Source organism: Megascapheus bottae, chromosome 31, assembly GCF_031878675.1.
Source record: "Megascapheus bottae isolate mThoBot1 chromosome 31, mThoBot2.hap1, whole genome shotgun sequence".
NCBI classification, from domain to species: Eukaryota; Metazoa; Chordata; class Mammalia; order Rodentia; family Geomyidae; genus Megascapheus; species Megascapheus bottae.
The window spans coordinates 9104941-9243362 of NC_143539.1; the positions used below are offsets into that span (position 1 = coordinate 9104941).

A 138422-nucleotide genomic window follows, 5' to 3' on the forward strand; every position below is an offset into this window, starting at 1 on the left:
GATTCTGTCTCCACGTGACCACTGGTGACACTGGGTTTAAGGACTTATCTTCTTTCTCCAGAATTGTTTAAAAAAAAAAAAAAGCCATTGCCTATAATCCTAGCCACTCAAGAGGCTGAGATCAGAAGATGACAGTCTCGATGCTGTCCTAGGCAGGAAAGTCTTTGAGATTCTTATTCCCATGAACAGTGAAAAAAGAAAGAAAAAAAACAACAAAAAAGCTAGAAGTAGAGCTGTGGTTTAAGTACTAAAGCGCCAGCCTTGAGTGAAAAAGCTAAGAGACAATGTCTAGGCCCTGAGTTCAAGCTCCAGTACACATACACGTACGTACATACGTATGTATGTATGTACACACACACTCTCTCTATTTAAAAATTTCAAATGTCCTTAAAGAAAGGACACGAGGGTCTTGAGCGGCCATTTTCAAGAGTCACTTCTCAAGCCCCAGCAGACCCACTGTGTCCTTATTGTCCTCCAGGTCACCCCTGCTACTGGCCCCAGGCAAAGCTTCAGGCGTGGGGAGTGGTTAAGCAGAAGTCACCCAGGCAGAAGTACCCAGGCGTTCTAAGCCCCAGCCCCCAGAAAGAATGCAAATCTCCAGCCCCTCAAGGTATGGCTGAGAAAAGCCCCAGGCTAAATCCTGAGGCCAAAGGGTCCTAGATGCCCCCTCCCTCTCTCCTACAAAGCCAAGGCTTTGGGGAGGAGAAAGGCTGCCCCTCCCTTCCCAGGTCCCAGCAAAGACAGCCAAGACAAAACCAAAGCCTGTTGCCAGTGGCTCAAGCCTGGTTATTCTAGCTACTCACGAAGGCCTGAGATCTGAGAATCCAGGTTCAAAGCTAGCCTGGATAGGAAAGTCCATGAGACTGGTCTCTCTAATGGACCAGCAAAAAGGTGGAAGTGGAGATGTGGCTCAAGTGGTAGAACACCAGCCTCTAGTGGGAAAAGCTGAGGGAGAGCTGCACTAGCTCTGAGTTCACACCCCGGGACCACACACACACACACACACACACACAGACACACACACTCACACACACACACTTATTCCTTCCTCAAGCCTGGGTTGTCATATTTCCAGAAAGTCAAATATGCCTGACTTTACGTGACACTACTTTATAAATTTTCCCCATAAGTATCACCAATCAATTAGAGGAAGACATATCTCATCTAACTTGGGAACGCCATGGAAGGCAAAAGCAAATTAAATAAGCAGAATTCATCACCCAGACCAAACACCATCCAATCACCGAATTTTTTCTGTGCTGAGGAATTAAACCCTCAACTATTATCTGTACCCCCAAATTCTGGACCAGATGTGTGTCTGCCTCTTCCAGCCATTCTCTTCCTGTGAGGGCTCCACTTGGCCCTCACAGGCCCCCCAAAATGCAGCCATGTGGTGACAGCGACAGGCGACCTGGAGGAAGTACCCCAGAGATGATTTCTGGGTATCTGGGAGGTATTGATTAACTATTTTAAATCTATAAAACAGATGTCATAGCCAGGAGGTAGTGGTAGGGATAATGCCATGAGTTCAAGCTCTAGCACAGCACAGAACACAAAAGAAAACACTCCCCCCGCCTCCCCCCCAATCACTCACTAAGCAGATGTCACAACCCAGGCATGGCTCAGGCCTCCATGGCTCAGGAGCTGCTCAGAGACCCCAGCCCACCTCCCCGGGCCTTGCCTTGATACCATCTGGATAGCAGATCTAACCCTGGGAGGAAAGCCACTGAGAGGCAGAGGTCGGCATCACGCCGAGGATGGAGCAGTATGGGAGGGAAGGTGCTTCCTTCTAGGGCAGGGCAATGAACTCAGCCTTTGCCTCCAAAATATCAGAACAAAGCTGAGCGCGTGGCTCACGCCTATCATCCTAGCTACTCAGGAGACTGAGATCGGGATGATTGTGGTTCAAAGCCAGCCAAGGCAGGAAAGTCCGAGAAACTCTCATCTCCAATGAATCACCCGAAAACTACAAGTGGAGCTGTGTGGCTCCAAGAGGTAGAGTGCTAGCCTTGAACACACAAGCTTAGGACAATGCCCAGGCACCGAGTTCAAGCCCCAGGATGAACAGAAGAAGAAAAAAGGAGGAGCTTCAGATCTCGAGACCAAGGTGAGCAGGCTGGAAGTTCAAGCCTCAGGGTTCACGTCTTACCTGGAGTCGGGGTACTTGGTGAGAGTGGCCAGGCTGCTGGTGTACATGTGGCCGCCCACGTCGATGTGCACAGGGGCATTGGATTTGGTGAGCTGAGCCGGTAACGGAATCCCTTGGGCAGCCAAAGGAGACACGGGGGACCGGGTGAGTGACAGGCGGGACATATTTCCTTCCTCCTGGAAAAGACAAAACAGAATTTCCAGTCAGGCCCCGCTCCCGTAGCTCACGTCTACCATCCTAGCTACTCAGGAGGCTGAGCTCTGAGGAGTGTGGTTCAAAGCCAGCCAGGGTAGGAATGTCTAAGACTCTTTTGATCTTTGACCAATCCACCAGAAAACTGCAAGTGGAGCTGTCACTCAAAGTGGGGTGAGGGCTAGCCCTGAGCAAAGAAGAGCTCAGGGACAGCACCCAGGCCCCAAGTTCAAACCCCATAACCAACAAAACAAAAACAAAACCCCCAGAACAGAATTTCCCAAAGATCCAGCCTTGTATTTCCTTTATTGTTAAGTGTGATCACAGAACTCATCAGATCCTTCTGCTTCCGCCTAATCATATATTCAGCTGACAAATTACGGGCCACCGCTGTAATTAAGTGTATTTGCATCATTTTCTTTAAAGTACCAGAGGGGGTTGTGGGGAGGAGGGAAGAAAAAAGAAAGAAAGATGCTTATTAGCAATAAGAAATCAAGAAAAAAAAATTTTTTCCAAGGTGTCAGCCTCCAGGGGCATAAAACAAACTGCAAAATTCTAATTAAAGGTCGCAGGCTGATGTGTTACATGTGAAATATCCCCTGACAAACGAATCGCCAATTTGTGAATTGGGATTCAGGGTTTTTTGTGTGGGTTTTTTTTTTTTTTTTTTTTTTTTTGGCAAGTTTGTCTCAGCAACAAGACACCTCTAAATCAGTGATTTTTCCTCAAGCACCTAAGGCAGTGAGTTTTATACATGTAGCAAATTTCACATCAAATTAAGGGTGTTTTTTTTTTTCCTTTTGGGTTTCAAAAAATTAATATATATATAGATATATATATCAAGCTGGGTGCCGGTGGCTCATGCCTGTAATCTAAGCTATGTAGGCCTCATCAGGAAAAGTCCACGAGACTGTTCAATGAACCAGCAGAAAACTGGAAGTGGTTCAAGTGGTAGAGTGAAAAAAGGACAGAGCACAGGCTGTGAGTTCTAACCCCAGGACCAATGCACACGCGCACACGCACGCGCACACGTACGCGCACACGTACGCATACGCGCACACACGCACACACACAGCCAGGCAATTAGTAGGCCTTCCAGCAAAGAGTAGCCCATCTACACTTCCTAGCCCACTCTGCAGGCTCAACTCACCACGGTGCCGGCCCGGCCGTGACTGTGATTCGAGGACCCGCTCGACCACTCTTTCCGGTGAGGCATTTATTTAGACTTCCATCCCGGCCCAGAGTTTCTGTGGGAAATAGTGACAAATACACAGAAGGTTTATTGCTGCTCAATAATGATGGGTGCTGTAGGGTCCCCCCAGAATCAGAGGTGCTTACAATCATCCCCTTCTCCATGGCTGCCAGGAAGCCCTCCCAGATTTCACCTGTCTTGCCATGATTCTTGTCTGTGACATTCCCGAAGCAGGCCTCTAGGGCATAGAATAAATACACACACACACACACACACACACACATTTTCTGGGCTGCTCCATGGCTGCTAATTCAACCGATGGCAATACTGAGACATATGCTCAATATTATTTCTGCCCCGAAATGCTTTAGCATAAATCTGATTTTCCTGATAGATATATATATATATATATATACATTTTTTCCCCCCTTGGTTAAGAGCCATGTAACTAAGCATGTCTCCTCTTGTACCAAGAGTAAATCTTATAGCCAACAACTGGGGAAGGATTCCTCTCCTGTACCCCGCAACCTTCCATAAACTAGGGTGCCCAGGATAGGAGAAGATGACAAGTCATTTGAGAAGCTAACTCTTCTCCAATGGCTATCAAAGGCAGAGAAAAATCTGTCTTTTTTGTTGGCCTCCACAGACCGCTACTACAAGAATTGTGGTGCCACAGTCTAATCTATTCCAGACAACCCCCTCACTCCCCCACACCCAGGATCAGGCACAACCCTCCTCCCCCCACCTCAGGCTAAAATTAAGGAGCTGGCCAGACAACAACCATCAGCAAATAGACTCTCTCTGCCTCCCTTGCCTAGAGCTATGAGGGGACTCTCCTTCTGTGTCACAGCTACCAGAAATAAAGGGCACCCCTCTATACAGAAAGTCACCCTCCGGGCTACCCTCTCCCTCCATGCAGGAGAGATGAAAAAGGAGGAGGTTTGGTAGCTTTTCTGTAGTCCTCGCTACTGAGTTGAGGCTGGCTCCAGGAGATGGAGACAGACAGACAGACACACACAGACACACTCACTCACAATTCCACACACATACAAAATTCAGATTTCTCCCCTATGAGTTTAATCCTTAGACAGAAACTAAATGACAGCCTGAGGACCCAAAAAAGACTTTTTGGGGTTTTTTTCCCCCCTCCTTTCTTTATATATATACTCTGGCTTCACATGTTGAAATTCAGCATCCTGTTTTAAGACATAAACTAGGTCCAGTGAGTTTCAAATCTGACAAATGCGAAGGTATGGTAATTATTCTATGGTTTGCTCTTCCAGAGTGGCTTTAAAAAAAAAAATCCTCACACTGTTTGGAAAAGTGAGGATAATGGCTTGGTTTTTTTTTTTTCCTTTTAGATAAAGGGCGCAAATACTGGTCTTGAACTCAGAGTGTGGTGCTGGCCCTTAGGTGTTCCCCCCCCCACGCCCCTTCTATTACTTGAGCCACAGCTCCACTTTCAGCAATGCTTGGTATTTAATTGGAGATAAAGGGTCTCCCATACTTTTTTTCTGGTCCAGCCTGGCTTCAGAACCTCTATACTTAGATGAAAGAAGGGGGAGAAAAGAGAGGGGAAGGAAGGGAGGCAAGGAAGGAAGGAGCAAGCCGGACATCAATGGCTCATGCAGGTCATCCTAGCTACCCAGGAGGCTCAGACCTGATGATCAAGGTTCGAAGCTAGCCTGGGCACCAGGCTGTAACTGTGGCTCAAGTGGTAGAGTACTAGCTTTGGGCAAAAAAGCTGAAGGACGGTGCTCAGGACCAGAGTTCAAGCCCAGCATGGGCCAAAAATTAGAGATTCAAAAAAGAAAGAAAGAAAAAAAAAGGACGGAAGGAAACAAATCAGATCGTTTATCTCAAGGAAGTTCTGAAAAACCAAAACAGACTAGAGAAATGAAAAAGATCATTAGCAAAGACCCACCAAGGATAAGCGGGGCCAAGAAAGCAGGAGAATCCCTACCATCCATGCACCCCCTTCTCCTCAAGCTGTTTAGAAGCAGACCTCAAGCCCAGGAAAGCACATCCAAAACATAACCTAATGGCCATGCAAACTCACCAGTAGAAGCCCCCAGGCCTTATGCCTTGACAAGAACCTCCAAAACTTCCACACCAAACCACCAAGGCATCCGTGGTGGATAGCGAGCCTCTCCTCCAGACTGCAGCTAGGATTGCAAGCATGAAAGTGGATGTTTAGAAAGACACACAAGTGTATTCCTCATGCCTCTAACAGCAAACCAACAGCAAATCAAGACCCTACTCCAGTGCCTGCCTACCCTCCTGTTGCCAAGGCCTCAGTGAGATGCAGAAGATGGAAAGGGGAGTGGTATGGGGGGGCGGGGGGAGGGAGAGAGAGAGAGAGAGAGAGAGAGAGAGAGAGAGAGAGAGAGAGAGAGAGAGAGAGAACTTGCCTGAGGGTTTGCAACCTGAATCTGGCCCAGGATTGACCCTCTGGCTCTAAGTCGTGGCAGGGGAGATCTCTGGGTTCTTGCACCCATTCCTGGCTTCCACAGCAAGAAGGAAGTGAGCAGACAACCACTGCTCATTTACACACAAAATGACTTTGTGTCCCATTGTGCTTGCAGTTGTTCAGCTCTCCGGGGGTGATTAAACCCGGCCGAGTTGCAAGGCAGTGGCAGCTTGGAGATGATTTCGATGAAAATCGTTTTCTTGGTGAAGTGGTTTCTTTTGCTAAGCTGTTATATATTTTTTTTCTCTCTCTCTCTCTCACCATAAAAGGTAAACAGAAGGCGCCTAGCAAAGTTTCAGCTCTTCCCCTCCAGGCACAGGCCTCCAGGGAAGAAAATGCCAAGGGGGCCTTGGAGGAGGTCCAGAGGGGTTGAGCCTGGAGGCAGGCGCATACACCACCTGGCCCACCTTGGGCCTGGCCCAGCAGCCACAGTGAACTTGGGGAGAGGGGTGACCATGGCACCCCAAGTGCCTGGCCCAGCCCTGGAGGGGCGGGGGGGGGTTAAAGAAGGAAAAGGAGGGGGGGGTGTTCAGAGCAAGGGGGGGCGGGGACAAAGTTAAATCAAGGAGGCAGACACGAGACCACAGATGGGAAGCCAGGCTAATTAAGGACGTTAAAAAAAAAAAAGAAAAAAAGCGCTTTTGTTCTCAAAGTTTATTGTTGCCGGGATTTAAAAAAAATTAATTGAAACTAATGCTGTTATTCACTCGTGCAATAAAATTCCTTCATGCACGTTTGAGATAACTGAAAACTTGCAGGCGGTGGGGGGAGGAGGGGTTTTTTTTCTGGAGGATGGTCAGGCGCTACTGCAATAAAAAAAAGGGGGGATTTGGGGTGCAGCCTCGAGATCTGGGCTGCCCCCCCTCAAGAACCCCAACCAAGCAACTGACCGGCCGGCCCACACCCCTCCGTCCCATCAGAGACTTTTTTCCTCCTGAGATGAGCCGGGGCACCCCCTTTCCACACGCCCCCCCTCCCCCAGCCGCTCCGAACCCCACAAACTCGCCCCGCTCTGCACCGCGCTCGGCCCACAGTGCCGGGGCCGAGAATGCGCGGACCCAGACGCAGACGGACAGACGGACGGACGGACGGACACTCCCGGCCGAGGGGGCGGGAGAGCTCCCACGTGGGAAGGGGGGGTCCACCCGCGGTCAGGACCCACCCACGTGGGAAACCCGCCCCCCCCGCCCCTCACGCGCGCCAGGCCTTTGTGCTGGGCGCACCCCCTCCCTCCCGCAGCCCAGCCCAGGGACAAAAGCAGCCGGCGCTGCCCACCCCCCCCGACGCCCCAGGTCTCGACCCGGTGACCCCGTGACTTTTGGGGGGGGGTCAGGGGGAGCCCGCAGACACACTTCGGGGGCACCGGGGAGGTGGGGCGCGCGGCGCCGGCGGGGCGATCGCTCGGCGCGGGGGGGCTTACCTCGGAGCCGGGGCCGGCCGGCGGCGGATCCGCGCGGGAGGGGGTGCCGGCGGCCCCCCGCGCCCCCGCCCGCGCCCCGCGCCCCGCCCTGCCGCCGCCGGGCCTGGGGCCCGCGCCGCGCCGCGTCCGGGAGTTACTTTCTCCGTCGCCCGCCCGCCCTCGTCCCCGCTCCCTCTCGCTCTCGCTCTCCCGCGCTCGCTCCCTCGCTTCCTCGCCCCCAGCCCTCCCCCCACCCCCCTCCCGCCCCGGTCCCCGCTCCGCGCGGCCCCTCGCGGCGCACCGCGCGCCGGGGCCTCCCCTCCCCTCCCGCCTCCTCCCTCCTCCGCCCTCAGATCCTCCCCCACCCCCGCGGCCGCGGCGCCCCCCGGCCCCTCCTCACGCTGGGCATTTTGGGGGAGACGGGAGCGCGGAGGCCGAGCGCTCCCCGGTCGGGATCTGCCGCGCGCGGCGGCGGCGGAGGCGCGGGGGGGAGCGGGCCGGGCGGGGCGGCGACTCCGGGCTCCGGGCCGGCTCGGGGCCGCGGGGCACAGGACGCGCGCCGGGATCCGCGCCGCGGCGGGGCCGCGCCGTCCCTCCCCGCCCGGGTCCCCGGCCCCCCGCACCCCCACCGGCCGGCCACGCGGCGCCCCGGCCTACCCCGGGCTCGGGACCGGGTGGGGGGGCGCGGGGCGGGGAGGACGGGCCCGCGCCCTCCCCCGGGCAGCCCTCTCCGCCCCGGGGCGCTGGCGGCGGGACCTCAATTTTCAGCTCCCGAAATAAAGTGGCGCGGGGAGGGACCGGCGCCGCCGAGGCCCCGCGCTGCGGGCCGGACTCGGGCCCGAGGGGACCCGGGGCTGGGGGGGGGCGCCCGCCCCCCGTCCCCGCGCGCCCCAGGGGGTGTGACGTGTGCGGACACCCGGGGAGGGGGCGGGGCGCCCCGGCTTTTCTGCCTGGCTCCTCTTCTTCCTCCTCCCTCTCCTTCCCGGTCCACGCCCCCCCCTCCCACACACACCCCGTTCCGGGGACCCCGGGCCGGGCCGCGGGGAGGCGGAGCGCGCGGGCCGGGAGCGCACGGGGCTCCGCGGGCTCCAGCCGGGCCTGGCTCCCCAGCGGCCCGCGGGTGAGGCCGGTGCGGGATGCGCCCGGAGCGGGTGGGGGGTCAGGGTGGGCGTGGGGGACGGAGGGCTGCGGAGGCCTGGAGGACTGGCAGGCGGGGACCTGGGGCCGGGGCCCAGGAAGCTGCGCGATCACGGTTCTGCAAGTTTTCCACTTGGAAAGAAGCAGCAACTTTTTCTTCTGAGGGGAGAGAGTTGTTTCTTATTTATGTATACGCGGTATAATTTATGTGTTCATATATGTAATGCAGTATGGGGAGTGGATTGGTTCTTTATTTCTGTATCTCATGTCGTTTATTATGTGTCTATTGTGGGCCGGGTCCTGGGGCTTGAACTCGGGGCCTGAATGCTGACTTCCCCAGGCTCCTTCACTCAAGGCTGGGGATAAGGAGTCTCACACTTCCCCGCTTGGCCTGGCTTTGAACCGCAGTCCTCAGATCGCAGCCTCTTGAGTAGCTCGGGTGACAGGTGTGAGCCACCCCTACACAGCGTATTTACTCATTTTAACATTTACGGAGGAGTAGATTGGTTATTAATATTCATTTATTGCCAATCCTGGAGCCTGAACTCAGGGCCTGGGCACTGTCCCTGAGCTTCTTTTGCTCAAGGCCAGCACTCTGCTTTTTTCTTTTTTTTTTTGCCAGTCCTGGGCTTGAGCTCAGGGCCTGAGCACTGTCCTTGGGATTTCTCAAGGCTAGAGCTCTACCACTTGAGCCTCAGCACCACTTCCAGCTTTTTTCTGTGTCTGTGGTACCGAGGAATCGAACCTGGGCCTTCGTGCATGCGAGGCAAGCACTGTACCACAAAGCCACCTTCACAGCCCCTATAATTTATTGATATGTTTTATATAATTTGTAGATTTTAATATATTTATTTTATATAATTTATTCTGTCATTTATATTTGTAGAATTTATGTACTTTAAATAATAGGTTATGTACTATTTGTATATTTGTTGATTGTTTCATGAAGCTGTTATATGAGCAGTTAGCATTTTATAAGTCAGATAGTATGTCTGATTCTCTCTTTTTTTTTTTCTTTTGGTGTCAGTCTTGGGACTTGAACTCAAAGGGTAGGTGCTGTCTCCTGAGCTTTTTCACTCAAAGCTAGTACTCTACCACTTGAGCCACAGCTCCATTCCTAGCATTTTGATGGTTAACTGAAGATAAGAATCTCAAGGACATTTCTGCCTGGGTTGGCTTTGAACTTTAGTCCTCAGATCCCAGCCTCCTATGTACCTGGGATTACAAGTGTGAGCCCCTGGCATGAGTTATTCCTTTTTGGATAATCACCCTTTCCTTTGTTTTCCTCTGCTTTCCTCTCCTGTCCCAGCCCACAAGTTGCACAGATCACTTTTTACATTGTGTCTATTGAATCCCATGCCTGAATTTATCCTTTTCTTCCTCCATTTGTTCACTCCCCGTCTCAAAGACAAAAACTACCAAAGCAAGCCAGGTCAGGAGGTTGAGATCGGAAACTCTCATCTCCAATGGACCACCTGAAAACCGAAAGTAGAGCTGTGGCTCAGAGTAATAGAGTGAACAAAGACCTCCTAGGCCCTGAGTTCAAGCCCCAACTGCCTGGAAACAAAGCAAAACAAAAGCCCACAACAAAACCTAGGTTTCCATTTCCTGGAAATATATATATATATATATATATATTATGTATATATATGTTTATATAACTTGTTTTTTATATTTGTATGTGTATATATATGTACATATAACTTGTTTTTTTAGATCTCTAACAACACATGGTTTGTTCCCTCATTAAAGTTACATTCCTTCAGTTTAGTTCAATTACTTAATATATGCAGAAGATGTTGTAAATTTATAGATTTAAATAGCTTACAAAGATGCCGCAGGCCCCCCAACGGTTAATTTCCTTAATTTATGGATTTTTTTAACTCCTAAAAAAAATAGAAAAGGGGCTCTCATAGAAGTAGGTCAGGGAGCTGTATAGCAAGGGTCCCAGGCGCTCCAGCTCCCCCTGCTCTGGAACCCCGCAGATTCTAGTTTCCACCCATCTGATATTCTGCTTTACCTAGAAACTAGTGCACACACACACACACACACACACACACACACACACACAGCACTGAAGAAGCCAACCCTCCAAAAAAATATGGTGAAGTTGAGCGCAGTGGCTCACACCTGTAATCTTGGCTATTCAGGAGGCTGAGATCTGAGGATTGTGGTTCAAAGTCAGCCTGGGCAGAAAAGTCCCTGTGAGACTCATCTCCAACGAACCATTCAAACACTGGAAATGGCATTTGTGGCTCAAAATGGTAGAGCACTAGCCTTGAGTGGAAAAGCTGAGGGACAGCACCCAGGGCCTGAGTTCAAGTCCCAGGACAGGCACATACACAAAAACATCCCTCGTAGGCCATGTCTAAATCTCTCCGTGTATGTACTTGATATTTGACTAGGAACTTTTGCAAACACTTGAGAGTAAATTGTGGCCCAAATTTACTCTTTTTAAAGTAACTAGATGTATAAAGTTCAGCTCTTTAATAACAAAAAGGATTTAGGACTAGAAAAGCAAAGTCTTGTGCTACATTAAGGAAAGAAAGGGCCTTTAGAATAGCCTGCACTGTTTTGATTAAATGGTGCCTTTTTTTTTTTTTAATACAGCTGATATCAAGTGAAACTCCTTTTTAAGGAAAAAAAAATGTACGGATTGAAAATCAAGTAGAACATCCTATTTTCAGGTCAATGGTATCGAGGCGAGTGTTGTCTCTTAAACAATGACATTTAGCATCTCAGTAGTTCTGTGAATATTTTTTGAAGTGTCATATTAAAACCAATCGTGGCCTGGAGGCGAAAGGAAGCAATTAGTCTTGGAGTTGTGAATAAATAAAAATCCATTTATACACCCCGTCCTTGACATGTACCTTGCAAATCTTAGAAACTTCATCTAGTGCAGAGAAGATATGTGAAATCATGAATACCAATACTAATCGTGAGCCTAAAACTGGGCTTTATACTCATCTTTTAAGTATTAATTTATATGTATATATTCACACATATTGAATATAACACAAACTACAGCCAAGAAAGAAAAGAGAAGGGAAAATGTGAGGCTATGATGAACAGGGTTTTTAAAAAAATTTGTGTGTGTGTGTGTGTGTGTGCATGCACGCACGTGTGGACACTGGTTCTGGGACTTGAACTCAGGGCCTACGTGCTGTCCCTGAGCTCTACCACTTGAGCCACAGCTCTGTTCCTGGTTTTTGAGTGGTTCATTGGAGGTTAGTGTTTCATCGGGACTGGTTTTTGCTCCGGCTGGCTTTGAACATCAGATCTCAGCCTCCTGAGTAGCTAGAATGACAGGCTAGCAACAAGCATTTTTTAATGATCTGTGATTATATGATGTAGCAGTGATGCATTTTTTTAATTGAAGATTTACATAATTAGGATTGGACACATGCCATAATATCTTTCCCAATGTATCTTCTGTCACAACTGCCAGAAGTCCAAGAGATGAAATCGCAATGTCTGAGTCTAATCAGAATTGGCTTCATCATTAAGATTTGACTAATGAAAGCCGTTATTGTTCCCCAAAGCATATTCGAATCCTTACTAGCTTTGCTGCTTCTCTATCTGCTGTCCTGGGAAGTACAGCAGGTGGTCAGCAAGTCCTTTCACAGGATGTAAAAGTTGGTCTGTTAGCTGGGCATGGTAGCACACACCTGTAATCCCAGCAACTCAGGAGACTAAAGCAGGCATCCAAGTGAGACCATAGCCCAAAAGAAGAAGAAGAAGAAGAAGGAGGAGGAGGCGGAGGAGGAGAAGGAGAAGAAGAAGAAAGGAGGTGGTGTGTGTGTGTGGAGGCGGGACACAGAGAGGGAGGCCAAAATGTGGGGTGGCCTGGCTGTGTGGTTTCTTCCATACAACAAGTCTGGGCCCCAGGTTCTGCCCCTCTCACTAGACTCATTTCTGGACTCCTCTGAGCCTGCTGCCTTGAAAAGCAAAGTTTGAGAGTCTCTTAGTGGGGCTTCGGGAGCAGGGGTTGTGCTGTTTCCAGGGTCATAGATGTCCCCTCTTGGGTCCTCCAGTGTTCTCCATAAATATAATTACAGCTAAGCTGGGGTCCTGTGGCTCACGCCTGGCATTCCAGCTACTCAGGAGACTGAAATGTGAGGATTCCAGTTCAAGGCCAGCTCCGGCAGGAAAGTCTGTGACTCTATCATCAGTGAAGCACCAGAACACGAGAGGTAGAGGTGTGAATCAATTGATTGAGAGCTAGCCTTGTGCAAAAAAAAAAAAAAAAAAAGCTCCGGAGACAATGCCTAGGCCTTGAGTTCAAGCCCCAGGACCAGGAAAAGAAAAAAGAAAAAGTATGTTTGTAAAAGAACCTTCCGTGATTGTGCAGTTACCACATGAGCTGCGGGGGACCATATGATTTCACGGGACATGTGCAGATGGCCTTTTCAGAGCTTGGCTTTGCCTTGCCCTGGCTGGTTTTGAACCTGGATCCTCAAGATCTCAGCCTCTTGAGTGGCTGGCATGACAGGCACGAGCACTAAGTTAAGAGCAACTAGCTTCCCCTTTCAGCTGTCTCTTCTCTAAGCTTTGGCCATACTGGCACCCTAGCCCCTCACTGTGGGCATGGAACCCTCACCCTCATAGGAGCAGGGAGGAAGCCCTTGTGGCCAGATAGATTTTATGACTGACAAAAAAACTCAAAACGATGGCCCTTGGTGACAGTATAGCCATGTTCCCAGAAAACTTCATGGAGGAGACTGGAAGTTCTTCCCGACTGGCTGCTGGGGAGTGGAGGCTGAAGGCGGGGAATGTCTGGGCTCCTCTGTCTTCAGGGTCCCCCTCCCCCACCTAAAGGGCAGCTCTGCTCCAAGAAAGAGGCCTGCAGCCCCTGCCCGGAAGTGCTTTTTATTTTTCAAGCTGAGAAAGCCTGTGTTATCCTAAAAGTATTTAAAACTTATCAGAGGAGGAGTTGGGGAGGAAGGGAGTTGGATGACTTTATCTTGGATGAATGTATTGAAATGTCATAATCAGACAGTGTAAAAAATACAAGGCTAAAGCCTGGAGTTTGGCCTAGTGGTAGAATGCTCTTCTAACATGCACGAAACCCTGGATTCGATTCCTGGGTACCACATACTCAGAAAAAGCCAGATGTAGACAGGCGTGGTGGCTCATGCCTGTAATTCTAGCTATTCAGGAGGCTGAGATCTGAGGATCGAGGTTCTGCACAGAAAAGATCCTGAGACTCTTATCTCCAGTTAACCTCTAGAAAATGGGAAGTAGGGCTTGGCTCAAGGGTAAGGCCATAGCCTTGAGCTGAAGAGCTCAGGGACAGCGCCCAGGCCGAATTCAAGCCCCAGGACCCACACACAAAAAAAAAAAAAAAATCCAGACCTGGTGCTGTGGCTCAAGTGGCAGAGCACTAGCCTTGAGCAAAAAGTGTCTAAGAACAGTGTCCAGTCCTGAGTTCAAGCCCCAGGACTGGCAACAAAACAAACAAAAACAAAAAAAATGGCCATTGTAGCAAAAAACAATTATAAATGTAATGTGCAAAAGTTAAAAAAAACAAAAACAAAAAAAAGCAACCGGTGCCAGTGGCTCATGTCTGTAATCCTGGCTACTCAGGGGGCGGAGGTCTGAGGATCAAGATTCCAGCCAGCCCTGGCACAAAAGTCCATGAGACTCTTATCTCCAATTAACCACCAGAAAACTGGAAATGGCGCTGTGGCTCAAGTGGTAGACTGATAGCCTTGAGGTTAAGAGCTCAGGGACAGTGACCAGGCCCAGAGTTCAAGCCCCATGACCAACAAAAATAAAAAATAAATAACATGCTAAGGGCTAGTGGCTCACTCTCTCATCCTAGCTGTCCAGGAGGCTTAGATGTGAGGATCATGGTTCAAAGCCAGTCCTGACAGGAAAGTCTCTGAGACTCTTATCTCCAGTGAACCAGCACAAAGACAGAAGAGTGTGACTTGGCTCAAGGGTAGGGTGGTAGCCTTGAGCTGAAGAGCTCAGGGACAGTGCCCAGGCTGAAGAGCTGAGAGAGAGTACCCAAGCCAAGTTCAAGCCCCATTACCCCCCCAAAAAAAGAGAATATAGGGCAGGGAATGTGGCCTGTCTAGCATGTATGAAGTCGTGGGTTCAATTCCTCGGTACCATAGACACAGAAAAAGCTGGAAGTAGCAATGTGGCTCAAGTGGTAGAGCTTTAGCCTTGTGCAAAAGAAGCTCAGGGACAGTGCTCAGTCCCTGATTTCAAGTCCCAGCACTGACAAAAAAAAAAGGGGGGGGGGAGAATATATCATTAGACAGTTGTAACCATGAAGCCTGCACACAGCAATGTGGAAATGTGTCTTTTTGCCCATCTTGAATTTGCCGTATCACTGAGCATGGCAGACCCCGCCCCCCACAACCCCACATTGTCCCCTTTTTTAAATTTTGGTGGTATGGTTTAAACTTGGGGCCTGGGCACTGTCCTTGAGCTCTTCAGCTCGGGGTTAGTGCTCTACCCTTTGAGCCACAGCGTCACTTCCGGTTTGGGGTGACTGGTTGCAGATGAGAGTTTCACAGACCTTTCTGCTCAGGCTGGCTTTGATCCGTGATCCTTAGATCTCAGCCTCCTGACCAGCTAAGATGACAGGCACGAGCCACCCACACCCAGATTCTTGTCCCCTTTTTGATGCACAGGGCAGCCCAGGGTCCCCTTTCTTTAGCTGGGTCCCCTTCTTCCTTTTCCCTCCACCTTTGCTTGTCTTCTCCCTCTCCTCTTCCTCCCTCCATCATCCCCTTTCTGCTCCCCCACTACCTGTAGGCCAGTCAGGCTTCTGGTAGTGAAATTAGAAGGTCACACACACAAAAAAACAAAACAAAAAACCAGTTCATTTCCAAATAGTGACCCCTCATTTTTTTTTTTTTTTTGCCAGTCCTGGGTCTTGAACTCAGGGCCTGAACACTGTCCTTGCCTTCTTAAGGCTAGAGCTCTACCACTTGAGCCATAGTATCATGTATCATATTATCATAGTATCTATGCATATGGAGTTGTGCATGCTAGGCAAGCACTCTACCAGTAGGCCAAATTCCTGGCCCTGTCGGTCTCTTTAAAAAATGTTTACATTTCCTTTTCTTTGTTGGCATTGACTTTTGTGTATGGTTTGAGATCTTGTCTATAAAAATAATAATGCTGGTGACTCAATGCCTGTCATCCTAGCTACTTAGGAGTCTGAGATCTGAGGATGGAGGTTCAAAGCTAGCCCAGGCAAGAAAGTCCATGACACTCTTATCTCCAATAAACCAGCAAAAAGCCAGAAGGGAAGCTGTGACTTAAGTGGTGGAGTACTAATCTTGAGAGAAAAAGCTCAGAGACAGTGCCTAAGCCCCAAGTCCAAGCCCCGGTGCCAGCCTAAATAAATAAATCTAAAAAAGAAGGACACATTATTATTATTATTATTATTATTATTATTATTATTATTTTGGTTTGGCTTTGTTTTATCTAGAGATAAAGTCTTTCTCTACAGACTCAGATTGGACTCAAAGACACTTGACTAGGCCAGGTTGGCTTTGAACTTGAAATCCTTTCAGCTTCCTCTGTGCTGAGATTTTAGGCACGAACCATCACGCTCCACTGTCTGCTTGACAGTTAGATTGTTAACTCAAATGCATTAGGTTTTTTTCATTTTGACAAATGCACTTTCTCACTGGGCGGGACTGCAGGCGTGAGCCGCTGATAGCACAGATCTGTTTACCACGGCACTCACTCTCTGGGGCTCAAGCCGCTTCCTCCACAGCCCAACCCAATTCCAATCCTCAGCCACCATACCATCTACATCCTGATATCTTTTGGGTAGCTAGTTCGAATCCCAATGATTCAGGATCCAGTCGCCCAGGATAGAGATGCCCCTCCCAGCCCCCACCCTGGCCCCCCATTTACTTCTCACTGAACCCCCACCTCCAGACTCACCCCCCCCCCCCCAGGCTGACAGCCCTGGCCGCAACTCAATCAGAGTTGCCCTCTGAAAAAAAAGATACTGAGCCTTTGTCCCGGTGTCATTAATTCTCGGGTGACTGAGGCCTTGGGGGGAGGGGGTTCTGGGCCAGGGTGACGGATGGCACCTGCTGAGCCTACTGAGGATGTTGGCCAGCTGAAGGTGCTAGAAGCCTTTTTTTTTTCCTCCCCAGTGAAATGCCACAAGGAGATGAATGATCTGGAGTGGCGACTCTGGTAACACAAGGCCTGAATCCCGCTCCCCCACACCCCACCTGGACCCAGGCCCAAGGAACTCCTGGATTCCCGCCCCCCATCCTTATTTTTCCACCTACATCCTGCCGACACTGCCACCCCTTCTACAAACCATGGCTTCACGTTTATGCCTGAAACCATCCATACCAAACACCTTTCCATTTGCCTGCAAGTTGCAATTGCAGCAACCACTGTTAAATAATAGATTAGAGGCCTCGGGGAAACAAGCAGGATTTAAGAAGAAAGAAAAGAATATATACATATATAATTAAAAATTTTTCCTTAAAGTTAGTGTCAGGTACTGGTGGCTCACGGCTGTCACTCCAGCTACTCAGGAGGCTGAGATCGGGAAGATCAGGGTTCAAAACCAGTCTAGGCAGGAATGTTTGTGAGACTCTTACCTCTAATGAAACACAAACATGCCAGAAGTCGAGCTGTGGCTGAAGTGATAAAATACTACCCTGGAGCAAAAAAGATCAGGGACAGCACCAGGTCCTGAGTTCAAGATTCAGTACACACACACACACACACACACAAATGCTGAACTCTAGGCTAAGTCACTCAGCTCTAAAGCCTGGAAGCAGTATCCTCTTAATAGCTGTGTGGCCTCTGGCAAATTGCTTTACCTCTTGGTGTCTCAATTTCCTTATCTCTAGAAAGTGGGTAGGATGTAATTGTACCCTAACAGGGTGCTAAGGAGGGTTAAAATCAGATATTTGTGCTGGGATTGAAGCAGTAAATACCACAATTCTTTCTTGTCACTTCTGGAGTCAAGGTGTGAGGCCAGTCTCTTGCTTGGGTTCAGGTGAAAGTACTGGCTGGAGAGCAGGTGGTAGCACATGCCTGTAATCCCGGCTTTTGAGAAGCAGAGGCAGGAGGATTTAGAGTTTGACCTCAACCTGAGCTATATTAATGAGATTAAGATTCAAAAAAAAAAACCCCAAAGAATACATTTACAAAGGAAAAGAAAAGAAAAATCAGATGCCAGTGGCTCAGGACTGTCATCCTACCTATTCAATAGGATGAGATGAGGATTGTGGTTCGAAACTAGCCTGAGCAGGAAAATCTGTGAGACTCTTGTCTCTAATGAACCAGTGTGAGCCTGTCTCAAGTGGTAGAGCACCAGCCTTGAATGAAAAAGCAAAGACAGTGCCCAGGTCCTGGCAGTATTAGAACATCTGTGGCCCCTTCAGCTGGTAGATTTGAAAAATACCCTCCAAGACCTGTTCTGAGCCACTGGAGACTGCGTGTCCTGTTTGTCCCCCTTCCCCCAAACTTCCTCTTCCTACAGCCTCTGCGGTGTCAGAGTAACTGGAACATTCAGTTTTCAGGCCTCTGGGATCCCAGAAGCCCTTGGCAGAGCGTTCCTGCCACCTCATGGCTAAGTTAGGAATAGACAAGCACTGCTCAGAAGCAGGCAGGCAGCGCTATCTGGTGGTCAAGGCCACTCCCTGCGCCTGCCACACCACATTGAAGATGCTTGTGCTGCCTGCCCCCCCCCCCACTCCAGTTGTTGACAGAATCCCAGTTCCAGTTTCTGAGATTGTGCAGCTCTGGTTCAGCTTCGGTGTGTCTCAGTCTTCTAATTTGTAGAATAGAGCAAGGCAAGCATAGACTGGAGAGGAGAATTAGGCAATTCCCCCCCCCCCCATATGCCAAGGTCACCAAGTGACCCCACTCAGTCTGGCACACCAGGCAATAGGGCAGAGTATCTTAAGTCCCAAGACCAGGGAACTCTTTTCTGTGTCCTGAGGCTTGAACTCAGGGCCTGGGTGCTTTTTCTTTTTTGAGACTGCTACATGAGCTTTGTTGCTCAAGGCTAATGTTCTACTATGTGAGCCACAATTTCCAGCTTTTGAGTGATTGATTAGATAGAGAAGTTTCACAGACTTACCTGCCTAGGCTTGAACTGTGATACCCAGATCTCAGCCTCCTGAGAATCTAGGATGACAGGCTTGAGACACCAGTGCTCAGCAGTACTCTTATTTATTACCTCCACCTTTTCCCCCTGCTATGTAGGCCTTAAGACCCTCCCTGTGTCCAGCTCTGCCCCCCTCAACCATTTTATCAAGCAGAAGAAGACTGCACTCTGAGAGTCTCATCTACAAATCGCCAAATCGAATCACCACACAAAGCCAGAAGTGGAGCTGTGGCTCGAGGAGTAGAATGTTAACCTTTGGGGGTGGGGGGGGGCAAGTTCAGGGCCAGCATCCAGGGCCTGAAATCCAGCCCCCCCCCCAAAACAGAAAAACCAAAATCCAGCCTGGCAAAGTGGACCTAACTTGAAAGTGCCAAATGAAGGGCTTTCCTTGTCTGACTGACTGATTATCTGGGGTCCCCCTTCGACCATTTTGGGGGGGGGCAGGCACCAAGCCACGTGGAGACCATGGAAGATGGAAGGCTTGTCTGGCCAGAGCTGGTGGACTCACATCTTTGAGTATCATCTTGAATATCCTCTCTTAGGAGACTCAAGGTCCTGGGGATTCTCAGCTTGGGGATCTCCGTGGTCTTCTCCATTCGGAGAGACTGAGTGCACACACCTCTCACCCATACCTAGGGAGGGACTGTCCCTGCATGGGCATGCGCACACCCACGCGCATGCGCGTACCCATGCCACACGCATGCGCGCACACACACTTTCCCAGCTGGGTGGACTCTTGTCTTACCTAAGCCTTAGGAGTCTGGGGCTGTGACTGGGGGCAAGGCCAGCAGACTCCAGGTGGGGCCTCAGGGCTGGGCCTCTGGCCTTGAGGATTTGCTAGGAGCTATCAGGCGATGATTTCTGGAAGGAAAAGCCTTGTGCAGGATGGGTGGGTGAGGGGAGGGAATTCAAGCCGGGGTGGTTCCTAAGAGATGACAGGGCCCGGAGCTTTATCCTGCGGCCCCCCCCCCACACACATTAAGGGGGTGATGTGGGACATCGCTGATTGTTTTGGAGCAGTAGGGGGTGGGGCGGGAGGGGGCCCTGCAGGCTGCCCCCGGCTGCGCCCCCAGGAGTCCTTTTGCTGAGCAGATGACTTGTGACAGTTTTGCCCCGGGCTCCATGGAATGCGTCCACGGCCAGGGACAGCTTTTTTTTTTTCTTTCTTTTTCTGCATCATGGATTTAGTGTCATTCTGTGAACACCGCAGGCTAGAGGCGGCTCATTTCTGGGGCAGCCTTCCTAGCTTTCCCAGACTCTGGACATCTGCCTTCTTGCCTTCTGGGGGGTTCTGTAAGTCCCCTGGGTTCTGACCACAGCCTCTTCTCCTCCCAGATAAACAGGGGCCCCCAAAGAGGCTTTGTTCCAATGGTAGAAGTTTCCAGAGTCCACACTGGAGACAGAAAGGGATATAGAGCATTCAAGGCCTGCATAAGCCTGGCTGGATTTCAGCAGAGCCTCCCTCTGGCTGTCCAATTCATCTCCTAGGCATCCAGCAGCAACTCGTTGGCCAGTGGTTCATGCCTATAATTCTAGCTACTCAGGAGGTTGACATCTGTGGATCACAGTTCAAAGCCAGCGCGGGCAGAAAAGTCCCCATGAGACTCCAATAAACTACTCAAAAAAAGCCAGAAATGGGGCTGTGGCTCAAATGGTAGAGTGCTAGCCTTGAGCACAAAGAGGCTCAGGGACAACACCCAGGCCCAGAGTTCAAACCCCAGGACGGGCAAATAGACAAACAAGCAAACAAAAACCAAGCTCAAATCGATCTGGGATAGCTGGAGAGCCACACACCAACTCAGAAAAGCAGAAGAGCCCCTGGCAAGACCTCTCCCCATCCCCCATCTTAGGACTCTTGCTACAAATAAAATTCAACACAGTCACACTCAACACTGTAAATAAGCCCAAAATAGACAGCTACTCTAAGAGACATTCCCAGAGGCACCATAGCTTTTGACAAATTCCAGATTTTTTTTTTTGTACCAATACAAGGGCTTGAACTCAGGGCTCTAACACTGGTCTTTAGCTTTTCCACTCAAGGCTAGTTAGTGCTCTACCACTTAAGCCACAGCCCTACTTCTGGCTTTTTTTGGGGGGGGAAGGGGTAATTGGAGATAAGAGTCTCACGTGCTTTCCTGCCTGAGTTGGCTTTGAACCATGATCCTCAGATCTCAACCTCCTGAAGAGCTGGGATTATAGGTATGAGCTCCAAAACCATTTTTGACTTGAAACTTTGCTTCAAGAAGGGGTGTTTTCATCTTTTCTTCTCCCACAGCTGCTTCATACTGGGGGTCCAGGAAGACTTGAGGGCCCATGTAAGGGGCCATACGTCCTAATCAGGGAGCTCCTACAGATGATAGTAAAAACTGGGCTTAGAGCTGGGTACCAGTGGCTCATGCCTGTGAAATCTGAGGAGGTCGGTTCAAAACCAGTCCAAGCAGAAAAGTCTGCAAGACTCTTATCTCCAACAAGCTCCTAAAAAAGCTTGAAGTGGAGACGTGGCTCAAGTGGTAGAGTGCTTGCCATGAGGAAAAGAAATTCACAAACAGCAGCACTCAGGCTCTTAGTAACAAGCCCCACGAGCAACACACACACACACACACACACACACACACACACACACACACACACACACACACTGTGCTCAGCCCAGAGGTCCAGAAAGCAGAGAATGATGTCACTTGTCATGTAGCAGTCACACCCTCTTAAGACCTGTGGACCCCAAGTTATTCAAGGTGTGACAGGAGGAAAGGACCTCTGTTGGTTTCTGTGGGGACAATGCTGTTCTTCGGTGCGTGTGCCGCTCCTGTTTGCAGGTGCCTGGGAAAGGCAGAAGCAATGGCACAAGTCACTGGGCTCTCCCAGCAGCACAGAATGGACGCCCACTGCTCTGAAAACCATGTGCTTTATTCCCAGCCTCCCCCAGGTCATAGAAAAGCAGCAAACCTCGGGGTTCGATAGAAGGCAATGGCTAAGGAATGACAAGACATCCCTAACTCCTAGGGCCCTCTCCTTGGGGCCTCAAAGGTCATCATAGCTGAGCTCCCTGGTGTGGTGGGGGAGGGTGTCCATCCCAGCCTGCAGCATCTCCTCCAGCCACGTGAGTGACCACACGTGTATGGGATGAGGGATAGGGGGCAGGGGACAGGGCCTCTGTCCTCATCTGCAGCATTAGAGCCGGTTGCTTTGAGGATAGAGCTCATCCTCCGGGATGAGCTACATTGAAAAAAAGCAGGACCCGAGTGAGTGGGCGTGGCCATCGGCGATAACCACGGCCCTTGCAACAAGCCCCGCCTTTGGCACTTGGCTCCGCCCTTAGCAGATGACCTTGGCCATGCAACAGGCCCCACCCCTGTCGACTAGCCCGGCCCCCACAGTAGTTACTTTCTGGCAACAGGCCCGCCCCTGGCAACTGGCTCCACCCTCAACGGTGGTGCCTGCGATAACTAGCCCCGCCTCCGGCAGCTAGCCACGCCCCTGACAACTTGAGGTCTCCAACAGCTAGCCTTGGCACACAGACCACGCCCCTGGCAACAGGCCCCTCCCCAAATGCTAACCACGCCCAGACAGCCTGGCGTTCCTCCAGCAGCTAACCTAATCCTGACAGCAGGCCCCGCCCCCGCAGCCGGCCACACCCCCATATCTAGCCCCGCCCCCAGCAGTTAGCCACTCCCCTGACAACCTGGCCCTGCCCGGACCGCTGTCCTCTCCCGGGGCGACAAGCCCCGCCCCCAGCAACAGGCCCCGCCCCTCAGTACAGGTCCGCGAAGGGCTTGGAGTAGTTGAACATCAGGTAGTCCATGTAGTAGAAGTCGTAGGTGCGCTGGCGCTGCAGCGCGGACAGCTGGGCAAAGTACCGGTGGGTGATCCGCGCCGTGGTCCGCGCCTCCTGCGAGTGCCGGTCCTTGAAGCGCGGGAAGGTCAGGTTCCGCGGGGCGCGGATGAGACTGAGGAAGAAGTTGGCGTCGTCCTCCATGCTCTCGAACTTGCCCACGAAGTCGTAGTCGATGAGGCAGGGGCTGCAGAGCCGGCTGACGTGGTCCCAGTGGATGTCCAGGCCCACGGGACGGTGCACGTCCAGCAGGTACTGGACGAACTCGGGGAAGCGCACTCCGGAGCCGGTCCGCAGGGCCTCCCGAGAGGCGTTGGCCCGGTACCGAGCCACGATGGCCTTGCCGAAGACGGGGTGGTAGTAGCTGTTGGGGTGCTCGAACTTGTCGCGGAAGGCCGAGACCAGCCTCTCGAAGGGCTCGCGGACGAAGAGCATCTTGGTGTAGGTGCTGAGGCGGTGGAGGATGCCCTGGCGGTCGAAGGTGTCCAGGCGTCGCAGCGCGCTGCCGTAGTGCACGGCGTCGTGGTGGAGGTCGGCGGCCGAGGCGGCCAGGCCCGACAGCACCATGAGCACCCGCTTCCAGTTGGAGCAGCCGGCCTTGGGCACCTCGCAGTAGAGCACGCGGTGGCGGTCCTCCACGAAGATGCGGGACACGTGGCGCGGCGTGACGGGCCTGCGGCTGCCGCCCGCCCGGTACTTGGCGCAGGCCTCCCGCATCAGCCGCTTCCGCTCCTGCTGGCTGCGGTGCAGCGCCGCCCACCGGCCGATCGCCCCGCCCCCGCCCTCGGCCCCGCCCCCGGTCCAGGCCCCGCCCCCACCGGTCCAAGCCCCGCCCCCACCGGTCAAAGCCCCGCCCCCGGCCCCGCCCCCCGGCCCCGCGGAGGAGGAGTGGTTGCCGGCCGCCACCGCCGACCGCATCTTTTTGATGAGCAGCCGGCGCCGGCGCTGGCGGAGCCGCGGCTGAGCCCGGGGGCGGCGGGGCGGCTGGGGCTGGTCGGGTATCTGTAAGTGGAGGTCCCCGGGGGACCTGCTGGACCTAGCCTGGGTGACCCTGTCTGTGGGTGTCTTCAAGTCACCATCCTGGGAGCCACGTGGCTGCTGGAGATTCTGGAACGGGAAGGGCAGATGGTCACTGCGGGTGGGCCAGCCGCCCGGCTGGAAGGAGTTTTGTCCCCCCACCCCCCGCCCCCGTGCCCGTTCCCCTTTATTTTTCCAGTCCTGCGGCTCGAACTCCAGGCCTGAGCACTGTCCTTGAGCGTTCTCAAGGCTAGCCCTCCACCACTTGAGCCACAGCACCGCTTCTGGCTTTTTCTGTGTAGGTGGTACTGAGGAATCGAACCCAGGGCTTCCTGCGTGCTGCGCCAGCACTCTGCCACTAGGCCAAGCTCCAGCCTCTTCCTTTCTTTTCTTTTCCCTCCCTCCCTCCCTCCCTCCCTCCCTCCCTCCCTCCCTCCCTCCCTCCCTTCCTTCCTTCCTTCCTTCCTTCCTTCCTTCCTTCCTTCCTTCCTTCCTTCCTTCCTTCCTTCCTTCCTTCCTTCCTTCCTTCCTTCCTTCCTTCCTTCCATCCGTTCTGTTACACCTGAAAGGCAATGCATGACTTCTACCATAAGATGGCGCTGCCTTTCTTCCTAGGAAGATGGGCGGTAGCGGCCGCTGGCCTTGAAAGAGGCCGGCTCAGATTTACTCTATCTATTAGCAACAGTCCAAAGGAGCCATCTAATAGGGAGGAGAAATCCATGGATCTAAAGCCCTGGGTGCTGTTCCCAAGGCTCCTGGGAAAGACTTGGGTCCATTTTTCTTTCCAATAATAGATTTCCTGGGAGCTCCATGTTTTCTTCCTGCCTTTCCCCAACTCCTCCCTCCCTCCTTCCTTGCTTCCCCCACCCCCATCCCCCACCCCCAGGTTGTATGTGGTAGGATTTATCTGAATCTAGAAACTTACACTGTGAAGCTGTAGTGGCCTGATGTGGAGTTTTAGTCCTGAAAAACAAGCAGAGAACATTCGTCATGGAAATACCACCTGGCTTCCAGGGACCTGCTAACTCCAGGGTGCTTGACAAAGACAGGCTGTGGGGAGGGGAGGAAGGGCTTGGTTCGGTGTTAGAACCTCTCCATCCCCTACCTACGTGGAAGATGGGGTTCATCTGGCTCCTGATGTTGGTTTCTCTCATCTGCTCTCTGACATGATGCATAACTTGAAAGATCTAATACACCCAAATACCTGTCCAGTGGAAGAGGCAGGGCTTATGTGAGCTCGCTCTCCACTTTACCTTACCGTTGTCTAAGTCACAGGATTCTGGCTTATATCTGTACTGGTGGCTCACAGCTGCCATCCTAGCCACTCTGAAGGCTGAAATCTGAGGCTCAGGGTTTGAAGCCAACCTGGCCAAGAAGGTCTGTGCGACTTTAAAAGAACCACCAAAAAGCCAGAAGTGGAGGGGTGGCTCCAGCGGCAGAGCCCCAAGCCCTGAGTGAAAAGAGCCCTCTGTGATTTTCATGTAAGATCCAGTTTTATAGCTTGAGCCAGGGTGTAGCCGTGGCCTGGAGAATGGCCGGCTGGCCTGTCTGAGGCTTTGATATTGCATCTTTATTCATTAACAAGTCACCTCTGGGCTCAAAGCCTATGTCTCCCGAGCTTTCTGGAACCTTCTTTAAGTCTCAAGAGAGGTAGAACTTGGGTACACTGACCTTCTGCTGATTTTTTTTGGAATGAAAACAGGTGTGTGCCCTTGTTGAGAAAGAGCAGCATGCCTGCCGTTCTGGACATGTGTGTGAACACGTGTGCATGTGCACATGTGTGTGTGAAAACGTTGAAAAAGACTTTTGGTCTCTTCTATAGAGAGTTCAGGCAATCCCAGTAGGGCTATCGTGAACAGCAGGTGCTTGTCCTTAGGAGATTAAAGCCCTTCACAACACCCCATCCCCCTCTCGGCCTGAGAGTTTGGGGTCCTCTTCTCCAGTACCCCCCCCAGCCCATCTTCTCTGGGGTGGCCTCTGTTTCCAGAGCTCCTTTCTCTCCAGTGGGTGGGGGCTTCTCTCCCGCAGACAGTAATGACAGCGCTCGTCACCATCAGGGACCCGCTACAGCCGCTCCGTTTTCCTCCACACCATCGGGTTTCCTTAATTATTTTCTTCTCCTGGTGGCAGCTGGCTTTGCTAAATCACCTCTCCATCTCAGAGTCTCAGATGTGGGAATTTATTCCCCTTGTCAACCCGTCAACCTGTCAAGGTGTGATGGCGCTTATTTATACTCCTTTTCTGGAGCAAATGAGTCATATACAAGATTTGGCCAAGAGTGGGGCGGAGGTGCCACCTTCAAAGGCCATGCTGCCAGGCTGTGAGGTGGAGGGAGCCCGGTGTCCCTCGAGGCTGGGCCCCCCCCCTCATCCCTCTCTGTGGACAGGACTGGGCCGGAGGGCGCTCTCTTTCTTCCCTACTTTCAGGTTCTGAGCCTAAGGGAGTTCCCATGGCTACCTGTGCTGAGCATATGTCCATCAAGGCTGAGCCCCGCCCCCTCGTCCCCCTTTTGCGGACAGGATTGGACAGGAGGGTATTGGTCTCCAAGGCTCTGAGCCTGAGGGCGTTCCCATGGCTCCCCACGCCTGAGCGGGTGTCCATCAAGGCTAAGCCCCGCCCCTTGTCCTTTTCTGTGGACAGGATTGGACAGGAGGACACTCTTCTCTCCTGCACACCCCAGCTCTGGGCCTGAAGGAGTTCCCACCACTTCCCACTGTGAGGCTGGCAGCAAACTTCCTGCTGGACAGAGCATGGCGCTGGGTAAATCTCCTTGATTTCCTGCCCACATTTTTCCATACCACCACCAACCTGGCTGTAATTGCCCTCTCTGGAAAAGGCAGTGTCTCATGGACAATAGCCTGTCTTAGAAACCCTTCAACTCCAAAACAGCTCATTTCCCTCACTTGCAATCTAGGCACTCAGGAGGCCGAGATGTGAGGGAGGATCATGGTTTGAAGCCAGCCCAAACAGGCAAGTCCACCGAGACTCTTATTTCGAATGAACCAGCAAACAGCAAAAAGACAGAGGTAGAGGTATCGCCCAAGTGGTACAGCACCAGCCTTGAGTGAAAAAGTGAAGGGACCGTTTCTGGGCTCTGAGTTCTAGACTCATGGGCATTGGGTTTCCTGATCAATCAAGGTGTTTTTTCTCATCCGCATTATTCCCACATCCATTAACTTGCTCAACAGGTCAGGGGCCCCCTAGGTCCTCCTGGGAAGATGAGTGAGCTCAGGCTGGCATGGGCTGGGGTGGGAAAGACACTGCAATGGAAGCCCTGGTTTATATCTTGCTTCCTCTTGTGGGGGCTCTGACCAGAATCCCAGCCATGGTTCGTTCTATCCCTGATGGCTGGCATGCAGGCTGGGATGGATGAATGACCATGTGGTTGGGAGACAATGAGGCCTCATGGCACTTTCTCCACCATTCCCACGGCCCCGTGCCTGTGATCTGGTTCAACAGCAGGAAGTCCCAGGGGCAGGGATGCTAGCAGTGGGCACACAGATGGGCACGAGGCCCACTGGGCTCCAGGAGAAAGCCAAGGGCACTGCTCAGACTCTACAGGGAACACACAGGGTTTCTGAAGGAGAGGAGGGTGTTGTTTCTTAGGGTGTTGCAGAAAAAGTGAGAGAAAGGAAGAGGGAAAGGAGAAGGAGGAGAGAGAAAGAGATAGAGATAGAAGGAGAGACAGGAGAAGAGGGAGGGAGAAAGGGGGGAAGAAGGGGGAGGAGAGAGGAAGAGAGAACAGGAGGTAGAGAGAGGGAGGAAAGAGAGATAGAGGAAGGGATAGAGGGAGAGGCAGAAAAAGAGAGGGAGGAAGGAAAAGAAAGGAGAGAGCGGAAGAGGGGAGAGGAGAGAGAGAAGACCCTCCAGTGTGGCCTTGAGGCCATTCTTCAACTTCTCTGACTTTGCCATCTGTCAAATGACCCACAGCTGCAGATGGCAGGAGGTACTTGCTGGTACCAGCTCCAGTCCCTCGGCTAGAAGCTTCCTGATGTCCCCTGCAGGCCTGGCAGAGCGGACTCTCCCTGAGCCCCAGCACTGGGCACTCGCTGTGGGTGGAAGGGGTGAATGGGTGGCTTAGAGGGAGGGCTGAGAGCTCCGCTGTCCAGCGCTAATGGGCACGGATGGTGAATTCATTCCCTTGCCTGGGTGATTAGGATTCGAGAAGCCTCCCGGTGGATCCCTGACGGCTCAGCCTTGGCTGCCTGTTCTCTTGGTGCTGTCAGAGCTGGATCAGATTTTGGAGCTGCCTGTCAGTCACTCAGCAGCTCTGCAAAGCAGAACCTGGCATCTGTCCTGCCCTAGCCACCTGCAGCCCATCACATAGGGGGGCAAGATTCCTGAGTATGGCCCCCCTTCCCTGTGTCCTGACTGTGTATTCAGTCTCCTGAGTAGCTGGAGTTACAGGTGTGAGCCACTGGCACCTGGCTATGATTTTTGTGTGAGTGTGTGTTGGTTCTGGGGCTTGAACTCAGGCTGTGGGTTTTGTCCTTTTTTTTTTTTTTAAATTTAAGGCTAGTGCTCTACCACTTGAGCCACAGAACCACTTCCTGCTTTTTGCTGGTTCATTGGCGATAAGAAACTCATGGACGTTCCTGCCTAGGCTGGCTTTGGATGGCTTTCCTCAGATCTCAGCCTCTGAGTAGCTAGAATTGCAAGTGTGAGCCACTGATGCCAGGCAGCTGTGTGTGCAAGAAAGTCTAAGAAACTCATCTCCAGTAGCAACCAAAAAGCCAGAAGTGAGCTGGGCCCTGGTGGCTCATGTCTGTAATCTTAGATTCAAAGCCAGCCTAGGAAGGAAAGCCCATGAAACTCTTTATCTCTAATAAATTACCAAGAAAAAAAAAAAGGCCAGGAGTGGAGCTGTGGCTCAAGTGGTAGAGTGCTAGCCTTGAGCAAAAGAAGCTCAGGGAAGTAACCAGGCCCTGAGTTTAAGCCCTAGGACTGACACACACACACACACACACACACACACACACACACACACACACTCCCATAGCAAATCATGCTGGAGAGGGAGATTGTGTGGTGGGGCTTCATAGAGGGAGGGGCTGCTTGTCTCCATTACTGCCCTCCTGCCCCCCCCCCCAAAAAAATCTCCAGACATCTTGCCCTTCACTGGACAGGAGTCAGGCCGTCAGAGGCAGCCAGCAGGGCAGCCTATTAAGAGAGTGACCAGGCCGAGAGATAATGATGGGGCCCGCTCAGGAGGTCCCGGGTTTGCACCACTGCAGCTACAGCGTCAATTACTGAGCTGGCCGTAGCTGACAGAACTGTCAGCGCTGGAGCCTGTGATATTTTGAAAAGGTGCACGAGTAAATCCATCTTAGCGGATGCTTCTTTGAAGTGCCTGTCTCCCTGCCTCCCCTCCTACAGGCCCCCCCTCTAGGGGGGGTGCACTGCTTCAACCCCCACCCCTTTCTCAGGGACAGTAATGGAGTTTCCCCCAGGCCAGCCTCTCCGGATGTATGTCCAGATGGCTGTCTGCTGATGGTGGAGGCCGTCTCTTGATGGCATCCCCAGGGGAGGGGTGAGAAGGAGGGAGAGATGAGTGGGAGGAGGGGGAGATGAGTGGGAGGAGGGGATGATGGGGGGGAGGGTCTTTCAGTGTCAGCCACAGCCCCTCCCCCCGGTTCAGGCTCCAAACCACTGCATCTCTCTGTCACCAGTGTGGTCTCCATTACTGGGAGGACACTGAGTGAAGGAAAACAGTATTCTAGGGGTCCTCTCCTTGCCCCCCACCACAGTTAGAGAAGGCAAGGGAAGGCTGGAAGTGGCTTTGGAACAAGTGGGGAGGTTGGGGTGGGGGAATGTGCTGTGTGATGCCAAAAGTGGAAGTAGCTGCAGAGAAGGGGAGGAACAGGCCCTGGGCTCACACCTGTAGTCACAGCGACTCAGGGGGCTGAGATCTGCCCATCGTGATTTGGCCATGATTTGAAGCCACGTTGGGCAGGAACATGGATGAGGCTCTGATGTCTAAGGAAGCAGCAAAAAGGCAGGATGTGGAGCTGTGGCTCAAGTGGTACAGTGCCATCCTTGAGGGAAAAGCTAAAGGACAGAGTCCAGGACCTGAGTTCAAACCCCAGTCCCAGTGAGAGAGAGAGAGAGAGAGAGAGAGAGAGAGAGAGAGAGAGAGAGAGAGAGAGAGAGAGAGAGAGATTTTGCCAGTCTTTTACAGAAATCCCTCATTTAAGACCCCCCCATCCTTCCTCTCTCTTCTCCCTTCTCTAGCATTTTTGGGGTTTTCTCTTTCATCTTGGCGAGGAGTCTGTGTGCGAGCAATTTGGTACTTGAGTTTTTTTTCTGGAAGGGTGGTGGGGGGTGGGTGGCTGTGGAGAGGACCAGATGTCCCCGGAAGACATTGTCCGAAGTTCCTGATAATTCCTTTCAAGGCATTGCTTTTTTTTTTTTTCTCCTTAGCCTTTTGCACACAAGCAGATAGACAGCAAAAGTCTGAAAATTAGATTTAGCCAGCTTGGCGATAAATATGCTTGCCGTGTAATGGCTGTTTCGAGGGTGGCTGGGGTCAGTGTGAAAGGATTGTTAGAGCTGTTTTTTTTTTCTCCCTGCTTCCTTTGAAATCTAGCCAGGGCGCTGTACACAGAATAAAGTAGCTGGATCACAGGAGTGGAGGCAAACCCCTCCCGGCTGCCTGCGTCTCAGGATCCCAGCCTTCCATCGCCAAGCAGGTGTTTGGGGGCCCCTCTTGGTAATAATAAAATAGGTTACTTCAGGAAATAAAAGCAACCAGGCTCCCGTGTCACAGGCCTTCTGGGCCCATGCAGTCCATATTAATTAATGAAATTAATGATTCGAGAGCTGGGTGATCGCTGCTCAGCCCACCGATGCATCTTGTGCAGGATTAAACGTCCTTCATTCTAATGACTTGATTTATGCCTGTAGCTTTACAGCTCCAAACAAAATATTCTGATGACGACGATAAATCATACCAAAGATGTTTACAGTGGCTAGCATGCGTCTTTCTCTTTTTTTTTTTGGTGGTGATGAGAGAATGGTGGGATCCTGGGAGAAGTGTGTGGGTGCAGGGCAGGGAGAAGCAATAGGGACACAAGAAGCTTTAGATATTTGGTTTTGTATTGGTCCTGGAACGTGAACTCAGGGTCTGTTGAGCGCTGTCCCTTAGCTTTTTTGCTCAAGGCGGGTGCTCTACCAACTGAGCCACACATTTCCACTTTGGGCTTTTGGGAGGGTTCATTGGGGATAAGAGTCTCTTGGGTTTGGTTGCCCAGGCTGGCTTTGTTATTTTACTTGTTTGTTTGTTTGTTTATTTATTTTTGCCAGTCCTGGGGCTTGAACTCAAGGCTTGAGCACTGTCCTTGGGCTTTTTCAAGGCTAGAGCTCTACTACTTGAGCCACAGCACCACTTTCAACTTTTTTCTATGTATGTGGTACCGAGGAATCGAACCCAGGTCATCGTGCATGCTAGGCAAGCACTCTAACCACTAGGCAAAACATCCAGCTTTCCCAGGCTGGCTTTGAACTGAGATACTTAGATCTCAGCTGTCTAAGTAGCTAAGGTTACAGGCATGAGTTAACCAAATATCTGGCTAAATTTGTCGACTCTTTTTATCTACCAAATGTTGAAAGCTACCTCTAATGTCAGAAGACAAAGCTTCCATCCATCTTTGACTAAATAGGCAGGGCAAGCAGTGTTGTCTGTTTTTATACAAGTCTGGTTGATTTTTGATAATGAAAACCTTTAGAAGCACATAGAATTCTGCAACCTTTCTAATTCCAGGCAGATAAGGAAGCATGGTAACACATTCCAACTTGAGAAGCCAAAAAAATTACACACGCACACACACACACACACACACACACACACACACACACACACACACATCACCTCCTATCACCTAATTTAACAACATTGCCAGCAAAGTATCTTAGGAGAAATGGAAACACACCATTTCAATGATAAAATATGCTGTCTCAGATGGTGAGGGTTTTAATTGCCACAATCAGAATCTAGGCACATTTCTTTGCTAGCCCTGACAGACCTGGCTAATGGCAGGGTGTGGGTAACAAGCCACGGAGAAGCAAAGAGTTGACTTGTGCTGACTCCCCAGAGAACCAGAGTCCAGATCTGACAGCTGTCTGGGCTTGGAGTCTCTCATTCCCATCGCTGCCTTGTGAAGTATGAATCGGTTCTGATATTAATATTCATTGGCCAACACATTAATATTAATCAGCTAATAGATACTTCCCATGACAACAAGAGATAAAGGAATCTTATCATGTGGGAGATGAGGGAACAACAGAATATTTAAGGGGATTTCTTTGGGATTCACGAGCGGTAATGAAAAAGACTAAGTATCTTAGGTGTTTCTGTTTCTCTTTTTCTGTGTCAGTCCTGGGGCTTTGAACTCAGGGCCTGGGCGCTATCTCTGAGCTTTTATGGTCAAGGCTAGTGCTCCAACACTTGAGCCACAGAGCCATGTCTAGCTTTTTGTGGTTGACTGAGATGAGATTCTTACTTGCCTGCCTGGCTCAGGCATCCTTTGAACTGTGATTCTGGGATCTCAGCCTCTTGAGTACCTCATTATCACAGAGCTGGACGCTGTGATGAGCCCTCCAGAATGAGATTTTTCTCCTGGCTAGGGGAGGCTGAGGTTAACATGGTGACCCCTGCAGAAAAAACCTCAATCTCTTCCCAAAGTAAGCAAGCAAGCAAGCAAGTATGCAAGGGGACAGAATCAGTGGGCACACAGCCAACCAGACAGGTTCCTCTCATGGCCCCTGCTAGCCTGGCAGAGAGAGGGCAGTGGCTACTGATGCTGCAAGCAGCATCTACTTGAGACTTGCCGTGTGTCAGGCTCTCAAGTGTGGGCACAGGATGGGTAGAGAAAGGACCCTGGCTTTGGTGGGGCTCTAGGAGGGCAGGTTTGGAAGATGGGTAACAAATCTTAGAGTTTCACCCTGCTGGCTTAGAGGACCAGTTTTTCTCAGTAGCTACCAGATTTATCTCCATGGCTTGGTTCTAACCGTGGGTCTAGTGGGTCTAGGATGGGGGTTCCAGGGTGGGATATTTTCTACTATGACACTCACGTCACATAGCTAGAATGGATATAGGGTCTTGGCCTGGGGTCTCCCCAAAGAAGACAGCCTGCAGATGGAGATGGGGTACCAAGGGCTGAGAATCACCTCCTTGCATGCTAGCTTGCTGACTTCCTTCACAACAAATGCACCTCAATTATTATCTTCAGCACTAATTATTTTACCTAGGAGTCTAAGTCAGAGGTGCCTTCAATTTCTATTTAATTGGAGGAAAGTGGACATCAGTTATGGAGCAGCGGGAGGGCAGTTCCGTGCTTTTTCAACAAAGAGTAGCGTTAAGTACCCAGGGGTCTCAGGAGCAGCTAGGACTTGAACTCAAGGCCTAGGCACTGTTTTTTGTTCAAGGCTAGCACTCTGTTCCTTGAGCCACAACTCCAGCTCTGGATTTTGGCTGGCTCCTTGGAGGTAAGTATTTCACAGAATATCCAGCTTGGGCTGGCTTTGAACTTCCATCTTCAGATCTCAGTCTCCCTGGCTTGTCTTTTCTACTTTGATCCCTTCCATCCCTGCAATAGCCTCTGTTTGTAAGACAACCAAATGTAAGAGGAAATGGGATTTTTATTAAAAGGAGAGCTGATAGCGCGCCCTCTATTCTTGATAATAATCCGAAGTTCTAATGAAATCCTGGTGCCCCCTCACCCTGTGGCCAACCTGGCAGGACTGGCAGGGGTGTTGGGGATTCTGCAGGAGAAGCTGGTCCATAGGGCTGTTGGATACCCCAACTGAGAGCCTCTGGACAATTACCGGCAGAGTTTCACCCCTTGTCTTTGGTGCTGGTGTTTATGGAGAATTTGAAAATGATATTGAACTTTTGCTTATTTTTCCTCTTTGTTCCCTTAGGAGTATTTCCTGAAGCCAGACCCCTGATGAGAAGGTGGGTGCCCTACCTTCCCCACCCCCATGCCCCCCTCATCCCGAGGGCCTGGCTGGGGGTGGGGTGGACTTTCTCCTCTGGTAGACTTTAGGGGCAGCCTGGCTGGCACGCTGGGGGTGGTGTAGGTTAAAGGGCGCATGGAGGTGTCACAGGACACAGACAGGAGATGATATTTATGGGTCCCCCTCCAGAAGGACCTCAGGCTGCCCCAGAGAAGAATGAGCAGGGGTCAGCAGGTCTTTGGTTGTGATGATTTGAAAGGCAAGGGACCTGAGCCCTGAAGAGACTGGACCCAGCCCCTGTCACCCCACGCACGCACACTCTTCCTCTACCTTGCCTCTCTTCTTCCTCTGGAAGGGTCTCCACCTCCTTCCTTTTTTTCTTGTCTTTTTGTGGGTTGTGGGGCTTGAACTCAGGGCTTGGGCCCTGTCCCTGAGCTCTTTTGCTCAAGGCTAGTGCTCTCCCGCTTTGAGCTACAGCACCACTTCCAGTTTTCTGATGGTTCATTGGAGACAAGGGTCTCAGGGGAACTTTCCTGCCCGGACTGGCTTTGAACTGTGTGATCCTCAGATTTCAGCCTCCTGAGAGGCTAAGAAGACAAGACAGGGATGAGCCACCAGCACCCGGCTAAAGTCCTTTCTTTCTCCCATCATTTTCTTTTTCATCTTCCTTTTTGTTTTTCCCTCCCTCCCTTCCTTTCCTCCAACTCCTCCCCCTCTCCATCCCCTCCCCCTCCCCCACCCCTCCCCCTCCCCCTCCTCCTCCTTCTTCTTCTTTCTCTTCTTCTTCTGTGCCACAGCACCACTTCTGCCTTTTTCTGTGTATGTGGTACCAAGGAATTAAACCCAGGGCTTTGTGCATGCTAGGCCAGCACTCACCAGTAGGCCACACTCTCAACCCTCTTCTTCATCTCTCTACCCCTTCCCAGGATGGGTTTACTAGGAATAGTTGTCAGTTAAGGTTAAGCCTTCCACAACAGCATTTGTGTGAAGGGAGGTCGGGCATTGACCGCTCCTACTATAATAAGTTATAGGCGAAGGTCTACACTAGAGTGACCCCCACAAATCTGTCTCCTCATTCAAAAAAAACATCCGTACTGTGTGGTATTTACAGGCCATTCCCTGACGTCAAACACATGCTTAACCAGAGTTCTTTCCAACCTGAAATTATTTATGACTTTGCATTCACTGGAGGAAAAGCAATTTTCTCCAAACGTCTGATGTCATGATATATTGTCCTTTTGACATGCATGTGCCAAAACAAATTGCTCTGTGGGCCTGGTCTGCAATTACTATTGCTTTGACTTGAGAGAGAGAGAGAGAGAGAGAGAGAGAGAGAGAGAGAGAGAGAGAGAGAGAATATATTGCTTAGCAGGATGCTAATACAGCAGGATTGAGACTCTCACCTCCAATAAACCACCAAAAAGCAAGAAGTGGAGCTGTGGTTCAAGTGGCAGAACACCAGCCTAGAATAAAAAAAAGCTCAGGGACAGAACCTGGGCTCCGAGTTCAAGCCCTAGGATCAATACACACACACCACACATACACACAGACTGAAGTACCACCCTTATATAGAATTCTAGAACAGGCATAACTAATATCTGGCAACAGAGCAGTAGTTTTGGGGTGGGGAGAAGCCCAGAGCTGATATCGACATGAGTCAATGGTCCAGACTCTGAAAAATGGTCTGTATTTTTATTGGGATTGTATTTGTCAAAACTCACTCACAATGAATGTGTTTTCTTGTTTATAAATTATACCTCAATTAAATTGACAGAAAATTGTGTGAACGTATTTTGGAACGCTAAAGTGTTATTTTTTTTAAAAAAATGCTATTTTTGGTTTTTGCAGAGATCTGGCATATATTGCAGGAATCAAATGGCAACATGGAGGGGGGGAAGGTTTTTATAAACAGCAAAAAAAAAAGGGAGGGGGAGAGTGGGAGTGGCACTATGGCTCAAATGTAAGAATGCTAGCCTTGAGCAAAACAGCTCAAAGACAGTGCATAGAACATGAATTCAAGCCCCAGGACCATCACACACACACACACACACACACACACACACACACACACACACACACACACACACACACACACCTAGACTCCTTGGTATTGATGGGGGACAAAGGATTCTGAAATGATACAGTGTAGATGGTAGAAGCGAATCTCAGATTCGCTAGGATTACAGGCAGAAGCCATCAGTGCCCAGCTTCAAATGAATGTATAGATGTATGGATGTTTGGATTTTGTTTTTTCCCAATCCTGGGCTTGAACTCAGGGCCTGGGCACTGTCCCTGAACTTCTTTTGCTCAAGGTTAGCATTCTACTGCTTGAGTCACAATGCCACTTCTAGCTTTCTCTGTTCATGTGATCCTGAGGAATGGAACCCAGGGTTTCATGCATGCCACATTCCCAGTCCTTTCAAATGTATTTAATACAAATTAATAAACACATGTACTCTCTTGCAAATGATGTTTAGGGGTTGAAGGATTGAGGCTTGAACCCCATCTGGCACACATCTGTCCATTCACAGATATAAGGACTACTCTAACCCCCATGCTGTAATTTAGAGTAGGGGTGGGGGGTGGGGAGTGAGTGGCTTAATGTCTGACTTCAAGCCCTTAGGAAAAGACAACAGTTGAAAGTGGAATGAACAATGGCAAACGGTGTATTTTAGGATAATGAGGTTTTGATCTTGGGGAGGAGAGAAGAGGAGAGAGATGCTGGACTACTAAGTCAGGGTGGAAGGGGAGGGAGGAGGGAGGGAGAGAGGCCTGAAGAAGGGCCAAGTCAGGGGAGGGATGTGGGGTTCACCTTTATCTGTGGGAGCAAAAGGAGTCACCATAGGCTGGGTGCTGGTGGCTCACGCTTATAATCCTAGCTATTCTGGAGGCTGAAATCTGAGGATTACGGTTCAAAGCCAGTCCACGCAGAAAAGTCTGTGAGACTCTGGTCTCCAATAAACCACCAGAAAACTTGAAGTGGTGCTATGGTTCAAGTGGTAGAGTGCTAGCCTGTGTTCACGCCCTGTGATGCAAAAAAAAAAAATATCGTCTCAATCTTGTAACAGTCACGATTGAGAGGAGGAAAGGGGCGGAGATTAATTTGGTTGTTGGAATTCACAGTTGAAATGAGACTAAAGAATAATAGGGTGAGCCCAGGGGCTCACATGTGTCACCCTCGCTACTTAGGAGGTTGAGATCTGAGGACTGCAATGTGAAGCTAGCTTAGGCAGGAAAAGTCTAGACACTCTTATCTTTAACCACCCAAAAGCTGGAAGTGGAGCTGTGGCTCAAAGTGGTAGTCCACTAGCCTTGAGGGAAAAAAAAAGGTTCCAGACAGCAGCCAGACCCTGGATTGGTTAAACAGAAAGAAAAAGAAAAGAAAAAAGTGGGGAAAAGTAAATGAATCTCTATTAACTTACACTTTTCTTTACCGCTCTCTGTGTCTATCTCCCCCCCCCAGATGAACATGGAGGGAGGAACCAAGACATTTTCTAGAACTTTCTTTGGACAACAGGCTTCTGAAAGGGAGCGTCACTGGAGTAGGGGAATTTTGCCAAAAGGTGGTCTTCAGGGATGATACCTCACAGCTTTAATGAATTCCAAATCATTTCCGTCTCTCTCTCTCTGTCTCTCTCTCTGTCTCCCTCTCTCTGTCTCTCTGTCTCTGTCTCTGTCTCTCTCTCTCTCCCTCTCTTTCTCGCCAGGAAACAGTCTGTGTACTTGTGAAAACATTCGCATTCTCTGGCTCTCTCAGTGCCATGTCAGAAGAGAACTCATATTTATAGCAGAATAATAGCACAAGGGCTCCTTACCGGCTTTCTGCTTCATTTAGACTCAATTACTCTTTGCTTCTAAGCAGACTCAAGCTTTGAAGCAATATGGAAACGTGTCTAATTAATCCTGCTCTACCTCCGGCCACCTGGATTGTGGCATTTTGCCATACTCAAAAAATAATAATAATAAAAGCCCAGAAATTAGGTCTCTGAGTAATCATAGACTTGTGACTCTTGCAGCTCCTGTAATTGTCCCATCTTCCCAATTAATGACTTAATGAAGGGAAGAGATCAAATGCTATAAAAAAAAAAATCTCCCAGGTTAGTCAGCAGCTGGAAGGGTCACACTTGTCATCCTAGCTAGTGAAGAGGCTGAGATTCCAGGATTGTGGTTTGAGGCCAGCCTAGATAGAAATGTCTGTAAGACTGGAACCTCCCATTGAACCACTGAAAAGCTGGAAGAGCTGTGGCTCAAGTGACAGAGCAGCAGTCCTGAGTGCTCTGAAAACTAGAGGACAGTGCCCAGGCCCTAAATTCAAGCCCCAGGACTGGCACATGTACGTGTGTGTGTGTGTGTGTGTGTGTGTACCAGTCCTGGGGCTTAAACTCAGGGCCTGGGCACAGTCCCTGAGCTTCTTTTGTTCAAGGCTAGCACTCTACCACTTGAGCCACAGTGCCACTTCCAGCTTTTTCTGTATATGTCATGCTAAGGAATTGAACCCAGGGCTTCATGTATTGTAGACAAGCACTCTTTCCCTAAGCTACATTCCCAGTCCATGTTGAGGTCTTTGGACTTGGCCACCTCATGACCTTAAGCTCTCGCAATAATCCGATGGCTATAGGGGTGGGAGTGGGGATGACTCCCCAAATCAGCCCTGGAAAGTCTGGAACAGTATAAGGCATGATATATTTATCTAGTAGAATGTTCTAACTGCATGTCATATCTTCATCAAGAATGAGGAAAGGGTAATTGGATTTAAATGTCAAGATGTTCTCAGTGTAAGAGAGAAGGTTCGTATCTATTTTCTCAGCTATGCAACTTTCTTTCTTGGTTCCTTTTTCTCTTTCTTTCTTACCCTTCTTATCCTTTCCCTCTCTCCTTCCCCTCTTCCCTGGGAGGTTGGGTTTGAGCCTGGGTTTCCTGGAAAACAGGTAGAAAAGGGGTCTGTAGCTCCCGCACTCCTCTTTTCCACAATGCTCTCCAGCTAGGCTAGTTGTTTACAGGGTAGGAGGGAGAGTGGTTCTCAGCTCTATCAGAGGCTGAAAAATTTCAGACCCAAAGTCAGACCTGGCACTGCTGCCTGCCAGGAGGCATGTGTCTTAGATTGTTAAAAATGGTTGTGTTGAGCCAGAAGCCTGTAGTTCATGTTTGTCACACTAGCTACTCAGGAGGCTGGGATCTGAGGATCACAGCTCAAAGCTAAGGCTGAGCAGGAAAGTCCGTGAGAAAACCGGAAGTCGACTGGTGGGATGACCAGTCTCATATTTCCCTAAGTTCTGCCATTCTTTCTAGCAAATCCTTGCACCTAAGCAAATCCTCTGAATCCTCCACTCGTGGTGATATAGGGGCTGCCCCCCACTTTCTTTCTTTCTTTCTTTTTTTTTTGGGGGGGCCAGTCCTGGGGCTTGAACTCAGGGCCTGGGCACTGTCCTTGGGCTTTCTCAAGGCCACTTGAACCACAATACCACTCCTGGCTTTTTCTGTGTATGTGGTATTAAGGAATCGAACCCAGGGCTTTGTGCCTGCTAGGCCAGCACTCTAACACTAGACCAAATTCCCAGGGGCCTTGTTTTTGAATCTCCAAAAGAAAAGAGGGAGCATGATGCTTTCACCCAATCCAGCTCTGAGCTGAACTCACACCAACAAGCTCCCGTGAGGACCAGAGCTGGTTTAGTGACCATTCAGGTATGGAATAAGGGAGTGCATGCAGTGAAGAGGGACCCTTCCTCCACATCGCAGTCTCTTCCTCTCTCTCCCTCTCCTTCTCCCTTTTCCTCCCTCTCCTCTCTAGTCCTGGGACTTGAACTCAGGGCTTGAGCCCTGTCCCTGAGCTTTTTACTCAAGTTAGCACTCTACCATGTGAGCCACAGCTTTTTGGTGCTGAATTGAAGATAAGAGTCTCTCTGAGCTTTGAACTGCGATCATCAGACCTCTGCCTCCCGTGTAGCTGGGTGGGAGCCAAAGGTGCCAGTGCCAGTCTCTTCTTGCATATCTGAAGCTACAGACACAAATTCTGTGTGTCCTCGAGGCTGTGGAAGGTTTCAGATGAGTTCAGGATCCTTGGGCAGCCTGAAATCACATAGTATCTTTACTTGTTTCTCTGCCTTGCACCTTCTTGAAGAAAGACAGAGAATCTAGCCACAGTCCCTCCCCATGCAGGGACCAGAGTGCCTCCTGAGGAGTCTGAACTCCTTCTCCCATGATTGCATTCCTGCTGATAGATGCATACAAAGACACTGTCAGGGAACGGAAGCGGCCAGCTGTGCGTGAGAGACTCTAAGGGAAAATGATCTGGCATCTGTCCGGCCCTGTTGAGCACGGCCCCTGTCTTGTCTCATCTAAGTCCCACAATGCCCCGTGGGTTCTATGACAGATGGAAGGTGTTTAACTTAGGGTGGCTCACACCTGTCATCAGCTACTCAGGAGGCTGAGATCTGAGAATCATGGCTCAAAGCCAGCCCACGCACACACTTCAAACTCAGGGACAATCCCCAGGCCCTCCGTTCAGGTTCTGGGGTTCCAGAATGAGAGATGCCAGGAGCAAAACCACACAGGTGTGTATGCCACTAGCACACAGAGACCGGAAGACAGCCACCAGCCTTTCCTTCCAGATGCTTCCCCAGAGAGCAGATCTGCTAGGTAATTACTGCTTGAACTTTCAAACTTAATGCAGCAAAACCACAAATATTTAATAGGTGCCTCTCCTACCCTGGGGGGAAATGGCTCGATCCGTAACATGAACTCCCCAAGTCCATTCGCCAGACAGATTAAATAACACCATCAGAGGCGATGAGAGGGGCCTTATCCTCCATAGAAGACAGCCCTCCCCGCCTCCTCCTGCCTGCTGCCCACTTGCTTGTTGATGGAGGAGGCGTGGATGGCGCTGTCCGAGGTACTGATTTCTTCCTTGTGCTGGTCAGCTGGAGGCTGTGGTTTGAAGAACAGGGTGAAGACCCTGACTGTGGGACCTGGAGGATGTGTATATCTTGGCACAGGAGGGCCAAAAGAAGGGGAGAAACCGCCTCAGTATCTAGGAAGAAGCTCTGGAGAAGCCGGTGAGGTTTTGCCGTAAGAGGAGGAAGGTAGATGGAAGGTGGAAAGGGGAGGATCGTGGTGTTTGAGTGGCAGAGTGGTTTTGTATGACTGCCATTGATGATCATCTCACTCCCTGTTCTGTGTCCTGGTTACTGGAGTGGAGAGTCTCACAGGCTTTCCAGCCCAGGCTAGATTTGAACTTTGATCCTCAGATCTCAGCCTCTTGAGTAGCTAGGATGACTGGCCAGAGAGCTACTTGCACACAGCTCTTCATTTTATTTTGAGTGGTACTGAGATTTAGGCTCAGCGTCTCACATTTACTACCATTTTGAACCACATCCTAGCTGTGTGTGTGTGTGAGATCTCATTAATGTAGCCTATTCTGTTCATGAACCCACAACCCTCCAACCTCTACCTCCTAAGTGCCAGAATTACAGATGTAAGTTACCATGCTCACCTTTCACAAATTTCTACTGTGTATGTGGGGGTGGGGGATGGGGAGTGCATGTACACACCGCTCCTGGAACTTGAACTCAGTGCCTGAGCACTGATCTTTTTCACTTACAGCTGGTGCTCTACCATCTGAGCCACAGCTTCACTTCCAGCTTTTTTTTTTTTTGGTGGTTCACTGGAGATAAGAGTCTCATGGACTTTCCTATCTGGGCTGGCTTTGAACTGCAATCCTCAAGTCTCAGCCTCCCGTGTAGCAAGGACAACAGGCGTGAGCATGGTGAGAGGAGCCAGGGGCCGAAAGGGAGCCAGATGCTGGTCAGAGTCAAAGACATAGACACCAAGCTGTCACCATCAATCACAGCCACCCCGTGCTCAAGTCCCTCCTCAGTGTCACACCCCCTGTGGTACACCTCAGCGTCCCTTAAGATGACATCCTTTCCCCCCCTTCCACTTATGCGTGCATGCACAGCTCAGTTGACCCCAGGCACACCAGAAGATGCTGGCTAGGAGCCAGAGTGTGGCCAGAGGACAGCCCTGTCCCTTCAAAGCAGGCAGGCCTCTCTCTCGGTACCACCTGTCTGGGGCGCCCCATGGGTGAGTCACACTGGCCCTGGCAGTTGGCCTTCTTCAATGATCCTTTCTTACCTGGGTGGGGGGAGGGGTGGGAAAAAGGAAAGCTGGGCGAGGAGAGAGGGCGGGGGATCAGGGCCCCATGAATAGCCAGACTCAGCATGCAGGCTTTGATTGAACACAACGGGAAGGGGCATCCTGTAGCACACATACACACACACACACACACACACACACACACACACACACACACACACACTCACACACACAGTGTCCAAGGTGTCTTCAATTATTCATGGAGACTTTAGAAGAATGGCCTGCCTGCCAAGAGCAATCCCCCGACATGATGCTTTTGCTTGAGGAAGATGGCTTGAGCCCCTCTTGCTGTGCCCCAGGGATTACTGGATCCTCATGTCGAAATAAGGGGCCCAATGCCACAAGGGTGCGAGGCCTCAGTGCCTCTGAGCCTATACAATAGTATTTATCAACGTGGACTCCAAGGGTCCGAGAGTTTGGCCTAGTGGTAGAGTGCTTGCCTAACATGCATGAAGAGACCTGGGTTCGATTCCTCGGTACCATATGCATAGAAAAAGCTGGAAATGGTGCTGTGGCTCAAATGGTAGAGCTCTAGCCTTGAAAAAGCCCAAGGACAGCGCTCAGGCCCTGAGATCAAGAGCAGGACTAGCAAAAGAAAAAAAAATGGACTCCAGGAATTGGAAACAAGAGGGTTTTGTTGTTGTTGTGTATGTTTTCTTTTGTGTTTGTCTTGTTTGGTTGGTTTGGGGGGGAAGGGGGGTACAGACATGGAGGTACACAGTGGACAAATGCAGCTGTGGTACTGGACAGTAAGTGGCAAATGAACTCTATAACTCGTGGATGGGGACCAGAGGGGAAAACTGGGAGAGAGCGAGAGAAGGAGTAACACTGTTCAAAAAGAAATAAACTCTTAAGCCGGGACTGGTGACTCACACCTGTCATCCTCACTACTCAGAAGGCTGAGATCTGAGGATCACTGTTCAAAGCCAACCCAGGCAGGAAAGTCAATGAGACTCTTATCTCCAATGAATCACCAGAAAAGCAGAAGTGGTACTGTGGCTCAAAGTGGTAGAACGCTAACCTTGAGCCAAAGTAGCTCAGGGATGGCACCTGGGCCATTAGTTCAAGCTCCAGGACTAGTTAAAAAAAAGAAAGGAAGGAAGGAAAGAAGGAAGGAAGGAATCTCATCATCACCTGCCTCATGTAACTGTAACCTTTATAATAACAATAAAACATTAAAAAACGGCCGGGAGTTTGGCCTAGTGGTTAAAGTGCTTGCCTAGCACGCACGAAGACCCGGGTTCAATTCCTCGGTACCACATACATAGAAAAAAAGCCAGAAGTGGTGCTGGGGCTCAAGTGGTGGAGCTCTAGCCTTGAGAAAGTCCAAGGACAGTGCTCAGGCCCTGAGCTCAAGCCCAGAACTGGCAAAACAAAACAAAACAAAAAACAAAAACAAAAAAAACATTAAAAAACAAGGCTCTTCCTGGTGAAATCAAGCTCTCCTCCACTACCCTGACCCCGTGGGTGAGAACATGCTTCTCCTTGCTGGATTTGTCCTGGACCTCAGCATTCTAATGACACCAAGATGGCGCCCGAATACAAGTCCTACTGAATGCTCTATGTGCCAAGGAGTCATGGAGAGAAGGCCCAAGGCAGGACATGGCATCTCTCAGAGATGACTCAGAGTCCCTTAAGGGGTTTACAGCCGCTGACATACACACCTGAACCTAGGCCCATGGGCACAACTATGTGGACATTCACACGTGCACAAGTTGCAGTTAGACAGATGTTCCTCTATGTCTGTGCATTCACCATCCTGAGCTTCACAATGCTGAGGGATTTGCACAGAAGCGTGCGCACACACACACACACACACACACACACACACACACTACAGTTCCATACATTCTCAAGCCAGGCCTCACACACTTGTGCAAGGCACACACACATGCCTCCCAAACCAGGCATTGGGCCTCTGGGTGTGCACGTACAAAGCTCAGCACACACTCACCAACACTGAGCCCCGCACTGGCCACACATTACCTAGGGGAAATGTGAACCTGGCCAGTGTGCTGGGCTCAGTGAGGGGTGTGTTCTGGGGAGCCCCTGTAGGTTTCTGGGAACAGAGGCACGCTGCTCTTCGGTGGGGTGAGCATCAGGTGAAAAATGATTAGCTGTCACTCAGCGCCTGGTGAATGTAGACCCACCCTCATCCCCTGGCTCTTGGCAAAGAGCTGACAGCTATCGATCCACTTAGCGTATTCAGATCAGCAGGTGCAGAGGCTGAGCATAGACCAGTGGAAGAGCCTAGAAGCAGGGGAGGAGAGGGAAGGCAGGCTGAGTGGTGACGCTCTCCAGGCCACCACAGCTCCTGGGACCCCTGCCTGGACCAGCACTTAGGCTTAGGGAGGGCAGTAGCCTCATCTCTAGTCACATCTGCTCTGACCAGCTGTGACCAGCAGGTTACAGAGGGAAAGGGGATCAGCAGCTAGAAAGGCCACAGGAAGAGGGCACAGCAGCCACCCGAAAATCAGCTGGAGAAGGCGTTAAACTTCCTCCCTGCTTCCTCAGAGGATCTGGTCTGCAGCAGAGCCTTATGGCTTCAGTCTAACAATAAATCTTTGCAGAACCTCCCTGCACTATGTCCTTCCTGTAAATTTACCTACACAGGCATGTCCATCCATCCATCCATCCATCCATTCATCCATCCATCCACCCATCTATGCATCCACCCATCTGTCTGTTCATTCATTTGCCCACCCACTCATTCATCTACTCCTTCAGTTATGCACCCATCTATCCACTCATCCATCATCAGTCCACCCACCTATTTTCCCATCCATCCATCCATCCATCCATCCATCCATCCATCCATCCATCTGATCATCCACCCATCTGTAGGTCCATCCATCCAAGCATCCATCCATTCATCTGACCATCCATTTACCCACCCACCCATCTATGCATCTATCCACCTGTCTATCCATCCAGCCACCCACCCACTCATCCAGCCACCCTTCCACTCACCAGTCCATGCATGCATCCATCCATCTTCCCTGCTCCTTAGAAATGGCTAGGTCTGGGACCTCTGGGGGACCCTATGGTTTCAGTGAAAAGCTCAATCCTGAAGCCACAGTGCCAGCTCCTCAGGTATCGCCTGCAATCCTATCCCTCAGTTCTGCCACTCATTACCCAGGTCACACATAGCTTGCCAAGCCTTTGACAGATTCCCTTTTGTGTTCTAGTGGTATTGTAGCTACTTCACTTCTCACCCTCCTGTCTCCCTTTTCCTGAAAACCTTCCCCCAGAGACTTGAACATCCTTAAGAAAAAAAGAAAACAGAGGTGGGGACTGATTCTCAGAAGGAAAAAAAATTCACCCAAAACCCAGCTCATGTGACTACAACACCCTCCTTCCAGCCTTCGCTGGGACAAGACTCCCAGTCTGCTTCTTCAGCCCCAGGATACCACTTGAATGATCCAATCCTGCCTCCCCAGAATCAGGGTTTCCCCCACCGACCCGCCCCCAGCTGACAGAAGGTATTTGCCTTATATCAAGAGAAGTGTAAATGTAGTTTTTTAATTTTTTTTTTTTAGCAGCTTTAGCAACAGTTTGACAAACATGTTTTCTTCTGGAGGTGGCAGACACCGCCTGCCTGCCTGGTCTCTGGCTGCAGGGAGTCACACCTCTGATATCACCAGAGGAAGAAGCAGGAGAGATGATTGGGTGGGGCCTGAGGCTGGGGAAAGAACAATGCGTTGAATGACCAAACTATGGTAGGCATCAGAAATGTAAGGGATGCTTTCTGGGATGCAGAGGCAGAGGCCCCGCCCACAGCCACTGCCTCTCTTCTTCTTCCCTCCTGAGCCTCAGAAGGCTGAAGCCTTCTCTTGGAGAAGAAGCCAGGAGGCTTCTGGACAAAGATGGTGGACAGAACATAGATATTTATCTCAGCTGCCTTTCAAGATCATAATATCCTGACAGCGATGGCCGAAATGGATCAAGGGACAGCAGCGGATGATAGATCCCAACACATTTTCTAGATGATAGAAAGTGAAGCCAGGCACTGGTGGGTCATGTCTATTATCCTACCTACTCAGGAAGCTGAGATCTGAAGGTCACAATTTGAAACCAGCCTGGGCAGGAAAGTCTGTGAGACTTTTATCTTCCATCAACCATCTAAAAAACTGGTAATGGGGGGCTGGGAGTATGGCTTAGTGGTAGAGTGTTTGCCTAGCATGCATGAAGCTCTGGGTTTGATTCCTCAGTATCACATACACAGAAAAAACTGGACATGGTGCTATGGCTCAAGTGGCAGAGCGCTAGTCTTGAGCAAAAAGTGTCCAAGAACAGTGCCCAGGCCCTGACTGGCAAAAAATAAACAAAAACAGAAGCAAAAAACTGGAAGTGGCACTGTAGCTCAGAGTGGTAGAGCACTAGCCCTGAGTGAAAAAGCTCAGTGATAATGCCCAGGCCTTGAGATCAAGCCCTATGACCAGTCAAAACATGAAAAGGAAAGGAAAGGAGGTGGATGGAGGGTGGAGAATCTATTTCTCCAGGGTGAAGTGTACTGGCCAGCCCTGTCTGTAGGAGCAGAGAATTGGAAGCGTGACTTCCCCGTCAAATCCAGACAGGCTTGAGACTTGTGAGAGGTAGGGCAGGCAGGTGGCAAGAGGGAAGGGTCACCTTTAAAGTCCAGTAGCCAAGCAACATTCAGTTTCTATCTGGCAGGGAGGAGGTGGAAGAGATTTACCCAAACGGGGAGCTGTGGAGGTCTTCAGGACTCCAGATGAGAAGAAGCAGAGGCTACTGAAATAAGAGTTAACTGGAGGCTCACAGATAGAAAGATCAAAGCTATCCTGGCCCCCAAATTCCTATGTTGAAACCCAACCCCATGAATCTTCAAATACGACCACATTCCAAGATATAGTAGGGCCGGGAGTTTGGCCTAGTGGTAGAGTGCTTGCCTTGCATGCACGAAGACCCAGGTTCGATTCCTCAGTACCACATACATAGAAAAAAGCTGGAAATGGTGCTGTGGTTCAATTGGTAGAACTGTAGCCTTGAGAAAGCCCAAGGACAGTGTTCGGGCCCTGAGCTCAAGGCCCAGGACTGGCAAAAAAAGATATAGTAGTTAAAGAAGTAATGGAGTTACAGCAAAATCATTAGACTAGCCCTCATCCATATAATATGGCTGGTATCCTTGTTTAGAAGAAGAAAGCAATATGGAAGCACAAAGAGGGGAGACCCTGGGAGGACACTGGGAGAAAGTGATACCTGACAAGACAAGTAGTGAGGCCTCAGCCCTGCCAACATCTTGACTTTGGACTTCTCATCTCTCAGCCAATGATGAAATACATTTCTGCTGTGTTTGCTACTCTGTTTGTGGCACTTGGTCACAGCAGCAGACCCTTCATACAAACCTTCTTGACTTGACGTCCTTCTCTGCTTCTCATTAGTCCTGTGTGTCTGACGTCATGGAGAGGAAGATGGATGGGTGGATGAGTGGACAGGAAGAGGAGATAAATGGATAAATGGATGAGGGGAGGATATGGAAGAGAGAAGATGGACAGACAGATGATAGTTGGGATGATTGATAGATGGCTGATTGACGACAGGCAGACAGATGAGTGGATGATGGATGTGTCTGGATGTCTGGATGGGTGGATGGATGGCTAACCAGGAAGAGGACAGGTGGATGGATGGATGGGGAAATGGGTACACAGATAGGGAATGGCTAGAAAGCTGGTAGCTTAGACAGATGGATGGAGGATGGATGTGTGGATGCATGTGTGGATGGATGGATGGGTGGGTGGACTGTTGATACACATGATGACATGCTATTATCTGATCAGGTAGTTAGATGACAAACCAGGAAGGAGGTAAAAGTCCTTCTGAGGACCAAGTTGTCTCCCTGTTGAAGTTACATCCATCTCCATGGGCCCTGTCACCTTCTGCCCGAGCAGACTCTGATGCCCTTAAAAGAAGTCTGACCTAGTTGGGCACCAGTGACTCATGCCTGTAATCCAAGCTAGTTGGGAAGCTGAGATCTAAAGCCAGCCCAGAGAAGAAAAGTCCATGAGACTCACATCTCTACTGAGCCACCATGTGGCTCGAGTGTTTAGAGAGCTAGCCTTGAGCCAAAATGCTCCAGGACAGTGCTCCAGCTCCAAGGGCAAGCCCCAGACTGTTACTAACCTGTGGTGTTGCCAAGGCAACCAGAAGCAGGCTGGGATGCAGAACACATGCAGTCCCAGGAAAGTCTTGTCTTCTATTTGCTCCTGTCACAGTCCATCAACTATCCCCCGAGGCTCGATCCTACCAGCTCAAGACTGGTCTCAGTTAATGCTTTCCCTTCTGGGTCTGTCTTCTAGGAATAACCATTGTAGCCTGGCCTCCTATTTACACATGGGGCCCTCAGCAGGGATCTGAGGTTACTCCAGGGACAACAGGATGTGACAGGTAATATTTTCCCAATACATTGATTGGAAACTAAGGCCCTTCATAACAAAAAGCCTGTAAGACGCCCTTCCCCGCCCAACCCACCTTGCCTGTGGCTGGTCTCTTCTTGCTAATGGGTTTCCACAAGAGACAGGGTCCATGCAAACTTTGGAATCCCTGGGTCCTGTGAATGCTTGATGAGCTGGCCTGATTTAAGCCAGAGAGAAAAAAATCCTTTAATTACCGCCGATAACTTCTGGCTGGATTCTGGGAAGGAACTAATTTGTGCAAGTGATCACTCAACCTGAAATATTATGAATGTCATTTCATTATTTGGTCTGCCTGGATTGTGGGCAAAGAGGTTATGATAACTATTCTTTCTTTATTTTATTTTCTTTACTTATTTTTGGCTGAGTTCTTGTTGGAATAGACAATTCTTCCCTCATTTTCTGGCTGATGATACACAGATGCCTGATTACGTGGTCCTCAAGTCACCTGCCCCTGCATGGGCCAATGGGATGCGTCCTCTTGCCTGTTCAAGGCAGGCAAATGTCAACGTACACTCAGAGGGGCCAACCCAAAGATCCTGTGTATAGTACGTCTCCCAGTGCTAGAAATTCTAGAACATTCATTTGAAGATGAAAACACTAAGTTCGGTATCAGTGGTTCACATCTCTCATCCTAATCGCTCAGGAAGCTGAGATCTCAGGATCGTGGTTCAAAGCTAGCCTGGGTAGAAACGTCCATGAGCCAGTCTTGAGCAAAATAGCTCAGGGACAGCACCCAGGCCCCTGAATTGCAACTCTATGAATCTCAATCTCTTTCTCCCTCCCCCTCCCCTCAAATACACACACACACACACACACACACACACACACACACACACACACGACAGGACCATCAGTGGATGTACAGAGGTGAGCTTTTGGCTTGAAGGAGACCTTCTGAGAGGCACACACTTCCTGTAAATATTGCAGGAAGGAAAGGCCCACAGGATGCCGTAGGGGGCTGCAGATGGGGCCAGCATTATCTCCAGTCACAGCGGTCTTCACAGCACCACCTCAACCCCCCCCCCAGGGCTTATGTTACCATGACGACCACCATGACCTTTGTAAACACTGCCACTCAGCCAGAGGCCACGGGAACTGATACCCACATCATTCCACATCCCGGCTGTCCTCTGTTCTTGGTGCTGTGGCTGGCTCAGAACCACTTTCCCGTTGCTCATGCAAGAAACAGGGGCTCTGAGATGGAGGGAAGTCTGGCCTGGATCGTACTTTTGGGGTGACCCTGTTCCCATCTGCTGGATATCTTTTTTTTATTTACTTTTTAAAAATTTATTTTTTGTCAGTCCTGGGCCTTGAACTCAGAGCCTGAGCACTGTCCTTGGACTTTCTCAAGGCTAGAGCTCTACCACTTGAACCACAGCACCACTTCCAGTTTTTTCTATATATGTGGTACCGAGGAATTGAACCTCTGTCTTTGTGCATGCGAGGCAAGCACTCTACCCCTAGGCCAAATTCTGTCTCTTTTTTGAGGGGGGGGCAGTCCTGGGGCTTGAGCTCAAGATCAGGGCAGCCTCTCTGATTTTTTTTGTGCTCAAGCTTGGTGCTCTACCACTTGAGCCACAACTCTTCTTCTGGTTTTATTTTGTTGGTTCTTTGGTAAGAAGAGTCCCATGGACTTTCCTGTCCAAGCTGATTTTTTTTTAAATTAAAGAATGTATTCACATTGATTTTTACATCATATTTCAAATGACAAGTTTAACAAACAAATGTTCAAGAAAGGAATCTCTATATATAATCACTGGGACTTAGTTTTTAGAACTTAATCAAAATTAGACTAAGGGTTTGTATGTCATAGAAACATATTTATTTATGAAATAAAACATGTCTATAGAGTCATAGGTTTTTAATGTTTATATAGTTATGTTTATATTTCCATTACCATGTCCATAGCCAAGCTGATTTTAAACTGTGATCCTCAGATCTCAGCTTCCTGAGTAGCTAGGATGACAGGCGTGGGCACAGGTACACAGCAGGGTCTTGTTTCTCTGATTCATTGAGGGCTGGGCAAGGTGGAAAAGAGACTTAAATGTCACCTGAGACCCATTCTAGAATGGCCCCAGGGTGTCTCACAGGTGAACAGAGCTCAGTTGATGAACTGGCGCTGGGGTCTCCCAGGATAAAACGAACGGCCATGGAGATACCACCTGGAACCGAGGCTAACTGAGGACATCAAGACATCACTGGGGCTGCTGGACCCGGGCCCAGGCCTGCATACAACGGGAGGTTCAGTGTCCCAGCTTGATTGTAATTTCAGAAAGCGTCTCTGTTGTGAGTTTTAGTGACCAAAATAGCTGAGTTGCCTTGGGGCCTGGGGATCAGACAGCTGGGCTGTGGCCCAGATCGCTCGGTGTAAACAAGGAACATCCTCAAGAGGAAAGGGTTAGAATAACACCAGAAAATAAAAGACAGAAAGAGCTTGTCATTAACTGGGAGTACAGACAGGGTGAGTGGACCAGAGACAGGACAGCCCTGGCTTTAGAATCTTGGCTGGGCATCTTCCACACTTAGCACAAATGCCTTAAGCATTTAAGCAGAACAAGGCCAGGACCCTAACCAACTAGAATCATGAGGATCATGACAGAGTCTCAGTGTGTGTGTGTGTGTGTGTGTGTGTGTGTGTGTGTGTGTGTGTGTGTGTGTACTAGGGTTTGAACTCAGGGCTTGGAGACTGTCCCTGAGCTTTTTCACTCAAGGCTGGTGCTCTACCATTGGAACTTGAGCCACAGCTCCACTTTTGGCTTTTTCTAGGATGAATTGGATGTAAGAGTCTCCTGGACTTTCTTGCCTGGGTTGGCTTTGAACCCAGTTCCCCAGATCTCAGGCTCTTGAATAACTAAGAAAATAGGCATGAGCTACCAGCACCTGGATTAATACTCTTATAGCCATTTTTTTGGGAGGGGGGCAATTAATTCATGAGATCCATACAATGGTTTTGTCTTTTGTTTTTAGCATTTTATTCTAGCTCTTACTGGATAAGGATTGTCCCAATTTTCCATCCTATTTTTCTTCCTAATTTTTCCCCACCCTCTAGGAAACTTTTAGCGTAACCATTCTGGGATCATTTTCTGTTAATATCAGTTTTCAAATTATGGTAGTATAATGTCTGTTTCCTAATTTAATTGGGTGATTCCTGTTATTAGTTCCCATGTGCTCGTTATTTTTCATTTAGCATCCTTTAATGCACCAAAGGAAAAAAGCAGCTTTAGCTGGATACTTCCAGCATGAACATGAGAGGATGAGAAAAAAAGAAAGCTAAGGGAGAGCTCTCTGGTCCTGAGTTCAAGACCCTGCACAGGCATAAAAAGAAAATAAGAAAAGGAAAGAGAAGGTGGAAACAGATCAATTATTCTGGTTACAGAGATAGGAGTTTATAAAGGACATTCTCAAGGAGTAGGGGAAAATACCCCCCTCCACATACATACACATACACACACATGTATGTGTGTACCCACGTGTACTTCACATGCCTCAGAATCCGATGAAGGATGCTCCAAAGCCAGCCACTACCATTAAGACCCACCAAACCCATTGGGCTCAGACTTTCAGAAGGCACCATCAATGTGGCCTCTACAGAGTTATTGAGGATGCCCTTTACCCTGTAGTCTAAATCAGTATTGAAATCACCCTCAGTGGCAGCTGGGCTTGTGCAAAGAGCCATCTGTAGCCCAAGGAACAAAGCCAACCTCCATGTGTATCTTTCAAATTCTTTTTTCAAGCTAGAGCTTAAACTCAGGATCTCATACTTGTTAAACAGTCACTCGAGGGTTTCTTTGCCTTAGTTCTCCTCCCTCCCTCCCTCCCTCCCTCGCCCTTCCGTCCCTCCCACCCTCCCTTCCTTCCATCCTCCCTTCCTTTTTCCTTTCTTTCTTGTCAGTGGAACTCAGCCTGGGGCAAGGTTCCTGAGATTTTGTGCTCAATGCTAGCACGCTACCACTTTAAGCCACAGCTCTTCCAGTTTTCTAGTGGTTAATTGGAGATAAGAGTCTCTCAGTCTTTAGTGCTCAGGCTGGCTTTGAACGGCGATCCTCCGATCTCAGCCTCCTGAGTAGCTAGGATTGCAGGTGTGAGCCACGACGCTGGCTTTTCCTCCCTTCTTGCCCTACAGTGGTTGCTGAGTTATTCACCCCAGAAGGGTGCTCAGGAATCTACAGGCTCAAGGAAGGCAGGAAGCTTGAGCCCATGGCTGGAAGTCGTGTTTTCACAGGCAGTTCTGACCTGGAGAGTGATACAGGAGGGAGCCATGTTCCCAGAGAACTAGACAAAAACTCAAACAACCAAAGAACTCAGTGGGAGAACTCCCCCCCCACCCCAACAATCTGTCTACCCTGAACCCCGAGCCAGCAGAGGCCAGGCAAGGGAGGGGCCAGGGGCGTGATTCAGAGACCCAAGCCGCATTGTGTAGTGACGTGGGGCTTTGAGAGTCCCAGCCTGCTGATTCTAGGCTGATGTATATTGCCAGCTACTTAACGCAATGGATCACTGCAATTACTTGTCACTTTGGATAGGCATAGTCACAACAAAGATGTGTCAGCCTCGCAAGGTTTAGACGAAATATATATGATGTTCCACAACGTCGTTAAGAAGCCGTTTCGGGGAAACAAGACTCCAGAGGATTGTAGGAAAAAAAAAAATTCACCTGCCTAGGGAAACCACCAGTTCCATGGAAACAGTCTGGCCAGCCTGGGAAAAGCACGGGTTTACGTATACCCAGCTCCAGGGGCATGAGGCAGGGTGATCTCTCTCTCTTTCTCCTCTCTGTACCACACCCTCCACTTTGGACTTTTTACTGGTTCATTGGAGATAAGAGTCTCGTTTCTGCCCATGCTGGCTCTGAACTGCAATCCTCAGGTTTACAGGCCCGAGGCACTGGTGCCCAGCTTGGCCTTATTTTTGGAGTGGCCAATTCAGTGAGCTTTGTCTTTTCCTAGTCTCTCTTCCTCACCCTGGCTCTCCCTTGCTCATTCCCATTGCAGCAGCTGGGTGCTGGAACACACAGGTCTCTTCTCCTAGCTGGGAAGGCCCTGTGCCCCAGTGGTAGAGGCTCTGCTGCAGGACAGGGTGGTGTGCAGCTTGGAGCAAAAGCCAGCTCTCCAGCTTTGGTGCCCAGCCTGACTGGAGACACAGCTGCTGCAGGCAGCTCTGGTTTCCAGGCTTGGAAATAATGAAATGGATACCAATTTTTAGAGATGATAGATTCTCTCCTAGGGAAGGGATTTCCAACAGAATCTCTCCCTCCCCCCCTCTCTCCTCCTCTCTTTCTGTTGAGACTTGAACTCAGGACCTGGGCGCAGTCCTTTATCGTTTTTTACTCAAGGCTGGTGGGATCTGAGGCTCTTGGTTTGAAGTCAGCCCAAGCAGAAAAGTCTGTGAATCTCTGATAGCCAATTAGCCATCAGAAAGACAGAAGTGGCTGGGAGCTGGTGGCTCACGCCTGTAATCCTAGCTACTCAGGAGGCTGAGATCTGATGACTGAGATTCAAAGCCAGCCTGGTCATGAAAGTCCATGAGCCTCTTATCTCCAATTAGCCACTAGAAAACAGGAAGTGGAGCTGTGGCTCAAGTGGTAGAGACCTAGCCTTGAGCTGAAGAGCTCAGGAAGAGCATCCCAGGCCCAGAGTTCAAGTCCCATGACTGACCAAAAAAAAAAAAAAAAGATAGAAGCCAGGTGCAGGTGGCTCATGCCTGTAATCCTAGCTACTCAGGAAGCTGAGATCTGAGGACTGTGGTTTGAAGCCAGACAGGGCAGGAAAGTCCATTAGAAAATCAGAAGTGGCCCTGTGGCTCAAAGTGGTAGAGGTTTAGCCTTGAGCAAAAAGAGCTAAAGGACTGCACCCAGGCCCTGAGTTCAAACCTCACAAAAAAAGTCCCTCTATTAGTCAAATATTTTTAATTTATAGAGAATGCAAAGAAAAGAAGGATCATATTAAACTCTATCAATTGAGGACAATCAATAAAGTCCCAACTGTGAGAAACTCTGTAGGACTATGACCTGGTTTCTTTAAATAAACAGCAAGTAAAAATAAAAAAAAGATGTCAAGACAAGATAACAAATGAAAAGAGACTTAACAGGCTCATGAGGTAGGCTGGAGATGTGACTCCAGTGGTAGAGTGCCAGCTGAAAGAACATGAGGTCCTGAGTTCAAATCCCAGTACTACCAGAACAGAACGGCAGGGAAGGGGAGCTCATTCATTGGCCTCGGGACCAACTGTACTGTGATGGGTATGGGTGGTTTGTGCCTATAACTCTAGCTACTCATTTCAGGCAGGAAAGTCTGTGAGATTCTCAGCTCCAATTAACTACTGAAAAGGTAGAAGTGAAGTGGTGACTCAAGTGGTAGAGAACCTTGAACAGAAAAAGCTAAGGAACAACACTCAGGCCATGAGTTCAAGCCTCAGTAGAGGCACACACACACACACACACACACACACACACACACACACCTCCTCACTTACAAAAGTTGGCAACTCAAACTGGGTGCTGTTGGCTCACGCCTATAATCCTAGCTACTCCAGAGGCTGAGATCCGAGGATAATAGTTCAAAGCCAGCCTCCATAAGAAAAATGTATAAGACTCTCATCTCCAGTTAACTACCAGAACTGTGGTCATGAGGCAGAGCGCTAGCCTTGACCAGAAAAGTTCAGGAACAGTGCTAGGCCTGGAGTTCAAGCATCACAACTGATCAGAAGAGAGAGAGAGAGAGAAGCTCTGTAAGAGTTGAAGTCTGGCCAGTGAGATAGGCTGTTGAACGAAGACATCCAGCTGTTGTTACCAACATCACAGCCAAGGGACCACAAGCCACCAAGAGTGGATTTCTGGGTTTGCAAGGCCCATCCTCTCCTTCCCACCTTTGTGATTGGATCTCAGATCACAACCGGTGCTTGGGAAATGTGTTTCCGTATGGAATTTTCTCCATAGATTTCTCATGGGAAAAATTTACAGGGAGAAGACTGGACAGGAGAATTTGGGGGGGGGGGGATAAGGGAAGATGGGGGGTTGGGAGGGGTCTACCCAGCCATGTAACTGGACACATACACTTTGTAAGCACTGATTTTCAACAGATACATGTAATCAAAGTTTATATGCTCAAAGAAGCCAACAGGATTGGGATTGTTTCACTTGAAAGATCAGCAGAAAATTGTAACTAATGTTGTGGAAAATTACTTTGATATTGCTTTCTTGGTACCGAATTCACAATTAGGCAGCTGTAAGGAGTACACGGAAAGAATAAACACACAGTAACAAATCAACACAAACAGCTTGTGTCAGGAGCACTTTATGGAGGGGAAAGTAACGGAAGCATTACTTAAAGTTTTATGACTGGGTTTGACATTACGTGATTGACGTAGAACGTCAGCGCGCTAAGGCTGATTCTCACCTGGTTCCTGCAGCTGAGGAGGGAGGTTAGAAAGGATGTTTGTTGTGTGTGTGTGTGTGTGTGTGTGTGTGTGTGTTGGTCCTGCGGCTAGAGCTCTATGACTTGAACCACAGCTCCATTTCTGATTTTCTGGGTCATTTATTGGAGATCAGAGTCTCACAGACTCCCCCCACCCAGGCTAAATTTGATCCACGACCCTCAGAACTCTGTTTCCTGAGTCGTTAGGATTATAGGCATGAGTCACTGGCGATGCCTAGCAGGACGCTGTGTTAGTTGTGTGCCATTTCCACGTTGTGCCAGCCTGAGGCTCAAGCTCCAGCCAGTCAGACAAGTCTATCCTATAAACCCCACCTGCCTGTACTTACCTCCGTGGGCTTGGGCAGCTTCACCGGACAACATTGTCTGGCTTGACCGATAATTATCTGGCTCCAATAGCCGGGCACTGTGGGCTCACGCCTGTAATCTTAGCTTCTCAAGGAAGCTGAGATCTGAGGACCAAGGTTCAAAGTCAACCTGGGGCAGGAAAGTTTGTGAGATGTTTCTACTCCAACAAACTACCAAAAAGCCAGAAGTGGAGCTGTGGCTCAAGTGGTAGAACACTAATTATCCTTCAAGTGAAAAAGCTCAAAAGATAGCACCTAAGCCTTGAGTTCAAGTCTTAGGACTAGTGTGAGTATGTACATGAGTGTGCAGTGCACACACACACACATACACACAATCATCACCATCACCATCATCTGCTTCTGCTTATGAAGATAAATGCTCTCTACTTGGCCATTCCAGTGCAGCATTTCCAGCCATGTGTGTGGAGGAGGGGTCATCCAAAATATGATTCCAGCATGCAGCCCCCCCAGTGGACACCACCGGTCCATCCCTGCCTCCTTTCACATGGCACAGACACCAGCCACATGCACAACAAAGGTGCGCGCTGCCTTTATCCAAAGCTTACACACTCTGTGGGGCTCAGCTGTGGCTGACTCATTGTCACCTGCTGGTTATTTCTAGGTCTCCCAAGAGGTTACAAAGTCCCCAGAGGAGCCAACTGCGTCACTCGAACTTGCTTCTTCAGAAGCCAGAAAGCAACCAGACCTACTTTTGACAGCTTCCAGCTGCGGTCGGGTGGGCGTTTGACCAGAGATCACAGGCCCCGCCCACCCGCCACCCGGCTACCTGCCACCCACCACCCCTAGTGGAAGCCATGACTCCAGGGCCTCTTCTGCTATGGGGCCTCTGGCAGCAGCTGCCAGTCAGATCTTGGTGATGAGGCTTTTGGTTACAGCCTAAACCTCTGGTTGCAAATCTGTTCTAAATTCCAGTCGTCCTGAGACACAGCCATATCCAGAGTGTGTGCAGGTGTGTGTCTCCTCTGGAGGGTCACAAAGCACAAACAGGGGTGGGGTGGGGTGAGGCAGGAAGTGGGTGCTGGTGATTGACACCTGTCATCCTAGCTACTCACTGAGACTGAGATCTGAGGATGGTAGTTCAAAGCCAGCCAAATCTATGAGGCTCTTATCGCCAGTGAACCACAGAAGAGCCAGAAGTCAGCCAAGCACTTGTGGTTCATGCCTCTTATCCTAGCTACTCAGGAGGTTGAGATCTGAGGATTCAGGTTCGAAGCCACCCCTGGCAGGAAAGTCCAGCATGAGGCTCTTATCTCCAAGGAACCACTCTCAAAACACAGGAAGTGAAAAAGCTGTGGCTCCAATTGGTAGACCACTAACCTTGATAAAAGAACTCAAGATAGTGCCCAGGCCTTGAGTTCAAGCCCCAGGAGCAGACCACCCCCACCATAACAACAACAATGACAATGACAACCACAACCCAGAGCCAGAGGTGGAGCTGTGGCTCAAGTGGTAGAGTGTCAGCTTTAAACAAAAACAAAGCAAAAGCTTTGGAGCTGTGGCTCAAGTGGTAGAGCTCTAGCCTTGAGAAAGTCCAAGGACAGTGCTCAGGCCCTGAGCTCAAGCCCAGGACTGGCAAAAAAAAAAAAAAAGTCAGGGATAGCACCTGGGCCCTCAGTTCAAGCCGGAGGACCAGCACATGAGAAAAAAAAGAAAAGAAAAGAATAAGAATTTCAAGGAAGACAACAGCTGAATGGACAGAATGACAGCTTCTTCTTCCTCTGCAAGAGATCCACCCCATTGCTAAAAGTTTCTCACTAGACAAAGCATTCTGATGGTGTGTGTGTGTGTGTGTGTGTGTGTGTGTGTGTGTGTGGTTTCGGGACCCCTCTTCTGCCTGCTGGGGGCTCTCCATGCTACCTTCTAGCCCAGCAGCACATGAGAGCAGCCAGGTGGCCTGGGCCTTGGGCAGGAAGGAGAGGAGGTGTATCTGTCTCACCTGGTGCTGGCGGCGGGGCGACCTCTGTGGGGTCCTGCAGGCTGATGAAGAGGAGGAGGCCGGCGGCTCCAAAAAGTAGGATGGATGAGAACATGCAGGCCAGCCGCATGGTTCTGGGTCGTGGGGACATCCAGGGTGTGTTCCAGGCTCACCGTCGCAGCGTGGGAGACACTTTCTGCCTTCATGGTTCACACCAGGCATCCATTAGACGGAGGGTCTGCAGGGCAGAGGGGGAGAAAGCGTTCTGAGTTGCAGCCATGGTGTCACGGTATGAGCCTTCCATCTTTTTATTTTATTTTTAATTTTTTTTGTCAGTTGTGGGGCTTGAACTCCAGGCCTAGGCATTGTCCCTGAGCTCTTTTTATTCAAGGCTAGTGCTCTACCACTTTGAGCCACAGTGCCACTTCCAGTTTCCTGGTGGTTCACTGGAGATAAGAGTCTTAAGGTCATTCCTGGACAGGCTGGCTTCGAACCCTGATTCTCCTGAGTAGCAAGGGTGACAGGTGCAAGACATCAGCTCCTGGCCCCTTTGGAGAGAAGAGTCTCATAGACTTTCTTGCCCTGGCTGGCTTTGGACTGACTTGGCATCCCCCCTGTTGAGGGACCATCCTTTCTGTCCCTCTGTCCCTCTGTTACCTTATTTCCACCAGAACCATTGGCTAAACAAGAAGCCTGTAGGGGCATTGTTCCCTTAAGACACTGTTTAAAAGGGAAACTGAGGCCACCAGGATTCCTCCCAGTAGCCTCTCAGACCACAGTTAGATGGTTCCTCTGGCCACAGACCAGTTGTGTCTTTTTTCTTGGTCAGTTGTGGGGCTTGAACTTTGGACCTGGGTGCTTTCTCCAAACTCTTCAGCTCAAAGCTAGTGCCCTACAACTTGAGCCACAGCGCCACATCCAATTTTTGTGGTGGCTAATTGGAGATAAGAGTCTCATGGACTTTCGTGGCCAGGCTGGCTTTGAACCCTGATCCTCACATCTTAACCTCAAATGTAGCTAAGATTATAGGCATAAGCCACCAGTGCCTGGATTTTGTTTGTTTCATGTTGATATTGAGACTTGAACTCAGGACCTGGGCACACTCCCTTAGCTTTTTAACTCAAAACTGGTGCTCCAGCAAACTGAGTCACAGCTCCACTTCTGACTTTTTGCTGGTCATTGGGAAAAAGAGTTTCACAGACTTTCCTGCCCAGTCTGGCTTTCAACCTTGATCCTTGATTCTCAGATCTCAGCCTCCTGAGTAGCTAGGCAGACAGGGGTGAGTCACTGGCAACTGGTCTTGACCTAGGGCAGTCTTCTCCCACTTTATCTAGCCTTTGAATTGTGAGGCAGAAAGAGCTTTCTTCTTTTTTACCCTGCCTGGAAAAATATTCCCGAAGACCAGATTGCTTCTCGGCAAAGCTCAGGGGCCAAGACGTATAAACTGCAGGTTTGGGTTTCTTCCCTCTGCAGTCTCTGTAATTATTTTCTCACTCAGTTAACTTTAATTAACCTGCCTCAGGCCTTTCCGCGCCTGACGTGGGGATCCCTGGACTGTGCCAAAAGGGTGGTTCCCACGACCTCTGTTTTTATATTATTTGAGAGGCAGCACTGAGCTGAGTTAGTTTTTAGTCTTTAGACCTGGCTTGGGGGAGGGGGCTATACCCCTTACCTCTCTGCCATGGCTCTCCCCTTAACAATAAATAGATAAATAAAGAGAGACTGTGTGGGCCCAGCTACCAGTCAGCATCCTTCCTCCCTTACTTCCAGTAAAGGAAAATGGACTGCCAGAAGCCAGTGGCTTACAGGTGTAATCCTAGCTCCTCAGGAGGCTGAGATAGAAGGGTCGTTGTTCAAAGCCGGCCCTGGAAGGAAAGTCCATGAGACTCTTAATCTCCAATGAAACACTAGACAACCGGATGTGGAGATGTGGTTCAAAATGGTAGAGGGCTAACTTTGAGGGAAGAAAGCTCAGGGACAGCATCCAGACCCTGAGTTCAAACCCTGCAACTGACAAAAAAGAAAAGAAGAGCCCTAAGTCTCCATTATGACCCCTCTGGTTGCGGGGCCTGGGCCTTAGGCCCATTCCACATGATCAGGAGAATTCTGTCCACCTGTCTCTTCCTCACCTGAGCAGGAATGAACAAAGATGACCCACTTGGCTCCAGAACACCTCGTCTCAAACCATGACCTCTCCCTCTGCACTTGCCACCGAGATTCCAGAACTCTCTAAAGGACAAGGCCACAGGGATCCCTTGCCATAGCAGATTTGGGGACCTTCCAGTGCCAGTGGCTACCAAGTGTGAGCAATCAAGGGGGTAGGAGGGTTGGGCATAACTGGCCCTGGACTGTCATCTATGTTACTCAGGAGGCTGAGGTTCAAAGCTAGCCCGGGCAAGGAAGCCTATGAGACTATCTCCAGTGAACCACCAGAAAACTGGAAAGGGTGCTGGGGCCCAAAGTGGCAGAGCACTAGCCTTAAGCACAAAAAGCTCAGGGACAGCCGGGCATGGTGGCTTACACCCATAATTCTAGCTACTCAGGAAGCTGAGATCTGAGGATCAAGGTTCAAAGCCAGCCTGAGTACAAAAGGATGTGAGATTCCTATTTCCAATTAACCTTTAGAAAAAGGGAAGTGGGGTTTGGCTCAATGGCAGGGAGGTAGCCTTGAGCTGAAGAGCTCAGGGATGGCGCCCAGGCCCCGAGTTCGAGCCCCAGGACAGACCAAAAAATAAAAATAAATAAAAAGGAGGTGGGGGTGGAGCTACTCTCTTCTACTTCCATTGACCATTCCCCAGCTCCCCAGTAGTTGGCTTATCCCCTTGGGCATCCAAGACGTCCTGGAAAGGAGTTAGAAGGGTAGATATGAAACCAGGTATGCTGGTGGCTCAGCTACTCAAGAAGCTGAGATCTGAGGATCCAGTTCGAAGCCAGCTGGGGAAAGAAAGTCTGTGGAGATTCTTACCTCCAATGAACTAGCAAAAAAGCTTAGAGATAGAACTGTGGCTTAAGTGGTTGAGTCATTGGCCTTGAGTGAAAAAGCTAAGGAAGAGCACTCAAGGCCCTAAATTTAAGCCTCAGTATACACACACACACACACACACACACACACACACACACACACACACTAGAAATTTGCTTCTACCATGCATACATCTGCACAAAGACACCACACATCTGGTGAATGGTCACTAGCTAGATGACCATTGGTGACTAGAGCTGGCTGGTTGCCTCTTGCCCCTGCCCTCTTCCTGTGTGTCTGTCCCTCTCCGTCCTGTCCACCATGAAGTCAACAGTGTCTTATGGGAGCTTCTGCTGCCAGAATGTTCTTTTTGCCCATGCTCAATGGAGCCAAGCTATTATGGACTAAATGTTCTGAAACCACGAGTCCAAATGAATTCCCTGCCCCTCTCCTTCTGAGTGTGTGTGTGTGTGTGTGTGTGTGTGTGTGTGTGTCCTGGGGCTTGAACTCAGGGCCTGGGCAGCTTTCCCTGAGCTTTTTTGGACAAAGCTAGCCCTCTATGACTCGAGCCACAGCTCAGCTTCCAGCTCTTGAGTGGTTCCTCCAATCTCACAGACCTTCTTGCCTAGGCTGGCTTTGAACCATGATCCTCAGTTCTCAGCCTCCTGTATAGCTAGAATGACAGGTGGGAGCCATGGGTATCTGGCTGTAATCCTTTCTTTCTGGAAGTTGTTTGGGTCACAAGGATGAGGAAGCCAACTCACACAGGTGGAGAGAGAGCTGGAGAGAAGGGAGAAAGTTCACAAAGCTCCTGGAAAATATGGCTAACAAGTCCCAGTCCCACTGGAAGGCTCGTCATTTGATAAACAAAGAGGACCCAGAAGCTGGGCAATCGTCATCTTGTTGGCTCAGCGGCTGATGCTGCAGGAGCATGGCTGTGCAGAGCGCCTGGTCTCTCCGGCCCCTCCCCATCTGTACCTGTCACCGTCACAGCCCCTGTTTATTTCCCTTTCTGAATCATCCTGAACCAAACCTATCCCCGGCTGGTCAGGAACTGACCACACATATGTCTGATGACCACAACCCTCCCCCAATCTAGGAGGGAGGGGAAAGAATAGCACCCTCCCCCACCACACCCCAAACCATCCCTGTGCCAGGAGAATGAACCAACAGTGCTCATCTGTCATTCCCAGGGCCATCAAGAGAGGCGCCGGGGCCTTGTCCATATCCAGGCAGCTTTTGTTAGAGCTGTGAGTGGTTTTCCCACCACTCCCTAAGCTCCTTCACTCCCGCCCTGACCACAGCCTCCATTCTGGGGTCCTCTTTTCCCTGTTTGCTCTCTCAAGGATGATCAAACCAGCTCCATTGCCCAACTCTGTGTCCACAAGACTCACAGAGCAGTTTCATTCTGTGCTTGGGGTACTGGCTGATCGTCGGCGGGGTTTGGAGCACTTAAGAGGGGGTGCCTTGTTCCCCTAAGGGTGGGGGGGGTAGACAGGAGGTCCCTAACAGCCAACAGACTGGAAGTTTTGCATGCCAGATAATCTTCACCAAGGAGCTCCCCGACTCCCCAAAGTCTCATATTTTCAAAAGACAGCAGGGAGGTGCTGATCCAAAGACCTTGGTCTCCTCTTCCAGTCCTGAGTGGCTCTTGCATAGAGTTCATCACAAATAGGGGAACCTGATTATTATGGGACCCCAGAAACCTATTTCCTAGGGGTTCACATTCCCCTGGGACTTCCGGTTCCTTCCCACATGCCAACCTCACACTCAAGCTCTGGTGAGAAAGGCGAGCCTTCCGTCACCTTCCAGCATGTACATCTCCTTTCTAGGCCCCGACAGATAGTAAGAGGAAAATTAAACATCACTGAGGGTAAAAAAGCAGGGGGCACAAGACAAGGAGGAAGAAAAACCCCACTCAGTCTTGTTGAGCTTACAAAGGGCCCCACTTGCCTCCAAATTCCAACCCCTTCCAGTGACTTCTCTCCTGGAATCCTCAATGGCGTCACCATTTTTTTTTTAACTTTTAGAAAGAAAAAAAATGATCCAATTAATCTTAAAAATACCTCCTGGGACACCAGGCAAGAGACAACAATTCCTCTCATTTCCTTATTTATTTGATTAAAAAACATGTTTTTTTTTTTTTGTCCCTTTGGGGAAATTGACTGGGGAATTCAACCAAAATACACGCACCTCTAGTAGCCATAGCTGGACGGACACTCAGATGGCTCCAAGGACACGCGTGGCTGCTGCTCTTCCAGGGACTCGAAGCTGGCTTGCCTCAGTCACCCAGGAAACCATCTCCCTCGTGGCTCTGGGATTTCCTGTCCCCCTCCCCCAGCCACGACCCGATGCCTACTTCAGGCAGCCACATGGTCAGCAGGCTGCAGGCCCTGGAAAGTTCTGTCCTTCTGTCTCCTCCTTGCACGTTCAGGAACAAGGACGTCCCTCCAGGCTGAGGGCTCTAGGAGAAGCTTGCAACAGGAGATAGGCTGCTATGGCAACTTGAGGAGAATGGAGCCAGGCACTGCTGTCACCTTGAATCCGGCACCGTGCCTTCTGCCGTAGCGTCAGGAGAATCCAGGCACCTACTTGACTTCTCCTCATCTCTCTCTCCCTCCATGGCTGGGTGCTGGCAACTGACCCCCAGCTTCCCTCTTCAGCCTATTGGCCTTGAGAACTCATTTGTTCCTCCTTGAATGAAGCACACAGCCCTGTCCCCCTCGAGAATACCACCTCCATCTGCTTTGTCAGAATCACTAGTTTTTTTTTCCCTCTCTCTCTCTCTCTGTGTATGGCTTACTTCTGAGATGGGGCTCTTCTTGATTTTTCAGCTCATTAAAATCCTGCAGCTAATTAAAAACTGCTTGAACGGCAGCAGCAGCAGCAACGCCACAAAACTCTGGGCTGCAGCCCATTCCCGTTTTTATGCGTAGGCATAAAGTTGCAGTGTTCTGTGCAAAGATGAAGGATGGCTGGAATGCAGATGCAATTCTTCCTGTAAACACACACACACACACACACACACACACACACACACACACACACACACACACACACACACACACACACACACACACACGGCTGGAGAGGATGCTGTCCTTGGTGCTGAAACCCCAGGCCCAGTCCAGCTGCACCATCAACCACCATCCACTTCTCTGCTACGTGATCTAATTCCCCCCTATGCTTTCTGCAGGGACACAGAAAAGGTCCCATCATGGTAGATAAAGTGTTAATCAAGTTCAAATGTCCTCCTGGAGCCATGCCCCTATACCTTCCTTACCAAAATAGCAGTCCAATGTCCTACAATTGTGTGTGTGTGTGTGTGTGTGTGTGTGTGAGAGAGAGAGAGAGAGAGAGAGAGAGAGAGAGAGAGAGAGAGAGAGAGAGAGAGAGAGAGAGAGCCAGTTCTGAGGCTTGAACTCAGGGCCTGGGCAATGTACCTGAGCTTTTTTGTGTTTAAGGTTAATCCTCTACCACTTGAGTATTTCGGGCAGTTAATTGGAGATGAATCTCAAGGGCTTATCCTGCTCAGGCTGGCTTTGAACCATGATCCTTAGATCTCAGCTTCCTGAGTAGCTTAGAGGTTCAATCCCCTTCAATTGAATATACACACACAGTGTGAGAAGAACCAGAGGTTCTGGTCAAAGAACACCAAGCCTTAAATAATCGATTACCAATAAGATACAGCCACATCTTGGATACAGGGTATTTGTACCAAGAGAGGAAAGGAAAGAGTGGTAATTCTGCAGGTAGAGAGACTGAGTGTCTTCTCACCTCTACCCTGGAAGAATGCAGAATGCCCACACAGAGACCCCCCGCAACTCTCCCGAACCCATTTCCAGGTACACTGGCCCTTCCCTCCTGCTGTGTGTGCAGAGAATCCACCACTGGGGTCAGTCTAGGCCATAGTAGCTACAGCAAAGCTTTGTCTCCTCTTTTCATTCCCAGTGCTTAGCATAGTTCCAGGAGATGATCGATAGCCCAAGTTGAGTACAGAACGAGCTGGAGCAATAATAGGGGCTATCGGGAGAGAGGTGCTTCATGTACTTGGAATTTTATGAAACATTTTTTTAAAATTTATTTTCCTGGTTGTGGGGCTTGAACTCAGAGACTGAGCACTGTCCCTGAGCTTTTTGTGCTCAAGATTAGTGTGCAGGGCCGGGAGTTTGGCCTAGTGGTTAAAGTGCTTGCCTAGTATGCATGAAGACCCGGGTTTGATTCCTTGGTACCACATACATAGAAAAAAGCCGGAAGTGGTGCTGAGGCTCAAGTGGTAGAGCTCTAGCCTTGAGAAAGTCCAAGGACAGTGCTCAGGCCCTGAGCTCAAGCCCAGGACTGGCAAAAAAAAAAAAGATTAGTGTGCAACCATTTTGAGCCACAGCTCTATTTCCAGTTTTCTGGTGGTTTATTGAAGGTTAAGAGTCCAGGCTGGCTTTGAGCTGTGCTCCTCAGATTTCAGCTTCCTGACTACTTAGTACTACAGGCAGGAATCACTAGCTCTAAACTTAAAAGGTAATTTATGTTTTAGAAAACAGTAGGTCTGTTCTGGTTGGGTCTGGGTTGGAATCAAATCCAATGACAGCAGAAAAGGCAAGAAAGGAGAACGTAGCTCCAAGGAGACTTATGGGACTTGGCAGTACGGAAATATGCAAGGCATAGCCTGAATCAGGACAGCCGTGCCTGTGGGTTCAGCAGACCTCAAGATACCCCCCCTCTTTCTCTCTCTCTTTTCCTTCCATGATGATCCTCGGGTTTGAATTCAGGGTCCAGATACTGTGCTTTAGGTTTTTTGTTTTTTTTTTCTCAAGACTGACACTTTACTACTTGAACCACAGCTCTACTTCTGACTTTTTGGTGGTTAACTGAAGATCAGATTCTCTCAGACTTTTCTACCTGGGATGACTTCATCTTCTGTATAAAGTAGGATTCTAGGCATGAGCGCCAGTGCCTGGCACGATGCATATTTCTTACAATAGCGAACACCTATGTATACACGCACGCATATATAATTAGCTTAAAACAAAGTGTTTTTTTTTTTTGCCAGTCCTGGGACTTGAACTTGGAGACTAAATACTGTCCTTGGGCTTTCTCAAGCCTATCACCATACCACATGAACCACAGCACCACTTGTGGCTTTTTCTCTGCGGCTTTCTCTCTTGTGGCTTTATGCATGTTAGGCAAGCATTCTACCACTAGGCCTTGCTCCCAGCCCCTTAAAATAATTTTTTTTTAAATCAAGGAATTAGTCAGGTGCTGGTGGCTCCTGCCTATAATCCTAGCTACTCAAAAGACTGAGATCTAAGGATCATGGTTCAAAGCCAGCCTGGGCAGGAAAGTCTGTAAGATTCTTATCTCCAATTAACCACCAGAAAACCAGAAGTGACACTGTGGTCAAATTGGTAGAGGACTAGCCTTGAGTGAAAAAGCTCTGTCTCTGAGTTCAAGCCCCACTACTGACCAAGAAAAAGAAAATGAAGACATTTTGTGGGCAGGGGGACAGGAAGAGGAAACTGGGGAAAAGTGAAAGGAGAAGTGACATTGTCCAAAAATAATTGTACTCTTTACCTGATGTATGAAATGGTAACCCCTCTGTATAACGCATTAATAACAACATTATATATATATACATATGTGTGTGTATGTTTAAGTATCAAGAAATTTTAAAAAATCACAGTGACCTTTCTGCTCATATATAATGGAATCAGATTCTAATGTTGGGCACGTAAATAATAGATAACCATTTTCACGGATCAACGCCATCCTCTGTTATGTAAGAAACATTTTTCAGGGAAGGGACTGTGCCTTTAATAGGAAAATTTGATGTCTTAGCAACTACGGGTTGATCTTTGTGCATTTTTGCAATTGCAAATTACACTTTAAACATGCAAACAATTATTAATATTGATTTGGACTAAAACAATATTGAATTTCAATAGATTCCCAGCTCTTTTATGAATCGCCCTGTGGATACGTGATGATTATGATCGAGGAGTATTTGCATGCTCAATTTCTTTTCAGTGAGGAAGCCTTGAGCAGGGTTGACGTGATCCATGGATAATGAACTTCACAGGGACCAGACCAGCTCCCTAGTCCTCCGCTAGGACCTCAGATTCAGCCCAGTGTGACTTACAAAACTGCATTCCCTGCTGAGCTTTTCCCAAACAGGCCTTAACAGAGATAGGTCATGCACACCTGCTCAAGTTCTAGAATAGAATTTTAGTTCTCAGACAAAAGAAAAGGAACAAAAAAACATGCTATGTATCATGCTTTGGAGCTGCTTCTGGCATCACGTTAGACATTAACTAAACATCTTACTTAGTTTTTTACACCATCTTTTAACATTTTGTAACAGTACTGTGTTTTGAACTCCGACCCTCACACTCTTGCTTGGCATTTTCACCACTGGAGCCACATATCCACTTCTGAATTTTTTTTTTTTGCTTGATCATTGGAGATAAGAGCCTCCTGGACTTTAGTGCCTCGATTGGCTTTGAACCATGATCCTCAGATCTTGGCCTCCTGAGTAGGTAGGATGACAGGCAGGAGCCACCAGCCTGGGCCTGGGGCCTCTGGGCCTGGGCACTGTCCTTGAATTTCTTCGTCTTCTTTTTTTTTCATGGGTCATGGGGCTTGAACTCAGCCTGGGCGCTGTCTCTGTTCTTCAGCTCAAGGCTACCGCCCTACCCTGGAGCCAAGCCCCATTTCCTATTTTCTAGGAGTTAATTGGAGATAAGAGTCTCAGGTCCTTTTGTGCCTAGGCTGGCTTTGAACCTTGATCCTCAGATCTCAGCCTCCTGAGTAGCTAGGATTGCAGGTGTGAGCCACCAGCCCCCCATTTACAATACCTTTTTAAAAATATATAAATCATGAACATTTTCTTTTTGTCATAAGTTTGGTTCTCTGTAAAGACAGGCTGCAATGGAATTTTGGGGAGCCCAGATGTTTTATTAATGATGAAGAGCTGTGAAGGAGGAAGGGAGGAATCAGAAGCAGACACAGGAGGAGCTCTGGAGAGGACACTTCTGCAGCCAGCAGAAACAGCTGGACCTTTACGTCCCCAGTGTCCTCACAGCTGGATGTGAGTGGGCCCAGGAAAAGGGCATTGCCCTTAGCTGAGGCAGTCTTAGTTGGTTGGAGCTGAGGCAGACCCTGAAAAGCCCAGCCTGGCTACTGACCGCATGTGGGTGGACATGTGCCTCCAAGTCCTTCTCTCTCTTTTTTCACAGCTGACAAAACTAAGTCCCAGAAAGGCTAAACATGCCAAGGTTATGCAGTAAATAAGAGCCGTGACAGATTTGTCAGACTCTGATTCTGTCTCCATCCCTCAGCCACGAGTCTTCCTAAACAAAAGCTTAGATCAGGCTGTCCTGACCTTCAGTTGCTGAGATACGAAGGTTTGGAAGTCTCCAGAGGACTATGTAGAAAGTTTGAGTATGTAAGCAAATAAAATTCACCTTACCTCATCCGCTAACATCCCTGCCCCATGTACGCATGTGCGTGTGTGCGTGCGTGTATGCGCACACACACAAAAATACACTTCTCAGCAATTAACTCATTGCCAACAGAACACAGAGATGAGGGTTATTTGGGTTAAGCTTTCTCCTGACAGCCCAGCCTGGAGACCACTGCCCCACCCACCCCAGCAGAGCCCTCGGAACTTGCCAAGAGCATTGCAGAATGTATGATACACCGGGCACCAGAAGCTGGCACCTGTAATCTTAGCGATTCAGGAAGCTGAGATTTGAGGGGATTGTGGTTCAACACCAGTCCAGACAGGAAAATATGAGACTCTTTTGTCCAGTGAACTACCAAAAAAAAAAAAGATGAATGGAACTGTGGCTCAAGCGATAGAGTGCTAGCCTTGAGCACAAAAGCTCAGGGACATTGCCTGGTTCAAACCCCAGGACAAGTACACACACACACACACACACACACACACACACACACACACACACCCCAACCATATAATGCTACCTGACCAGCTTCTATCTGTCTGTCTGTCCATCTGTTTGTCTATCAATCTACCTACCTACCTACCGTTCCTGAGTATCCTACCACATGAGTCACAGCCCCACGTCTGGTTTTCTGGTAGTTCATTGGAAATAAGAGTTTCATGGACTTTCCTGCCCAGGCTAGCTGTAAACTTCAACCCTCAGATCTTAGCCTTGAGTAGGATTAAAGGCATGAGCAAGTAGTACCCATCTCCTTTTACTTTGAGAAAGCACTGAGCTATTCACATTTTTCCCCAGCTGCTCTGACATGTACAGCCTCAGCAGGGGAAAATTATAGGGAGGGAAAAAATTGCATATTTACTTCTGAAAATTGAAAGTTAGGGAATAATATGGACAGAAACGAGCTTGTGAGTAAATGGAGAATGTCCTGGCCCCTGGCAGGACGCAGCTACTCTAAGCAGCCATTGGCAATCCCAAGACATGGGAGGAGGAGAAAATGGAAAGGAGGCTTGGCTTCCTTCCATGGAATCCCTCTTCTGGTGGCTGGCCTCTGTGTATGCTTGACTGCCAACTGTGCCTGGCAGAGTAGCTGATTGGGCAATGTGTGGTGGGCAGAGATGTCTTGAAATTGGGATGAAGGAAAGATCAGGCGCAACTTTCATGCTAGAGCCCCTCCTCTCCCCCCCCCCCCGCCAGGGCCTTTCAATGGAGAGCAAATACATCCAACCCGATGCATCCTGTGTGCTGCAGCCTGCACATATGCAAGGCCATGTCCTTTGCAAGCCGGTTTAGTCTCTCTAAGCTGGCTTCAGAGGTGATTGCTCTATTCTTGACCTTCATCCATCCAGAATGACTGTCCCTGAAATTCACCTCCGAATGGGCCATCTCTTCCTCTCTGAAGACTCCAAGGTTAAGAAAAACACAACATCAAAAACAAAACAAAAGCGCAGAACAAGCTGGGTATCAGTAGCTGATGCCTGCAATCTGAACCTCTCAGGAGGTTGAGACCTGAGGATTGCAGCTCAAAGCAAGCCCGGATAGGAAAGTCATGAGGCTCTTACCTCCAGAAAGTCAGAAGCAGAGCTGTGGCTCAAGTGGTGGAGTTTCAGCCCTGATTGTAAAAGCTAAGAGACAGTGCCTAGGTCCTGAGTTCATGCCTCAGTACCAGCACAAAAATTTCTGTAGGTCTGTCTGTCTGTCTGCCTGTCTATCTGAATAATCAAGTTTCTTGGCTTTCTCCTGATTGCTCTATAGAAAAATGGGTCTCTCTCAAGCTATGGGGATGGGGCCAGAGCTTTGGTGACATAACATGGGAGTACACATAAGGCAAGAGTCCACCTCCATGAGACCCTGCCTCACAGCCTCTTCTATTTCATATCTTCTCTGCCCCACTGACCTCTCGATGCCCTCCTCTTTCCCAGAGGGATGTTGGAAATCTCGACATCTGGGTCCTTCCTAGTCTGTCTTCCTTTCTCCCAACACCGGAGCCCTTGGGAAACACAGATCCTGTCTTCTCTTGGGCTCTTGGTGCCATGCAGGTTCAGCACTGGGGTGGTGGACAGCTCCCTGCTTCTGAGCCCATCAGTCCAGGAAGAGGAAGGAAAAGATGGATGGGAAAAGGGAAGGAAGAAAGAAAGGGAGGGAGGGAGTCCAAGAAACTCTTATGTCCAATGAACTTCCCCCCAAAAAAAGCCAGAAGAGGATGTGGCTCAAGTGATTGAGTGCTTGACTTGAGCCAAAAAAGTTCAGGGCCCTGAGTTCAAGACCCAAGACTGGCTCAAAAAAAAAAATGAAGGAAGGAAAAATAAAGGAAAGAAGGAGGGAGGGAGGGAGCTAAGGAAGGAAGAAAGAAAGGAAGGAAGGCAGCTGGCTGAGGCTCTGCGATAGAGTTGTTTTCTCCACACTTCCCTCCATGCCAGGGGCTGCCCAAGGCCAGGCCCACCAAAGATCTCTTCTTCTCCAGGCCTGGGGTGGGGGGGAATTGGTGTTGTGACAGGAGAGTGGCCTGGGCCAGGGGAGAGCAAGGACAGAAGAAAAAAAGGAGTGGCAGTTTCACAGGGCCATCTGCCATCTGTGTCTCCACTTCACTCTCCCTCTGTCCCTTCCCCGCCTCGGGGTGCATCACTCCAGCGACCCCTGGGAATTGGAAGCTAATTTTCCACCATCATTAGTGATGGAAAGACCTCAGGTTCTGCCTTTAATTAAAGTCGGAGAATGTGGAGTAGAGGGGGAAAAATGCCACATGCAGACGCCCTCTTCTCGCTTGTAAAAAAAGCCATATGCAAATAATTAAGCAAGGCATGGAAGCCATAATTAAAAATTTCACGAACCCCCTCATTAGCTGAGCAGTCTGCACAGGAGAGGGACCAGCCCCTCCCCCACACCGCTGGCAGCTCATGCAGATGGTTAATTGGGGTCCCAGGGAGGCCAGCAGGACACATCTAGGTGAGGGGACACTGGTAATGACCTCGGCCCTCTGGGGCAATGACAATGACTTTCTACCTACTACATCCAGGAAGCCTCTTGTCTAGAATGGGGCTTCCAGAACAAAGAAAGTCTCTCCCTCGTCCCTCTATCCTAAGGTAAGAAAATGAGTGTTGCAATATGGCCCTCTGATTCAGCCCATTGTAGGACAGAGCCACAGAAAAAGGTGTGTGTGTGTGTTAGATACGGTTTTGTTTTTTAAATGCCAATACCGGTAAGGACCCTTGCACATTCCTGTAGATTGCTGCACTCTATTGCAATAGCTAAGTTATAGAAACAGCCCCGAATCCCTACCATAGATAAGTGGATGCGAAAAAAAAAAAAAAAAGAGAGATGCTACCTATACACAATGGAATTTTACACAGCCATTAGAAAGAATGAGATTATGTCATTTGTGGGGAAATGGATGAACCTAGAACAAATCATGTTAAGTGAGGTAAGACAAGCTCAGAGAGACAAACAGTGCGTGTTTTTTTCTCATCTGCGGAAGCTAGATCTAAAATACATGGCACATGATAAATGATACAGGACTCCAGGCACTCTCTCTCTCTCTCTCTCTCTCTCTCTCTCTCTCTCTCTCTCTCTCTCTCTCACACACACACACACACACACACACACACACACACACACACAGTGAAACCAGAAGGAGGAGACTCTTAGGAGAGGAACACAAAGACGTGATGCATATATATATATATATATATGATCATACAAAATCATATTTACCAAAATGAACTCCGGGAAATGGGCACAAGAGTTTTTATTTTTGTTGTTGTTGTCATCTTCCAGCCACTTTTCTTTGTGTCTTGTTTGCTCATTTATCTGTCTTTGGGAGGGTAGGGAGTTCGGAGATGGGAACAAATCCAGCAGTGTTACTCACTGGAAACTATGGGAAAAATGAATTATACAATTTCTGGGTGGGGACAGGAGGGAAAAACTGGGAGAGTGCAAGGGAAGGGATGACATTATCCTAAAAGAAATGCATTCTACCTGACTTATGTAACTGTAACCCCTCTGTACATCACCTTTAGAATAACAATAAAATTTTTTTTTAGGTCTCATGGAGCCTGGCGCTGGTGACTCACATTGATAATCCTAACTACTCAGGAGGCTGAGATCTAAGAATTGCAGTTCGAGACTCTGATTTCCAATTAAACAGGGGAAAACTGGAAGTGGAGCTGTGATGCAAAGTGATAGAGTGCTAACTTTGTGAAAAAGAGCTCAGGGTCAGTGCAGAGCCTAAGTCCTAAGTCCCCACAATAGACAAAAAAAAATGTCTTGTGGATGTTCCTGCCTGGGTTGAATTTAAGCTGTGAGGCTCAGATCTCAGTCTCTTGGGGAGCTAGAATTTACAGGTGTGAGTTATTGGGACCGGGGTGAAACAGGTATTTTTATGAAGACCCAAAGTGTCTGATTGCTGTCACATAGTGAACATGTGTTTGGTGCAAGCCATTTCTTTTTTCTTTTTTTGGGGGGGGGGGCAGTCATGGGGCTTGAACTCGGCCTAGGCACTGTCCCTGAGCTCTTCAGCTCAAGACTACCGCCCTACCCTAGCCACTTCCCATTTTCTAGAGGTTAATTGGAGATAAGAGTCTCAGGTCCTTTCGTGCCCGGGCTGGCTTTGAACCTTGATCCTCAGATCTCAGCCTCCTGAGTAGCTTAGGATTACAGGTGTGAGCCACCACGCTCGGCAACAAGCCATTTCTTATAACAACTATAGGACCCTTCTAAAATGAAAATTATTTTTAAGTGATGCATTCAATGACCCTTGTTAATTATCCAGACTTGATTTGGAAACCTGGATTTCTAACGCATCAGCCTCTTTCCATGATTTATGCACAGCTGGGATGAGACTATGGGAATGGGAGAAGGGCCCTCAGCTGGAGATTCTGGAACCTTCCATCTGGCCCTGTTGTAGCTCCACCCCCACAGGTCCCAATGGCCTGGGTGGCACAGTGTACGGTGACCACACCAAGCTCCAGCTAGGTGCTAGTGTCTCATACCTGTCAGCTACTCAGGAGGCTGAGATCCGAGAACTACGCTTTAAAGCCAAGTCAAGGAGAAAAATCCACAACTTTTGAATCTCCAATGGACCAATAAAAAGCCAGATGTGGATGTATGGCTCAAGTGGTACAACACCAACCTCAAGTGGAAAAGCTAAGGGATAGTGCCCTGGTTCTGAATTCAAGCCCCATTACCTATACCAAAAATATACATAAAAAGAAACAATAAAATAGAAGCCCTAGGGAAGGCATTCACCTTCACACATACCCCCAAACCTTCTCAGGACTCCAGTATTGAGGGGGTGATAGTGGCAGGAAGGTGCCCAGTCTCACTGTTCTAGATGTCCCCCTGTCACCTCTTCCTGTCCCTGGCTCATGTCCTCGGTTCCTGTGGACATCTGGCTCACCTCCCATTGGGAATTGATTTTGCTGGGCAAGTCACCTCAGGCACAATCGCTTCTTGCTCAATGACATTTCCAAATGAATATTCACTCGCTGTCACTTGTCCTCTGTCTAGTCTGATCAATGGCTGTCCTCAGAAACAATCCTGCTTACCAGAGGCATTGATGGACAGCCAGAAGGATGCCTAGCATGTGTGGGGAACAGAATGACCTGCCAGACAGGAGACTTTTGTTTGTTTGTTTGTTTTGGGGGGGGTCAGCCATTGGGATTGAACTCAGGGTCTGGACACTGTCCCTGAGCTGTTTTGCTCAAGGCTAGCACTCTACCACATTGAGCCACAGCTCCACTTCCTGTTTTCTGGTGGTGTATTGGCGATGAGATAAGAGTCTCATGGACTTTCCTGCCAGGGCAGGAATGTCAATCCTCAGATCTCAGCCTCTTAAGTTGCTAGGATGACAGGCCTGAGCCACCAGGCCCCGAGAGACATTTTGTGGTGGTTGCTGTTTTATGTGCTGGTCCTGGGGCTTGAACTCGGGGCCTGACCACTGTCCCTAAATTCTACCATTTGAGCCACAGAGCCGTTTTCGGCTTTTTCCACGTATGTGGTACTGAGGAATCAAACCCAGGGCTTCATGCATACTAGGCAAGCACTCTACCACTAAGCCACCTTCCCAGGCTGAGCCTTTTCTTTTGTCTCAGGTTAGCACTCTACCACTTAAGTCACAGCTCCACTCCCAGCATTTTTTGGTGCCTAATTGGAGAAAAGAGTCTCACGGACTTTCATTTCAAAGCCCAAGCTGGCTTTGAACAGCAATCCTTATATCTCAGACTCTTAACTAGCTAGGATTGTAAGTGCCAGGAGATTTTTTTGGATGATGCTGTTTTGCCTTCCCACAGACCACCTTGCCTGGGGTCTGGGGGTATCTGAGCCATACTTTCCCCCACAGCCATGGTTTGGAGGCTGTAAGCCCTTCAGTGAGATGTGATTTTTAGGCAAGTGTGAGTCACCACACTTGATGATGGTTTCATCACCTTGCATCCTTGCAAAGTGCCTGATGGGTGGTGGACGTGCTTGGCATGGCGCCTGGCCTCTAGGGGGCGCCCGGTCACATCAGCGGCTGCTTAGGGAGAAGATGAATGGATGTCCCTGACTGCAGCTCTCTTGGGCCATTCCATCAACCTGAGTTGGCAAGGCCTGAATGCCTGCAAGAAATAGCAGCCGTGCAAGCTTCCAACAAGGTCTCCCAGAAAAATGTCTCAGGAGCACGAGGGAAAAAAAAAAAAGTACATTTCTGGAAAGGACTTCCAGGAAAACTGGCCCTGGAGTGTTTCATTGAAAAAAGCAGAGCAGGCAGCCTCACGGTTGGCAACTGAGTCTCTCACGGCAGTCAAATGCTGGCCATGGAGGGTTTGCATTGGTAAAGCCATTTCAGCCCTGTTTTCTCTGAGTGTGCTAGCATCATGCAGAATGATGGAACTGGAGAACTGGATCGAGTTTGGTCATTTACCCTGACCGCTGAACTCCCAGCTGAACTCATGTAGGTAGAAGCTTTGATGATTTCAGTTTGTGTGCAATTTGTATTTATTGGCTAATCACCTTCGTATCACAGAAGCAGCGTGGGTATTCAATGTACAGGCTAGGTTGTGTTTTTTTTCTTTTGTGTTTTTGTTTTTGGTTGCTTGAGTTTTTGTTGTTTGAGTTTTTCCCCCCTCCCTTTTTTACATAATTAATTACTTTGCTCACAAAGTTGAAGTCTTCTATAAAAAAAAAAGGTTGGCAAAATGCTAGAAGCTGATGCTTGGCAGGGAATGATAGAGTATTTTGAAAATATTTGTGAGGGTTTCTCCTGTAATTATACACACACACAGACACAGGCGACACACATACACATTTCTTGTCTGGAATTTGGCATTGCTAGGGCACCCATTACAGAAATCGAATATCATTTTCCAACTCAGTTCATTTGCTTCAAAGAAAATGGACTACAGTTTGGAGATGTCGATTGTTCTTCTTTTTTCTTCTTGTTTGTTTGTTGTGGTTGTAGGGCTTGAATTCGTGACCTGGGTGCTGTCCCTGAGCTCTCTTGCTCATGGTTAGCATGCTACCACTCTGAGCCACAGTGCCACTTCCAGTTTTCTGGTGGTTAATTGGAGATAATGGTCTCATGGAGAGCTGGGAGTGTGGATTTAGGGGTGGATTGCTTGCCTAGCACACATGAGGCCCCAGGTTCAATTTCTCCATATCATATAAATAATTTTCTTGCCCGGTTTGGCTTTGTACCTGGATCCTCAGATCTCAGCCTCCTCAGTAGCTGGGATTACAGATCTGAGACACCAGTGCTTGGCTTTAAATGGTATTTTTATTTCTAATTGATTAATGGTAATAACTGTACACACTTGGGGACTAGAGTATGACTTTTCAATACATGCTACAATACATAATGGATCAGTTGACAGAAAAAGACATGCCATCAGATATGTGTCGTTTCTTTGTGGAAATCCTCTCTACTAGCAATTTTTGAATTACCCAATTAATTGTGGCAAACTATATTTATCCTATGTGTGCTCTGTGGAGTATATTAGGAACTATTTTTCCTATCTAACCACATGCCAGCATTTTCTTGCTGATTTTTAGCCCTGTTTCGCATATTGCTGGGACCTGTGCATGATTTTCTGTCATATCCACTCATAATTAATAGCCAAATAATGGGGTTGACCTTTAGCAAAATCCCAAGCCTGCCACCCTCACTAAGTTGCTACTTTGGCACCTTCCCAAATGAGTCCTCTAGGCTGTCTTCTCCTACTTCTTTGTCGAGTCAAGAATTCAGCTATGGGTTAGAGGTGTGGCTCAGTTGGTAGAACGCTAGCCAATGAGCAAGTGTCAGGTTCCGAGTTCAAGTGCTGGTCTCCAACCAAGAAAGAAAGGAAAGAATTCAATGTCTCTGATGGAAGGTTTCAGGGAATTTACCACCACCCCCCCAAGAGGTAGGCTTATGTACCATTTCAAATGACAAAAGGTTTTGTACAGGTGGGTGATGGGTGTTTGGGATAGTGAAAAGGTGTGTTATGGCTTTTGTGAGAGGCAGAGGAAGGAGATTTGTAGGGAGAAATAAAAACTACAAATTGGGGAATCTATGTCATAAGTGCTCCATTCACCCTTCTGTGGGAGGTTTAGCATCAGAGTTCAGTATTTGTCAACACTCCCAAACAAGGTATAATTCCAGCTACATAAGAGCCACAGTTCTGCTTTTGGCTTTTAGGTGGTTAATTGGAAATGAGAGTCCTATAGTCTTTCCTACCTGGCTATGTGATCCTCAGATCTCAGTCTCCTGAGTAGCTAGGGTGACAGGTGTGAATCATTGGTGCCTAGCTTGAACTCTTCTGCTGTAAATGAAGAAATTAAAATTTTCCTAAGTACATCTTCATCTTTAAACAGAAAATTCATTAGTTGATTCATTCATTGGTAGCACTCAGGGCAGTTCACTTGCTTAGCTTGGCATACTACCATGCAATTGCCATACCTCTAAACTTGGTTTTTGCTATTGATTATATTGGAAATGGAATCGCGCAAACTCCTGCCAGGCTGGCCTCAGGAGGCTGAGATCGTGGGTCGAAGCCAGCCCAGGCAGGAAAGCCTGTGAGATTCGTATCTGCATTGAACAAACAAAAAGCCAGAAGGGGAGTTCAAGTGGTACGGTGGCAGCCTTGAGGGAAGAAACCAACAGAAAGGACAAAGCTCTGAATTCAAGATCCAGTGCTTACACAAAACACAACAACAACAACAACAACAACAGCCCAAATGTCTGATTTCCTCTTGGAGACAGCGGCATGAAGCCCATTTTCCTTCCTTCCTCCCACAGATCCTGTTGTTGTAGGGTGTTATGAAGTGACTCTAAAAATGGCCAACATTTCTCTCCCAACACACGCGCATAAATCACTTGGTCTCTGGCTCTTTCTTTCGAGAATAGATTTTTTTTCTTCTTCTGAGAATGACTCCAATAGTCCAATACAACATGCCCTCATACCTCCCAGCTTGAATTATAGATTTCTTTGTGCCTTACTTACACACAAACGAGGCTTGCATTATCTCTAAACATACTTGTCAAATTAAGGTAACATATTCTTGTTGACCTTTAAACCTTAAGAAAAAAAAATCTCAGACTCCCCCCTCCCCCCGCCCCCAGAAAGCATTAAAATAAGCTGGGCTTCCGGATGTCAATTAAGAAGAAATGATTATGAAGAGGAATGTCATCTGTGATGGGGGTAATGGCTTAATTTTAGTTTGAATGTGTTCACCCGATGGAGGAAAAGAAAATAAGCTGGTTACAGATCATCTTGTGAAAGAGACAAGAACAACTTGGCACCATTTATTTCCTAATTTACCAAAACGGGAAGGAGCTGGGAGAAGGGGGAGGAGGCTTGGCACTGGAGCCTTCCAGAAGGAAAGAACACTTTGGAGAAGGTGCAGAAAATAAAAAAAAAAGGCATTGGAACAAACCAAAATAGAAACAAGGTAGCTGTTCTCAGTAATGTTACCAAACAGCCTTCATCAGATGTGACTCTAGACAGAACTTTTTTTTTTTATTGTGCCATTACTGGGACTTGAACTCAGGGCTGGAATGCTGTCCCTTAGTTCATTCTCTCAAAGCTACTGCTCTTGAGCCACAGCTCTACTCCTTGGCTTTTTGGTAATCCACTGAAGCTAAGTGTCTCTCATGGATGCTCCTGTCCAAGCTGGCTTTGAACCATGATCCTCAGATCTGAGTGGACCTCATCTTCAAACCCTGTACCTCAAAGTGGGAGGGTGTTTCTAAGGGGCTGGCTGTTCCCCACTCGAGCCACCGAGGGCTCCTGCTCCTGGGCTCTGGAGGACCTGGCCTCACCTTGGTGTGGCTGGAAGAGGCGGTAGGATGGTTCCTGAGAAAAAACAACTGTGTTTCCAATTTTGTAGGCCTTTCAACAGGACAGTTCTGGTTAAATGCCATCTGTCCTTGTCCTCTTGTCTTTGGGCTTTTTTTTTTTGTCAGTCATGGGACTTGAACTGTAGGCCTGGGTGCTGTCTCTGAGATCTTTAGCTCAAGGCTACTGCCCTACCCATTGAGCCACAGCACCACTTCCAGTTTTCTAGTGGTTAACTGGAGATAAGAATCATATGGTCTTTAGTGCCCAGGCTGGCTTTGAACTGAGATCCTCAGATCTCAGCCTCCTGAGTAGCTAGGATTATAGGCGTGAGCCACCGTGCCTGGTCAATTAAACCCAGGGGTTGTGCAAGATGTGGACCACAAACAGATCTTCCAGGTGACTCTGTCAATAACGCTTTATTGGAACACATCCACGTCAGTGCATTCTCATGCCATGTATGGCTGTTCTGTGACATGGTCAGACCTCAGTGGTTTCAGTGGAGACCTTTGACCCAAAGCCTGAAATATTTACTACTTTAGCCCTTTAAGAAAGTCTGCTGGCTGGGAGTTTGGCCTAATGGTAGAGTGCTTGCCTAGCATGCATGAAGACCTGAGTTTGATTTCTTGGTACCACATACATAGAAAAAAGCTGGTGCTGAGGCTCACATGGTAGAGTTCTAGCCTTGTGAAAAATTCCAGGACAGTGCTCAGGCCCTGAGTTCAAGCTCCATGACTGGCAAAAAAAAAAGAAGAGAAAAAAGAAAAAATCTGCTGAACCATGTGGCTCAAGCCTGGAATCCTAGCTACTCAGGAGACTGAGATCTGAAAATCCAGGCTAGAAGTCCACCTGGGCAGGAAAGTCCATGGAACTTAGCTCTAATGAACCCTCAGAAAGGTAGAAGTAGTAGAGCACCAGCGCGAGAGTTCAAGCTCCAGTACTGGGGAGAGAGAGAGAGAGAGAAGAGGAGAGGGAGACTGAGGGAGAGAAAGGAGAGAAAGAGAAAAGAAGGAAAAGAAGAAAAAGAGAAAGAAAGAAGACAGGAAGATGGAAGGAACGGAAAGAAGGAAAGAACAAAAGGAAGGAAGAGAAAAGGGAAGAAAAGAAAGGAAAAGAAGGCAGGAAGAAAGATGGAGAGAAAGGAAAAGAGGAGGAAAAAATCAGGGATGGAAGCATGACTCAGTGGTAAGGGCACCTATCTAGAATGCAAGCATGGAGGACCCAAGTTCAAACCCCACCACACACACACACACACACACACACACACACACACACACACACCCCTCTGTTGACCTCTGTTCTAAAACACAATTTACATATAGTTTACCTATGAAATCATCTGTCAAATAACCGTCTTCAATGTTCACTAAACAACAGGAAAGCCATTCAACAGAGTCACTTAATGAAATAAAAATGGAAGCAGCCCAGGGAATGTCATCTATAAATTCCCAATTGGAAATCCAGGCACACGTGCACAGAAATATATTCCCACGGGACAAAACTTCAAACAATACCATTAAAGCCAAGATTCCTTTGAAAGTCAGGGCAATTCACTTTCCCTCTCACTGGGCTCTTGGGTAGAATTCTTCCCAGGTTTCTTTCTAGAAGTGTGCTTAAAAATAGGTGAAGAGAGAATGCATAGTGTGTCTCCTGGAGACTTGTTTAGCTACAAGTACATTACATTGTCCCATCATTTGCTTTGTTTAAACGGGGGCGGGGGGAGGGAGGAGAGTGTCCTGGGGCTTGAAATCGGGGCCTAGGCGTTGTCCCTGAGCTTTTTCACTTGAACTACACCTTCACATCTGGCTTGTTTGGGGGTTCATTGCAGATAAGAGTCTCATGGACTTTCCTGCCGGGCTGGCTTCGAACTGCAAGCCTCAGATCTCTGCCTTCTGAGTAGCTGTGATTACAGGTGTGAGCCACAGCACTCGGTTTTTGCCTCATGCTTTTAGAAATCACTTTTATAAATTCACTGAAGACAGTGGCCTCTGACACATACTCCATCTATTTGGGGGTGCCTGCTCCAGGAGTCTTTGCATTCTTTATCTACTACAACAGAAAGTCTCCACCTGCCCTTCAGCCTCTCCTCAGAGCCCCTAAAATCTGCCACTCCAAACACCCCATTCAAAAGAGCTATTTCAAAAGAGAATCACTATGAATATAAATGGTTTTCTCAGAAGCTTGACTTAAAAAAAAAAAAAGAAGACAGATCTGGCCCTTGCAAAATGAAAAAAAAAAAAAAACCAGATTGGGAAGCTGAGCTTCGTGGAGTGACTTAAACAGGCATTCAGAGTTGGCGCCCGCTGGGAGCGGTAAAGCAAAGGCAGCTATGGGAACAGCAGAGCCCTCAGCCTGGCTCTGTAGCTGCCCTCCCTCCTCCTCCCCTCCAGCCAGTGCCATCCCCTCCCCACCCCCACCCCCACAAGCAGCTCTCAGGTCTGCAAGATGCACAGAGCCCAGAAAGGCTAGGGATAGAAGAGCTGGGGGGGGAGGCGTGTGTGACGGTTCTAGGCACAAGTCTGGAGGGAAGGGGATTGAAATCGTTTTGGAAAGACATCTCTGGCTACCACTGGCTGGACACTGGTCACTCACACTTGTCATCCTAGCTACTCGGGAGGCTGAGATCTGAGGATCATGGTTCCAAGCCAGCCCAGACAGGGAAGTCCACGAGACTCCTATCTCCAAGGAACCATCAGAAAAACAGAAGGCACTGTGGCTCAAAGCCATAGAACACTAACTTTGAGAGCAAAATAGCTCAGGGACAAACACCCAGGCCCTGAGCTCGAGCCCCACAACCAACCAAAAAGAAAAATGATAGTGATGACAACTTGTATTGATCAAAAGTATGGAATGTGGCCAGAACGCTATTCACAGGCAATTTCTTGTTTAAAATTATTCCACTTCCCATGCCCCCCCCCCCCATCCTGGGGCTTGAATTCAGGACCCTGGAGCTCTTCCTGAGCTTTTTTTTTTTTTTTTTTTTTTTGCCAGTCCTGGGCTTGAGCTCAAGGCCTGAGCACTGTCCTTGGACTTTCTCAAGGTTAGAGCTCTACCACCTGAGCCTCAGCACCACTCCTGGCTTTTTTCTATGTATGTGGTACCACTAGGCCAAACTCCTAGCCCTGTGTGTTTCTTCTTTTTTTTATTAAAGAATTTATTAACATTGATTTTTTACATCATATTTCAAAACATGTTTAACAAACAAGTATTCAAGAAGGGACTCTCTAGATACAATCACTGGCACTTAGTTTTTAGAACATAATCAAAATTAGGCTAAGGGTTTGTATATCATAGATATATATTAATTTATAAAATACAACATTATATTTATAGAGTCATAGGTTTTTAGATCTATGTAGTTGTGTTTATATTTCCAATACCATGTCCATAGCATTGGGTATGCAAATACTGAGTCCTCGCTCTTGAACTGTTTGGACATGTGTTTCATTTTTAAGGAGAAAAAAAAGGGCAATAAATGACCTGGACTTCAATGAAAATTTTAAAAATAACATTAGCTGTTGAGTGCGGTGGCTCACGTCTGTAATCTTAGCTACTCAGGTGACTGAGATTGGAGGATAGCGGTTCAAAGCCAGCCAAGGGCACTTATCTCCAATTAACCATTAGAAAACCAGAGGTGGGGCTGTGGCTCAAGAAGCAGGGTGATAGACTTAAAGTGAAGAGCTCAGAGGGACAGTGCCTAGGCTCACAGTTCAAGACTGACAAAAAAAAATAGCCTTGACAGGTATTACAGGTGATGAGAGACAGCTAATTTTAAGAGTTCAACAAGATGAATAAATCAATTCAACAGCTCTTTCATAGAAAGAGCCAATAAAGGCAGGTGCCAAGAGATAAGGCTCAAATGGTAAAATGCCAGCCATGACGAAAGCCAAGCAAGCAACAGATGAGCCTGAGTTAAGATATAAGAATTCCAGAAAGAATTCTAGACTAATAAATTTACAGTTTTTTTTTTAAAATTAATTAATTAATTAATTAATTAATTTATTTATTTATTTTCACCAGGGCTTGAACACATGGCCTCAAGCTCTTGCTCAGCCTTTTTTTTTTGCTCCCTGCTAACAACGCTACTACTTGAGGACACTTTCACTTCTGGCTTTTTGTTGGCTAATTAGAGATAGTTAGGTTTGTCTGCCTGCCTGGGGTTCTCACTGTGACCGTCAGAGCTCAGTGTCCTGAGTAGCTAGGATTACAGATGTGAGCCACAAGTGCCCAAGCAAGGAAGGGAAATTTTCTCTGCTATTTTAAAAATGTTCCAGAGAATAAAGAAAGAGAGGGAAACATCCTCATGAACTTTCGGAATAACACGTAAACCTGATACAAAACCTGCCAAAGATAAAAGAAAATAAAACCATGGGATAATTTTGCTTGTCACTATAAATGCAAAAGAAAAACCTAAAAAATAAAAATCATCACTGGGCCAGGTGCTGGTGGTTCACACCTGTAATCCTAGCTACTCAGGAGGCTGATAGCTGAGAATTGCAGTTCAAAGCCAGCCTGGGCAGGGAAGTCTCCAATGAACCACCAGAAAACTGGAAGTGCTACTGTGGCTCAAAGTGGTAGAAGGCTAGCCTTGAGCAAAAGAATTCAGGGACAACACCCAGGCCCTGAGTTCGGGCCCCAAGACAGACAAAAAAAGAAAAAGGAAAAGAAAAACAAAAAAGATCATGGCAGACAGACATAGCCCTCACCATTACCAGACCCTAACTCCAGATGTATGCAAACAGAAAATAATTAAATGGAAACAGATAGATACATAATTGAGCTTGAAGGAGAAAACCTCAGGATTTCATCTCAGAGGAGGAGAAAAATTAAGAAGTAAAGCCATTAAGAGTAACCACACAACAGACAAAGGCCTCATATCTAAAATATATCAACAGCTCAAAAAATTGAATCACTCCAAAACTATCGCCAAAGAAACAAGAAACAACCATCCCATTAAAAGATGGGCCAAAGACTTACAGAGAGTCTTCTCTGAAGAAGAAATCAGATTGACCTATAGACACATGAAGAAATGCTCAACATCTATGGTCATAAAAGAAATGCAAATCTAAACAACTCTGAGATTCCACCTCACTCCAGTTAGAATGGCCAGGATCAAGAAATCTAATAACAACAGATGCTGGAGGGGATGTGGCCAGGAGGAATCACTACTACACGGTTGGTGCGAGTGCAAACTCATTCAACCACTATGGAAAGCAGTATGGCGGTTCCTCAAAAGACTAAACATAGAGCTCCCCTATGACCCAGCAATTCCACTACTTGGCATTTACTTAATCATCCAGAAACAAGGACATACTAAATCCACTAGCACAGCGATGTTCATTGCAGCACTATTCACCATAGCAAAGATATAGAACCCAGATGTCCCTCAGTTAATTATTGGATCAACAAGATGTGGTATTTATACACAATGGAATTCTATGCTGCTGTCAGAAAGAATGACATCGCCCCATTTGTAAGGAAATGGAAAGACTTAGAAAAAATCATATTAAGTGAAGTAAGCCAGACTCAAAGGAACATAGGCTCAATGGTTTCCCTCATTGGTCATAATTAGTATAAACTTCGGACTCTCCTAGCAGAGGTTTACAATAGGGCAAAACCTAGATATATAAGGCCATATAGGATGAAGCTAAATGAAAGGACCTTCCAGGATATAGAAACAAAAGCCATATAATGAGTGATTATTGTCCTTAACGTACTATGTTATTTCTCACCTCTTTTATTGTCCCCTGGTTATCTCATACTGTTACAGTATCTTACCATGTTATAGGATATATTGTATATATGTTTATTTGAAATAGGATAGGGAATGGGGGGAAAACAAAATGAGGAGAGGGGGTGTGGGGGAAGGGAAACGGGGACCAAAACTTGAGAAAGGATATCAATGTTTGTGGAGTAACACACCTTCTACCTAGTGAATATAATGTAACCCTTCTATTAATTACAATAAATATATTTAAAAATGAGTAGGGTGTCGATAGGATCAAAGTTCCAAGTTAGTCAGGAAGAAAAAGAAAAAGTTCTCCAGACCTCATCTTAACAAAGCTTAGGACAGGATGTATGTAGCACACGCCGTAATCCCAGCCATAGTGGGTCACAGTCTAATCCAACCTTGGCAAAAAGTGAGAGCCTATCTCAAAAATAACCAAAGCAAAAGGGGGTGTCGGGAGTGTTCCAGTGCCTACCTACCTAGCTTTGGGAGAAAGTGAAGAAGAAAGGGAAAGAGAAGGAGTTGAGGAAGGAAGACAAGAAGAAAGGACAGGAAAACCTAGGCCCAGGCTGATGAATTCCTGGGAGCCTTCACCCCGACACAGAAACCCTTTCTACAATACCAGATGCAACAACTAGAAGCCATGAGGTTATCACTGCTTTTTAAATCACCCATCTTAAATCAGTTAGGATATGATTTGCTTTGCACAAATATCACAGAGAAACCATCACACACCCCCAGGTAATAATTCATCACACAAAGTGGGGGGGGGATCAGGCTGATAAGCAAACAAAAAGACCAGAACCTGAGCTCTGAGGAAAACCTGATTTATGTTCATTTATTTATTGTTTACATGAACAGATTTTCAATTATTAAGTGAGTAAAAGAAAAAAATCAAAGCAATAATGAAAACACAGGAAACTATTAAAAAAAAAAAACCCAAACATGTAGATCTTGAAGATCTCTGTGGAACTGACGGAAATGAAAACTATGGCGGTTGTAATTAAAAATGCATTTTTAGGGTTTAGGAACAGACTAATTAGTAAGCTAGGAGACAGAGGAATCCTGGAATCCTGGAGATGAATCTAACATAAACACCTAGAATCTGCGGTGGAGAAACTTGACAACATAAGAGTTAAAAACAAAACAGAAAATAAAGCCAAAATGATTATCTCCTCCTCCTCCTCCTCCTTTTCCTCCGCCTCCTCCTCCTCTTCCTCCTGCTCCTTCTCTTCCTCCTCCTCTTCTTCCTCCTCTTTCTCCTCCTTGTCCTTCTTCTTCTTTTTTGTGGGTCATGGAGCTTGAACTCTGCCCGGGTGCTGTCCCTAAGCTCTTCAGCTCCAGGCCACCACCCCTATCCCTTGAGCCAAGCCCCACTGCATTTTCTAGAGGTTCATTGGAGAGAAGAGTCTCAGGTCCTTTTGTGTCTGGGCTGGCATTAAACTGTGATCCTTGGATCTCAGTCCCCTGAGTAGCTAGAATGACAGGTGTGAGCCACCAGGGCCTGACTTACCAGGACAATCTTTAGTCAAAGCTTGTCCAGGTTAACACAAAGTCTCTTGGATACTGATCTAAGTGTTTATGGAGGTGACGGTGTGATTAAGTTCTTAAGCCAGAATTTAAGTACTTTCTTATATTAACTCAGGTAATTCTGATAACCTAAGACTTTAGAAATAATACTGTGGATAAATAAACAAGAGGTACAGAATATAATTTTCTCTAGTTAGAAAGTATTGGAAAAATCAGATCCAAGGAACTATCTCCACAGTCTATTTTTTTTTTTTCTGGTGGTCATGGGGCTTGAACGTTGGGCTTGGGCCCTGTCCCTGAGCTCTTCAGCTCAAGACTACTGCCCTACCCTGGAGCCACAGCACCACTTCCGGTTTTCTAGTGGTGAACTGGAGAGAAGAGACGGATGGACTTTAGTGCCCGGGCTGGCTTTGAACCTCGATCCTCAGATCTCAGCCTCCTGAGTAGCTAGGATGACAGGTGTGAGCCAGCACACACAGCTTCTATTTTTGTTTTGTTTTGTTTTGTTTTTGTCAGTCCTTGGGATTGAACTCAGGACTTGGTGCTATCCCTGAGCTTTTGTGCTCAAGGCTAACACTCTACCATTTGAAGCACAATTCCACTTCCAGGGGTTTTACTAGTCAATTGGAGATAAGAATCTCACAGACTTTTCCTGCCTGAGCTGGCTATGAACTTTGATTCTCACATCTCAGACTCCTGAGGAGGTAGGATTGTAGAAGAAACGTGAGCCAGTGGTGTGCCTGGCTTGAAAACTGGTTTTTAAAAAAGCAGAAAAGAGGGCTAGGAGTGTAGCCTAGTGGTAGAGTGATTGCCTAGTATGCATGAAGCCCTGAGTACCATATAAACAGAAAAAGCCAGAAGTGGAGATGCGGCTCAAGTGGCAGAGTGCTAGCCTTGAGCAAAAAGTGTCCAAGGACAAAGTGCCTAGGTCCTAAGTTCAAGCCCCAGGACTGGCAAAAAAATAAAAAAGCAGAAAAGAAAAAAAGTACCCTTGGAATGTTTAAGAGTTTGAATAATTTATAACTCAGAGAACCATAAAGAAATGATAAGACTTATGGTTATGGAATAAGAAATATAATAAAATAATTATGTGCACTAATAAATTAAGATTTAATTCAGAAATGCACTCCAAAATAGCTCTATTAAAATATCCATTAATATATCGTGTCAATAGATCAAAAGAGAAAAAAAAACATGTTTACTTCTATAGACATGTTAGAAGCATGGGAGACATTCTTGATTATTTATAAATGTTAGTAATAGAGCACATCTTCCCTAAATTTCAAAAATTCAATGTCAGAAGCGGCGCTGTGGCTCAAAGTGGTAGAACGCTGGCTATGAATGAAAAAGCTCAGGAACAGCACCCAAGCCCTGAGTTCAAACCCCACAACTTTCCAAAAAAACAAAGGGGTGGGGAGAGAGAGAAGACTCATTTGGCCTGTGGCTCACACCTGTAATCCTAGCTTCTCAGGGCAACTGAGATCTGAGGATCCCTGTTCAAAAGCAGGCAAGAAAGTCTGTTTTCAACTAATTAGCAAAGAAAAAAATCGAAGTGGAGTTGTGCCTCAGGTGGTAGAGAACTAGCTTTGAGAGAAAAATGTTCAAGAACAGAGCCCAGGCCCTTAGTTCAAGCCCAATGACCTGTGCACGCACACACGCGTGTGCTCGCGTGCATGCGCACACACACACACACACACACACACACACACTTTATAAAAAGTAACGCAGTGGGCTGGGAGTTTGGCCTAGTGGTAGAGTGCTTGCCTAGCATGCACCAAGACGCAGGTTCGATTCCTCAGTACCACATACATAGGAAAAAGCCAAAAGTAGTGCTGTAGCTCAAGTGGTAAAGAACTATGCTTGAGAAAAAAAAACTCAAGGATAGTGCTCAGGCCCTGAGTTCAAGCCCCAAGACTGGCAAAAAAAAAAAAAAAGTTAAAAAGGAAAAGAAAGTAACCCAGGTGCTGGTGGTTCATGCCTGTAATCCTGTCTATTCAGGAGGCTGAAATCTGAAGAACATGGTTCAAAGCCAGCCTGGGTATCTCCAATTAACCACTCAAAAACTGGAAGCGATATGGCTCCAAGTGGTGAAGCTCTAGCCTTGAGAAAAAGAGCTCAGGGGCAAAGCCTAGGCTCTGAATTCAAGTCCACACATAGCGCTCCCCCCCAACCCGGCCCTCAAACGAAGCAAGGAATGAGTGCTGGTACAGAATGCAGGGTAGCTGGCTCTCTGGTTACACCTGCAGTGCATGCAACCTTATTTAGAAGTACAGAGGCAGGAATACACATAGAGACCAGCTTGAAGATGCACAGATGGCTGCCTCTAAGGAGCAGAAGGGAGAGGTGAGGAGGAAGGAGGAAAGCCTACTCAGCTGGCAATGAGGCTTTTAATATGTATGCTGTATGAACTGTACACATATAATACTTGCCTTAAAAGAAAAGTTATGGGAACCAGAAGTGTGGCCTTGTGGTAGAGTGCTTGCCTAGTGAGTACCAAGACCTGGGTTTGATTCCTTGGTACCATATACATAGAAAAAAGCCAGAAGTGGTGCTGCAGCTCAAGTGGTAGAGCTCTAGCCTTGAGAAAGCTCAAGGACAGTGCTCAGGCCCTAAGCTCAAGCCCTAGGACTGGCAAAAAAAATTTATGTTTTTATTTTAAGCAATAATCCTGACCCTCTTTAACCTATCAAAGTGACAAAGATTCAAATAGTGGCTCATGCCTATCATCCTAGCTAACATCCGAGCTCCTCCTGAGGACTGAGGTTCAAAGCCAGCCTGGATAGGAAAGTCTATGAGACTCTTATATCTTCAGTGAACCACCAAAAAAAGTGGAACTGTGGCTCAAAGGGATAGAGTGCTAGCTTTGAGCACTAGGACATAGCCCGGGTCGTGAGTTCAAGTCCCAGGACTTGTACCAAAAAAGAAAGAGGTTGGGGGTGGGCAGAGAGAAAAGAAAGAATGAATGAAAGGAAGGAAAGAAAGAGGAAGGAAGAGAAGGAGGAAAAAGGAAGGAAGAAAAAGATTCTCAATGTTTGGCATATTTATTTTTAAAAAGTAATAATGTCCCCTGTTGGGCCTTTCTAAAAGCTGAAGTATTTTAAAAAAAATCCTAAAACCACTCTTATCCTTTGAAGTGCATTTCTTTTCTGGGGATTTATCCTAAAGTGACACAAAGGTATACAGCAAGAATGTTCACTTCAACATTCTTTAAAATTGGGGAGAGGAAGAAAAAAAGAATGACTGAAATTTCCAACTTGGAAACTGGTTATATAAATTATGATAAATATATGTGAAGGAATGCGGTAGAGATGTCAAAAGCAGAAGAGAAACAGATCTATTACCAGCACAAAGGTATCCGTGATATATAAAACAATTAAACAGGTTATGTGCGGTAGGCATCAAGATGATTGCATTTTTATAAAATAAATGTGACTTATGGGTTTATAAATACAAAGTGAATGGAAGAGACCCCATCTCTATCACAGTACAGGGAGTGAGAGCTTTGGAAGAATGCACTCAGTTGTAAGGCTTTTGTTTTCTTCCTGCTCATGTCCAGACATTTATTTCGTCAAGGAATTGCTGAGAAGCAGTGAAGCTGGAGATGGAGATGCTGGGATGAGATCCCCCTCAAGCGGGTGTGGTGAGGTATTTGCTGGACTCCTCTGGTACCCCCTCATCTGGAACCCTAGGTGAAAATGACCCAGATGAAGCTGAGTTTGCAGCATCCAGGACTCTGCCAGCCATCTGTGATCTAAGCCCAAGAGGCAAGGATTTCTTTTCATCAGGTTTGAACTCATGGCCCGAGGCTGTAGCTTAAGGGGTAGGGCAGTAGCCTTGAGCTTCTGAAGAGCTCAGAGACAGCGCCCAGGCCCAGAGTTCAAGCCCCATGACCGATGGGGGGGGGACGGGGGACGGGGGGGGGTAGGTGGGGAGGCTGGGTATTGGTGGCTTACATCTGTAATTCTAGCTACTCAGGAGGCTGAGATCCAGGGATCGCAGGTCAAAGCCAGTTCTGCAGGAAAGTCCGTGAGACTTTTATGTCCAATGAACCACCAGAAAACAGAAGTGGAATTGTGGCTCGGAATGGTAGAGCACTAGCCTTGAGCAAAAGAGCTCAGGGACAGCATCCAGATCCTAGGTTCAAGCCCTAGGACCAACAAAAGAAAGGGCGAGGAGGAGAGGGAGGAATATCACTGGGGATTTGGTCCCAGACAGAGAACACAGCTGGCAGAAGATAGTTTAGGGTAAGGGAAGTCCCCAAGAGCCCAGGATCATGGGCTGAGTTCCATAGAACTGAGAGGGAGATGGCATGCAGTTGATTTGAGGGGTCTGGGGAGGAAGTCCTACGAGAGGTAAGAGAAAAGGGTCCCCCAGGGCCTCACCCCTAGGCCCACAGAGCACTCTGCATCTGCAACGGACCTTCAGAGCTGTCCCCAGTACAGGCAGGAGGACAGGGCCTTTGCACCCCCACATGAGCCCATCAGGGCCTGCAGGATACAGTGTGATCTTGAGCAGGTGGTGTTCTGAAACGCAGGGTAATTGTTGGTGCATCCTTTCCCCTAGCATCTATGAGAGATATTCCCAGAATCCTTTTGCAGGACCTTAGCCTGAAAGATGGGTCTAGGTATCATGGTGTCAGTCAGCAGGGAAGCAGCGTGCAGGAAAGGTGCCCGGTGCCAGGTGCCAGGTGGGGATCCAAGAATCCCAAAGTGGGGGCCCCTCTGGAAAGAGGCCAGAGGTGGCTTTGTAGGCAAAGCCATGTAAGAAGGGATAGAGAGGCTCATGATAAAAATTCACTCACATCCCCCGCATTTATTTGAAACAGAACATTAATTCTGACTGTCATTAGAGTCCATTTCAATTTTGTAATAACATAAAAAGTTAAGAGTCTAATTTATTCATACAAATCTTGTTAGCATCCAATTTCCACATAATGTAACATATTCCTTAAAAAGCTGACAAAGCAGGAGAAATTAAAAACATTTAAAAAAATAAAAGAAGACATTCAAGGACTCCTCTCATTAAAACAGTCAAAGGTGAGGAGGAATGAAGCAACCAGGGCATTCCAGAAGGGACTGGGAGCTTGAAACAAGAACATGAAGTTAGCCAAGTACTGTGGCTCATGCCTATAATCCTAGCTACACAGGAGCCTCAGGTCTGAGGACAGCAGGTAGAACTTTTGTGCTCAGGCTGGCCTTGCACCATGAGCCTCAGATCTCAGCCTCCTGATTAGCTAGGATTACAGACGTAAGCCACTGTGTCTATCCATTACACTTTTTATGTGGCTGACTTTTTAAAAAACCATTCTGGTTGTGTTTTGGGAAGCATTTCTCATCCTGCCAAACAAATATTAATCTTCAGGTGAGAAATACATCTCTTAGGAAGGAATATATCCTGTTGGTTTTTATCTTTAGCACATAAATAATGGCTTCTATTTTTTGATTTTTTTTTTTTTTTTGGCCAGTCCTGCACTTGAGCTCAGGGCCTGAGCACTGTCCTTGGATTTTCTCAAGGCTAGAGCTCTACCACTTGAGCTTCAGCACCACTTCTGGCATTTTTCTAAGTATGTGGTACCGAGGAATTAACCTTGGTCTTTGTGCATGCTAGGCAAGCACTCTACCATTAGACCAAACTCATGGCCCTATTTTTTGATTGTTTTTGTTTGTTTGTTTGTTTTTCCAGTCTTAGGGCTTGAACTCTGGATCTGGGCACTGTCCCTGAGCTTCTCTAGCTCAAGGCTAGTTTTCTACCACTTGAGCCACAGCGCCACTTCTGGCTTTTTAAAGTAGTTTCTTAGAGATAAGAATATTTCCTGCCTGAGCTGGTTTCAATCAGAGATTCTCAGCTTTCAGACTCTTGAGTAGCTAGCCTCACAGGTGAATGCTCTGCTGTGCCTTCTGTTTTAATTACCTGGTGTCTGGGTAGCCTTCCCCAAAGCCTCATTTTCCTTAATTTAATCTGCCCTCATTTTCCCCTAAAATGACTTTGGTCCCTTAATCTTAAGGAAAGCAGATGAATGAATAGTCCTGTATTTGGTTTAAGCTTACATTTTCTGAATTCTTGGCAGCCAATTACCATCCCTCATTTTCCCTACTCTAGCCTGCCTCACCAGTACCTAAATTCAATCCCTAAGACAGTCAGACAGACAGACAGACAGACAGACAGACAGACACACACACACACACACACACACACACAGCTGGAGAGATAGTTTAGGCCTGGCTCCCATGCCTCAAGGGGCCCCTACCACATCCCAGTCTGCCCACATCAGCCCTTCCATGGCCTCCATAGAAGCAGCCTGCTTCTAGCACATTCTCTTCACAAATTCATGGTGGAGAGCCTGTAACTCCTCTTAATTACCAGTCTGCGGTGTTTGCATTAGGTAACTGTCACCCTGTAATTTACCCATACGCGGGCTTTAATTGTACATTAATCTTTCCTACACGCCACTCCCCTGCTTAGGATTTTGTACCAGCAGCCGTTGGGACTATTTTGTTTATGCTGCAACCTAAAATAGCTGATGAATAGAATTTGCACACTGACCCTCGCATTCCTCCCCCCACCCCGCCCCACTTCTTTTCTAGGATTACCTGCTGGGTGCTCAGACTGGAAAAGAAGCTTCTGTCACCTGCAGGACATCTTAAAATAACACATCATGGCTGAAACCAATTATTTCCTTTTATAATAGTATTTATTTGGTGAGTTATAGGTGTGTGCTGGTACTTGAACTTACAGCACCTGGACGTTAGCAATCCAGCAACTTTTTCATTCAAGGCTGATGCTCTACTATTCGAGCTGTACCTCTACTTCTAACTTTGTGCTGGTTCATTGGAGATAAGAGTCTCATACCTGCCCAGCCTGGCTTCGAACCTCAATCCTCAGATCTCAGCCTCCTGAGTAGCTGGCATGACAGGTGTGAACCACTGGCACTCAGGGTGGCTATCAATTGTAAAGAAAAGCTCAGCTCCAACAAGCAGTCTGCTGGTCCCTTCCTCTGGGTGTCCTGTTCCCGGCCTTTCTCTTAAACTCCAGCCTGCCCCATGGGTCAAGAGAGCCCATAGCGAGGGCTAAGGGCAGCGTGAGAGTCTAAGAAACCCGCCAGCCCCAAGGTTCCAAGGTCACTTTGGAAAGCTACGAAGGAGAACTATAAATTACAAAGCCCCTGGATGTCTGCCAGGGCCCCAGGAAGCTACATTTAGCATATCATTCTCCTAGCAGCTAGGAGAAAGAGGAAAAAAAAAAAAAAAAGCCTTAACTCCCTTTCTGAGGAATTTGAATGGAATTTGTTACAAGAACATTGTGATTGAAATATCACCAATTGGCTTTGCATGACAACTCAGCAGTAGAGATGGAGAGCAATAGAGAATTGGGGGGTGTCTGCTGTGGTGGGGGGGAGATAGGAAAAGTATTTGTGGGCATGGTGATTGTGATCTCTAATCGGTTGTGGGGGGCAGTGAGGGAGCCCCATAAAATATTTATAAAAAGCCAGATGAAGCCTTAGCTTGGCAATGAGCATATCATAACAGATTCAAAAAAAACAGGCCTTGACATTTGCCCAAGATCAAATTTCTCCCTGGAGAAAACCCTTGGAGCTGACAGCAATTCCCACCCCACCCCTGCAGCCTCCCAGCTTTTAGCCTAGGTAATTAATACAAGGATGCCAAGGAGATCTGGGAATGGAGAAAGTAGAATTCAGGCGCCCAAGGCCACGGTCTTCCTTTGTTACAAACACAGCCAGTGTTTCCTTCTGTTGTGAGTGTTTTTTAATACGGGGGAAAGGACATGAGTTTTGATTTATTTTTTAAAATAGTTAAACAGTATTCAATGGGTGAAACAAAAGCTTAATTGATTTATGTTTGATAGGTTGGTTTGGTGTGTGTGTGTGTGTGTGTGTGTGTGTGTGTGTGTGTGTGTGCACGCGCACGCGTGCTGGTCCTGGGATTTGACTCTGGGACTTGGGGGCTTAAGATTGGTGTGCTCTACCACTTGAGCCACAGTGTCACGTCTATGATGAGGTTTTTTGATACTAAATTTGGGTAAAGATGAGAAAATACAGCCAGGATTCTAGACACAGGAAGTAGCCCAGTAAACAATAATAAAAGCAATAAAATAAAATAAAGTCTTTGTCCCTGGGGGAGTGAGGGGATCACTTAGGTAACACTTTTGGTTTCTTTCTGGACACCCTGAGAAGAGGGGACAGTGCATTAGAATGGAGATCGCTGGTGGCTCAGGCCTGTATCCCAGTCACAAAGGAGGCTGAGATGTGAGGATCTGAGTTCAAAGTCAGCCTTCATGGCTTCTACAATCTGTGAGATTCTTATTTCCAATTAATCACCAAAAAGCTGTGGTTCAAGTGGTAAAGCACCAGCCTTGAGTGGAAAAAGCTAAGAGACAGTGCTTTAGGCCTCGAGTTCAAGCCCCAGGACTAGCACAAACAAAAAGAGAACTATTAGGTGTGTTAGATGTTCCTTTTGGAAATGTGGGTCTCCTGTATCTGCTGAGGGGTTCATCATCCAGGCTAAGGGAAGTTCAGGATCCATAGCAGGTCCCCTTATTGTGTGTGTGTGTGTGTGTGTGTGTGTGTGTGTGTGCGCGTGTGTGTGTTGGTATAGGGGCTTGAACTCAGGATCTGGGCCCTGTTCCTTAGCATTTCCCCTTCAAGGCTGGCACTCTACTAACCTGAGCCACAGCTCCACTTCTGGCTTTTTTGGTGATTGGTTGGAGATGAGAGTCTCTTGGACTTTCCTGGCTAGGCTGGCTTGGAGGCTCCCCATTTCAGGGTGGCTTTTTTTTTTTTTTGTGAAAAAGATTTCCAGCCTACAAGCAGGACTGAGAGTGGAGAAACATAAAATACTGCCCACATCCAGCGCCAAAGCCCTTGGATTGTTTACGAGTCTGAAGCAAGGGCGATTTAGGTGGGTTTTGATAAACACTTCATACTCCACATCCTAAGAGAAGCGCAATGCTTGTCAAGCGTACATCTTTATGAGCTGTCTGCCTATAAAACTTGCATGAAAGGTCCGTGCGTAATGTGGGTTTTGGCGGTAAATTGGCCCGATACATGGGTCAGTTGCATCAAATTAGCATCGACCCGTAAAACGTTACTGAGTAATTCCTCAAATCTGCCAAGTCTTCAAATCAATTTTGCAGAAAGCATCAGGATTATATTTTTCCAACTTTGATAAACCTTTCATATTCGTTATCATACAAGGGCATAAATTTCTCTAATCTGTCTTCTCACTAAAAAAAAAACAAGAGTTTATTTTCCCCTCAAACTGCTTTTAGCTTTTCCATCTTTGTAGGTCTGCCTACACATCACACAAGCAATGTGTGTGTGTGTCATCGATTCATTTGTTGGCCTATATTTATATAATTACATTTTATTTTATTTTGCTGGTCCTGGGGCTTGAACTCAGGGCCTGAGCCTTGTCCCTGTGCTGCTTTTTTTTTTTTTTGCCTCAAGGCTCACATTATACCACATGAGCTAGATGCTTAATTGAAGATAAGAGTCTCTGGGATGAGTCCCCTGTCCCTGCTGGCTTTGAACCACAGTCTTCAGATCTCAGCCTCCCGAGGAGCTAGGATAACAGGTATGAGCTACCAGCACTTGGTCTGTTTTAAATCAAGCCATATTGAAGTTGGAGAGATGTCGGCAGGCAGGCAAGAATATACCTCCGAACCCTGGCCTTTGGAGACCTGAGGTTCCATGTTCACCTCTTCCAGGAAGCCCTCCCAGAAGCTCTCTAATAAACTGGACCATTGCTTTAGAGCAGTATCCCTCAGGGGAGTTTCCATATTGCTAGTTTTCAGAGGTGAGGCTCACACTGAGTGGTCCATAAGGTATGAGGTGTGGGGCTCCTATCTCAATCCAAAGGTAACCAGCCTGGGGTGGAATAAAAGGGTAAAGGTGGTTGTCATGGCTGTCTGTTGATGTTTTAATTCAAGGATGAAGGAATGGAGAAGAGTTAAATAATAGGCATAGATTGTGCTTTCACGGCGGATGAATGGTCGTGAAATTAAATTTGCAGATAAAGCCAAACCTCACGAGGCTCCAAATCTAAGCAGGAAACAGTCAGATGGACTCGAGCAGGAGAAATGTAATTCACCACGCCACAGCCAAGGCAGGAAGTAATCCATGCTAAGTGACTTTTTGAGAAATTGGTGTGAGAGCAGCTCCTTGGAGGAATGGAGAGATAACGCCCAGCCACCTATAGCAGTCCCTGCACTGCCACAGGCTGGGGTGGGCACCCCTGGCACAATCACAGGGAGGGGACATGTGAAATCACAAAGGACACCTCACTTTCAGTCTCTGTCCATGGGATCCACAGACCTGGAAAGGGCTAACGGGACTGTCATGGGGCACAAACGGACCTGGGCCTAGGTGTTCCTAGAAGAAGGATGGTCTGGAAGAGAGGGCCAGGCACAAATGGGTGAAGATATCTGAAAGGAATCCAGCCTATTAGCTCCAGCAAGTCAGAGACTCAGCCATACCAACCCATTGGTTCCATCAGCGTAGACTGTTCTGAGCATTAGTTGTACCAGTTTAGACAGAATAGCTCCCATCATCCCCTGGCTCAAGCAGTGTAGACAGACTGAGTTTAACCAAGGGACAAGAGTGGCTTGCACCATAAACGAGGGAGCCTTGGACAGTGTAGACAGCATACCTGCTGGGTTCATTGGCTCACTCAGTGTAGACAGACTGGTTCAGGAAGTAGAGAGACAGAGAGGAATGGGAGGGAGTGGGGAGGAGAAATACCATAAAGCTTTTTGAACCTACCTTCCAATGACCTAAAAGCCTCCCCTAAAGCTCTGCCTCTTAAAGGTCCAGAATATTTACCAATGCTACCAGGCTGCCTGAATCACTGACCAAGGCAAGGCAGACCTTGCCTGTGTTATGCATTGATATTTTCCCCCAAGGCAGGCACCCCACAAAAGCACCATTCTCAGTTCACCCTCCTCCCAGCCAACACAAACAGACTGGACCCACCAAGGTGTTTCTGCACCACCACTGTGGGTCTCTCTCTTGCTTTCATTAAACCATCCCCTCCCCTCCACTGTGATTAGCACTTGCTGGGTGCCTGGGCACAGCCCTGGAGAGAGAGTCTCAGTAGTCACAAGACTGAGCCGATGAGTGCTGTCCGGATAGATGAGTCAGCCCCTCACCCCAAAGAGGCAGCTTCCCAGATGAAGATTATTTGTCTGTCGGGCATGAGTCGCTCTGCTGGGGTTCATGACTATGGGCAGAGAAGGTTCTCCTGTGCCACCCACCTTGCTAATGAACATGCCAGAATGTCCACCTGGAGGTCCACAGACAACAGAGAGAACCCAAGAGAACCAGGCTAACCCTGAAGGGCCAAAGGAAAAACCAGCCCAGTCCTTGAGGTTAAGAGTCAGAAGAAATCAGCTCTAGACAGAACTGGGGTGGGGATGGGGGTGGGACAAGGGTTAGATCATAATTCTTAGCAGCTTCTCCTTGCCTCTCATCCTTCCCCATCCCCAATGTCTGGCAGAGCCAGGGAGCAGCTGGCTCAGGCCCAGACAAAGCTGGGACAAGGTGACAATGACCTGGGCTTATGCCTGCAGCTCAGCAACAGCTAAGCTCAGGGCCCATAGCCAGCAATGTGGGCACAACAGGAAGCAGGTGACTCACAGGCCTATAACTACCACTCACCCCCCCCCAACTCTGGAAGACAGAGCCTGGGGGACTCCGTTAATATGTGGAGGGAAAGCTGGGGCCTGCGCAGGGCTGCAGATAGCCCCAGGAAACTCCCACACAATCAGAGGAGTGGGTGAGCTCTGAGCTCTCAAAGGAGGGAACAAGGGACAGCTTGGCTCCCATAGGCCAGAAAAAGAAGAGGGCTGAGTGCAAAGGACAGGCACAAGTAGTTGTTTTCTGGGGCAGGTGCCAGCCAGCTGCTGGGTTAGATCAATTGCATGGTAGGTGGAGGGCCTTTCAGGAAGCTAAAGAGATGAAGGCCAGACTTGGGCCATACAGCAGGCTTCCAGGATCAACTTCAGAGGACAGTGGGTATCAGAGCTCAGTGAATGGACAAAGCCGAAGGTAAAGGGCCCAGAACAGAGCAGACAGGAGATAGCTGTCTGCTTAGTCTCCCGGGCTCAACTCACAGGTAAGAGCAAGAAGCAAAAGACCATGGGACTGGCCTCTAGTGGTTTGGCCCCATAACAGAGTCCTAAGCACAGATTGCCCCTTATCATGTACCAGCCCAAACCGCCAAAGTTATAAGGTGAATGTCAAGAAAAAGACAGCCTGCTGGTAGGGGCTCACACCTGCCATCCTAGTTACTCAGGAGGACGAGATCTGAGGAGCACTGTTTGAAGTCAACTTGGGGAAGGAAAGTCCATGGTACAGCACTAGGCTTGAATGTAAAAGCTAAGGAACAGCACCCAGACCCTGAGTTTGAGCCCCAGTACAGACAGGAGCCACGTGGTACCCAGATCAATGTGGACAATTTGATTTTGTTCAAATAAATGTCACTCACCGGAGCCCAATTCTGGCCATGGTTTGGCAGGAAAAGGGGGAAGTGCCTTCAGTCTTGGGTCCCGATCAACCGCCAATTCCCAGCCATGAACGATCTTCCGGATGGATAAGAATGGAGATGCAGACTCAGCCTGCCAGCCCCAGAGGGTAGCTTCATTTTGCCACTCCAGCCCCAGACTTACACCCAATCACTTTGTAACTCCCCAAAAGATACCTTTTTTTTTAAAAGAATTTATTAACGTTGGTTTTTACATCATATTTTAAATGACACGTATAACAAACGAGTGCCTGAAAGATACCTTTTATTTTGTGCCAGTCCTGGGGCTTGAACTCAGGACTTAGGTGCTGTCCCTGAGCCCTTCAGCTCAAGGCTATCAGTGCCCTGACTGGCTTTGAACCGTGATCCTCAGATCTCAGCTTCCTGAGTAGATAGGATTACAGGTGTGAACCACGTGCCTGGCCTGAGCTTCTTTTTTTTTTTTTTTCCTATGTATGTAGTACTGAGGAATCGAACCCGGGTCTTCGTGCATGCTAGGCAAGCACTCTACCACTAGCCAAACTCCCGGCCCCTGAGCTTCTTTTTGATCAAGGCTATCACTCTACCAATTGGAGCCACAATATCACTTTTGGCTTTTTCTGAACATTTAATTGTAGGTGAGAGTCTCACAGACTTATCTATCCAGGCTGGCTTCAAATCATGATCGTCCGATCTCAAACTCCTGAGTAGTTAGGATGACAAGTGTGAGCCACCAGTGCCCAGCTTAAAAAAATAGCTTTGAAGGTAGGACTAAGGCTATTTTGGGGACACAAGCTTTCTCAGTGTTCCTGCAGTCCCAGTTGTCCTCTGAATTTCCAACTCTTACAGTTGCCGACTAGACTATCAGATCACAAATGACAGGTAGTTTGTGCACAGGGTAAAAGTCACTCTTTTCTTTTTTTTTTTCTCCAAGACCAATTTGTAAGTCTCATCTTCTGCCACAGTAATTTACTGACCAGTGGGTCATGCATCTGTCAGCTGATAAGAAATGAGTAGCTATTTCCCATAGATTCCACCCTCTGAGCTAACACAGCTGTCCCCAGCTTGTCCAAGCCTTCAATCTCGTGGGCTTCTGGATAGTCTTCTTTCAGGAGAGAGAGAGAGAGAGAGAGAGAGAGAGAGAGGAAGAAAAAAAGAGCTAATGTGATCTAATCATCCACATACATCTGTTTATTTTTCTTTTGTGCCTGTACTGGGGCTTGAACTCAGGCAGGGCCAGAGTACTCTCTCTTAGCTTCTTTACTCCAGGCTGACACTGGACCACTTGAGCCACAGCTTCACGTCTGGCTTTTTGTTGGTTCATTGGAGATAAGTCTCATGGACGTTCCTGACCTGGCTGGCTTCAGCCTATGGGCCACAGATCTGTCTCCTGAGAACCTAGGATGACAGGTGTGGCCTACCAGTGCCCAGCCACCATCCTTAATATTTATTTTACTTTTTGGCTGTCCCTCAGTGGGGTTGACTCCTTGGCTACCTCAGGCCAACTCTATATAAACCTCCTTGGCTGCTTTTTGTGTGTTGTATGCTAGTCCTGGGTTGGCTTGAACGTGTAGGACCTGGGCACTGTCCTGAAAATTCTTTTGCACAAGGCTAGTGTTTTACCACTTGACTCATAGCTCCACTTCCGGCTTTTTTTCCCCCTTTGGCAATTGATTGGAGATAAATGTCTCATGGACTTTCCTGCCTGAGCTGCCTTTGAACTGTGATGCTCAGATCTCAGCCTCCGGAGTAGCTAGGATGACAATAAGCTTGAGCCATCGGTGCCTGGCAAAATCTCTTTCTGTAACCCATTATCTTCTAATCCGCCTAAATTTTGCACACTTGTTTCTCAGCCAGGACTGACTCTGCTTGACATGTTTGCTCATGTCCTATCCCCAAACTCCCCTGTCCTCTGCCATTGTCCCTAGCAATGGTCATCAACTGGGTAAATCAGAGAAGTGAGATGTTTCTAAGCTGGAAATCATACAGTATAGCTTAAGATGGCGGTCCTTAGACAGCAGGCCAGAACCCCTTTCCAACCTGTACTCTCCTTTGTCAGCACTCACATCAGTAAACAATAAAAGCTCCAAGCATCCATCTTCTCTTCTATCAGCAAAACCACAAAGAGCCCATCTAGGCCTCTGGTCACTAGTTCAGCTCAGAGTACTCAAGTTTAGAAGCATCCGGCACGCATCGTATGTTCAGCCACAGAAACATGACTTTTCTCCTTCAAAAGAAATGGAAGGCAAAATTCTGAGATGAGCTGCCCAGGTACACTTACCCAACAACCATAGAGAAAGGAAAAAAAAAAAAACCCACAAAACAAAATGTACCGAACTTCCCCAGACTTATTAACTTACGTCAACAGAGATTTGAATAAATGTTTTAAAAAATGGAATTCCCTTGATAGGCTGTAATCAGTAAACATTCATTATGGAACACAGCAAATATGCATGAAATTTCCCCAGCGATATTCCAGTTACACAATTAAGGAAAAAAAAAAAAGGCATCTCACACAGCAAGCTGAGTGACAAAATACCCTCTTCCTGTCACTAGCCCACAACAAAGCCTTGCCAAACCTGAGGTCAGACAAACTGGCTCTCTATTCCTGACTGGAGCCAGGGAAAAGTAGATCTCATCGTTTTGGGTTGTTTTTTTTTTTTTGTCCACTTAGACAGCTTATAAATGACTCCACTCTTCCTCGGTGGTGATGGATGCCTTTGTATAAATAATTAATCCTTGACCTTGCTTTATGAAAGCTTTATCTAATTAATTAATTAATTAAATTATTATTTCTTTTGAAATTATTAGAATCAATACCTTGGGAACATAATTCACTCTTGCACAGTCTGATTCTGGATGGATAAATAACTAAATTGTGTGTTTCTTGTATTCTGGGGGCCACTGGAGTAGCAGAAGTGGGGGGTATCAGCCTGAGATTTTCTGTTCAAATGCTGTAAAATCATCAATCCTGCAGTTATTGCCCAGTTCCTTTGCTGCCAGTATGTTATCATTTCTGTGGATAAATCTACTGAACATGCTCACACACCACTCAAAGGTTCCAGCCACAGGTGGTAGGGTGTGTGTGTGTGTGTGTGTGTGTGTGTGTGTGCGTGTGTGCGCGTGTGTGCACGCACGCATGCGCACGCTCCAGTACTAGGACTTGAACTCAGAGCTTGGATACTGTTCCTTAGCCTTTTTTACTCAAGGCTGGTGCTCTATCACTTGAGCCACACTTTCACTTCTGGATGGTCCATTGGAGAGAAGAGTCTCAGAAACTTTCCTGCCCCAGGGTTGGCTTTGAATGGTGACTGTATCTCAGCCTTCTGAGTAGCTAGGATTACAGGCTTGACCACTGTGGCTCTTTCCTGTGGTGGATCTGCCTTCCTTACCTTTGAGACCCGGCCTGGATTAGGAGGGTCTATGGTACCTTGCGGAACTTCAAAGAAGGTTTTGCTACCTTGGCTACAGAGATCTGAATCAGCCTTAAGCCGGGACAAGTCAGTTCCACATTCACAGGAGAAGGGTCAAGGGAAAGTCAGACGTGAACCCAACGCAAAGCAGGCTTGGAAGGGTGGTTTATGAACATCCGGGGAGATGGCGCAAAGACTACTTTGTCACTTATTCTTCTATCTCAGATTCAAGCCACCGTGTGTGTGTGTGTGTGTGTGTGTGTGTGTGTGTGTGTGTGTGTGTGTGTGTGTATGTGTGTGTACCTGTGTCAGTTCTGGGACTTGAACTCTCAGCCTGGGAGCTGTCCCTTATCTTTTGCCCTCTCTCGTTCATGCCACAAATAATCCCCTTCCAGCTTGCTCCTTCTCTCCTTCCTTCCTTCCTTCCTTCCTTCCTTCCTTCCTTCCTTCCTTCCTTCCTTCCTTCCTTTTCCTGTGGTTCATTGGATATGAGTCTCCTAGACTTTCCTGCTCTGGTTGGCCTCACACTGTGATCCTCAGGTCTCAGCCTCCCTGAGTAGCTAGGATGACAGGTATGAGCCACTGACGTCCAACTTTCAACCATCCATTCAATGTCCTTTCTCTTGTGGAATCACAGAGCCCAGGAAACCTGTTTCCCCGTCACACTCTGCAGGGAGGAGGCTTCGGAGACGGGGTGGGAGGGAGGAGATGGAGGGGGGTGGTTCCCCTGGACTGGACCCCGCTCCTCCCACTGGGAGGGCGCTGTCCCCAGAGGTACCAGAGCCTGAGGACAAGATCGGGCACTAAAGTTCGGGGCGACGCAGGTCCCGTGCAGGTGACGGTAAAGAGGTCACCAGCCGGTCCTAACCAAAAACCAGGGGGGAAAAACGCACAACCTTGCCCTGGCCGGCCCTGCCTCGCCCAGCGAGCTGCCACGGGGGTCCCGCGACAGAGTGGATGTTGTCCCCTCCCCACCCGCCTCGCCCCGGCTCCAGGGCCGCGCAGGGAAGCGCACACCTCCCACCGGTCCTGGCTCGGGCTGCGCGCCCTGAGCCGGCGGAGGCCCTGGGGGGCGGCGGGGCGGAGGCGCCTTCGCCAGCCCGGGGACTCGCGGGGACCCCGGGCTCCGCCGGCCCCAGCCGCCCGGCCGCCGCCACCTCCCCCCGGGGGAAGCCCTGGAGTCCGGAGCCTCTCCGCGCTCGGGGGCCGTGGGGTGCCCAGCGCTGCCCTGACCCCCCCACACCCCCCACGCGCGCGCCAGCATCCAGACACTGGGGAAGCGCGGACAAACCGGGCCCCCTCCCCACCCGAGGGCCACGAGTCCACGGACGCGCGACCCAGCGGCGAAACCCAAAGTCGAATTAAAGTTCCCGCTCGTGGGGCCGGCTCCCCAAAGTGTGGCCAGAGCGGAACACCTCACACCGTCACGGACACGCGGACACGAGACGCGCCGAGCCCCCCCTCCCCACACCACAGCCTCTCAACTCCAGCCCCCGTCGAGAGGGCGCCGGGTGGGCGCGCAGTGCGGCTCCGGGATGGGGAGGGGGCGGGGTGGGGCCGGGGCGCGCAGGCCACTTACCGGGGTTCCTCCGCATCAGGGGGGGCGGGAAGGGTCCTCCAGTCCCCGCTGAGGACCTCGGCGGGGAGAACCTCCGTCTCCAAACTCCAGGGCCCGGTGTCTTCCCCTCGATCGGTGCAGAATCCCCGGCGGTCGGTGTGGGCTGGGGCTCGGGGCGCACGGAGGGAGAGGGAAGGAGGCTCCGGGGTGGCGCTGCCGGTGTGGTCGGTACGTTTGGGGTGCGTTCTTCCTCCACGATCCCCCGTGCTCCCCCCCTCCTCGAGCTGATCTGTTCTCCGTCCTCTACCTGGGCCGGGTCTCCTTCCTTCCCCGCAGTGCCACCCGGATCCCGGCAGGCTCCCAGCGAAGTGCGAGCGGAGCCTCCGGCGAGGCTGGAAATAGCGCCGCGCCCGCCCGGCGCCCCGCCCCGTCCCCCCCCCCCCCGCCTGTCCCCACCCCCCCTCGGGTCCCGGCCCCGCCCCACGGTGGGGAGGGGTGGTGGCGGCGAGGACAGTGGTGTCCCCGGCGGGAGGACGGTGGGGGAATCTCCTGCGCGATCGCCCAGCCCTCCCCGGAGTTCACGGACACCGCACCCACGCGCGCTCTGCGGCTCCCCGCAACCCCCTTACTTACTCCTGCCAAGGAGCCGCCGCTGGGCGCGGTCCGGCGGACGCAGGGGTGGGGCGGGAGGGGTGGGTGAGGGAGGGCGGGGAGGACCCCCCCCCCCCAGCCATGGTTGTCTCCAGGATCCCTCGGGTACCGGGCTGGACTCTTATGAGAACTGCTTGGCTCCATTCACTCCCCGCAAGCCAGAGAGCTGGTGTTGTTTGTCTGAGCAATGCCAACGGAGCACCGGCTCTGACCCGGCCCCGCTGCGCTGGGAAGGCCCTGGCCGCCGCTGGGCAGGGTTTGTGTGTGAGATCAGGATCCACACCCTGGGGCGGGGGGGGGGGGGGGGAGGCACAGGGCTTTGGAAAGGATTGAGAGGATAGTCCCTGGATCTGTCTTCTGGAGGAATAGATCCAGGCCCTGTAACGCATCTCCATTCATCCTCAAATTCCCGAGTCTTTTGACTCTTTGAACAGTGCTCAATGAACTACTCCAGTTTTCCTCTGAGGGGTTCCATCCCCACCATCCTCCCTGGATCTTGGGGCTTGAACTCAGAGCATGGGTGCTGTCCCTTAGCTCTTTCACTCAAGGCTAGTGCTTTCCCACTCGGAGCCACAGCTCTACTTCTGGTTTTCCGGTGGTTCTGGTGGTCTTATGGACTGTCCTGCTTGAGCTGGCTTTGAACAGCAGTCTCCAGATGTGACAGATGTGAGCCACCAGGGCCCATCTCTATCCTCCTCCTCCTCCTCTTTCTGGGCTAGTCCTGGGGTTTAAACTTAGGGCATCTTCCTTTGCTGAAGATTGGTGCCACAATTCTACTTCTGCCTTTTTTTTTTTTTTTAAGTGATCCATTGGAGATAAGAGTCTCCCAGACTTTTCTGCCTGGGCTGGCTTCAAACTGCCATTCTTAGATCTCAGCCTCCTGAGTAGCTAGGATATAGATGGGAGCCACCAGTTTGATGGCAGGATTCTTCTTTAAAGGCCCTGTCCTGTCACCAGCCTAAGAGCTGGCCCCATCAAATTCTTCCCCACAGACAAGCAGAATTAGAGTGGGGGTGTAACTGGTCTACAGTCACACAGGATGAGGGCAGAGCAGGAACATCGACCCTGGGCTGTGGATTCTTGACGGGAACCAGTAGTCCCAGCCTAGAGGGCAGGGGGGAGCCTTATAAATCAATTCTTGTGGTCTTGAGGGCATAGGTAGATAGTTCTGCAGAGACACTTTAGTATGACACTGTGTGTGTGTGTGTGTGTGTGTGTGTGTGTGTGTGTGTGTGTGTGTGTGTGTTTGCAGGTCTCATGGACTTTCCTACCCAGGTTGGCTTCCAACCTCAATCCTCAGATCTCAGCCTCCCTAGAAGCTAGCGTTGTGTGAGCTCCCAGCATCCAGAGGCTTATTATAATAGGTTGAAGGTTCTTTCTCACCGTAGGTATCTGAAGGTTAGCCTGACTCCAGTGAGCTGACTTGCATAAGAGGGAATTGGGGACCAAATAGGGCCTGCGGCTCTTAAGTGACCACTAGGGAATGGGTGGCCTGGGGGGAGGGGGAAGAGGACTCCTTAATGCCCCCAGATAAGCTCAGAGCCAAGGAAAGGACAAATGGAAAGCATGCCAACTCTGTGATGATCTTCCTTTCATTCTTGCAACAGCCAAGTAGATTTCCATTTTTTTTTTGGATGAGGAAACATATCAAGGAATTGTTGGAATGGAAGGTGAAGGGGGTACCTCTGGAGAGGACTGGGGGGCGGGCAGAGCCATGTTAGCTAGTTCAGGTATGTGGGCTCTAAAGTGGAGCAGTTTCATGCTGAGCATTTCCTCTTTAGCCAGACTCAGGATAGTGTTATGATCTACCCCCCCCCCCCCCCCCCGCAGTGGCGACAGAGTAAGTATGCTGTTGAAATCACTGAATCTATAATTCCAGGACGCTGAGGTCTGAGGATCTTGGTTTGAAGCCAGCTTAGGCAAAAAAAAAAAAAGTCCACAAGACTCTTATCTCCAATGAACCACCAAAAACTCGAAGTGGAGTTGTAGCCTACGTGATACAATGTTCTCCTAGAACAAAATAGCTAAGGGACAATGCCAACGCCTTGAGTTCACACTCCAGGCCTGGCTAGGGGGGGGAGGGAGAGGAAAGGAAAGGAAGAATTAAAAGGTAGAAAGTGTTTAAAGCAGACAGAACAAGTTCATTTGAAAGTGAAAGGAAAACAAAGAAACAACTCTCCATGGAGAGAAGCCTCAAAGCTGAGAGTTCAAGGGAATCCTCTGGGAGGGTGGTTATTATAACATTGGGCTGCACCAATATCTCCTGGCCTGGGCTTCAGTTTGTTTGGTTCAGTGGACACCCTGGGCATTATCAGAAGAAGAAACATTTGCATGGGAACTCAGAGCATTACGGGAAGAGAAAAATATTTGCATGGGAACCCAAGGCATTGTGGAAATAAGAAGCATTTGAGTGGGAACCCAGGACATTATGAACTGAAAATATCATAGCAAAAAAGATTGCCTTCCACTGTGTTTGGAAATCCATTGGCAAGAATGAAGCTTGTACTTGGGGGGCTAGTGGCTCAGACTTGTACCCTTAGCTACTCAAGGGGCTGGGAACCCAGGGCGTTATGGGACGAAGGGTCAGGATGGGCCATGTGTCATGTGTTGTTGTTGGTGAGGGCGGTCCTGGGGCTTGAAGTCAGGGTCTGGGCACTGTCCTGAGCTTTTGTGCTGAAGACTAGTACTCTACCACCTGAAGCCAGAGCTCTACTTCCATTTTGTTTTGTTTCCATTGGAGAAAAGAGTCTCAAGGACTTTCTTGCTTGGGCTGGCTCTGAACCAGGGTCTTCAGATCTCAGCCTTCTGAGTAGCGAGGATGACAGTTGTGAGCCATTAGCACCTGGCTTGCCATTTATTTTTCTATTTCTATCTATCTAATTGAGGGAGCCTAACTGTCCTTCACTTGGGAGAATCCAGAGATACTCTTGATCCAGGGATACTCTTGCACATTCCAGAAGGCAAGTATTATACACACTATACCATACACACACACACACACACACACACACACACACACACACACACACACACACACACGTGTGCACAGAATAGAAATCCCCAGAGCCAGAGCCCAGCCTCAAAGCAGGGAGGAGGAGACTGTGACCAGTGAGATAGGGCTTCACAGTTGTCCCCAGATCAGTGGCCACGGTGAGTGAGGCCATCTCAGCTTCCCTGTGCATCTGAATGCTGAAGTCCTTTGGGGGAAAGTGGTTTCTCCATTAGCTTTTCCAACTGTACTTATTAGCACTTATTTGCATCTAATATTCTTGCAGATACCACGAGGAATCAACAATGCCGCCTTGCTTTTTGCCATTCTCCACATTTTCAAGTTTTTTCACTCAAACTTCCTTCTTGTTTGGAGAGATCCTCCAGGGAAAATCCCCAAAGCAGGCCCGGGGCCCCTGGCACTAACAGGCAAAGAGTTTTCCTCTGAGATTTGCCAAGGGCTGTGTGCCCTTTTTTCAAAGTCAGACTCAGCCTCTGCAGTGAGGGAGGTGGAAGAGCTCTGCAAATCCTTTATAAAGCCCCGTGTGCTTGCTGACAGAGGTGTGTGTGTGTGTGTGTGTGTGTGTGTGTTGTGTGTTGTGTGTATTGGAGCTTGAACTCGGGGCTTAGGCACTATCACTTAGCACTTAGCTTTGTCCCTCAAGGCTGGTTCTCTACCATTTGAGCCATAGTTCCACTACTGGTTTTTTATTTATTTTTATTTTTTTTGCCAGTCCTAGGCTTGAACTCAGGGCCTGAGCACTGTCCTTGGACTTTCTCAAGGCTAGAGCTCTACCACTTGAGCCTTAGCACCACTTCTGGCTTTTTTTTCTATGTATGTGGTACCGAGGAATCGAACCCAGGCCTTCGTGCAGGCGAGGCAAGCACTTTAACCACTAGGCCAAACTCCTGGGGCTTTTTATTGTTGTTGTTGTGATTGGTTGTGGGGCTTGAAATCAGGTCTGACACTGTTCCTGACTGAGATTTTCCTGTTCTAGGTTAGTGCTCTATCATTTGAGCTACACCTCCACGTCTATTTTTCTGGTGGTCCATTGGAGATAAGAATCTCATGGACTTTCCTGCCTAGGCTGGCTTTGATGTGCCATCTTCAGATCTCAGCTTCCTGAGTGGCTAAGATTGTAGGCATGAGCCATTGGTGTCTGGCCAGTTCTGGCTTTTTGATGGTTAGATCTCAGACATTCCTTTCTGGGCTAACTTTGAACTGTGATCCTCAGCTCTCAACGTCTCCAGTAGCTAGGATGAGAGGTGTGAGCCAGCCCTGACAAGCTAAAATTTACTCTCTCAATGTCAGCCAATGAGAAAGAGAACACACTTGCCCAATATCCCACTCCTTCCGTGCAGAGTAAGGTTTTGATGTCTTTCACTGCTGGAGTATTTCAGTGTATCCAGATATGAATGAGCTCATTATTAATACTTCTCTCTCTTTAGATAAACTGGCTTGTCTACCTCTCTTTTTTTTATTTTTTTGCTATATGTTGTGAGTCATTAAGTAGGTGTTTATTACAGAGAGGATTTTATAATACAACAGAGGGCCCTTCCTAATTTGGAGAGCTCACCCATTCTCAAGAACTCCTGGCTTAGCCTAGATAAGCTAGTATAGGTTGGTGACATCTCAGGACAGAGTGGGTCAGCTTCATCCAGCTTTCTGTGGGGTCTATCAGGGAGAGTGGGGTCTCTGAGGACAGGATCTCTTCCCCAGAATCACCAGCTTAGAAAGTACTTTCAAAATTCCTCCAGTCACCAGGCATGGTAGCGCATATCTGTAATCCCAGCACTTGGGAAGCTGAGGCAGGGGAATTATGAGCTAAAGACCAGTCTGAGCTATGCAGTGAATTCCAAGACGACCTTATTTCCACCTTCTTCCATCCTTACCAACCTTTCCATCATGTGATAGGAAAAGGATGGAAAGATCCGACTATTTCCTGAATTCCTGAGATAACTTAAACCTTTTTTTTTTCCAAATGTAAAGTTGAATAGGGTTTTAAATTTAATGCTTTGTATTAAGAATTAGGTTTAGAGATTTTGAAAAGGAAGGATTGCTTTGAACTGCACAAAAATATCTCTACTGGAGAAATCCTGAAACATTTCTCAGACGCCATACAGGCTGTGGGCAAACAACATGCATGGGAGTGTGTTGTGGCCAAGACAGGAAGACCTTGAATTTTGGGTCCCCACTGACACAGCTGGAAAGCAAAGGGAGTATCAAACCCAACAGTGAATGAGGCACTAGTGATTGTTTGCACTTGTTGTCTTTCCTCCTCCTCCTCCTCCTCCTCCTCCTCCTCCTCCTCCTCCTCCTCCTCCTCCTCCTCCTCCTTCTTCTTCTTCTTCTTCTTCTTCTTCTTCTTCAATTGTGGGGCTTAAACTCAGGGCCCAGGCACTTTCCCTGAGTTTTATTTTTTTTCAGCTCAAAGCTAGAGCTCTACTGTTTTCAGCCATAGCACCACTTCTGGTTTTCTGGTGATTTCTTGCCTGGGCTGGCTTTGAGCCTCAACCCTTAAATCTTAGCCTCATGAGTAACTAGGATTTTAGGTGTGAGTCACTGGTTCCTGGATCACAGTTATAATCTTAACTACTCAAGAAGTTCAAAACCAGCCTGGGAAGTAGAGTCTGGGAGATTTTTGTTGTTGTTGTTGTCAGTCATGGGACTTGAACACTGGGCCTGGGTGCTATCCCTGAGCTCTTCAGCTCAAGGCTAGCACTCTACCACTTGAGCCACAGCACCTCTGGTGGTTAATTGGAGGTAAGAGTCTCACAAACTTGCATGCCTGGGATGGCTTTGAACCAGAATCCTCAGATCTCAGCCTCCTGAGTAGCTCTGATTACAGGTGTGAGCCACCAGCGCCCGGCTCAGGAGATTCTTTATTTCCAAAGAGCCACTAAACACACACACACACACACACACACACACACACACACACACACAAGCAAACAAAACAACTGGAAACAAGTAGAAGAGGCACAACCTTGAGTGGGGGAAAAGCTAAGGGATGCTGCATGGGCCCTGAGTTCAAGCACACAAAAAAAACCCTAGAAACAAAAATGTATTGCTTATTCAGTGGAGGATGGGCTCTTTTAAATTCTTTAAGATACAAATCCTTCCTCAGATTGGTTTTTTTTTTTTCTGCATAGGCAATTTGTGCTGTCAACCTTGTAGGCATCCATAGCAGAGATGGACGTATTGAGTCAGGTACTGCCTGACTCCACGAAACAGTGATGTGGTCCTGAGTAATTAATATGTTCACACTGCCCTCTCAGAGCCCACATAACACCTGGTGCTAGGAATTTCTCTATTTCCTCTGGAAACAAAAGGCTTGAAGACGCTACCTCCAAGGAGGTACCAGGAGGAGGCAGGCACCAGTGACTCATGCCTGGAATCTCGGCTACTCAGGAGACTGAGATCTGAGGATTATGGTTCCAAGCCAGCCTGCATAAGAAAGTCAATCTGTGAGACTCTTGATTCCAGTGAGCCCCCAAAAAAGAACGCCCCCCCCAAAAAAACAGAAGTGGAGCTGTGGCTCGAGTGGTAGAGCACCAGCCTTGAGTACAAATGCTAAGGGATAATGCCCAAGGCCCTGAGTTCAAGACCCTGGACTGGTATAAAAAGAAAAAAGAAGTGGAAAAGTTTGCTTGATTTTTCAGATGGTCTAAAATTAAAAACATATTGCAAAATTTTACCTTCTGCTCCAATGTCCAGCAAATAATTGACAGACATAGAGACTGACTGAGCCCAACCTCCCCATCTACATCGATGATGATGATGATGATGATGATGATGATTACTGTTAGTCCTGGGGCTTGCACTCACGGCATGGAAGCTGTCCCCAAGCTTCTTTTTTTTTTTCAAGGCTGGTACTCTCTACCACTTGGGCCACAGTTCCAGTTCCAGATTTTTTTTCTTTTGGTAATTCAGTGGAGATAAGAGTCTCATGGACTTTCCTGCCCAGGCTGGCTTTGAACCAGGATCCTCATATTTCAGCCTCCTGAATAGATAAGGTGTTAGACTTGAGCCACCGGCACCCAATCCCTCTCTGCTTTGATAAGCAAAGCCTCATTGTTCAGAAGGTGCAAGGACTGATGGCTTTAGAATCAAGGCTTAGGATCGTCAGGAAGATTTATAGGAGAGGGGATACCTTTAGCTTCCCTGTATCAATTCCTAGATGCAAGTTCCCTCTTGGACCTGGGATTTAAAAAAAAAATGAGCCTTTGTTCCTGAAAATGGAGAGCAGAAACAGAGCCAATGAATTCACACTTCATTACTGAGTGGTCCCAAATCTCAGGAAACTTCATCTGCCAGGCCCAACCCAGGATGCCCTGGAGTTCAGAGCATTGCCCAGTGGCGTCTTGTCTGTAGCCATGGAAACAGAGAGACAGTTGCATTCTCTGCTTTCATACCGGAGACATCTTGCTATCAGTAGCATTTAAAGTTAGCTTTAGAAAAACAAGGCAGCCCACCTCTTTCTCTTTTGACATTGCACAAAGTGTTGTGAAGGCAAGCCATAAAGTTTCCAGGACGGAGGCTGTCATGGGATCTCCCTGCCCCACCCCCAACACCCCCATCCCTAGCCAGCTTCCCTGTCCCTATTCTGGTTGAATTTTGCAAGGATGCCTTAGGCTGAAATGAATCTATTTTGTGTGGCTTGTTCTAGCACTGATGCTTTCCTTATTCCAAGCTTCAGGGAGGGTCTGGCTCAGGTACCAGCTAGAGTCAGGCTCTGGACCCTGCATCCCACCACAGGCTGCCCAGACAATCTTTTGATGAGAAATATTCAAGATGCAATGGCAGAAGCCAAGAAATGAACTGTTCAGGAGGAAGGCAGATAGGCAGACAGACAGATAGACTTCCAACTAGAAGGCACAGCAGATCATAATGGAGTTATTCCAAGGGTGGTTAAGAATCAGAATCAGAGGGGACATTTGATGTGACATCTCCTCTCACATAACAAGTTGTGGACTCACCAAGCACCAAGGATCTCCCAATTCAGTATAGCTTTTGATAAACACACAGAATGTTCTGGTAGGTACAGATAAAGGATTCTTACTTCCAAGCCATGGGCACCAGTGCGGCTCATACCTGTAATTCTAGCTACTCAAGAGGCTGAGATCTGAGAATCATAATTTAAAGCCAGTCCTGGGCAGGAAAATCTATAAGATACGTATTTCTCATTAACACCGCCTCCCCCCCCCCAAAAAAAAACCAACACAACAACAACTGGAAGTGGAGCTTTGACTCAAATGGTAGAGCACTAGTCTTGAGTGAAAGCTCAGGGACAGCACCCAGTCTCTGAGTTCAAGCCTCAGGACCAGCGCGCGCGCGCGCGCGCGCGCACACACACACACACACACACACACACACACACACACACACACACACTCTACACTAGCAATATCCCATGTTGGAAATTCATAAAGCAAACATCACTGCATTAGAGCGGCTTAGGACGGGAAAGACTGCTGGGATCTGGCGGGGGGGCATGTTTTCCCAAAGCAACTAAGAGATAAGACCTTGGATTCATGTGACCCCTGCAAGCAGGAAAGGCCCACAGAGAGAAGGGGAGAGGTACAGGTATTGGAGAATAGAACTATCAGCTGACTTTGAACTTGGGTGCACTGAAAGGATACGGAAAAGGTCACCAAGAGAGTCTGCCAAAGTAGAATCAGAACATAGCACTTTATGCAAGCAGGCATTTACATGTGCTTTCTCCATCATATTAGTTCTAATAAAGCATCCATCTTCTGTGCGTATGTGTGTACATGTGCTGGTCCTGGGGCTTGAACCAAGGTCTGGGTGCTGTCCCTGAGCTTTTGGTTCAAGGTTAGGGCTCTACCACTTGAAACCACAGCTCTACTGTTTTCTGGTGGCTTATTGGAAAGAAGAGTTTCATAGATTATCTGCCCAGGCTGGCTTTGAACCTTGATCCTTAGATCTCAGCCTCCTGAGTAGCTAGGATGACAGGCGTGAGCCATGTGCCCCCAGCCAGTCCTGGGGCTTCAATTCAGGATCTGGGCACTGTTCCTGGGTTTCTTTTTGCTCAATGGTAGCACTCTACCACTTGAGCCATAACACTGCTTCCACCCTTTTCTGTTTATGTGGTACTGAGGAATCGAGCCCAAGGCTTCCTGCATGCAAGGCAAGCCACATTCCCAGCCCCTAAGCCACATTCCCAGCCCCTCACATCTAGCTTTAAGTGATGCTAAACTATCAATACTCAAAACCACCCCAAGAGTATTTCTTTTTGAGAAGATGATAACTATTGCTACTGGCCTAATTTCGCGGGCGACATCAATGAAAACAGACAGAACAACTAGATAGCAAAATCCAAAACACACAGGAAGCACAATAAAAGTCCTTACCAGCCACGTGCTGGTGGTTCACACCTGTAATCCTAGCTACTCAGGAGGGTGAGATCTGGGGATCAAGGTTCAAAGCCAGCCTGGGCAAGAATGTCAGTGAGAATTTTATCTCCAATGAACCACCAGAAAACCAGAAGTGGAGCTGTAGCTCAAAGTGGAAGAGTGCTAGTCTTGAGCAAAAAGAGCTCAGAGACAGCACCCAGGCCCCAAGTTCAAATCCTGCCACCCAAACAAAAACAAACAAAGAAATCTCCCCACCCAAACATCTAAGTATTAGTGGGTAGGGACCTGCCACTCTGGGTGACATTGGCCCCTGTGAAGAAGGAAGCAAAAAAGAGACAGAGAGGTCATTCTGTCCTGAGAATGGGAATAATCCCCACTGGGCAGACCATTAGATGCTTGCTGAAAACTCCAGAGACCCAGATTAAGAACAGTAGCTGAAAGTCAGCACAGTGACTCCTGCCTGTAACCCTAGCGACTCAGGAAGGTGAAACAGGAGAATCTGATTTTGATGCCAGTCCAAGCAGAAGTCCATGAGACTCTTATCTCCAGTTAGCCAGCAAAAAGTCAGAAGTGGATGGATGGTTTAGTAGTTAGAGCACCAGCCTTGAGCAAAAATAAATACTAAGCAAGAAGCACAAGGTCCCGAGTTCAAGCCCCAGCAGCAGCGCATGTGCGTGCACACACATGAGTACACACAAAGGAAGGAAACAGAAGATGAGGTAACAGAAGGGACATTTTCATAAGACCAAGAATTTCAGCAAACAAGCATCCATGTTTCTTGTTTTGTTTGAACACTGCAGCAGAACAATAAAGGAAGGAGCTTTGTGAAGTTGGAAAAACTATTGTGAACTCAACCACGCTTTGAAAGTTCAGAAAAATTAATTTTTCCAGTACAAAAACAGGCGACAGGAAAGGATCAAGGTTATCTCCTGTGCAACGTGATTTTAAGAAAGGAAAAAAAAGTGAGAGAAAACAGTTATATAACATCTCTATAAATAATGAAAAGCCTACCAGAAAGACAGGCCTATTGAGCCCCATGTCATACTGTGCCATTTCAAAGCAGGCACTGTGGCTCATGCCGTCATCCCATCTACTCAAGAGGCTGAGATCTGAGGATTGAGATTTGAAGCCAGCCAGGGCAGAAAAGCCCTGTGAGACTTTGATTTCCAATTAACCACCCAAAACGCCAGAAATGGAGTTGAGACTCAAGTGGTAGAGCATCAGCTCTGAGCGAAACAGCCAAGGGAAAGCACAGGGTTCTGAGTTCAAGCTCCAGTAACCCCCTGCCCCCAGGCATTAAATAAAATAAAAAAAGAAATGAGATAAATAATAAGAATATGTGATCAAATGACCTAAATCATAAACAGAAAGATTCAGAAATGAAATCCCAAATTCAGAAAGGAACTTGTTTAAAGCAAAAATCATTATAATAATTTCAGAAATGAAACTAGAAGCCAGGAAACAGTGGCTCCTACCTGTCATCCTAGCTACTCAGGAGGCTGCGATCTGAGGATCATGGTTCAAAGCCCACCTGGGTAGAAAAGTCCCCATGAGACTCTTTCTCTAATTATTGCTCAAAAACCAGAAATGTAGCTGTGGCTCAAAATGGCAAAGTGCTAGGTTGGAGCAAAAAAGGTTAGGGATAGCACCTAGACCCTGAGTTCAAGCCCCATGACTGACCCAAAAAAAGAAAAAGAAATGAAACTAGAAGGAATTCAATAAATATAAAGCGAAGGCCTTAAAAGAAATAGAAGATAACCAAGGTGCTGGTGCCTTATCTCTGTTATCCTAGCTACTGAGTAGGCTGATCTGAGGATGGTGGTTCAAAGCTAGCCTGGACAGGAAAGTCTATGAGACTCTTATCTCCAGTTTACTACTGAAAACTAGAAATGGAACTGCAGCTCAAAGTGGTAAAGTGGAAGAACTCAGGAACAGCACCCTGGCTCTGAGTTCGAGCCCTGCTACCAACCACCACCACAACAACAAAAGTAAAAAATGAAAACACACAAAAATGAAAGAAAAGAACAGGACTCAGAAGAGTAAAGAGAACATGGCTGACCTTGACGTTAGGTCAGGAGGATTCAACATCCAGAGAATAAAAATCCCCAAAGGAAAAGTCAAAAGAAGAAATACTGACACTATGTAGTTCAAGAAAACCTTTCAGAAATAAACAATCAAAAAGTTTGAAACAGTGTATGGAAAGATCACACCGTGGGCCCAGAATGGTCAATGTTAAAGCATAATTTCAGTAAAATTACAGAATTCAATGTAAAACAGCCTTTCTCCCCACGGGCCGCCCCCCGCACTATCTGGTAATCCTGGGATTTCAACTCCTAAGCCTCTCGTCCTCTATGTATTTGTTTTTGCGTCAAGGCCTTGCGTGATCCCTAAGCTTTTTTGCTCAAGTCTGGCACAGCATCACTTCAGACCTTTTTTGTGTGTGTGATTCATTGACGATAAAGAGTCTCGTGGACTTTCCTGTCCGGACTGGCTTCGAACTGCAGTCCTCAGATCTCAGCCTCCTGAGTAGATAGGATAACAGATGTGAGCTGCCGGTGTGTGGCTTGTAGTGGTTATTTTTGAGTTAGGTTCTTACTTCCTGATCATGATCCATCGATTTTAGGCTTTCTGTTATAGATGGGCTAATGGGCAGCCCCCCACCTCCTGCCAGGCCCAGTTCTTCTGTTGAAATGGAATCTCATGAGCTTCCTGGAACCACAATCCTATACCACTCAGCATCCCACGCAGAATCCAGCGACATCTGTCAAACAAGTAAACAAAAAGCCACCTCGGGGAATTGTTTTATCTGTTGGTGAAGGGTAAGCGCTGGACATGGAAGCACATGCATGTAATCACAGATATGAGCTCTAGGTAGGGACGGTTACCACCTGAGACTAGCCCCTAGGGAAAACAGGGCTGGGAGTAGAGCTCAAATGGTAGAGCACCTGTCTAGCAAACATGGGATCAAAAGGCCCTGAGTTCAAATTCTGCCCCTCCCCACACACACAAAAGAAGGGATACACTAAGATATTTCTTGCCTTCAAGTTCTTCTTTATATATTGAAATCAATAATATTGATAATAGAGAATTTATACCAGAGTGTAGCCTAGTGGTAGAGTACTTGCTTAGCATGCATGAAGCCCTGGGTTCAACTCCTCAGTACCACATACGCAGGAAAGACCAGAAGTGATGCTGTGGCTCAAGTGGTAGAGCTCTAGCCTTGAGAAATCTCAGCAACACAGTGCTCAGGCTCTGAGTTCAAGCCCCAGGACTGGCAAAAAAGAGGAATTTTTAGCTTTGATCTCATTGCATAGGTATATAGTAGGAGTATTAGAAAATAGAGATAAGAAAATAAAATATCTGCAATCTTACCACCTAATAGTAATCATTAGTAATGTTACTCTCATGGTGGTATATAAATCAACTTAATTCTGATAGAAAGCCTAAAAGATAAAAGCATTAAGACTAATAATTATAGCTAGCTACAGTAAGTTGCTAGTACAGAGAGAATACAAAAAGAAGTAAATAGGAGTTGGGAGTGTGGCCTAGTGGTAGAGTGCTTACCTAGTATCCACTAAGCCCTGTGTTCCATTCCTTGGTACCATATACACTGAAAAAACCAGAAGTGGTACTGTGGCTCAAGTGGTAGAGCATTAACCTTGAGAAAGCTCAATGACAGTACCCAGAGTTCAAGCCCCAGAACTGGCAGAAAGGAAGAAGAAACAGAAGACGAAGACGAAGACGAAGAAGAAGGAGAAGGAGAAGGAGAAGGAGAAGGAGAAGGAGAAGGAGAAGAAGAAGAAGAAGAAGAAGAAGAGGAGGAGGAGGAGGAGGAGGAGGAGGAGGAGGAGGAGGAGGAAGAGGATTGTGAAATCAGAAGGTACACCTGTAATCCTCAGTTACTTAGGAAGTAGAGTTAGGTCCTAGGTTTTTTTGGACAAAAGCACAAGATCCTACCTAAAAAAAGTAGTAAGTGCAAGGGCTTCAGTTTAAATCACAGAACTGAAAACAAGAAAAATGGAAACTGTTGTGGGGAGGGAGGGTAGAGCTTTGTATGCCACCTAAACTAAGTTATTAGCACCTTAAAATAAGCTGTTAATATATATATATATATATATATATATATATATATAGAGAGAGAGAGAGAGAGAGAGAGAGAGAGAGAGAGAGAAATATGGGAAAAGGTGTTGACTGGTTTTCCATAATGATGTTGATTGAGGTCAGATTCATCTTTTTGCTGAGATTACATGTGTGCAATGTACAGAGAAAGGAAATGAGTTATTCTTGAATAATCTCACTCTGTCACACCTATGTCTTCTTCTTTTCCTCTCTGTGTGTGTGTGTGTGTGTGTGTGTGTGTGTGTGTGTGTGGTAGTATTGGTACTGGGGCTTGAACTCAAGGCTGACACTATTATTGCTCAAAGCTCCCACGATACCACTTGAGCCACAGCTCCACTTTGGGCTTTTTGTTGCTTCATTGGAGATAAGAGTCTTACTTATTTTCCTGCCTGAGCTGGCTTCGAACCATGATCCTCAGATCTCACCTTCCTGAGTAGCGAGGATGATAGGCGTGAGTCTCCAGTCTCTGCCAAAGGTAGCTTTTAAGCGACTCCTAGCCAGACCCTCTCAATCACGGAGCTTATAGTTCAGCCAGTGGATTTGGCAATACTTTATTTATAGTCTGGTGTGTATGGGAAGAGAGGAGAGGGGATATGGATTTCCTTGTTTAAGGAAAAGGAAAGAGAAAGAAGATAAAAGTCACATTTCTTCTCAGGTAAGCATGTGGACAGGTGCAAGTACAGTCAATCCAGGTTGTAAGCCACCTTGCTGGGTACAGGAGTCTCACGCCTGTAATCCCAGCTACTCAGAAAGCCGAGATCTAAAGATCACAGTTCAAAGCCAGCATGGGCAGGAAAGTTCTTGAGACTTTTATCTCCAATGAACCATCAGAAAACCAGAAGTAGCACTGTGGATCAAAGTGTAGTACTCTTGCCTTGAGCAAAAATGCTCAGGGACAACAGCTAGGCCCTGAGTTCAAGCTCCACAACTGACCCAAAATGAACAAATAAAAATGAAATAAAAGCATCTTTCTGGAAGCATAAACTTATATCACTAGGTATATAATTCTCCCGTCCCTCCCGCCCTACCCCATGGAAAACCAGTAATGAAGATGCTAAGGTGCAAACAGTGGGGTTTCCATCAATAGGACATTTGATTCTAATTAATCTCTTCACAGCCAGTATAATTGAGTTTTCTTGGCGACCCCTGGCCTCACCCACCACCCCATCTCAATATTCTCTCTTACAACCTGTCTTCCCCACTGCTGTTGTACTAGAATCTCTCAGAGAACAAAGGAACGAACACACACACACACACACACACACACACCCCAAGGCCAGTACCATCTCAGGCGCTGAGGTGGGGTTTGTTTCCATCACTGAATTATTACTGGCACACCCGAGGCTTTGTCTCTAAGGCCTTCCCTCCATATGTAAATACTATTCTGTTTGTTATTTATTTCTTCTCTCTCCTCTTTCCTCCTCTGCCCCTAAGGTTGGTTGTTTTTTGGTTTTTGGTTTGTTTTTTTTTTTTAAAGATATCAGGAGGGTCACATCTCTCTTTGCTAACCTAACGCTCTTCACTTCAGCAGCTATAAAAAAGGAAGAATTATGAGCCAGACAAGCGCCCCTGCCCTAGTGAGGGTTTATGTCTTGTATGCTTCTCCATGCACTCAGGTGGTCACAATAATTCACGCACAGGTGACAGTCAGCTTAAAGGGATCTCTGTGAAGCCACGAGAAAATGTGAATATTTCACAAACTCCTGATATTCTCTCATCCGATCTACTGTCGTCACTGTTTTCTCCCTTCTAAATTAAATCCTTAGCATTGAGGAAAAAAAAATGACAAGAGCCTAAGCCAAGTGCCAGCTCTTCTAGCTTGTAAAATCCTAGCTACTCAGGGGGCTGAGATGTGAGGATCACGGTTCAAAGCCAGCCAGGTCAGGGAAGTCCCTGAGACTCTTAAATCCAATAAATCCCTTGAGGGGAAAAAAAAGCAAGCAAGCTCAAGACCCTGCATTCAAGACTCAGTATTGGCACAGAAACAACCACTAAGAAACCAAAGACTTGGAACTGGTAAGTCATAAGGCAAAGGATATGGATAAGAGAGCTTGAATTTGATAAGATCCCTTTCGGCAGGTATTTCTCCACAAAACTGGCCCTTGTCAATGCTAGGGGTGGCTAAGCATAGGAGAGATGGTGATTTTGAGAAGCCACCAGGACACCAGAATTGCATACCCCAAACCTACATGTCAGCAATTCAGCCCCATCTGTTTGATCACTGTTTTGTTTTTGTTGTGCCAGTACTGGGGCTTGAACTCAAGGTCTGGGCACTATTCCTTAGATTTTTTTTCCCCCTCCATTTGGTTCAAGGCTAGTACTGTACCATTTGAGCCACATGTGTACTTCCAGCTTTTTATTCGCTAATTAGAGATAAAAAGTCTCATAGACGTTCCTTTCCCAGCTTGTTTTAAGCCTCCATCCTCAGATCTCAGCCTTCTGAGTAGCTAGGATTTCAGGTGTGAGCCAAGGGATACCTGACTGATTACTGTATTTGATTTCTCAGTTGGTTCAATCAAACCTTGGTGGGAGAGAGAGGGGTATTGTTTATCGCATACCTCTGATGCCAACAACCCCTTTATTTTCTCTTGTTCCTTCACAATAGGCTTGATTTGATGAACCACTGAGCCCATCATTTAGCAACCAAAAACCTGGGTACCCTTGTTTTTCCTAAGAACAGAGTGGATTTCATTTGCAAACGTTCTCCTGTCTCCATGATGCAAAGATCAAATTGCTGGGAGTCTCTGAAGCTGGACCTTCATATTCTGCCACCAAATGTATACGAATTTTACCTCTCTCTCTCTCTCTCTCTCTCTCTCTCTCTCTCTCTCTCTCTCTCTCTCTCTCTCTCTCTCTCTCTCTCCCTGGCCCCCTCTCTCTCCTGTCTGTCTACCTGTCCATCTGTTTATTTATTTATCATCTATCTATTTATCAATCATCGATCTGTATATCAGTCTGTTATCTATCTATCCACCTACCAGTCATCTTCTATCTGTACATCAGTCTGTCTGTTTATCTATCTATCTATCTATCTATCTATCTATCTATCTATCTATCTAGTGTTGATACTAGGGTTTGAACTCAGGGTTTGGGTACTGCCCTTTAACTTTTTCTCTCAGGGCTGACATGCTATCATTTGAGCCACAGATCCACTTTTTGGCTTTCTAGGAGTGAATTGGAGATTCTCATAGATGTTTTCCCCCAGGCTGGCTTTGAGCCACAAAGATCTTTATATGTATTTCTTTATTTGTTTTTGTTTTTTGTTGTTGTTATTTGTTTTGCTTTGCATGCTAGACATGCACTCTACCGCTAGGCCAAACTCCCGGCCCCTGTCTTTGGGGATTTTTAAGGCTAGCACTCTACCACTTGAGCTTCCACACCACTTCTGGCTTTTTTTCTGTGTATTGGTACTGAGGAATCGAACCCAGGGCTTCACGTATACTAGACAAGCACTCTACCACTACACCACATTTCCGACCCTAGGTATTTCTTAAAAACAAACACATCTAGGTGTTGGTGGTTTATGAGTATAATCCTAGCTACTTGAGAGGCAGAGACTGGCAGAAGGTAGTTCAAAGCCAGAGCAGAAGGAAAAGTTTGATAGACCCCATGCCAGTCAGTGGCTGGGTGTGGGTGGGCATACCTGCCATCCTAGCTGGGGGAAAAGCACTCTGGTTCACATCTGCCATCCTTCCAAACAAAAGTACAGGGAAGCTAACTCAGCCTAGGGCAGCCACGGAACAACATAGCTCTAGATACTACTTCAGAAATCATCCGTGGCGGCTGCGAATGTGGCTTAGTGGTAGAGTGCTTGCCTAGCATGCACGAAGCCCTGGGTTCCATTCCTCAATACCACTAACCTTGAGCAAAAGAAGCTCAGGGATAGTGCCTAGGCGCTGAGTTCAAGCTTCAGGACTGGCAAAACAAACAAACAAACAAACAACCTCCCCCAAAGACGACAACAACAAAAAATAATCAATGCAAAAGGGGGTTGGATGTATGGTTCAAGTGGTAGAGTGCCTGCATAGGGAGTGTGGAGGGTCTGAGGTCAATTCCCAATACTGCCAAGAAGATACAAATCTTGATTTAATAGTACTAGGTCCTTCCTTTTCTTTTTACTTAATAATATCTTTCAGATCATTTCATGTACTCATTTATTTTTAATTAAAAAACTACCTAAATAAATACTATTGTGATCATTAATTATTTATGGGAAAAAATATTAAATAGATTTTCTTCTCCATACCATGTACCAAAACAAATTCCAAGTGGTGCTTTGAAGATTTAATTATAGCCAATGGAGAGCTCAGAAAACAATGGGTATGAGGTCTTCCCTATGGCAGATACTTAGGTGGGAGAAAGTCTTTTAGGCCTGGCACAAACATGGAAATGATAAAATCCAAGATTGGTGAGGTGCTGGTGGTTTATGCCTGTCATCCTAGCTACTCAGGAGCTGGGATTTGAGGTCTGATGCCATCTCAGGCAGCAAAGTTCACGAGACTCTTATCTCTACTCAATCATCAAAAGCAGAAGTAGATCTGTGGCTCAAGTGGTAGAGCACTTGGCTGAGGGAAAAAGCCTGCTGAGAGGGTGAAACCCTGAATTTAAGCTCCAGTAGCAGCACATATAAAAATAAAATTCTCTTGTCAGGTGCAAGTAGCTCGTGTCTGTAATCCCAGCTACTCAGGAAGTTGAGATCTGAGAACTGTGGTTTGAAGCCAGCTTGGGTAGGAAAGTCCATGGGACTTTTATATCCAATTAACTACTTAGAAAAAGCTGGGAGTAGGAGCTGGAAGTTTGGCTTAGTGGTAGAGTGCTTGCCTAGCATGCACGAAGACCCAGGTTCGATTCCTTGGAACCATATACATAGAAAAAGTCAGAAATGGTGCTGTGGTTCAAGTGGCAGAGTGCTAGCCTTGAGGAAAAAGTCCAAGGACAGTGCTCAGGCCCTGAGTTCAAGCCCCAGGACTGGCAAAAAAAAAAAAAAGAAAGAAAAAGCTGGGAGTAGAGCTGTGGCTCAAGTAGTAGAGCGCTAGCCTTGAGCCAAAGAAGCTTGGGGACAGTGCCCAGTCCCTGAATTCAAGCCCCAGGACTGCCCCCTTCCCCAACTTTTTTTTCTTCTAAGACCCAAAAAACATGAGTATACATCTGTTCATACTCTCTAGCTTCCATTCTCTGTCTCTGTCTGTCTGTCTGTCTGTCTGCTGTCTCTCTTAATTCTGGGGCTTAGACTCAGAGCCTGGGTGCTGTCCCTGAATTTTTTTTTTTGCTCAAGGTTGGCACTTTACCCTTTGAGCCAGGGCTCAATCTCCAGCTTTTCTGGTGCTTCATTTGGAGATAAGTGTCTCACAGGCTTTCCTGCTTTGAACCATGACCCTCGGATTTCATTAGGTAGGCTTATGGGCATTAGCCAACAGCTCTGCGTCTCCTATTGCTTCTAAAGAACTTATCCAGCAAAGAACAATAGCAGAGGTGTGTGAGCAAGAAGAGAGCCCTAGGTCCCCAGTTACGGCGGGGAGTGAGGGTGGGGGGGATTTACTATCATCATCACCCTGGTTTCCAAGTGGGAAAACTGAGGCTACCCATATCTTAAGAGCTCCCAGAGGAGGCTGGGGCAGATAACAGCACTCTTCTAGGGCCCAATGGGGTGATTGCAGGAGTGGACAGAGCTACTCAGGGGACTGTGGACATCCATAGAGCGGAGGATCAAGCAGAACTGAAACAGAGGGGAGCCCAGGGCTGGGTAAGGCAGAGGAGGCTGGGGGATGGGGGAGGGATGGGGATGGGGGAGAGACAAGTCCATTTTGTGGCTATTCCCTATTCTGTCCAATGCTAGTCCAGAGCCAGAATCTCAGGAGGACTTGGCTTTGGGTCTGGTTGCCAGGATACGGCACGGTCATGCCTAAACGTCCCTGGAAAGCCTGGTTGTCTGTAACTCTCCCTCTCCCCCACCTCCACCCCCCCAATGAGAGCTGGAACAGAAGGGCCAAGTCTCATTATAGGCTGAACAGACGTTTCTTAACAAATTGTCCTCAAGACAGTTTGACAGACAGGGACGTGCGGGCAGTTCAATAGTCTGAGATCTCAGGAGAGTCTGGAGGCTAGACTCCAGGGGGAGGGCCTGGCACCCATGCCACCCTGAGGTCACAGGCAGCAGGATGTCCTGCCAGGAAAGGCTCTCCGTGGTCTCCCTGCATGAGCTCCCTCCCCGCACCACCCCACAGACAGGGTCTCTCAAGGTGAGCAGGCCTCCTTCTTTCCCCCGCCCCCCGCCCCACTCGCCCTCCCCACAGTTCTCTGTTGAGACTCCAGGAGCCACATGTGGGGAATTAACATTATGGATTACACCCCAAACTAGGAAGGACAACTAACAACTCAGGCTAAAGCTGTGTGTTGTAATGGTATTGATTCTGGTCCTGTGGTGACTCGGCTGGAGAGAGCTGAACTCAAGTGGCCGAAGGCAAAGGAGTTTTCCCTTTCTTTTCTTTCTTCCTTCCTTCCTTCTTTTTCTCTTTCTTTCTGTGCTGATTCTGGGGATTCAATTCAGGACCTGGATGCTGTCGCTAAGCACATTCTTTCTTTCTCTCTCTTCCTCCCACCTCTCCTCTTGGCTTGAGTTCTAACGTTGAGCTATAATCTCCACTTTCAGCTTTTTGGTGGTTAATTGGAGACAAGAGTGTTACAGGCTTTTCTATCTGAGTTGGCTTCGAACTGCGATCCTCAGTTCTCAGATCTCTGTCTCTTGAGTAGTTAGGATTACAAGCATGAACCACCAGTGCTCGGCAGCAAGCCCCATGGATGGCTTGGTGACAATCACAGTACCCCAAAAGCTGTTTTTGTGGGGGGTTTGTTTTGTTTTTGTACTCATCCATAGGTAGCAAGAATAATGGGCAATGGAGGGAAAAATTACTAGTTTAAAACCACTCTTTTCTGGAAAATGGAAAGATAATGATCTCAGGATCGTGTGTGTGTGTGTGTGTGTGTGTGTGTGTGTGTGTGTGTGAGAGAGAGAGAGAGAGAGAGGTGTTTGAATGTGAGTGTGCACACACACACACACAGATGTGTACACATGCATATGCACGCCAGGTAGTGCTCTTGGGACCGTCTCCTGTGGGACAGAGGCAGGATTTAATGGACCCAGAGAGCAGGTGAAACTGAGGCCTGATGAGGATGAGATGGGTGAGCGGGTAGCTGCCCTCTGCAGAGGCTAATAACTCTCTCCTTTCTTGGTTGACTTGGAGAGGCTGGGGAAGGAGGACAGTGTAAATCACAGAAGCCCACTACAAGGCAGAGGATGGGAATTTAGCAGAGGCAGCAGCCTGTGCCCCAAGCGCCTGAGACTATAATTCATTCCCGCTGTGTCAGGCTCAGATCTGCAGAAGTCTCCGGCCAGTGAGTAGACTTTCAGTGACATGTGACAGGGAGCTAGATATTCCAGGGCATCTAGGATCTATGTGTGAGTTTTTAAACATTGTTTTGGTCAATTTTTTAACTTTGTTTTGTTGTTTTGGTCAGTCGAGGAGCTTAAACTCAGAGCCTGAGTGCTCTTCTTGAACTTTTCAAGGCTAGAGCTCTACCACTGGGAACCACACTTCTAATGGCGTTTGGGTTTTGTTTTGTTTGCTTTTCGGTGGTTAAATGGAGATAGGAGTCTCATGAGGGGCTGGGAATGTGATCTAGTGGTAGAGTGCTTGCCGAACATACACAAAGCTCTGGGTTCAATTCTTCAGCACCACCTAAACGGAAAAAGACAGAAGTTGTGCTGTGGCTCAAGTAGTAGAGTTCTAGTTTTGAGCAAAAAAGAAGCTCAGGGACAGTGCCCAGGCTCTGAGTTCAAATCCTAGGACTGGCACAGGAAAAAAGAGTCTCATGGACTTTCCTGTCCAGGCTGGCTTTAAATCACAATCCTCAGATCTCAGCTTCCTGAGTAGCTAGGATGACGGATGTGAGCCATCAAGCACTGGGCTTGTTTTTGTCTAATTTTAAAATATTGACAGCCAAACAATATATGTAGCTCAAAAAGTCAAATATGACTGGTCAAGGAGGCTGGCTGGTGGCTCAGGCCCATCATCCTAGCTACTCAGGAGGCTGAGCTCTGGGGATTAGAGTTCAAAGCCATCCCAGGTAATTAAGTCCTGAAGATTCATCACCAATTCATCACCCAAAAGATAGAAATGGAGGTGTGACTCAAGTGATGTATAAGAGTGCCAACCTTGAGCAGAAAAAGCTAAGGGACAGAGCCCATGCCATGAGTTCAAGCACCAGGATAGGCACAAAAGCAAAAACAAAAAATAAAAGAGCAAAACCAGGTGACTAGTGGGTGTTTCCGATGAGGAGAGAACACTCAAGCCAGCTAAGACCCAGAAAAAGTAGAGGAGTTTCTCCTCCTTGAATTAAAATACATGTCAACAATTCTCCCATGTGCCAGGAAGGAAGCTCTTTTTCCTCTTCTTTGGTGTTTAATACTGAGTCTCAGCCTAGTTTATGATCAAGGCAGCTGTCAAAGGACCTACAGGAAAATCCGTTTTTATTGAAGCAGGAAAGGTCAGTTTTCATGGACATCTCTATGGTGAAAATAATAAATGCAGAACATTCATACCCCTGTGACATTTAGGCTCTCCAGTTGCAATTATCCCAGGGAAAAAGTGTCTGGAATTTTCATTATGTCTCCTGGCCAGGCACCGGTAACTCTCACCTGTCCTAGCTGTTCAAGAGGCTGACATCTTGAGATCTGAGGATGGCGGTTAAAAGCCAGCTGGGCAGAGAAATTTGTAAGACACTTATCTCCAACAAATCACAGCAAAAAAACAAAAGTAGCCATGTGGCTCAAGTTGTAGAGCACTGGCCTTGAGCATAAAAGCTCAAGGATAACCCCCAGGCCCCGAGTTCAAGTCTCAGTATGTATACGTGCATGTGTGTATGCAAATGTGTGTGCGTGTGTACCAATCCTGAGGCTTGAACTCAGGGCCTATGCTCTGTCCCTGAGCTTTTTTGCACAGGAAAAGCACTCCACCACATGAGCCACTGCTCCACTTCCAAGTTTTGGTGCTTAATTAAAGATAATGCCATGAACTTTCCTGCCTGGGTTGACTTCAAAGTGTGATCCTCAGATCTCAGCCTCCGGAGTGGCTGGGATGTGGCACCTGGCTAAGTTTTGTTTGTTTTGTTTTCCTTTTGTCTAAGACCAGGACTCCAATTTGTCTGAGGCTTTTCTTGTTGGCTGATGTTCTACCACCTGAGCCACACCTCCAATGCCTAGGTCTGTCTCTTTCTTTCTCTTTCCCTCCCTCCCTCCCTTCTCCCCTCCCTCTTCTCCCTCTCCCTCTTTCTTTCTTGTTGTTGGTTGGGGGGCTTGAACTCAAGGCCTGGATGTTATCCATTTGCTTTTCTGTGCAAGGCTGTTACAGAAGTGAGCTACAGCTTCACTTCTGGTATTTTAGTGGTTAATTAGAGATAAGCCCTCCCTACCCTGGTTGGTTTTGAACCATAATCCTCAGTTCTCAGCCTCCTGCGTAGCTAGGATGATAGGCGTGAGATCCAGGCAACTTCCCAAATTGTTGTCTTTCCTTATGTATCTCATGCCTGATGAGCTGAAAAATTAAAACAATTTCTCAGTTATAGCTGAAAAATTTGGCAAGTGACTTTTCTTCCACTGAAATCTTAATAGGGGACCAAAAAAATACATTGTACGTGTGATAAGGTTCATGTTTCTAAAGAAGTGTGGCGAGAGAGAAAGCTCAGCTTCACCTGACATGGAGAAATAACAGCACCCACTTCCCAGTTCTATGGCAGAAATTAATTAAGAGAACCAAAGCCTAGAAATCCCTTGGGTCTGTATCCTGCTCAGGGAGGCTTGCAGTCAAAGATACTTAAGCATTATTTACTCTACTAAAAAATGACCGCTTGTATTCCTGTTCCACCTTGGCCTCCTGGATAATTTTCTGCGCTCAGGCTCTGTATTCACAACCATCTGCACTGTGTACCTCAAACACACAAAAGGCTGAAGGGTAAGATTCTCATCTTACCTTTAATTGAAAGCCCTAAGAACTCTGTGTGTGTGTGTGTGTGTGTGTGTGTGTGTGTGTGTGTGTGTGTGTGTGTGTGTGTGTATGTGTGTTTTAGTATTGGGTGCAGAGAGAGAAAGGGAAGAGGAAGAAGAAAAAGGAGGTGGAGGAGGAGGAAGAGAGGAGGTGAGGGAGCAAGAGAGCAAGAGGAGAGAAAGAAGGGAGGGAGGGAGAAAAGAAGGAAGAGAAGAGAGAGGGAGAGGAGAGGAGAGAGCTAGAGGGGTAGAGAGAGAGAGAGAAAGAGAGAGAGAGAGAGAGAGAGAGACAGAGAGACAGAGAGACAGAGAGAGACAGAGAGAGCTTGAGAGAGAGAGAGAGAGAGAGAGAGGCATGCACTCTGGTCCTGGGCTTGAACTCAGGGCCTGGGGCTCCACTTTCAGTTTGTTTTTTTTTCCTGAGTAGTTTACTGGAGTCAAGAGTCTTATAGACTTTTTTGCCTGGGCTGGTTTTGAACCTCAATCCTCAGATCTCTGCCTCCTGAGTAGCTAGGATGACAGGCGTGAGCTACGGGTGCCCAGCTTTGACGACAACTTCTTGGGCCACCATGTCCAGGCACACTGCACCTGGACTGGGACCTGTGTCAGCTGAGCACACCGGCTTCACTGGCATAGCCACACCTGTGGTGGGGCTGATCCTGGCAGATCTGGGACAAGCTTGGAATAGGAGCAGCATGTCTCCCTGCCAGGCCCACCTGTCTCCAGGTGACACTGGGTGAGGAGGTAATTGTCCCTGGATCAGGAAATACATGTCACATTACACTAGACACATGTCCCAGCACCAGGGTGTTCACGTACACGCAAATGCACTCGAGATATCGGCCTGCACCCTCACCCAAATGTGTACATTTGAGCATGCATATCTGTATGCAGAATGTGCATCCCCCCTATAACGCACGTGCACGGGACCACAGCATTGGGGTACCTTTAGTATCTGTAGGGTTCCTGAGGCCATCCCCTGACTGGCTGGCATTCCTCCCCTTGCCGCTGGGGGGTGAGTCCAGGAGTCTGTGGCACTCCTGCTGTCAGTCACTACCCTTTTGTCAACCCCCGGTTACCTGGGCTAGGCTGGGGCTATTTCTGGAGGCAGTTGTTGTTATTTATGGTCCCCTTTTCGTCCTTCACCAAGGAGACCTCAGAAAGATGAGGTGCCTGAGGGCTCATGCTGTGTATGTGGGGTGCATTTCAGAACCTCCGGTTGTCAATTTCAGAGTGTCAGACTTAATTAAAAAGAAAAACAAGCCAGGAACTGGTGTCTCACGCCTGTCATCCTAGCTACTCAGGAGGCTGAGATCTGAGAACCCTGGTTCAAAGCCAACCCAGGCAGCGAAGTCTGTGAGATGCTAATTTCCAATGAACCAGCAAAAAGAAAGGAAGGAAGGAAGGAAGGAAGGAAGGAAGGAAGGAAGGAAGGAAGGAAGGAGCCAGCCAGCCAGGAGTGTGGCCTAGTAGTAGAGTGTTTACCTAGCATGCATGAAACCCTGGGTTCAATTCCTCGGTACCACATACACAGAAAAAGATAGAAGTGGTGCTTGGCTTAAGTGGTAGAGTGATAGCCTTGAGGAAGCCAAGGACAGTGCTCTGGCCCTGAGTTCAAAGTCCCAGAACTGGCAAAGAGAGAGAGAGAGTGGGGGGGGGGGGAGAAAATCCAGAAGTGGTACTGTGACTCAAGTAGTAGAGTACCAGCCTTGAGTTTAAAAGCTAAGGAACAGGGCCCAGGCCCTGAGTTCAAGCTGTAGAATTTGCACAAAAGGAAGGAAGGAAGGGAGGGAGGGAGGGAGGAAAAGAAAACAATAGAAATAATGTCTAGTCTAGGTGTGAATTGTTGGATGCAGTATATACATACACACACAAACCAACATGCAAACAAGTCCTGAAATATACATGACTATACACTCACCTCAGCATACACATGTGAGCTAAACATGCAGACATGTAAGACATGTATACTTGCTCACACAGACCTGCACAGACACACACACACACACACACAAATGTGTACAGGTGTGCAGAGTGTGTGTACATGCACACATGCCAACATGTATGGAAGTGGTGCTATGTTGTAATCAGGCCTGCTGTCCTTGGAGGTGAAGACCAGGCTAACTGCAGACTCTTCCCACTCCATTCTACCATCTCATTGAGTCCAAACTCTGTATTATCATCTAGCTGCGGCCCAGATGAAATTCTCGTTGAATGAGGCATAGAAAGGCTCAAGGACAGGGAGAGAAATAGTCCTGCAGAGGATGTGCGTTCTCTGAGCTGAGCCTGTACCCAGGGGCCACCTGCAGATGACAGGTCATATTCTTTTTGTGCCATTATTGGGTCTTGAACTCAGGGACTCTTGCTTTCACTTGCTTTTTTTTTTTGTCAGTTTTGAGGCTTGGACACGGGGCTGGAGCACTGTTCTTGGACTTTCCTCAAGGCTAGCACTCTACCACTTGAGCCACAGCACCACTTCCAGCTTTTTCTGTATGTGTGGCACCAAGGAATGGAACCCAGGGCTTTAAGCATGCTAGGCAAGGCAAGCACTCTACACTAGGCCATGCTCCCTGCCCCTCGTTTGCTTTTATGATCAAGTCTGGGACTCTATCCTGTGAGCCACACCTCTACTCCAGCTCATGGACTTTTTTTTTTTTTTTTTTGCCTAGGCTGGCTTCAAACCTGGATCCTCAGATCACAGCCTCCTGAGTAGCTAGGATTACAGGTATGAGCCACCATGCTTTGGCCTCCCTGTTGGTCATTATTCTTCCTTTGCTGGTCTCTACCCTTAATAAGCTCAACCCATTCTAATCTGAGGCTTTGACCTTTTAAAGCCTATTTCAGATATTTTGGTCTTCACTTTCCACCTTTTATCATTACAGCAAATTATCAGCTAAAAAAAAAAAGTTCCAGGCCCTAAAACAATGCAATCAGGTAGCACAGGGGCATCTTTGAAGTTTATAAATAACTTCCTTTTTTTTCCTGTGACTTGTTCACGGTGCTATATAAATCTTTAAATGTGTGAATGTCGTCCTTACTAATCTTCTTTAACATGTATTACAACTTTTATCGTTTAAAAAAAAAAGCCACAACACACACACACACACACACACACACAAATCCAGTCAGCCAATCAACAGAAGCATCTGGCAGACCCTGGGCTGTAGACCTGCAGTATTTGCATGGCAGAACAACTGTAATGTCATTCATGGGGTTGGCATAGTCTCAGCCCATCAGTAATTAAGCACGAAGCAGCTGTCACTCTCTGGCATCCCAGGCAGACAGGACAGAATAATGAGGCTGTATCGATGGGCTGGGCGGTAGGAGGCTGGGATGGCTGGGAACTGGCACAGGGATGAGGCTGATGAACCCCTGATGGTCTGAGTGAGGAATCACCAGGTCTGGACTCAAGGCTAGGCCTGATTGATCACACTCGACTCCACAGGAAGGGATGGGAGGGATGGAAGAAATGGCTTGATTATACACACATTTCCCAGGAGCCATGTGGGACCGAGTGGGTGGGGGGCAGTCCCGGCTTTCCACTTTGTACCTTTGTGTGCTGGTGGAAATACATGAACACACAACTAGTTACTCATCCTCTAAAAACCATTGAGCCTTTTATTTTTTGCCATGCTGAGAATTGAACTTAGAGCTTTGCACAGGATGAGCATATGCTCTGCTGATAAGCTATATTCTCCAGCTCCTCAGAGTTTGCTTTCCCACCAGGTTTGGGTATTCAAAAGAGAGAAGAGATAGGCAGGCTCCATTGACTCACGCCTGTCATCCTAGCTACTCCAGAGGCTGAGATCCGAGGACCACAGTTTGAAGCTAGCCCAGGCAGGGAAGTCTAAATGATAGTCTCCCTCTCTCCCTTTCCCCCTCCCTTCCTCCCTCTTTTCTTTTTTTGATGGTCCTGGGGCTTAAACTCAGGATCTGGGAGCTTACCCCGAGCCTCTTTGTGCTCAAGGCTAGTGTTCTACCACTCAAGCCACTCCAGTAGTTTACTGGAGATAGGTTTCACGGGCTCTTCTTCCCTGGTCTGGCTTCAAACTGTGATCCTCAGATCTTAGCTTCCTGAATAGCTAGTATTACCGGGGTAGGCCACCAATACCCTGCTTGACTCTTGGTTTCCATGAACCAGCAAAATGTGGGAGGTGGAACCGTAGACTCAAGTAGTAGAATGAAAGGCCTTGAGTGAAAAATAGTCCAGGCCTGAGTTTAAGACCCAGTACCAGTTTACACACACACCACCACCACCATCAAACCCCAAAGGCAACAATAACCAAAGCAAAAAACAAAACAGAGAATGAGATTGAGACAGAGACAGAGAAGGCTTACTTGGGACGAGACAACAAGATTTCCATCAAAATCAGCCATTTTGAAGGATCTGCCCTTGGGATACAGACTGGCAAGGCAAAGAAAACCTGCCTCGAGGGATGCCAGTTTGGGTTCTCATCTTGCCTAAAGTCCATGAGGATGATGTAGGATTGATAGGCACACATCAGATGTTGCTTGGTTCCAACATAGGACATCAGGCAACTGGCAGGCGTTGGGAATATTGAGGTACCTGGTCGCTTAGAAAAGGGCAAGAAGATGACCAGAGGAGAAGCCGGGATCACACAGGGCATTTTCCATCTGTGACCTAATGTCCTTAATATATAGTGGATCCATACATGGTAAGGGTGGGGCCACTGGCCACTCTGTCCCCTTTCTGAGCTCTGCTGAAAGGGGAAGGTCCATGCTGAATTGATGACCATAACAAACCCTCCAAAGTGGACTTCTCAAACTTGACTGATGGGAAAAATGAAGACTTGCAAAAGTTATATCAACAGAACTCTTTGGATTCCAGTGACAAAAAGCCCAGCTCAAATAGTCTTAAGCTAAAATGGGATTTCTTGCTTTGCAAATAAATAACAACAACAAATACAAAGGTACTCTGAGCACCAAGTCTCAATATACAAGTACTATACACTAGCAGAACCGTCCTTCTTCCACCTCTGTCTCACTGGCTTTTCTCCATATTGATATCTTTCTCCAGCTCCATGTTGGGGCAAGTTGGCAGCCAGTGATTCCAGACTCTCATCCAGCCAAGAGTCAGTCCTTTGGAAAGAGCAGCTGCCATTTCATTGGCTTAGAATTGGGCCAATCATCACGACTGGGGGAATGCAATGTTCTGATTGGCTGATCCCAGAGTTTGTGGCACTGTCAGTTACTGCAGAAAGATCAAGAGTGAGAGGATGAGAAGTGGCTAGAGACAAATAGAGTGAGTAGAGGCAAATGATTATCCTGAGTAGCAAAGCACAGTTGAAAAGGTTCTAGATCTTGTCCTGGCATGCCTGACCCCAAAGCTTTACTATATATGCCCACAAAGAGTCATAACCTGTGTCTCAGCTCCCTGGAGACTTACATGAGTTAGTTTGACCTCTGTTTGAGATTTGGAGGACATTCAGAGTTCTAGAGAATCCCAATAGGAGTCCTTGAGGGGAGAGACCCAGTTCAATCGCCACTGAAATTGTGTAACTTAATATATGGGATATAATTGTTTTTTAAAATATACCCATAAAATTGTCTCTGATTGTTTTAGTCTCAATACAAATAGCCTCAATTAGAGCAGAAATAGGGCATGGGTTTATGGCTCCCATGAATCTGAAAGTAACCTCAGCTCTGAGGAGGAAAAGCCTGCAGCTCCCTGCCAATCCTCGCCATGAATCCTCAAACAAAATGGTCCAGGAGCTAGCATGGAGGGAGCAGGTGGGCGGGGATTGGAGAGCTGCTCCCTGAGTCACTGCTATGAGGCCTAGACTCCAGAAACTGTTCCACGCCTGCGCAGAAAAGGGAGGCCACTAGGTCCTCTAGAAGGCTTGATGTGGAATCAGGATTCTCGCCCACTCACAGGTTCATGGCATCTCTTTTGTCTTTGTCATGGCCTGAGATTCTTCCCTCCCCTGTAAGCCCAGAGGAGCCTCTGTTTGGGATAGGATCTCTTTCTCATCTCTCTGTGTGCCTCCATCTTTGATCTGATCTTCCCAGCCCGCTCAGCCAACTGGGCCTCCAGCTCCTTCTTTCCACTGAGAGATGCAGTCCTTGGTTCTGTAGCAAAGGCTGTATTTCTCAGCCACAAAATCCTACTTTACAAATGGGGGAAACTGAGGCATCAAAAGGGTAACATGAAGCTGAGCACTAGAGGCTCAGACCTATAATCCCAGGGACTCAAGGGGCTGAGGTCTTAGTGAGGATTGAGGTTCAAAGCTAGACCTGGCAGGAAAATTCAATTAGGCAGCATAAAGCCAGAAGTGGAATGGTGGCTCAAGTAGTAGAACACTTCAGGGCCTAAGTGCTGTCCCTACGCTTTTTCATTCCAGACTTGCACTCTACCACTTGAGCCACGGCTTCATCTTTCAGGTTTTAGCTGATTAATTGGAGATGAGAGTCATATGGACTTTCCTTCCATGGGCTCATTTGAACTGCAATCCTCAGAACTCTCAGCCTCCTGTGTAGCTAGGATTACAGGTGTGAGCCACTGGCTCCAGCATTGTTTCCTTTTTATCTTTTTTTTTGTGTGTGTGGAGGAAAACAGGTAGAAGCCCCACAAAATCTTAGATACCTAGTTTTGGCCTGAGCAGAGGCAAGAAAATGTGTGTGTGTGTGTGTTCTGGGGCTTGAATTCGGGGTTTGGGTGCTGTCCTTGAGCTTCTTTTGCTCAAGATTAGCACCCCTAGCCTTGAGTAAAAAACAGAGCCACAGCTCTTTCCAGTTTTTGGGTGGTTCATTGGAGATAAGAGTCTTAGAAACTTTCCTGCCTGCGCTGACTGAAGCACAATTCTCAGATCTCGTCTTCCTGATTAGCTAGAATTACAGGTGTGAGCCACCAGCACCCAGCTAGACAATTTGGATGTGATATCTATAAACTAGGACATATCTGCCTTGGGATTTACTTTGGATGATTGACCATCGATCTAAGGCTTGTGACAGGTACATCATTCTGGAACTTCACAAAGAGACATTAAGTGCAAGAGTCTTTATTTTGTTATGAAATCATTGCTTGTCTTTCCTCCTGGTCAATTCTATAGCCTAAGTATTTTTTTTTGTTGGTCTCCTGGAGGGAATTAGGATAGATTTGAAAGAACCAGGAAGTTATGTGATTGCTATTTTAAAACTTCTCTCTCTAGGCTACCTGGCCTGACATAATAATTACCTGCTTGTGATTTATCTCAGGCAGATTATGAGTGACGATGGGATTTGGGGTGATAATTACATGCATCCAACATCTCTAGTCCTCCCCAGCCATTCAAGCAGCCGCAACCAGAGTGGTCCCTTGGGGTGGGGGTTGGGTCACTGCTGTGTATAGCTACCTGGCTAAGAACCAGCCAAGAATTTTGCCACTACATCCTACTGTGGCCAGCCCATGGGGGTCTTTGTCCAGGTGGGTTATGGTGTAGCCTCTTTGTAAGTCATTGCACAGACAGACTCACAATGCATAGATCAGAAATGGCCCTGCCCTCCATAGCTGGGAGTGGGAAGAGGGAAGGCTGAAAGGTCCTGGATGGAGTCTGCTTGGCTAGAATGGGTTGGGTAGGTAGCACCTCAGAGGGTCGAGAGAGAGAAGAGGGGAAGAGGATCCACAGCTAAACCAACAGGAGGTGTGGGCGGGGGGAGAGAAAGAGAGATCGAGAGAGGAAAAGATAAAGATCGAGAAAGACTGGGAGTGTGGTTGAGAGAGAGATTGCGAAGGAAAGAGAAAGAGAAAGCCAGACTACAAACAGAATGTTTGAGAAACACACACACACACACACACACACACACACACACACACACACACTTACTTCATTCCCTAGGAATGAAGACTGATGCTGATGAAAGGTCCCTCAAAAGGTAGGGGGGATTTAGAGTTTGGAGGTGAGAGCCAAAAGAGCCAGTGTGGAAAAGGCTCAAGAGCCAGGCCCAAGCAAAAGGTCATTGGAGAGGGGTCATGGGACGGAGAAAAAGTCCAAGGGACGGGCAGTGAAACCTGAGTTGATAGATTGGGGTGTGGAATCTCCTCCAGCTTTTTTGCCTCTTCCTATAGACAGCCACAGACCGCTGGCCTCAGCTGTGCTTCATACACTGAGGGTTCCAGTGACATCTGGCCTGGTGTCACTTCAAAGGCTGTCCTACTGGTAAAACATCAGCATCCTTCAGATACTGGGTTGATACCTACATGTAGTTCCACTGGTGGCCTGCAGGAGGTGCAGTGCCGTGGCTCACTGTCTCCAGTCTCAAAGCTGGGGCTGCAGGAGCGGGAAATAGGCCTGGAGAAGGGAGGTCTACCACAGACAATATGAATCTTCTCCTAGGTGGGGGCATCAGGGAAGGCCATGCCTGCTGGGTCTCAACCTCCTGAGGAAAAAGGGACAATAATGACCTCCACAGTCTCTCCCACACATCTTCTAAATGGCCCCAGGGGCCCTATCAGAGCAGGAAAGGAAGTAACACCCTGTGCAGACCTAGGCTGCGTGTTGGAGTGGACAAAGGAGAGCTTCCTCAGAGACTCAGATCTGCCACCAGCATCAGAGCCCTGGAAACAAGGGACATCAGGCCACTTCTTGGCAGGCAAGTAATTGAGCCAGTGGTCTTTAGCCTTTTCTTTGAACCGTCTTCTAATTTCGTGAATGTCAGAACCCAGAGCATTGGTTCTGGGCCCCGGATTTGGAACATAAAAGGGGTTGAGACCAGGGATAAAGAAGGAATAAGCCTTTTTAGCACTAGGCAGTGTGGACAGACTCCTCTTTTAATTTTAATTGTTTTTGCTAGTACAGGGGGCTTGAACTCAGAGCCTGGGTCAGCTTTATCCTTGAGGATGACGCTCTACCACTTGAGCCACATTTCCATTTCTGGATTTTGGTTTTTTTTTTGGTGGTTCATTGATGGTAAGAGTCTCATGACCTTTCTTGCTTGGGTTGATTTCAAGTCCCACTTCTCAGATTTCAGCCTCCTGAGTAGCTAGCGTTATAGACCTGAGCCATCAGAGCCAGGTTCCTTCATTTTTATCAAGATCTTGAAATAGGGGTAATAAAGTTACACCAATGAATAGCCCAACACAACATGGGCAATGTAATAAAGATAAAGCAATAAAAGGTAGGGCTGCCAGCCACTCCACATGGCTATAGCTTGTAAAAAAAAAAAAAGTAATTATCACCTGTGCAACCTGGCCAGCCCAAGCCAGGTGCTTGGAAGAAAACAATTTCAGAACTTTATTTCCTAGATCAAATGTCGATAATTGGATGTATTTATAAGTCTCCCTGGAAGAAAGCAGTTTGTGATTTCAAGATGAGAAAAATGGTCTTCCAAACAATGGAACACACTATATTTCCCATTTTCACACAGAAAGAGCTTGTTGACCAGGTGCTGGTGGCTTATAGCTGTCAGCTACTCAGGAGATTGGGATCTAAGGTTCAGGGTTCCAATCCAACCCAGGCAGGAAAGATCATGAAATTCCTGTCTCCAAAGAACCAACAAAAAGCTGGAAGTAGAGATGGGGGTCAGGTGTTAGGACACTGTCTTGAGTGAGAAAGCTAAGGGACAGCATCCAGACCTTAAGTTCAAGTTCCAGTACACACACACACACACACACACACACACACACACACACACACACACACACACACACGTTTCCTTTGGTGCTTTCTCATCTTGAATGCCTCACAGACTCTGCCGAAGCACACAACAGGGAGCATTTCATCTGAGGTATGACAGGGGGCTTCTCAGAGAAGGCCTGTGGCTGATGTTTGTCTTTTTTTCTACAGGAAGATGGATGCCTAGGTGAGCAGGGCTGCAGGGGAGTAGGGATGAGGAACTGGACATGTGAGATTCTTTTGCCTTATAGCCCTAGAAACTGGCCTCAGGAGTGGGAGAATTATAGCTGTCACAGCCACTGTGTGTGTTGTGTGTGTGTGTGTGTGTGTGTGTGTGTGTGTGTGTGTGTGTGTGTGTGTGTGGTGCTCGTAGCAGGACTTGAATGCAGGAACTGATGCTGTCTCTTAGCTTTCCTAGTGGTATTCTACCACTGGAGCCATAGCTCTACTTCCAGCTTTTTGGCTGTTAATTAGAGCTAAGAGTCTCATGGATTTTTCCGCCTGGGCTGGCTTCAGACCGCAATCCTCAGATCTCAGCCTCCTGAGTAGCTGGGATTGTAGATGTGAGCCATCAAACACCTGGAATGGAGTCTTCTCTTTCTCTTCTGTCCTAAGATACTCCACCACAGGCACTGGACTCTAGAACTCATGCCATACTATGTCACTCAATGGTACCACAAAGCTCACAATCCAGGAGTGGAGTCAACCTCCAGATCACTCCAACATGATCCCATAGAGCTCTCGGTAGATCAGAGGCCTTGATGAGCCACTGCAAAGACTTGGACCTATGTCTCCTCACTCCCCTCCCCCCCCGCCCTGTGCCATTACCCCAGCTCTTTTCTCCATGGCTCCAAAGGTGATCCATGAGTCAGAGCAGGTTATCTCCAGATAACTGGCAGTCACCAGGGTCCACAGAGATCAGATGACACTGCCCACCCAGATGTCACCATGACAAAGGAGTCTCCCTAGGATGGCATTTCTTTCTCCGCTGTCTGGCTGGGGGAGGGACTGGGCTGGCATAGTCCACCAATCTCCCAGCCACCTGTAGACCATCCCAAGGGCAGATTGCCTCACCAAGGCCCTGCCTCCTCGGAGGCAATGCCATAGTATATAGGCGGCATGAGTTTGCCGCTTGGCATTTTTTTTTTTCCTGAGCTGATTTACACACTCCCACTCCAACTCTGTAAAATCAATCTTCTCCCAATTGCCTCCTGGCTCTCAGCAGCGTCCGGGTCTGCCCTGCATGAGTAACTACGTAATCTTCTCCCACACCCTGAGTGAGCAGCTTCTCCCAGATCTTTGCCAGAGACTCTGATGGGCAGGAGAAGGGAAGAGGAGGGAAACTGCTGCTGGAGTTTCTGAGGGGGAGAAAGGGAGGGTGGAAGGTGGGAAGCAAGCCTATGAAACTATTGGCAGGCCCCTCAATATTA

General features: G+C 48.0%; 2 protein-coding genes across 2 annotated transcripts in view; both read right to left on the reverse strand.

Annotated features, from left to right (window-relative positions):
- The window catches only part of Kctd15 (potassium channel tetramerization domain containing 15), a 17740-nt gene extending 10179 nt beyond the window's left edge, over positions 1–7561 (reverse strand). Inside the window, exons 1-4 of the mRNA XM_090323010.1 lie at positions 7424–7561; positions 5593–5698; positions 3492–3588; positions 2150–2325 (exon numbers count right to left, since the gene is read on the reverse strand). Coding sequence (XP_090179136.1) covers positions 2150–2325; positions 3492–3557 — 242 coding nt within the window. The 5' untranslated portion in view covers positions 3558–3588; positions 5593–5698; positions 7424–7561. The remainder of the gene's footprint in view (positions 1–2149; positions 2326–3491; positions 3589–5592; positions 5699–7423) is intronic.
- Positions 7562–22407: 14846 nt separating this feature from the next.
- Chst8 (carbohydrate sulfotransferase 8) lies at positions 22408–103557 on the reverse strand. Its single transcript, XM_090321976.1, has 5 exons — positions 103228–103557; positions 57779–57995; positions 24431–24468; positions 23350–23595; positions 22408–23271 (listed from the first exon to the last, which is right to left on the reverse strand). The coding sequence occupies exons 2-5, from the start codon at positions 57906–57908 to the stop codon at positions 22408–22410; spliced, it is 1278 nt and encodes a 425-aa protein (XP_090178102.1). The 5' UTR covers positions 57909–57995; positions 103228–103557.
- Positions 103558–138422: the final 34865 nt, after the last annotated feature.

Coding starts and splice junctions, on each gene's coding strand:
- Chst8 (XM_090321976.1), bottom strand. CDS start 57,908: ATGTCCCCACGACCCAGAACCATGCGGCTGGCCTGCATGTTCTCATCC. Junction 24,469..57,778: donor CGCCCCGCCGCCAGCACCAG/GTGAGACAGATA, acceptor CTTGTTTTTCAG/GACTAAAACTCCACATCAGG. Junction 23,596..24,430: donor GGCCACTACAGCTTCACAGT/GTAAGTTTCTAG, acceptor TTCCCGTTCCAG/AATCTCCAGCAGCCACGTGG.